This window comes from Dunckerocampus dactyliophorus, chromosome 8, assembly GCF_027744805.1.
Source record: "Dunckerocampus dactyliophorus isolate RoL2022-P2 chromosome 8, RoL_Ddac_1.1, whole genome shotgun sequence".
NCBI lineage: Eukaryota > Metazoa > Chordata > Actinopteri > Syngnathiformes > Syngnathidae > Dunckerocampus > Dunckerocampus dactyliophorus.
The window spans coordinates 31871786-32015964 of record NC_072826.1 but is presented as its reverse complement, the minus strand read 5'-3'; the positions used below and the strand labels follow the sequence as shown (position 1 = coordinate 32015964).

Sequence of the window (144179 nt, the reverse complement as noted above, 5' to 3'; positions counted from 1 at the left end):
CCCTGGACAAAGTCTCCTTATGTCCCTGGACAAAGTCATCTTATGTCCCTGGACAAAGACTCCCTATGTCCCTGGACAAAGTCATCTTATGTCCCTGGCCAAAGTCTCCTTATGTCCCTGGACAAAGTCTCCTTATGTCCCTGGACAAAGTCATCTTATGTCCCTGGACAAAGACTCCTTATGTCCCTGGACAAAGTCTCCTTATGTCCCTGGACAAAGTCGCAAGTGAATTTGCAGGCAATGGTTACTTTCCACTTGGTCGACAACCGCTTATGTTGACGTCAGTCAGCCGGTCTGAGGGGCGCCAAGATCAGCAGGTTCCACTGCAGCGCTCAAACAAGTTGTGTTAAACATTTCCAATGTTGTTTGAACTTGCTGGCCACTGTTTGGTAAAGTGTGTGCAGGCGGGGGCGTGCACCCACGTGTACCCGCGTGTACCCACGTCTCCACGCAACAGAAATAGAAATGGATGGAACTCGTCTTCAGTAAGGAAGGCTAAGCTCTAGTCACCATTTGCTGTCTGTTTTTGCATCCTTCCAGGTGTTTGCTCAGCCGTCTAATGTGGCGATAACCAAGATGGATGTCAACAACCTGGCCATGGTGATGGCCCCCAACTGCCTCCGGTGCCAATCGGACGACCCGCGCATTATCTTTGAGAACACACGCAAAGAGATGTCCTTCCTGAGAATGCTTATAGTTCACCTGGACACCAGTTTCATTGAAGGGGTGGTGTAGACTCACAACACCCCCCCGCCCCCCGGCGTAGTCATGCAGACAACACTGGAAAGTCTTGACATATGACACTTTTTAAAAGCATCAGCGGAGGGTTGATTTTGTCAAATGATACTAAAACGGAGTTACTCAGTGTTCCCGCCAAGGAAATCTTATTCACAAACGCATGCGATGACAAATGGACCGTTTCCTACCGAAAGTGGGCAACTAGTACTACGGCTGTGCCATAAAGTCCGGCTATTTACAAGCATTAAGCCAGGGGTGTCCAGAGTGCGGCCCGCATCTCAGCCTAAAAATGCAATTTAACACTAAGAAAAAAACAACAGCAGCAAAAATGGGAAAATTAATCAAAAGTCAAAATATGAAGAGAAGAGTTGTAATCTAGCAAGGAAAAAAGCCATAGTTTCACAAGAATAAAGTCATAGGAGGAGGAAAAATGTCATTTTAGGAGCATGACGTTGAAATATTCAACAAAAAAAAAAAATTGTTTTTTTTTAAAGACAAAAACAATAAAGTTGTAATTTTTGGAAACTTAGGTTGGGGGAAAATGTATAACATCGGAATAAAGTCCAAATATCCAGAGTAAAGTCAAAATATTAAGAGAAAAAAAAAAGTTTTCTAATGAGAAAGAAGGTGCAATTTTATGAGAATAAACTTGTAAAATGAGGAAAATGATCATTTCAGTAACAATGTGGAAATAAAGAAAAACACATTATTGTTTTAAAAGATAAAAGTTGTAATTACGAGAAGAACATTTACAAGAGGAAGCTGAAATGGAAAATTCAGCTGTCATTTTACGGGAATGAAGTGAAAATATGAAGAAAAAAAGTCCTAATCGAATGAAGAACAAGGGTCACAATTTTACAAGAATAAACTGGTATGATAAAGGAAGAAACCTCATTTTGAGTAGCATTTCACCTCCGTTCCAAAGGTGAACTGCAGCTGTTTGCTGAGCTGGTGTCGGCCTGCTGGAGCTTCCTAGCATGTCTACATGTGTTGTTTACTGAACATCAAAGCGGCACACTTGCATCCTTTCATTTTTCACCATGTGGGCCTCGCTGGAAAAAGTTAGGACACCCCTGCATTAAGCTGATGCTAAGTTGTCTGGTATCAATCAAGTGTGCTTGGGCATGCGGGAACAACATCTTCTTGATAATACTGTGTGTGTTTGTCGCCATTCGTGTGATGGCTGGTCTTGTACTGATGCAAAGAACGTTTCAGAGCACAAACTGGGGAAATACAAAGGAAGCTATTTTTTTTTTGGATCTGAAAACAAATTTGGAAGAGCTTTGATTTTCTGTCCGTGAATACTCAAGTGAAGGTGAACAGACTTGTGTATCTGCGTCTTCATGAGTCAATCATGATGACGATACTGTGGAAGAAGTCTTCCACTTGCATTTGTGTTCTGTATTCTTTGTGGTCTGTGTGTGTTGTGGCTCAGGTCTTCTGATTAAAAAATCAACATGTCCGCACCCTGAGAAGGGGGTCAAGCACTATGACAATGTAGATGAAGCTTCGTCTGATGGTTCCATTGTACAGTACATAGAGAGTGTAAATAGTATTAACACTACTACAAACGTATGCAAATGAAGGCTGAGTGGCTGGAAAGAGCAAAGAAAAAGTTTGTGATTTGTTTTTTGTAACCGCCTGCCTTTTGAACATAGGACTGACTCAAACCACTCGACGTGCGTGTATACGGTGTACCTGCTATGAATACGGAACAACTGTTGGGAAATAAAGCTTTGTTCAATTCTACATTTTCTTTTTGGAATTGTGATGGTTGTTGGTTCTATCCTCCACCCACCTTGGCCCCAGTGCTGCCCACACTGGTGTATGAATGAATGAATGCTTGCTCAGACTACCCCATGGCAGCTGAGCTACAGATGTACCTTACCACCACCAGTGTGTGACTGAGGAGTGAATGAGCGATGGCTTCGCTTCATTCTAGAAGCGCTTTGGGTGCCTTGAAAAGCAATGATCATGATTTACTTGAAACAACACAAAATAATCAACTGGAGAAAGTGATGTAGATATGGTACAATACTGTATACAGTATATATAGAGTATATAAAACCATATACTAAGCTTTAAATCTGGGGAGTTTGTGAACATTTGGCTTTAACCATGGGGAATTACCAACATGTTGTACATACATGGCTCTTTCAAGTCCACATGGCATCTTACCATCATCTTAAATGTATTCTAAATACAAAGGTTTCATTGGGGTGGCCAAGGCAAGACCATCACTCACATAGGGGTGGCAATAAGTTGATACCTGAATTGTCTAGATGGCCGGTGGGGTGGTCAGAGTTACCGGGGTGGCCACCCCATCGCTCCGCCACTGCTTCTAAATCCCAGTTTGTATTTATTTGAAATGATTGTGTTATATATTTCATACAAGATTAGCTTGGTGTTTCAATGACGGCTGCTAATTGTGATAAAGAACATGTCATTTGCTATCGATAACATTCTAAAATGCATAACTATTGAAATCAGGAAAGAGAAAAGTAAAAATGTACTAATAAGTTGTACAAATAGAACACCTAAGTCTAGCATTGAAGTATTTGAGGATTGGATCAAAGCAACATTCACAGACATTAGCCAAAAAATAATCTTTGTATGTGGAGATTTCAATATTCAAATAAGCAAAACAGAATAACTTTATAGATACAATGAACAGTTTAAGTCTTTATCCTAAAATCACCAGGCCAAGTAGGATTACAGATCATTGCGCAACATGAATTGATAACATATTTACCAATGGTTTCCATAACAACACGAGTGGACTGTTAATGATATTACTGACCATCTTCCGGTGTTTACGATTTACAATGAAAACTATAAAAAGAGAAAGAAGGACGATATCAGGACATTCAGGAGATCACATCCAGAGGAAAGTATTAGCTCCTTTAGGAAAGATTTGGAAAAACCAAGATGGGAGTGTGTATATAGTGAGAATGATGTGAACGAGGCGTATAAAAACTTTCTTAATGTTTATATGAAGTGCTATAGCAGACATTGTCCACTGAGAGAAGCATCGAGTCAGCAAAGGAAGAGAAATCAGCCATGGATGACCAAGGGACTACTAAACGCCTGGAAGGAGAAAAATACACGATATAGGAGATTTATCATGGAAAACACTAAAGAAGCAGGAAACATATATAAAACATAGAAAAATACACGATATAGGAGATTTATCATTGAAAACACGAAAGAAGCAGGAAAAATAAGTGAATGAAAGAAAGAATGAAGAAAGAAAGAATATTCTAGTCAATTATTAAAGAAGACCAACATGAGCAACCAGAGCAACGTGGGGCATTTAAACAGTATTATACGGAACGGTGCTAAGGAAGCAGACTACCCTCACTATTTCATAGACGGACATGATAAATATGACAACATGAATGAGGTAGTTGAAAAGTTCAACAACTACTTTGTTAATATTGGAGCGGAACTGGAAACAAAGATCCCAAATGACCCCCAGTAGAGGAAAGGAATGCCAACTCCATGTTCCTCACTAACGTTACACAAAAGGACATCATTGATGTTGTTCATAAATTCAAAGCCAAAACATCAACAATTGCAACGGAATAGAAATGGAAAGGATAAAAAGGGTTATAAATGCGATTGCACAACCGCTAACGTACCTTAGCAACCTATCATTCCAGACAGGTCAATTCCCAAACAAAATGAAAAGAGCTAAAGTAGTTCCAATTATTACAAATGGGAACAAACATCAATTCATAAACTACCGACCAGTGTCCTTATTGCCACAACTTTCCAAAATCATTGAAAAACTACTTCATAACAGGTTGGACAATTTAATCAATAAAAATGAGTTACTAGCAGACAGCCAATACGGATACAGAACTAACATGCAAAATTGTGAATTGTACTATGTGATGTGCTACTGTTTGATTCATATGCATGTTCAGGATGAATTAAACCATGAAACCATAATACAGGCATGGAAAAATGATCCTTGTTTCTTCAGTTTCTTGTTCATTTGAATACCTGATACAACTAAAGGTACCTTTATTTGGACAAATATAACAATGACAACAAAAATATCTCATAAGAGTAATTATAATGCATTAAAAAGGGAAAGAAAAATGTTCATTGTATCATGACAAAACATACTTGGCAGCATAGACATAGACGCCGCATCGAGCGCTGAGCCGTATAGCAACATCGCCGCCATATTGGATGTGTCAAGGCTGCGCTGTAAATGAATACAAGTCAATGTACTCGCTTTCAAAAGCGCCTTTCTACAAATAAATTTAAGTTGACGCCTTTCGTTTGTACATTCAGCGCACGCACTAATACACTTGGGAAACAGTTATGGACCAAAAACAATGTATTCGATCTACTCTTTTTTTGGTGCCTAACTGTTACCCACGTATATTAGTGCGTGTGTGAATGTATAAACGAGAGGCATTCACTTAAATTCTTTGTCGAAAGGCGCTCTGACAGTAAGTACATTAACTTTTAGTCAGTTACAGCACAGCCTTGACACATCCAATATGGCGGCGATTTTGACGTGTCGCAGCAGTGGACAAACCCACTCGAGGAGGCGTCTATCTATGCCTATGCTTGGGAGGATGACGCTAGGGACCGTTGCATGCGCATGCGCATTTGAGAGCCAGGCAGCCCGCGCCGGTGGTGAATGCAACCGAGAGAAATTCAACTGCGTGATCTGTGAAGCAGGCAGGCGGAGGTACCTGTTCTCGGAACGATTACGCCTCTTATTCTATACCCAACCAGACACAACGTGATTGGGGAACAGGTAAGAAGGCCGGATTGTATTCTTGACATCATAATTGGCAAAACAGACCCTTTTGTTGGAAGCAGCAACACCGTAGTTGGCTTGATGCCGCATGTCGGCATTTTGAGTTCAAAACAAATGCGACAAAGTCGGTAAGACCATGTTGTTCCGGGTAATACGCGGTATATTTGATGTGCTTGCTGGTATGTGTTCTTGCCTGGCTCCCATGTTGGTGCCTTTTGGGCGGTTGTGCGCTTTTATACTTGAGGAAGTTAAAGGCTTTGTGTTCGCACGCCGCGCGCTCCTAGCAAGAAAAGTACTGAGAAGTAAAGGCCTAGCGTGAGGCCCAGCGCGTTTATTGAGTGACAGCTGCGTGGCCAATCAGACAACTCACACGAGATTCAATCCACCAATCCTATTAGCGTTGACGCTTTACGTACGCCAACGTTTCATCGGCGTTACGCCCACTGGTTATAAAACCGCACAATCAAGTGTGACGTCCTGGCTAAGATGTCCATAAACAACATAGCAGACAAGTGTATGGGCGACAACATTTAAATGTGTCCTATTGCGCCCTTATGCCGAGTGTTTATAAAACGTATATGCACGTTTTGTATCCATTTTATACAATGACCTAGCATATACAATTAAGTGGAATTTTAAAGTGCATTGTCCTTGCAGTTACCTCGTTTTTAAGCCCGTTATCACGTGTCTTGGTCTTGGTAATGGTCGTGGCATCCTTACGTGTCGCTGCTTTCTGTGTGGATGGGGTTCTGTCTGGCTGGCACACTCGCGTCCTTGATCCGACCACAAAACAAATCCTGTTTCATTAGCATTTGTGGATTTCCCGCTTTTCAGCCTTTCTGGTTTTGTCATAATGTCAGTCGGCGACAGACACCCCAGTGATGTGCCTGTTGGCATCGCCTTCCATTGTGTCTGAACGTGAGATCGGTTGACTAGTAAACACGTGGGCCGAGGAGCGTGTGGAGATATCCGGTTTGTAGGTTAGGCTGAAAGACACTTCCTCTGTCTGCAGTGTCCCTTGCAAGGCAAGCCCTTCTGAGGCCCCAAGTAAGATATTACCGTTTTTATTGCATACACAGATGGATTTGATGGCTCAACCCGTCCCCTGAAATTCACCTGCTATGGGCAGGCTTGGATATTCTCTATGACTGACAAAAGACTATCCTCATCATACCCCTTTATTAAGGCAGGACGTTACCAGTGGAGAGAGGGCTTTGTTGAGACTACATGATTCTGTTAGATTGTGGCACATAGTTGTATAATGGGCTGTGTGCTGCAATGATGTTGCTTAATGGACCATCTATCATTGGACATGCTTGATTTAGTATGCTGAATTTTACTTTTGTTTTGTTTTTTTTAAGTTGAGGGGAACGCTGATCCTGAACCTTAACAATAATTTGTAATTCATCTCATTATCATTAAGGGGCCTGGCTCACCTTAGCGTCTTAGTTTCCCCTTGCTGTGTTGCATCAACAATAAAACCTTGTGTACTTACTACTCTCATCATTTCCCACATTCAGCTCACAAGCTGTTCAATGGGGATACAGCGGTAGTGATTTAATAGGAAATAAAGTGTCAGTGGAGTCATCGTTTATCAGTAGCATAACAGAAGTCATTGTAGTTCTTAATGGAGCGTTCATTGGTTGATGTGTGTGTTTGTATGTGTGTACAGGAAGAGAGCCTTGATGTGTGCAGTATGAGTAAGACGCCCCCTAACAGAAGAGGGATAACATTTGAGGTGGGAGCTCAGCTTGAGGCCAGAGATAGCCTCAAACACTGGTGAGTCATGGCCTCGTTCATTCCTCTCCATCCTTGAAACTCTTCACCACTTTCACTCTTGCTTTATGTTCCTTTTGGGACTGTATCTGGTTGTGTATGCTGTGTCTGGTGTCGCTAGCAGTATGTTTCATTATGTCACTGCTCTTCTGTAATGAGCAGTGTCATATCTCAAGTTGACATCAAAGCGTTGTGTCTGCCACTAGGAAGCCCAAATGTAATCTAATAGTTTCCACTGGAATAGCAACCACAAGAACAACATGCAAGCATTTCTTTAAAAGTAGAGTTGTACTAGTTAGAATTAGAATTGTCCTTGTATTTTCATACCAATGAGCACGACTGGGGTCTAGGCCTGTCACGTAACACATTTTGCTGGTCGATAATCGCCAATAATCGATATTGTAGTTCTTGGCTTTCTAACACACTTACACTCAAAGTCTCTGCTTTTATTGATCACTGCTGCAGAATAAGCAAACAAAGCTTCAAGTATAACTCAAACGCAGTAAAAGTATGAAGGTGTCATCCGTGTTGATACAGTATCGCTTGTCCTCATCCCTCGCTGCTCATCACTGATGCTGTTGTCAACAAAGGTGTTCAACGACGCTTAAAGTGACGTTACATGTTCACTTACGGCTTTCATTCGTCATTCATATGCATTCCAAATTGTTTTCTGCATGTAAAACTAATAAAGTGTTAACATTTTGGGTGTCTGCAACAGATGAATTGGATTTGCGTTATTTCTTATGGGAAATGGTTCAGTGAGAGTACATTTTGGTTTGAGTCCGAGCGTCTGGTCCACAGGTTCCACCGTATTAACTCAATGTATTATTTGTCATACCATCCCTATTAACAAACAACTTGTCAATAAATGTGCTAGTTGTTGACCATATACAACATGACCTGTCTGAGGTTCTGAACCAACACCACCACTGTGAAATCCTCTAACGCTCCAAGAGCCATATCATACCTTTTGTAACTCAATGCATGCCAGCATAAGAATGTATTTTTTCATAACATTGTTGTGCTGAATCTAACCAATAATAAATCAAATATTTCTTAGCATTAATGTGACATCTGGTGCTGCTTGGTTCTGCATGGTACTCCTCATCTTTCTTTCTTTCGCCGTCTTCTTCGTCAAAATTAGCTAGTTGACTATTTGATTCGAGGAGGGAGGTTTACTTCTTGACATCTCTATGGCCCACATAGGCTACCGCATGAATCAATGATAATCGAGTATTGGTGTCTAACCCGTAAAAAATGGGAAGGACAGCTGGCATGAGTTCTGGCATTGCAGCAGAAAATGGATGGAAGGACTAAAATGCATGAGAATGTTTTATATTCTGAATGTTATTTTGAACACTGATTTCTGTAATGTTTTGCTGAAAAGTTCAAATGAAATTGATGGTGTTAGCAAATGTCTGAGAGGCAGATGCATACATCTGGCTCACGAGCCATACAGGCAAGCATCATGGGAACTGTGGTTCTTTTAGCGTAACCTAAAGCTAATCTACTGCAATCTATCTAATTGTATTTATGTGTCTTTACATAACTACACTTCAACTACAACAGCCGTCATGATTCTAACTATTTTGAAAGAAGTCCAACAGTTAAAAGCCTCATGCTTAGGTCATGTATGTAGTTATATAACATTTCAAAATGTGACGCAAATTGTGGCTTAAATAAAAAAGGTCTACATTTTCTCATTGTAGTTTTCTTAAAGGTAATGTTAAAATATTGTCTCGTCTCGTTCTAGTGAACCCAGTATCGTGTATCGAGGTGTGTCGTGACACCGCTAGTAGCTAACAGCGCCTCACGGTATGCTGTTTTCCTGTTTGAATTTCTTCTGCAGGCTGTTTAGACTGCATATTAGTTGAGCCGGAATAAATGGTGCCCTCCAGTGATGGAAATTATTAAAATGGGACCATTCTTCAAGCATGTTATTGGTGAAGGGAATCGCTGGTTGTTTTTGCAGTTTGTCATTGAAACAGTCTGTACTTAATCTGTCTTGCTAGTTATTGTTTGTTCTGCATTGCAACCTAATGGTGCTAAATGGAATTTTGTAGGACGATATCATTATCTCCAATGATACCGCCCTATTTGATGAGGTTATACAGTCGTCCCTCGCAATATCGCGGTTCGATTATCGTTCCCTCACTATATCACAGATTTTTAGAAATGAATAAGTGATCTCTGTTTCGTGGTAGACTATGACCTATTATTAGTCAAAACATTGAAAATAGTGCGTTAACAGCGGTAAATAATTTATTTTATTAATTAGGTTAATTTTTTTATGGGAACGCACACGCGTTAACAGAGGCCATGCCTCTGTTATGACGACAGACGACGGCACAGTGTCGTTCCCCACAGAGTCTGCCGCTGTTTTCTAACTTCATTCTGACGTGAGTGCAATTCCAACACCACATACTGTATGTATCTCCATCTCAAACGCGTCTCTAGTCCACAACGACACTTCCTCATTGTCACTCGGCTACTGCCAGATGCATTCACGGACACTCCGAACATCACAACATCTTTATTATGCATATACAGTATGTGTTGTTTAAAGAAGCAGAAAGACAAAGGAAAACAATACTGTAAGTGGATATTCTTATCACTCTCTTTGCAGCTCTTAATGTGGAAGTACAATTTGCTGCATTTAAGTATGCTTGGAAATCCCAGAAAATGCACTCAAAATATGTGAATTCAACTTAAATGACGTGGTGTCTTTGAATGCAACCCCTCGTTGTTCTCTTTCTATCCTGTGTGGAAGTGGAAGATTTTGGCTTAAGTTTAGAAGAAATCAATTCGAGGCAAACTGGTTAGCTCGCTAGCTAGCGGCCATCTGGAGTCCCTGCAGCGTAAGAGTTGCAGCGTGTTGTAAACGATGAATAATCAGAGTGTAAAGGTGACCGTAGGGGTGTTATTTCATGTCTACAGGGCCCTAATAATGTTAAAAACCCCGTTTGGAAAGTCATAAACAGGTTTTCCATGCTCTAACTATGAAAGTATTTCATTTATTAACATTGAATCCCATATTGCAGAAATTCATTCAATATGTCGGGTCTGCAACCAGTTAACCGCTATAAACAAGGGACGACTGTTTTGTGATTTTTAGCATATCACCACCCTCATATTTTATCCAGTAACCTAGAAAAGCTGCGGAATGTACACATATTTGTATTGGGCCATGAAGGATTCATTATTTTGCTACTTTTGCTTCATAGGTATGCTGCCAACATTGAAAAGATTGATTACGACAATGAGAAAGTACTAATTCATTACCGTCAGTGGAGCCACCGTTACGACGAGTGGTTTGACTGGACAAGTCCTTACTTGAGACCCGTGGAGAGGGTCCAGCTGAGGCGTCAAGGCCTGCAGGACGACGCTCCTGTGCCCGTAAGTCAGGAAGGCTGCTTGCTTCCGTTTCTGTTTGGGAATTGTTGTCTATTGCATTGCACTCTCATGCTATGATGGCAATGCAGATATTCTGTTTTTATTCAGTTAAGCTATTTTGCTGTACAGTGTATTCCAGTCTGCCAAGCGATTCAGTTGGCAAATATGATTACCAATCACAATACGCAGATTTCAATATGTAACAGTTCATGAAACATGTTTTTTTGTCCCTCAAAACTGTCTGAAAAGCTTAGATGTGGTCAAATCCTACCCCATTTCCTTTATTTTAATGCGCCAAGCAGTAAACAATCCTGTGCCAACTAGGACTGAAAGGTTTGTTTTTCTTTTTCAGGGTTTTCAAGTGAATGATAAGGTCCTGGCAAGCTGGTCTGACTGCCGTTTCTATCCTGCTAAAGTCATCTCAGTCAATAAAGATGGTGGGTGAATTCAGAATGAGTTAAAACAGGTTTTTGTGGAATAAATAGAAGATTTAGAATAGATGCACAGTTTTATTTTCTTACTTTTTCTTTCATTACCCTTCAAACCATTTCATACCAAAGACGTACAGTCAAACCTGTCTTAGCGGCCACCTTTATAGAACAGCCACCTGCCTATAGCAGCCACTGAAAAATCCCCCGTAGCAAATTTACATGTTATAGACCCTGTGTATAGCAGTCACCTGTCCAACTCGGCCAGTGGCCACCCATTTTGTCTCCCTTGGTCAATATCTGACCGCATATAGCGGCCAAATTACCGACTCAAGTAGAAGCTTCATGCGCGAAAAAGTTTGGTTTTTCAATCAATGAAGCCGTCGTGTGTAGACTTTAATTACTGAGTCCTAGCTCAGTCACAATCATTCACAAGATCCACACAAACTGTCAGTTGTTCCACATTAAAAAGGCGTCTTCTTTTGAGCTTGCTATTTCCTGGTCAAACATGGAACTTTAGAGCATTTGCACCAAAACATTACCGCAAAGTAGGCTGGGAACAGGACGTGCTCCCAGCGACGCTACAAAAAAAAAAAAACATACAGTACGCTAGCATGCATGCGGCAGCGGGAGCAAAACTGAGTTGGGTTGTACTTAATTGAAGTATTTTAGAATGTACTCACGTTATTTTTCATCAATCCTCATCCACAAATCCATCAAAGTCCTCATCTTCTGTATTCGACACAAACAAAGCCGTCTTCTTTTCCGTTCGCTACTAGTCTGTTAACTTGTCAGTGTTATTCAGCTCCGAAGCAAAGAAGGAAACTTCTCCTGTTGCTTCTGCCAACTTTATTTATTGAACGCGGCCACCAGACAGCAGCTCAGAACACACACACATCTCTCAGCATCGTCTCTCCTTCCTGCTTGCCCACAAGGCAAAGGTTAAACAAGCCCCACTACATAGCTGTCCAGCCAATGCCTGTAACAAGTGACACCGTTTATTTCCTGGTGTGAGACAATGTGCACAATGTGTGTCAATACTGTAATGCCGCTTGTTGTGGGGAAGGAGAGACTCACGTCGCCGATGCACTTTAATGGCTTTATTAACAGCGGAGAACACTGCAGGACTTTACATCCACGCCAACATAAACACACTTCCCAACTCTCTCCAAACTCACAGCTAGCACTGAGCCTAGCTCTCCTGCTCGGGACGCCCACCGTCACTTCCAGATGAACTAAAGCTGTAATGACATTTTGCCGTATAAAAAGTAAAATATTAAAAACAAGCATAGCAAAATACAATACTAGCACAGCTTGGTTCTGTGGGTTGTGGATAATAACAAGCCTAGTAGTGCTGTACAACTTTTATCCGCAGTCCCACAGTGCCCTCTACTGGTCAACATTAATTTTTTTTCTCCCTTTTTTTTCTTTTTTTCCTCTACTGGTCAACATTCAAACTGGATGCCAACCTGTCTATAGAGGCCACCTGTCTATAGCGGCCACTTTTGCAGTCTCCCTCTAGTGGTCGCTATAGACAAGTTTGACTGTATTTATAAGTTTTTATAATCCCAAACGCCCGATTCCAGCAATGTATTTTATGTTTTTTTTGGCGCGAGAGGCAAAAAGAGATGATGCAACTCTCCACGAATGCATTTCACTTTAGAGCACTTTTAAGACACAAAAACTGCTACAAGGCGGCAAAGTGCGTTTGACGAAAGCTCAGCAGGGATCATGTTAACAAAATCACACAAGACAGGAAGGAAGAAGTGCGAGAGCGTGGAGGAGTGTAGCATGCAAACGGTTACACATTGTCGGGAAATATTAAAGCATGCATGCGTGCACGCGTGCACACACATGCACACACACAGTTCAGTTCCAAATGTGAAAATTGTAAATAGTTGATGGTGTAAATACATTTTTTTTTGATGTAAAACAACCCCTTTAGTGTTGTTTATGTTGGCGTAGTTGTTTAGATATGTGTCAGAGTGAAAGCTAAGCCTTTTCACAAAAATAACTGATATTTCCCTGAAACGTACCTACAGTATGTTCTACTGCTGATTTACTAAAGAAGGCAAAAAGGTAGAGACTAACACTTGTCTTCAGATGTCCAATGTTTCCTTTGGTAGGTTCCATGTTTATACAACCATAGAACACAATATTCTGCGTGCCTTGAAAGATGAGTCAAAACGGATGCTACTGAAGGGGTTGTTTTTGGGAAAGCGGCCGGGATTGAATGAGTTAAGATTAAAAGAGCTGTTGTACAAACAAAGGCTGTATTTGGTTTTATTGTCCATTTGTCTTTTGTCCTCAGCATCGTACACGGTGAGGTTCTTTGATGGCGTCATCCAGACAGTGAAGGGAATACACGTGAAACCTTTTATTAAAGAGGTACTGAAGATACAGTAAATATCCTCAGTACTTGTCCCTTGCTACTCAGCTACTTCATTTCTTAACTAGTGTCTTTGCTCGAAAACAGAGAGGTGCAGGGAAACCTCGGAGTTTGGAAAGAAATATGGTTAGGAGAGTGGCGAACCGCAGGAGGCCCCAGGTGAACGGCGATCCCAGGACCAAGCGGGCCCGACGCAGCACCTCAGACCAGGAGGATGAGAGTAACAGTGAAGACGACGAGCACGAAGCGAGAATGGTGAACAGGAAAAACAAGAGAGCAAACGGTAAAATGGAGCCCTCGCCTGCTCTGAAACAGGCAGAGGAAAAAATAGTGCAGGCGGACCAGAAGAAGCCCAGTGATGCTGAAGCAGGCAGTCGACTTCCAAATGGAGCCAATGACTGTCATACGCAAAATGATGAACAACTACATGTGAATGGAGAAGTGGAAAAGGAGGAAGTGGGAAGTGAAGCAGGTGCAACACAGCCATATCCTGACTCAGACAAGCCATACACAGAGGTGCCCGAACATGTAGAGCAAACGCCCACAGAAGCCGATGGCGACGTGGAGCAGAAACCAAACATCCAGCCGGAGAGCTCGCAGCCTGCAGTAGAAGTGGTGCTGCCTCCTCCTCAGCCTGTGAAGCGTAAGTCTTTTTACAGTAAACAGAAGAAAGCAGAAAGAGTGCAATAAAAAGTCATGGTTCATCGTGGATATTAAGGTGGGGGCTAAGGAAAGATGGTGACTATTATTTATTTGATGTTTTATTTATTGATGACAGCGGTGAGGAAGCAGGGTTTCCACAATCCAAACAGATTCAGCAGAGAACCACGTAAGTACATCCTGCAATTTGTGCTTTTGATAGAAAGAAAAGTTACTTTGCCTCCTGACCCATACGTGACTCGTCCTGTGGCACGTTGCAGTGTACCGCGTGATCAAAAACCAACCTCCTCCTGTACTCTCCATCAACCTCGACCATAACCCCTTCAAGTGTAGCGCCCCTGGCTGCATAAAGTCCTTCCGTAAAGCTAAGCTGTTGCATTACCATATGAAATATTACCATGGCGAGGAGCAGCCTCTGGAGGCCGAGTGCAGCCCCACCAGGAGCATCCAGACCAGGGCATCGGAGAAACAGGCCACCGGCTCCAGTTTGGACGGCCCAAAGAGAAGGCGAACCATTTCTGCTTCCATGCGTGAGTTCTGCTCGAGTTTCTTTTTTTCTAACCGGAGAAGTAGCAGAATTCAGCACACATGTGCTAACCAAGCAGATGAAACTAGTGCTAAAACAGGCTGTATTCCTCTAAAAACAGACATGTTCTCCAGTCAGCAACATTATTGGTAATTACTTTGTAGTCCTGCATGTAACTATGCATCAGCATTATGGAGTAGCAGCCATCTAAAACTTCCACAGACACTGTAGTTGCTGCAGCAGCTACTCGAGGGGAGGTGAAGGCTGCAGGCAGACGCACATCCGCTCCCTCTGCAATCAGCACACACGGCCATCAGCAGAGGGTGCTACTGAGGGAGAAAAGCAAGGAGAACCAGCTTGACCGAAATGGATGCCAGCAGGATAAATTGTCAGACAAGTGTGGCTTCGACATCGGTTGGTAATATTTCTCCTGTCAGAAATGAGCACGCTGGGATGGAATTAACAAGTTAAGCCGCATTGGGTTCTTTTCTAGGTCCCGTCAAAGAGAGGCCAAAAGAAAAACCCAAACAGAAGGACTTCCTTCGCATTAAGCTAAAGAAGAGAAAGAAAAAGAAGAAAGTCCAGTCTGGTAAGCAGGGATTTTGTGCATCAAGCCGCACTGCATATATGTGCTGCGCTGCATGTGCACTCCTACTTTGTGGAAGTGGCTTGGCTGCACAGTCCTCTTGGTGTGGTGGCGGAACCTTTTGTGTGTGGGAGAAGCGTTACATCTGCTGCTGAACCTTCACTGCATGAAGCCAACCCAACAATGTTCCCTCACACCTCGAAGCGCCATCCCTGCTTCACTAGATGGCAACGGTGAAAAGGCAGATTGTACTGTGGAGTTGATCACTAACCCAAACACATTCAATCATTACTCTCTGTTTTGCATGTACTTAAATGTACACGTGGCGCACGGTGGCCTAGTGGTTGGCATGTTGGCCACACAGTCAGATCAGAAAGTTCTAGGTTGGAATCTCCGTCTGGGCATCTCTGTGTGGCGTTTGCATGTTCTCCCCGTACGCCGGGGTACTCCGGTTTCCTCCCACATTCCAAAAACATGCATGTTAGCTTCATTGGCAACTCTAAATTGTCCATAGGTATGAATGTGAGTGTGAATGGTTGTTCGTGTATATGTGCCCTGCCATTGGCTGGCCACCAGGCCAGGGTGTACCCCGCCTCTCGCCCCAAGTCAGCTGAGATAGGCTCCAGCATACCCGCGGCATAGAAAATGGATGGATGGATAAATATATATGTAGGCTGCCCATGTCGCATGATAAAATTACAAAAATGTGGTACATCACATCTAAATTTGGATAACATCCCTGAGTGTCTTCCATAATGCTTGTCTCCCCCCAAAGGGCATATGTCAAATGAAATCTATTTTGAAACTTGTTCTACATCTGCTTCCTCCTTTCCCTGTATGAACAGACTGCACAGGTAGTGAGGAGAATATTGACATCTCAGTATTGTGCCCTCCACCCAAATTGAAAATGCCACTCAAACATCCCCCCTCACACAATCACAAGGCTGAGGCCTACCGCAGCAGGCCTGGATACAGCGACTCAATGCAGATAAATGTGGATGGTGGGTATCTCTGACTGTGTGTACCCTGTATGCGTGTGACTGTCCATGTTGTCCATTTTTACATTCTTCTACTTCCATCCTTGTCTGTGAGCTGCAGCACACCTGCTTTCCGTGTCCAAATGCTCGTGTCACGCACAACAAACCCGGTGTTGTCATTTAAGCATGTATCCCACAAATACTTACTGCTGGGTTGCACGTGACGATCTAGTCGACACCGGCTTAAGCGGATGGGGGTCCAACAAGCCTATTCATAGCTAGATGTCAAGTGAAGTCAAATTACAAAGACAGTCCATCATAAATGGAAAAAACCCCAACCAAAAAACAAAGAGAAAGGTGGCTGCTGAACATGTCTCTCTCATCGAGTGCTTCCGAGTCTAAACACGCTACAACAACAACAAACACATTCATACTAAGACCAAAGTTCAAATGTTGTTGAATCTCAAAAATGGGGAATGCCAAAAGAAATGCCTCATGAAAGAAAAGGATAGATTGGTCTTCCCCTCATACTGCTTCTTCTAAATGCTCCAACTGTACACGTGGTCAATTATTCAATACGGCCAAGATTACAAACCTGCTCTGTTGAAATAAAATAAGCTGAAAAAATCAGGAGTTCCATCCTCAATGGTCGGGTCAACACTAGACTACAAGAACTCACACCTTAACTGCTTTATTGAAAAAAATATTACTGCCTCCTCAAAAACAATCAGACCTCACAAATTGCCCAGCATTATATTTGTCAGGGTGCCGTGGCCATCTGGTTTACATGTGTGTTCCACAACGGAAGAAGATGCCAGCGTCTTCATCGCACACACAAGAATGTACAGGCGACACAAATACAATGCCCATCCCTTTGTGAGTCATTTTCGGGATGCAAATGAACACATATTGTTTTGAGAAGCCAAACTCTTGACTTAAATGACCCAACTCAGCGGAGGTGGAGGGCGGGTTAAGTCACTGCTGATGTACTACACTGCTGATGGGGACATCATATAACTTCATGTCAGACAATCCCAACAAAAACCTGTTTGCAAACATCACACCAGAAGTGATGAGGACTCCCTCAAGGTCATGTGGTTGCAACCTAGCATTCAAAGTCAATAAGTTCAAACATTTGTAGGATTATATCATCTAAACAGAGTCTTTCAGGTTGAAATGGGTCATTTTCATTGCCATTCTTCGTTGTTATTCCTCTAGATGAAGATAGCTTAAGTGACTGGTCCACTGACAGCTGTGGGTGGAGCGATGAGGACTATGGGGTGGATGTGACAACCCCACCCCATAGCCTGGACTCTGGTGCTGTGAGCAACGACCAAGAGATAGTACGATGCATCTGTGAGGTGGAAGAAGAGAATGATTTCATGATCCAGGTGTGGTAATTTAGATTTGTACATGGTTTGATTTCCCCTCTTCCGTATCAAATCTATTCTGTTTATGAGTGTTTGATTGTCATCTTCAGTGTGAAGAATGTTTGTGCTGGCAGCATGGCGCCTGCATGGGCTTGCTGGAAGACAATGTTCCAGATAGATACGCTTGTTATATTTGCAGAGACCCCCCAGGTGAGGACGTTTTATCAAGTTGCTTAGACACAAACTTTTGAAATCAATGTGTCTCCTAGGTTTACAGCTTTTGGGGGTAAGGGGGTGTAGTTTTGACAGTCAACACAGAAGCAGTACAAACATGCAGCGTGGCTGAGTCTTAGTATGTCATGTGATTGCTCTTCACCACTTACCCCCGCACCCACTAAATTTCGAGGAAAAACTGATTTGTACATATATAAGCCGCACGTGTCCACGTCATAAAATGGCATATTGTGGCACGCACGAACGAGTCCGTGAGGTGCAGGCAGCTCTTTATTTGATAGGAACCAATCATGAGCTATGAAAAAAAACTCAAGAAGAGCTTGTCAACCCATTGGAAGTGGCAGGAGGTCATTACTCAATATAACAGTCTGACTCACTGTGTCCTCTTACAAACATTCAACTCAACACACAGCAACTTAACCTCAGAAATATACAAACATGTACTAATACAATAAAATGAATTTTAAAAAAAAAGTTTTCTGATAATGCAATTTGAGCAAAACATTTCATTGGAGGACAAGCAGCATAGAAAATGGTGAAAGGCGCAATGCTGCCTATGTGCACCAGAAGAACCCGGAGCCCAGAGGGAGGTTGACATCATAGCAGTGCCCCAGTGAAAGTGTTGCTCAGACGCAATGCATTATGTTAAACTTTAAAAGACTTGCCCCCCCCCCATTTAAAACTCGTATTGGTACCTGTTTGTATATTTGTCAGGCATTCCCTCTGAGTGTTAAGTTTCTGTGTGATGAGTTTACTGTTCTTCATCATGAGTAAGTTATGTTATTATACTCTTAAGTATATAATGATAACATAATATAATTTCCAGCAGGTGGACAAGCTGGTTGTGAGTGCACTGATAGCTCGTGATTGGCTGCTGCCAAAGAAAGGACTGCCTTTTCCTCACTGTCTTGCTATCAGCACAGTATTGAAACAATTAGTAGTACTGAAGTATGTAGTTTGTTGATTAAAGGAACAAGGTATACCCCTGTTCCATAGGAAAGGTACCTTTTTAAATAAAATGAATATGCTCATCTAGCAGTGTGGGGGTTTCCATTGTGGGGCGGGGGCCGTCACTCTAATGTAATGGTAGGAGAAAGACTGGAAACACACACTGATTAACATGAGTTGCGGTTTTAGTAAAATAATAATAATGGTGATGAAATAATCAAATAATTTGCAGGCCAGAGGCAGAGTCTGCGCTACTGGTATGACCGTGAGTGGTTGAGCAGGGGCCACATGTACGGCCTGTCCTTCTTGGAGGAAAACTACTCTCACCAGAACTCCAAGAAGATCACTGCCACACACCAACTGCTGGGAGATGTGCATCATGTGGTGGAGATCCTCAATGGACTGCATCTGAAGATGAACATTTTACAGTGAGTCCAGGGGCACTGTATGAGGCTGCTGTGTTTGTTCACAGCTAAAATGTTCTTGCCCGTCTCTAACTTACACCCCCCCCCCCCAGGAACAACACGCATCCTGACCTGAAGCTGTGGCGCCAACCCTGGAAGCGCATTGCGAGGCCACCAGCTAACTCTGACTCTTTCCGCGGCAGCAACACAGCTCCTTCTCCCGTGACTCCTGATGAGGACATGAGTCGTGGCGAGATTTTAATGTCCAATGCCCTGGAGAAGCTGAGCCGGGCTGCGGCCGCTGCCACCTCATCTTCGTCGTCTTCATCCTCCTCGTCCCCGTTCCCATCATTCCAGGACTCCTACATCACCAGCGAGCACTGCTACCAAAAACCGTGGGCGTACTACCCGGCGGTGGAGCAGCGACTGGTTGTGGAGACCCGACAGGGCTCAGAGCTGGAGGACAGCATGAGAAGCACCGAGGAGCTCCTGGAGCGAGAGCAGCGCTTTGGCAGCCTGCTGGACACGGACAAACCCAAATCGGTCACAGTGAAAAACAAGGTTGGTTCTTTGCCGTGACCAAGGTAACAGCCGTGTAGTTTTAGTCGCTGTGCTCCCTCATGCGTTTATTGTCAGGTCAGCATTTATTTGGAACGTGGATTTGGGATTGCAGCTTCGGCTAAAATATGGTCCCCCTCTAATTGTCATCACTTTCTGATGTACGGGTACATCTCTAATTAGAATACGGTGCAAAAGTTATTTGATCTCAGGAGTTGAATTAGCCAAGATAATTCAAGTGTTAGCAGTTTACAACGTGACACCTCCTCCAAGCCTGCACACATCTTTGCAAGGATCTGCTATTGATGCAGATGTTGACATTCTTAGTTGCAGGTGAAATGGACATTCCATGGTTGTAATAGTGCCGGGGGGGGGGAGAGGCCAGGACACAAGATGTTGACAGGAATATTATGGTTTTATGGAGTGACTCTGATGTCAAGTGTAAGTACATCCTGTAAAGTGATTTGCAGTGGGAGCAGGGTTTCCCCTAGGATCGTTTTGAAGCTGTGGTGGTGGGCTGCGTGGGAGGCGCACTGTCGTGCCGCAGTGGCAGCGATTATTAAAATTTACCGTCAGTGCTAATGTCAACATTAGTCATTTTCACAGGCTTGAACAAAAAATGCATTAAGTGGAAAAACCTTTCTCTCTGCCTTTTCTTCCTCTCCTTACGTGTCAAGTGCCAACATGCCAGACAGGCGATTCCGGTGCACGTTTTTGTAAGTATATAATTTAATAGCAGGGTATCACCTAGGATTTTTTGAAGCTGTAGCGGTGGGCTGCATGCCGCTGCTGCAGCTACAATTTTTTTTGAAAAATGACAAATAATGGTAAATGGTCTTTGACTTGTATAGCGCGTTTCCACCTCCAAGGCACCCACTGTTAGCGCATTTGCTTCCTGATGACGCAGCATCAGGAGCAACTGGGCTTTTCTCTCTTGTTTAAACACTAAAGTTCAGACCTACGAGGTTGGACACATGAGAAATGATTAATAGTGACTCATGCATATTTCACTCCTCCAGCATTAAGCGTCTGCTGATACAGGCCTGATATACGATATTAATATTGGATTGGGACACCCCTAGTGGGAATCGCCTTAAGCACCTTCTATTTTGCTGTTAACAAATCAGCTGCAAGGCCATGCATGGGCCATACATAGTCCGTATACAGTCCATACATAGGCCGTACGTAGTCCGTACACAGGCCGTGCTTAGTCCCGTACATAGTCCCATACATAGTCCGTACATAGTCTGTACATGAGTCCGTACATAGTCCGTACATGGTCCCATACATAGTCCGTACATGGTCCCATACATAGTCCCATACATAGTCCGTACATGAGCCCGTACATAGTCCCATACATGAGTCTGTACATGGTCCCATACATACTCCGTACATAGTCCGTACATGGTCCCATACATGAGTCCGTACATAGTCCCATACATGAGTTCGTACATGGTCCCATACATGAGTCCGTACATGGTCCCATACATAGTCCGTACATGGTCCCGTACATAGTCTGTACATGGTCCCGTACATAGTCCCATACATGAGTCTGTACATGGTCCCATACATAGTCCGTACATGGTCCCGTACATGAGTCCGTACATAGTCCCACACATAGTCTGTACGTGAGTCCGTAAATGGTCCCATACATAGTCCCATACATACTCCGTACATAGTCCACTCCGTACATAGTCCGTACATGAGTCCGTACATGGTCCTGTACATGGTCCCGTACATAGTCCAACACATAGCCCCACACATGTCCCACACATCGTCCCATACATCGTCCCACACATGGTCCTGTACATGGTCCCGTACATAGTCCAACACATAGCCCCCCACATCGTCCCATACATCGTCCCATACATCGTCCCATACATCGTCCAGCACATAGTCCCACACATGGTCCTGTACATGGTCCATAGCCCCCCACATCGTCCCATACATCGTCCCATACATCGTCCAGCACATAGCCCCACACATGGTCCCGTACATAGTCCATAGGTATGAGGCCAAATTACTCCATGAAGAAACGTTAAGTTCATTAAGTATTTATAGGTAAAAATCATGTGGTGTGAAGGTGATTGAATGTTGCAAAAAAAAGTTTGAAGCGCACCTCACCTTGAGATGTTAACACCCTTAGCAGGTTTATTGTCAGCAGTTTGGGAGAATGTGTTGCAAAATGTGAACATTTGATGAGATGCTGTATTTTTTTCTTTGGATTAGATGTAAGCTATAATCATCCAAATGTTAAAGTGTGGAGTGAATCTATAGAACAATAAGAGTTTCCGTCCATCCATCTTCTATGCCGCTTATCCTCACTAGGGTCACGGGTATGCTGGGCCTACAATAGCTCACACCCTGGCCAATGGCAGGGCACATGTAGACACAATTTATAGTCTCCAGTGAACCTACAGTAAGAGTTGAACAACTGACATAAATGTTTACTTTTCAAGTAAAGATATTCCAATGGACTGAGATGCGCTTGTATTTGGTGGGGGCTATATGAGTGTCTACATCCATTATTTCTACATAATTCACGTTCCGTAATCCTATCTGTGTCGCAGGCGTGCATTGGTCGGTGCGGCATAATGACAAATGTGTGTAATTGGTCTTTTTCAACACCAACATCTCCAGGCTGTGACAGGGAGCTCTTGGTCTGAGGTGGAGCTGAAGAGGGAGGCTTGGCATCACCCCGAGGAGACTGCGGGCAACAACAGACCACAGCAGCAGTGGCAGGTCAACTTGCTGGATAACATAGATGCCGTTCAAGACGAGGTCTCGCACAGGATGGACTTCATCGAGCGCGAGTTGGACGGTAAGCCTCGGCTTCACGTAGAAGTATCAACGCAGCGCAGCTGCAGCATGTCTGGAATGTGATCTCTTTGGAGTACTTGAACGCGTGACTGCTCAGGCTGGACCATACGGACCAACAGTCATATCCTGGTGATATTTGCAGCATATACCGTATACACCGCCTTATTGTTTCCACTAAGTGACTTGAGACAAAGTCAGTGAAGAAGTTTCATTAAAAGTCAAAAAATAGTATAGAAAAATAGTCCATTCTCTTTTTGAAATATAGAAAATCAGTCTTCTTCCTAACAAACTTTCAGCGATGCTCCAATCCTCAACCAATACCAAATGAACCACACATTAAATAAAGTAACCCGTTTAAGAGGACATTTCTACTCAAAAGTACTTTACTTTGAACAGTATTTTTAAATTTTTTGTAGAAAGCAGAAAAAACAACTTCATTACATTCAGAAGTACAAATAAACTTTGCTGTTTTAAAATGGGCCATCCCTTCATCAAAATAAAAGAATGAAAATATTTGATGTTGGCTAGCGCCTGTCAGGAGTGTAGACAGCGTAATATTTGTATTTGTATTTGTACTTTATTTATCCCACAGCGGGGAAATTCACTTGTTACAGCAGCAAGCAAGATACGCAAGTAAAGAATACAATAATGCCATCTTGTAGCTAGGACGACTTATTTATTCATCACACGTCCTCCTTCCATCACCCGTTCTGACACACTGACAGGTAAGTGAGGCTTGAGTGTAACGAGGAGTCATTTCATGAAGATGAACAAACAGAACCGGACGAAATCCACCCCGGTGGCATCGCGCCGCAAGGATGCGTGGATCTCCACTATGCAGCGTGCAGCGGGGGCTCTACTTTCACTTTTATGTTCCCGAATAGCAGTAAACCCTCCAACGACACCAGAAAAAGTAGCTAGATTTGTCGCTAGTCGCTTTTGAGGGTTTGGAATGTGGCCAGATCTAGCACGGAGGGGGGCGGGGCAGCAGCCCGGCTAAGGAGCTCTGACACGCACCGCAGTGACGAGTGAAACGGACCTCCATGTCAAGATACAAGAGAACAGTGCCAATCCAGTCTATATCCACATCAAGCACGTTTGCTTTTCAAAGAAAGGATCATATCCATATATGGGCGTGCTACGCTATATCTGAAGACAAATGACATCATTTACGAAATATAGTTCCAAAACAATTATGTCTTTACGTGTCTCATTTGCTGAGAGTGATGTTTCTCCTAGAAGAGGTTAATTATAGCAGCGGGAAGCGGGGGCAGGCGAGGTCATCACTGGCATGTACGTTTGATCTTTCTCCTCAGTGCTGGAAAGCTGGTTGGACTACACCGGGGAGCTGGAGCCGCCCGAGCCGCTGGCCCGTCTGCCTCAGCTCAAACACCGCATGAAACGGCTGATGTCACAACTGGGAAAGGTGCAGCAGATCGCCGTGTTTAGCTCCACATGAGGGCGCCAGAGAACATGCACGCGCAGGATGGACTTTCACTAAATTGTCAAGTGCAGGACTGGTTGTCCAGTAGTTGTCTCTGACCAGAGGTTTGCAGCCATGTCTCCTGCTTTTAGGGCTCCTACGTGGTGAATGGGAGACGGCGTAACACTGACACGCTTTCACAAACGAGTAAGGGAAAGTCAGCATTAGAAATCAGGATTAAACACAATGAGCAGCCTCGTCAGGTCCTTCGGTTCCCATGCAGCCTGATGAAAAGCCTTTGGTCTTGCATTCAGCTAAAGGTTGGTCTGTACTTACAGACAAGCAGTTAAGTTCCACAATGAATATGAAAATGTTTTGAACAAGTGTCTACAATGTGTTAGTTTCCCTTATTGTATCTTCAAAACCAGGCCTGATGACACCTGATATGTAACGGCACTTTACAGTCTTGACAAACTCTTCCATCTGTTTTCCACTTCCTGGATTGTTTTGGTTTTCGTCTGCACTGTGAAGTTATTTTTGTATCTTTTTGAAATGGTGACAAGCGTGTGTTCTGTTTCTGTCTTAACTGTAGCGTCCCTGCAGTTTCGTCATGTCTGTCTTCTGCCTTTCAATTCCAGTATTCCTTCATACGATTGTTTGGTTACAATTGCTGCTGTAGCACTTAATTCCTCACCCAAAACTGTCTCCCTCCTTCAGTTGCATCGTGTGCTTTTGCTGTTTGACAACCTGAAAATGTCTTGTTCTTCTTTTCTTGAATTTAGTTTCACCCGTTAATTGACAATACGCTGGTTGGTTGTAAATATGTTGATTGAAATATGCCCTTTCCTGAAAACCTTGTCCAAATCCAGATGTGGTATGCTACTGTGCTATCTGACGTAGAGCAGGGACAATGTCAACACTTTGGCTGGTACACAAATAAACTATCATCATTCATCATAATGTGAAGTCTCCGCTTTAGCATTCTGGGGGTTTAAAGGAAAGTGTTTTTGTTGTTGTTCTGTTATTTTAACACCCCCATCCTTGTCTTCAGGCTACTGTCACAAATTGGAAGTTGCATCATTTGCAATTTGATGTAACGTGTTTTCTCAGCCGATTTGGGCTCTTACACAATCGGATCAAAATGGGGGCCAGCGGTCTGTGACTAAATGTTTCCTGAGCTGGAGAATAAACAACAGGGCTGATTCCCTTTCCTGATGGCGTGCCGCTGAGCATGGCATTCATTCTACCAACAGCACCGTGCTTTGATGTGGGGCGGGGGGGACAGACACACCCAAACAGATTTGCGTGCATACTTGTTATCATTTCATAGCCGATTTGTACCTTTACGTAATCAGATTGAAAATTTGATGGCAGTTTTAAGTCAGTTAATCCCTCAATATTTTAACGACGGCGACTGGCGTGATGGTGATGGAGCAACACAAATTGTGCTAACATACGACACAATGCAAAGCTGGTCTATATTAAAAATTGACATGTATTTGCCTAAACGTGTACACGGTACTTGGAAAAACCTGGTCCCCCTTGCTGATGTTAGTGACACCTCGGGCTTCATACGCCCCGGTTTTTGGTGAAGTGTTGCCAAAATGAGTTTAAGAGGCTAAATATCTGCTTAATGGAGCCGTTACTGTCATGCTAATCTTAACCTTGAACAGAGTTAAAGTTCTCACACACCAGTGGTGTCCAAAGCACAGGCCCTCGGCGTACTGTAAAAATAAAATGAATTCATTGATAGATATTACACAAGCCAAGATGTTGATATTTTATTTAGCTTTTAAAAGGTTAGCATATATTGACCGATGTACAAAATGTATCAAAGGGCCCCAGCATCCTTAACATTTTCTGTGTGTGGCTCTCGCTGGGAGAAGTGATACACTTCATGTGTTTTACAATACCCAGTGGGGGAGCCACGGCCACCCCCACGGCTAGGGGACAATTTTGACAAAACGTGGCTCTGCAGTGCAGAACTTTAGTTCAGCCTAACTGCTGTTTCCGCTTGGACGCATTTTACTGCAGCACACAACTTATGTGGAGGAGCTGTCAATAAAAGCACTTGCTTGAACTGCAAGCGAGAGGTAAGTTTTCCATGATGACTTTGGTCGGTTCGGTCACATTTTCTCACTACGTTGACTGACTTCAATTTGGAAGCGTGATTCAGCACATACAGACCTGATCCAAATCCTAAGACCAGTTGAAAAATTGCTAGAATTAGCATGTTGCACATTTGGATCTTAATGAGGTTTTAAGTAGAGCTACAATATGCAAAAACAAGAAGGAGGGGGGGGCAAAAAATGTTGATGTAGTGTCATCATTCCCACTGTCATGCCCTCCTGATGCTAAAGCTAAGAAGCTTTCTCTTTTTAAACGTGGTGGGATTGTGGAGCTGCATAAGCAAGGCCTCTCACAGCGTGCCATGGCTGCTGAGGTTGGGAGTAGGAAATCAGTCATTCTAAGTTTTGGAAAGATCCTGAGCCCTATGGAACAAAAAAGTCAAGTGGTAGACCCAAAAACATCACACCTGCGCTGAGCCGGAGGATCCCATTGGCTGTCATCAAGACACAGGGCGGTCTTCCACCCACATGAAGGTCCTTACTGGTGCCGACTGCAGCGCAATAACCATCAGACGCCATCTGCGGGAAAAGGCTTTTAAAGGGAGCATCAAAGCATGGGACAAGTTTTATTCTCTGATGAGAAAAAAATATAACCTTGGTGGTCCAGATGGCTTCCAACGTTACCTGAGATGTTTTCTACCCGGCACAGTGGAGGGGGGTCCATCATGCTTTTTCATTCTGTGGAACACCGGAGCTTCAGGTGGTGGGGGGGTCATCAAACGGATGCAGATGTCACGGCGGGCGTCCCTCATGACCGAGGGCCCTCATCTGTGTGGTACCAGCTGGGTTCTTCAACAGGATAACGCTGCAGTTCACAATGCTGGCTTGACCAAGGACTTCTTCAGGGAGAATAACATCACTCTTTTGGTCCATCCTGCATGTTAAATCCCATGGAGAACATTTGGGGATGGATGGCAAGGGAAGCTTTTAAAAATGGCCATCAGTTCCAGACAGTTGATGCCCTTGGAGCAATGTTCCCACAAGCCTCCTGGAAACACTGGCATCAAGCATGCCCAAAGCCATTTTGGAAGTGAACAAGAACGGTGGAGCTCCTCATTACTGAGTCCTACTGAGAACATTTGTTGTTCTGCTTTGGAGACTTTTTGCTTCTTTTTTGAGCGGTGGTCTGAAACCTTTGATCAGCTGATAAACAGCCTACTCCAGTTGAATTGTTGTTTTCAATCAATGACTTTTTCAAAGTGCTTTTTGTCTCTCCCCCCCCTTCTTGTTTTTGCATATTGTAGCTCTACTTAAAACCTCACTGACAATAGCCCTCAGCAAATGTAGGCTATAGATATTGGAAACTACAATGAAAGCGCATTACTTGTTAAGCAATACGTAGTTTCTATGTTGCTCTTAGTACCCAGAAGAGTCTTTTGTCTTGTCTCTAGTCGCATTTTACGTGGTCTTCAATATTCAGTGCAGAGTATGACGTCTATCTCTTCTTCCTGTCTCTGCCGCGTAGCGCCTCCTCCGATTGGTTGCCTGGTGTCTCCAACGCAGCGTGTAGCTCCGCCCACAATCACGTCGAAATACTAGTAAGAGCAGAGGAAGCAGCAGCCGAGCGCGGCGTATTTTTACATTTGACGTTATAATCCTACATCGGCAAAACCCGCAGTGGATTTGAGTGAAACTCGCCGGAGAATTATTGTTCCGCCCAGGTAAGCCCACCCATGTTGTAGTTACACATGAGCGCGGACAGATGAGAGATTTTCCAACCTGTTCGTGTTGCTGTCATGGAGTCGTTTGTTGGAGTCGTCGTGACCGCCGTCCGTACAGCATGAATGCGTTAATTCGAACATGCCGGATGGGTTAAAGAGTCAGTGAAATGAGTTGACTGTTCGTCACAGCAGCGCTGCCATGGAGCTCTCTCCCTTTCACACTCGTCTCGTCACTTTTGCATTCGTACTTTATCTTCTGTTATCTTGCATGTGACATAATTTCATGTTCGTATTAGAACGAGGCATCCTAAGTGTGCGCTGCAGCTAGAAACAGTAGCATTTTGCCGACGAGCTTTAGCTTGCTACTGTACTTACAATACAGTACATACAATACATTCACTTCAACATGTGCACTAGTCTACGTTGTTATTTCGTGATTATGCGTAAGATGCATTTGTATTGAAATCATGTTTGCTAATCACACATCCCATGTGTCATTCAGCTTGAGCTGAGCTAAACCGGCTTTTTCAAGACTTTACGGTAGATAGACCGTATTGTACGTCTTTCACGGTGGCCCTCTAGTTCCTGCTCTTTCGCTGGCCACGGTAACCCCACCCCCCAAACAGTGTCTGTGACATTTGAATGTGTCAAATCCATCATTTGCAGTGCCATCAATTCAAATGGTAGAAGTGCAGTCAGCATTTGATGGTGGACAATGTCACCGGTGGCCCCGCGAAGGTCACACAGGTAGGAAGTAATGTGACGTAGGCAGCAGGTGTTTGCCCATGTTGAGATAGCCCTGTTAGCACTGTCGTACATTCCAAAAGGGCATTTGAAAATGCGCTTTGATAAGTTGTCTTCATTGTACAAATTTAATCCTGATGTTGAATTGGGGGGGGTTCATCTCCCACACTTGCCTGAGCAGTGTCATGTGACCAGGACGTCTTGAATGCAGTTTATGCAATAAACAACCAGCAGTCACGGTTGTTTCCAGTCACAACACCGTCGTTGTTGGCACAGGTAGCGTATATAGCTAGCTAGCTAGCGACGGACAGCCCTCGCCTTTTGTTGACTTAACACAAAGTGTCCTTGGGGGCGTGCTTCACCTGGTAGATGATTGAAGGAAATGTGCTGCCTGCCTAACGGTGCTGTATCACGAGTTGTTCATGAAGCCGTACGTCGCAGTTGGGATGGTTGAGATAAGACGGTTCAGTCGTGTGTTGTCGGCTCTGGCTTGGTTTAAATGAGATTGCAGTTAAAACACACTTTGGGTGCTGGAATTGGCAAATTTTACAAAGCTGCTGATTTGTGACCCTAGCCACTTAAAGTTAACAAAATACAGCGAAACCTCTAAAGTCAAACACAATCTATGCTGTGAGGCACGTTTTCTAATAGCAACCAACGTACACTCAGTGAACGATACGAGCATAGCGGCTTCACAAGCCCAGATGATATTTTAACATGACTTTTAAGAAAACTACAATGACTGGACAAACAGTTTTTTTTTGTTAAACTGAGTCACAAAACAATGCAGCACACAACTTTGCATCCATGACCTTTGAACAGTTGAGCTTCTTTCCAAAAACTGAAACAAAAACAAAAAATTCTGAAAGTCAAAATAACAACGGCAGTTGTAGCTGCTACCACTTATCCTTGATGTTGATATTGTGTTAGCTATCTAAAGACTAGGTTCAAATATTTCATCACGATTCATCGCATTTTGTCCATAGTTAACTCGTAACTAATCGCAATTAGTCCTAAATAGACGTTTTTCTCTATAATAAGTAGAGCTCTGAAAGACCATTTCAAAGTTTGTAATACTTCTACCGACATGAGACTGGATAATATATTTGCTTTATGCACCTTTTTCTTTATTAAACAATCAGCTCAACCCAAAATGGAGCTCAATGTATACAAAACAAACACAATGTACAGCAAGTAGATCATTCTCATCAAGTGCTCAAGAACAGCCAGTAGTTTACAGAACTAGGACTGCGCCCGTACATACTGCAGTATGTACAGTATGTATGTACTGCAGTATGTATGTATGTACGTACGCTCACGGGTGGGCAAACTACGGCCCGGGGGCCACATCCGGCCCACAAGGTTGTTTCCAAAGTATTTCAGTGAAACTTTTAACTTGCAAGCCGGCACCATGACCTGCAAGTAGTCAGAGTCAATCTGAGACAACCTTTGGAGGGTTTCAGTAGATGTTTGGTTGTTCGTGGTTCATAGTGTGTATCACACATCCTTCATTCATGTACTTTCCGGAAAAAAAAACAGTAAAATTGTATATGTTATTTGATGTGGTCTGATGTTTAAAGTGCCTGAAAAAAGGGATGCAAGCACATGAAGCTGATTGTATGACACGTTTACAGATGAAATAAGACCAATCATTCCAGGTGGAGTGGCCACGTAGAATAGTGTGCATGTGTCAAACATATAAATAGTAAGAATATTTTGTTATCTCAATGCGTTTGCCCACCCCTGCTAAGCTAATACTTCACTTCCAAACACTCTTACACACAAACACTCTTTGACACACACTTTGTCACACTTTCCTTGATCTGGCGAATTCAGTAGCGTGGAAGTATGACACCACGGGGTTTTCAAAATACAAGTTTTATACTGTCCTGTTTGACAAACAAAGCAGTTCAAGCGCAAACGCTAATAAATAATAATAATAATAACGCTAATACATTCCCTCGTGAGCCTTTACTGCCATCTCACTTGCGTCTTTGTGACAAAAGCCCCCCATATAGCTGTCTTTGGCCATGCCTGCTGGTAGCCAGCAGTTCGTGACCCAAATGTTAGCACGCAGCCGAGAGACGGCTCATAAATAAAAACACTCGTTAGTTGGGACACTCGTGTGCCAAGGTACCGCTGTATACATGACAAAAATACCTGAAGTGCTCCAGCAGTTTTTCCAGCTGAGTCCAGCAAGTGGCATTTGAGAGTGGACGTACTCCACTGCAGCAGATAAAAATAACTTCGGTCTTGTCGAGAGAGCCGTCTGCCACAGCTTTGAAGCTAAATTTAGCATTCAAAATACCCTTTTATTTATTTATTATCATGTATTTGTTCCTGCTTGTGGCTCCATATGAACTGCAACACCGCTGCGTTTTCTCAAACTACGATGTGCGGGGTCAAACAGGACTTGAGCACATTAATTGTATGTAAAAAAACAAACTAGTGGCGTTAAAGGGAATTACCATGAAGTTGTTATTACTGGTGAACTTTGACACCCCTACTAAAGACACGTAAAATAGATTGCATCAGATTGGTTTTAAGTTTACGCTAAACTACAGTCCTCATGGTGCCTTACCAGGAAGTAGGTCCGAATTAGACTCGACTCACAAGTCACATGCAGAGATCGTGTTTTGATCCGAGTCATCCTAAGTAACTTTGAATTACCACAGCTTCTGCTTGGATATTAACATGCTGCAGTAGTATGAGCCACAGGTGACCGGCTTTTGTCATCAGCGCTGAAAGACATTTATGGTCATATGCCGACAATCGGCCGATAGTGATCGGTGGCCAATCGATCAGAGCATCCCTAAAAAGAAAAGTCTATCCAAGCATTCTCTACCATCTTCTGTGGTTGTGCAGTCTTAGACCACCAGCGAACAAAAGGAAACTATCAACACCTGATGACAATGGAACCTTTTTACAAATACATTCCACTCGATGTTGTCCGTCCTGACCTTCCTCACTTTTCATGGAAATTGATGAAATGTCATCTCTCTTATGAGAATGGAGAATAAGGCGCCTCACTTTGTTCTACAATGATTCTTTTGCTAAACGTTGCAAAGGTATCATGTAAACGATACTTGTATCTTTGCAGACATTACAAATAGTAGGTAATGGATTACAGGGATTAGAGTATTGTAAAGCAGGAAGAGCTTTCTGGGCGGGGATGAGTGTCAGGGAGACGTGAGGACAGTAAGTAATCCACTACGCTGGCAGCCGGTCTTCCTTGTTCCGCACAACAACGCTCTTTGTGTCTGACCAACTTGTGACATTTCCACTTGCTTTGACATACGAAAGCTCATTCGCTGGAGACTGTGGATCCTTTTTGGTGTTTGTCCGTGTCTTGCTCTGACAGCTGGAGCATACCCTTTTTCAGCCGCTGTCAGTCAGACCTGTTCTTCTGCAGATGCGCCGTTTCTTTGGGGGCAGGGGTGGTTGTAACTGAGCTGCATCTATCATTGACGCTGCAGCAGGTGTACAATTACACACCCGCTTCAAAACAGCTGAGACTAACACAACCGTACGCTGCGTTCATCCCTGCTGGGATCAATTCTAAAACAATAGCAGTCCTGCAGGCCCGTGCAAGGATGCTAACACGTTGAAGACGCTTGTCTGTCTTTCGGTTCTATATTTGCACGGGCCAGAAGATGCACCTTTAGGGCTGCTGCTCTTTTTGGAAAATACACTCACATCACTTGATTTCAGCCTGCCTTTATTAACAATAATAATAATAATAACAACAGCAACAATAATAATAACAACAATAATAATAATGCTCAGTTTTAGTTGCAGGACTCTGCAAAAACTGTGAATTGTGATTTTCTGGCGTAGAATTGTGATCGTGTTTCACACACGTGCACACCCCCCATGTTCAGGGCCACGTGCGCACGTTTGAAAGAAATCACACTTTTTTCAAATGATGATCATAATTATTATTATTATTATTATTATTATTATTAGAATCCCTCCATTGTTTTCCTGGTCTAAAGAAACTTGCATTGGTATTAGTCCAGCTGTTCACGGGCGGTTCTAGAACAGGGGTGTCCAAACTACGGCCCGCAGCTCGTTTTTTTTATTGTCCCGTGATGCACTCTAGAAATTAAATTAAGTAAAAGAAACCCAGTCACATTAGGGAAAAAGAGCAAAAATGTGTAATAATATGCAAATAGGTGGCTTTTTACAACATAAAAACGATCAAAACGGCCTCCGCACTTTCTGACTTTTCCATATGCGGCCCTTGGTGGAAAAAGTTGGGACATCCCTGTCCTAAAGTACAGTTAAAGGGAGCCTTTTTCATAGAAAACTGAAAATAATCCAAGTAAAAACACAGCATGCTCGCTCACTCGCCAGGACATTCTGGCACTTCCAAAGACAAGTCAAAAGGGAAAAAGTCTCCGTGCTACGAAATGAGAGAAAGGGAGATCCAGCGCGGCCACTTTGTGGAAATACTTTGCCACATCCTCTGTTAGTCCTTGTAGTCGCATCTGGTCCTTGCTGTGTTGAAACCAGTGTTGTGCATAGACAGCGCTGGCGTCAGCTGCCTCTTCAGCACCGAGCGGCACCGGTACGGCCACACCGTTGTCCGTGGATGTATTACTCACGCAGAGGGTCACCAAATGTGGAGATGTGACTCAGAACGAGACGGGAGTGGAGGAGAAGTGGCATGTCCACCGAACAACAAGCAACAACGTCTCAGTTGCTAACAGCAATCACATCATCCAGAAACACAAGCGTCACATTTTTACCATTTTTGCTGTTTGTTTTGTTTCTGCAGTGATGCAGTGCCAAATGAGCCACGGTCCGCAGGTGGGCCCCGAGCCGCACTTTGGCCACCCCTGCTTTTGTGGATCTTGGTTGGGGTCGGGCTACTGGTGTGGGCTCTGTCAGCCAACTACAAATCTATTTGGCTTGTTGGCTCAGTGTCGTGGGCGAGCGATGGTGAGGAGAGAGAGACTGGTCCACCAGCCCTAACGAGCCGCAGCTCCAAGGTGTTTTTGGAGGTGCACGTCTAAGGCGTACGTGTGCCGATACGTTCGGTCGGGTGCTGGGGGCCGAGCTCCTGGGTGGCGCTTGCGGGTTGCGTGCCTGGAGGGTGGCGAGGTGTACGGGCATGTTCAGTGGTGAAAATGTGTGCCTGTCGGTCACTCTCCCAGAGGGGCGGGCACTGTTGTGATAATACTTTTTTTTTTCTAATATTCTCGCGATTGACCGGCAAAGTCCCAAAGATGGACGGGGTGGTGACCCCTGTCCAAAGTGTTGGTTACAGTAGCACACAACGAAAGGAGGATGTACAAATGGCAGTTGTATTGCTTAGTACTTTTAGACAAACATCAAGTAGAGGACTAGTTACTAGTAGAGGACCAGTTACTCAGCTTTGTTTAATTCATGGTTTCTGCCATGAAAGTAGGTGGTCCAGTGGTGTGTTGCTGAAATGAGTAGAATGATTTGATGTAAATGATGGTGAAAAAGGTCATTCCATCTCAGCAGCACCACCAGCTGAGGGGAGGATAAGGAGGGGTGTCGCCAAGGACACCGCCTATTTGGGAGGATCCCCCCCGTGTTTCTCAGGGAGACTGAGTTGTCGGTGTGGAGTCATTATGACAGGCTGAGGTCGTGTTCCGATGAGGAAGCACGTTTCCTAGCGGCGGTTCCGACTTCGACTCACGCCGAGACGTGCTGGGCATTCACAGCCGGAGGTCCGTCAATCCCCTCGGCGCACGACCTGTCCCGCCTCTGTACTGTGCTCATGTTTGATGAATACGCTGTCTTGGGTTTCCATCCTGAAGAGTGTGAGGTTGTGGTCCCAGCTGCCTCCACACCTGCCCTTTGACCTCTCCCACTGAAGTACAAACCTTGCAGAGCTTTCGTAAGCCCGCTGCTGTGCTGAAAGGCTGTCATTCCCTACTCCATCCCTTCCAAGCGTGCTGTGTAATACCGCGCAGCTTGCCATGGTGTCTCTTAGAATAATACATCTTGGTGGAGGTGGTTGCATCAGCTGACCTCATACCAGCATGAACCCACTCATCAATTCACCGCAACCAAGCACGAATGGAGGACATCCCGTTTGTTGCAATAGTTTTTGGATCTTCACATTCCATTTCCTTTGTCATGCAGATGTCTAGCTAAGCACCACCCTTGCCGCTCTTTCGGTACGCTACTGCTGAAATATCAGTCTGGCAATGATCAGCGACAGTGGAACCTCCTGAGCTTGAATGCGATGATCAACCTCTGAGTTGTTTGTATTTGAAAGCCATTTTCCCACAGAAAATAGATAGCTAGATACTTTCTTCTGCTCTATCCAAAGCAAACCACTTCCAGGTTACGTTTAGCAACAGTTTCAATTGCTTCTCCGCCGCCTTCGGCCATGCTCCTTTTCTCTCTTTTGTTGCCTCTGCTCTGCCTTTCTCCGCCACTGCTGGACCATGCGTATGTAACGGATGCCAGCCTGTGAGGCTGTGCGAGTGTACGTTGGTAAACCTCACTCCCTCTGCCTCAAGAGCTGCGCTGAACACGCGGCCAACAGCCCGGGCTTTTAGTCACGTGGTCAGCGCCCTCGCCTCCCATTAGGAAGGTCCTGTGTTCGATCCCCGATGCGGGCAGGTGCAAAACAGGGTGGGTTACACGTAGGTCCCTTTGAAGTCCCTTTTATTTTTTACCAAGTTCCCCTTTATTTTTTTTTCCAAACTCCATTTTTTCTGTTTTAAATTTTTTAGAATGCATTTTATTACATTTTACACTTCCTTTTTACCAGCAAAGCATGTGCACTTTATGGGTTCGTGAATAAAATATCCGCTAATGAAATACAAAAATCCCATCAATGGACAATAAAAGGCCAGTAACTGAGAAATGGAAGTAGCCTGGCTAACTTCTCTAAATGGATGTCAGCCCCTCCACACATTGCTAGGAAATGTTCAACAAGCTGTAACGCGCTGCTGGTCATGAAGGAAGATGTAGTCACACATGCAATTCCAACTGCATATGTAAGATAGTTTTATGACACTCTTATTTTGTTTACACAGTTAGACAACATGGGGAAAATGGCGCTCTTATTTTGAAGGCCGGAAGTGTGTTGTGTGTGTGTTGAGAATGTCTGCAAGACGAACTGGGGGCACATCGTCATCGGGCATTGTCAAACGCTCCTTACAGTGAAGCAGTAAAACACAAGGCGGTGAAAATATACTCATCCACCACACACACACAACCACACTAGCATGCTAAAGTAAGCTAACCTTGCTAGCTTCCATTCGCTCTCCGTAAGAGGAGGTTCCGCCAATTTTCGCCGGTGTCGCAGGAAAGACACGCCACCAACTCTGCTTTTTTCAGTTTAAAATGATCGTTTATGCCGGTATAAGTCATCTTCTTACCATTGGAAGAGTTGATATTAAAAAATGATCTTATGAAAATAATCATCCAACACTAGCTTTTAAATACATTGTTCCAAAATCAAACATCCATTAGAAAATTGAGGAAAAGGCTTCTTGAGACGTCATCTGTACTTCTGTGAAGAAGGTGTCGGACGTTTCGCTCCTCATCCGAAGAGCTTCGTCAGCGAACTAATAAGTGCTGGTAGCTTGTTGTCAAACAACAGAACCCATCATTGAATCGGAATGGTGGTTTGGGTTTAATTTGGACCCTGTGTTCAGCAGGTTACTGAGACCCAAACCCACAGCTCTTAGTCTTGCAAATGAGGTGAAGCCAGGGCCGAGCCAGAACAATAGATGCTAACGAGCCAGTATCAGAGTCGTTCATACCCAATTCAGGGAGCGACACTTCCCTTTTATTGGAGGTGCTAATGGCAGGAGAGGGTTAGACCACAACTCCGCCCAGGCTTAGTGTAAGGAACCAATAGGAGGAGGGTGTTGGCACAACAATTCCGCCCACTCTTACTGTATTTAAGGCCTAGGCTACCAGCACTTATTAGTTCGCTGACGAAGCTCTTCGGATGAGGAGCGAAACGTCCGACACCTTCTTCACAGAAGTACAGATGACGTCTCAAGAAGCCTTTTCCTCGATGGACAACTCCTGTACGACTGAGAGCCTACACAGATCCATTAGAAAAATGACCTTTTTAGAAGTGTCATCATTGACCCTTACGCAAGTGTAAAAAGAAGTTAGCTGCTGTCTGTTAAAACAACAAAAAAGTTTCAAGTACATTCCAGCCACAGCATAGACTCGTGGTGTTTAGGAAACTCTTTCAATGCTCTGAAGAATTTACTTTTGTGTGTCTACAATGGTTGTGTAATCATCACATTGACCTTAGACTGGAGACAGAGTGGGCTAGGGGTGGGGGAAATGACCCATTCTTAGATGCATCACGATGCAAACATTGACGATTGGATGCTGACAGAACAAAAACGGGACAAAAAGACGGAAAGCGGAAGTGGCGCCCGGACAGTTTATGGTGGTGCAGCTCAGTGTAAGGCTGATAATGAAATGAAAATATGAGGTCATTGTTTAGGTGGGAGGGATCTAAAACAGGCCGGTACTAAAATACAGTCAAACTTGTCTTAGCGGCCACCTTTATAGAACGGCCACCTGCCTATAGCAGCCACTGAAAAATCCCCCGCAGCAAATGTACATGTTATAGACCCTGTGTATAGCAGTCACCTGTCCAACGCGGCCAGCGGCCACCCATTTTGTCTCCCTTGGTCAATATCTGACTGCATATAGCGGCCAAATTACCAACTCAAGTAGAAGCTTCATGCACGAAAAAGTTTGGTTTTTCAATCAATGAAGCCGTCGTGTGTAGACTTTAATTACTGAGTCCTAGCTCAGTCACAATCATTCACAAGATCCACACAAACTGTCAGTTGTTCCACATAAAAAAGCCGTCTTCTTTTGAGCTTGCTATTTCCTGGTCAAACATGGAACTTTAAGAGCATTTGCACCAAAACATTACCGCAAAGTAGGCTAGGAACAGGACGTGCTCCCAGCCACGCTACAATACAATACAATACAATACAATACTGCCTGCACACTAAAACACTTTTTAAAACGCTTTTTAAAAAGCAGCGGGAGCAAAACTGAGTTGGGTTGTACTTAATTGAAGTATTTTAGAATGTACTCACGTTATTTTTCATCAATCCTCATCCACAAATCCATCAAAGTCCTCATCTTCTGTATTCGACACAAAAAAAAGCCGTCTTCTTTTCCGTTCGCTACTACAGTGGAATTTTCAGCTCCGAACCGTAGTAAGGGCGACCTGACTCCAGCAAAGAAGGAAACTTCTCCTGTTGCTTCTGCCAACTTTATTTCTTGAACGCGGCCACCAGACAGCAGCTCAGAACACACACACATCTCTCAGCATCGTCTCTCCTTCCTGCTTGCCCACAAGGCAAAGGTTAAACAAGCCCCACTACATAGCTGTCCAGCCAATGCCTGTAAGAAATGACACCGTTTATTTCCTGGTGTGCACTGGTCAATACTGTAATGCCGCTTGTTGTGGGGAAGGAGAGACTCACGTCGCCGATGCACTTTAATGGCTTTATTAACAGCGGAGAACACTGCAGGACTTTACATCCACGCCAACATAAACACACTTCCCAACTCTCTCCAAACTCACAGCTAGCACTGAGCCTAGCTCTCCTGCTCGGGACGCCCACCGTCACTTCCCGTCACTTCCTGATCAACTAAAGCTGTAATGACACTCTGCCGTGTAAAAAGGAAAATATTAAAAACAAGCGTAAGACATTACTAGCACAGCTTTGTTCTGTGGGTCGTGGATAATAACAAGCCTAGTAGTGCTGTACAACTTTTATCCACAGTCCCGCAGTGCCCTCTACTGGTCAACATTCAAAGTGAACGCCAACCTGTCTATAGAGGCCACTTGTCTATAGCGGCCACTTTTGCAGACTCCCTCTAGTGGCCGCTATAGACAAGTTTGACTGTACATGGTTATGGTTGGGCATCATGTTAGGATGGCCCCTATAGAAACCCAACTGTCCCTGTTCAAGAGATGTGCATCAATCCCCCCCACACATGCTGTGTGTACAGCAGGTGTAATGTGTCTAATATAAGTAGTAATACACTGTGGGGGGGGGGGGGGGGGGGGCACAAGATTAGGTGGATGAGATGACAGTTTAATATTACTAAAAAAAAATCTATGGCAATGTTAGTTTAATTTCTACTATGTTACACTCTTCTGCACTCTGTGTGTATGCTAGCCGCCCTGCCTCCACCAATGAGACAAAGAGACTATGACTGACAGAAGGGCTCACTCGGGATGGAACAAACCTGGATGCCATGGATAAATTGACATGTGTGTTTCATCTGCTCGTCTTTCTGTGCCACCCAGGCTGGATGACAAGAGGGTTCACTCTGCACGTATCTGTGCGCATTGCTTCTATAGTGGAATGAACAGAGAGCGTGGGCCCTCCTCTCATTCAGCATCTTTGTGGAGGTGGGGCTACTAGCTACTAGCCTAGCAGCAATTAGCTTCATGAGCCAGCATACGCTAACATGAAGAGTCGTAGTTTTTAAGGTGAATGCCACAGCTCCAGACTGGGAACATTTTGGTTTTAAACAGAATGAAGACGGTGAGCGTATGAACACCGACGACCGACACCAACAGTTTTCTCAACTGGGAAAAAAATTTAAAATACCAACGAAGGTGCTCGGGCGGCGGAGCCTTCATCCCGACAGCCGACCGACCCTTACTGAGGCGAAACAAAACAGTGCATACGGCATCGCTAGCTACATACTGGCAACTTCTGTGTCAAGCTCACTGTAAATATGCACTGGCCTGTTTTCAGTTTCAAAGACTATCCAGTTAAGAATAGAGCGTCATGAGCGTAGAAGTGGAAGAAGACATCAGTCAGATGTTTCATCCTTGTTTTTGCAACGCTGTCAGAAGAAGAAAAAGGCATCTGTCAGCTTGTTGCCAAGCCTACAAATTTCAAGTATATCAATGGAGTCTGAGGAGAACAGCCATAATTAAGCACGGGGTGCACGCACACACGTGTTAGGGCTGTACAATTCTGCCAAAAATGTGAATCTTACATTTTCTGTCTTAGAATTGAGACAAGGATGATTTATTTCCCCCACATGTTCTTCACAGGGGAGATATTGATAGAAAAGAATAGAGAGACTGAAAATAATCCACTCAGTCACCAGTACACTGAGGCACATAAAAAACACAAATCAAAAGAAAAATCAATTAATTTATATGATCGCTCCCCCTGTGAGCTTCTGATTTTACACGGCAGTTTGGTAAGTTGTTTTTTTTTTCTTGGCGTAGGTTTGAGCAATGCTCTATCTAGCACTGAACCTCGTCATAGTCGGGTATACCTCTTCCAGAACTGCTTCTACCTCCTCAGACAGAACCTTTTGTTACTTGATCAGCCGTGGTTGCAAACGTACCATAGGGGTGAATGTTCTAGCATTTGATGATGATGTGTGTACAGCTGGAATTGACAAAATAAGCACACAGGCTAAGGTTAGCTTGACCTGTTGTTTCTTCTGGATGCTGCAGTATTTGCCTTTACAGTCTCCACTTGGATGTTGTGTTCTTTTTGAAGGAAAAGTGCACTTTTTTGGAATGTTGCCCATCATCCACAATCCTTGTGAGACATGAACACACGTCTTTCTCTTTTCTGTGGGTTCTAAAGATATAAAAACAGATAAAAAGAGGCAGCTAAGAATGCACGTAATGGGACACACCTATTCTGCCTATGAAAACACCTCCAACAAGGTTTAGTGGTTTTCTATCCATGCTGTGAGCGTGTAGTAACCGGTACATTCATGATTAGATGTCATATGTACAGTATTTTGCATATTTTGGCCATGTTTAAGCATTACTGGAACTTCTTCCCGGGCGTGTTGATTTCACATACTGTAGCAATGTAGGAAGGAGCGCCCACACCTAACGTTAACTTTTCCTAACTCAGAAATGAAAACACAGCAGCAGTGGTGTGGGTTGAAATACAGTATGTACCTTACCTTGTTGTAGTGGTCTTTGGTGAAGCTGGTCGCTAGCCATGTAGCAGCTAGCCAATGTGTCAGTGCGTCAGTAACAGAGTTCCATGGGCTCAGAATGTTAATAATAGTAATAACAATGTCGCTGTAGCTTTGTTAATATGCACTTCACATTATATGGAAATGAAGCCTGCTTGGAGCTTTTTGGAGGCTTTTTCAGAAGGCTTAATAGGTGGAATAAGTGTTTCCCATACGTGCAGTAACAAGCTGTCTCTTTTTATCTCTTTTTCTATCTTTAGAAGGCACAGAAAAGAGAAAGACGTGTGTTCATGTCTCACATAAGTATTGCAGGAAAAAGAAGTCTCCTGAGGTAAAAGGTGTCTCCTTACCACATTCCAAGAAGCAAATAGAGAAGATCCTGGTTCAGGTGACCCTAGGCTTGCTCAGACTGATGCATTCAATGCGGAGTCCTTTTCCCCTCATACTGTTTTGAAGTGAAATAACAACCACCCAAAGCAGAGGTAAAGCAAGACAACGCTGAAGTTTAAGAAAGGCATACCATATCTTATCTTCCTCTGCAGTGGAAAAGTGGCGTTTGTTAGTAAGTTGGCGGGCAGTGTAAGAGTTAGGTGCCACCTAAGCAGTGCACACATGGTTTGTGCCAGCATAGCACAAAGAAAAAGGAGCATACCTGTTAGGCTTTATTGTTTGCTTGGTGGCATCAGCATCTCTGGAATTTGTTCTGGTCCAGTTTCTGTCACGGTGTGACGCCTGCTCGCTCCTCGTTAACACCGAGGCTCCGGTGGAGCACATACATGCTGGTGTTTTATTTTGGGGTTTTTTTTTTGACAGGATTTGTTGTACAAGAATTCAGGCAATGACAAATGTAGGCAGACAGATGACACAAACTCCTTGCTTGCTGGATGTGAATCATTCTCTGGCACTGTTGCAGTTCAGGAAGTACGAATACGCTGACCGAAGAGATGTCCCATTATGGGTGGTCCTCGTTGTACAACGTTCCACGCTACCATGTGTTGTGGTTACCAACACACTCCCATAAGTGATTCATTATTCATACTGTACCGAGACAAAGAGTTCTGTGCATGTGGCTGAAGAAGACGTAGGCCAGGAAGAGTAATATGTGCTTGTGCTCGCTAAACTGATCACTTTGGGTCTTCACTTCACTCTTCACTTTAACCAGCATTATGTCCCCCGAGCATGAGTTAGACAGTGAAAAATGAAGTCAAATTAGGCATTTGTAAAAAATAAAAACAAAACTGACCAGCCGGGTACATAAATTGTCATTCCATGAAACATTAAATAAACAGAAAAACTCATTAAGTTTCAAGCCGACATGACCCACCACCAATGTTCCCTCTAAGCAACAAATCCATGCAGCGCACCAAATGCAATCCAACCATCACTGACATACACACATCATTTATCGTGTAGCATTTTGCAATGCTAAAATTGTGGACTAACTGTGGTGGAAGTGTGCATGTTTTACTGCCGTGCTTTTATTTTGATGGATGCATGGATGGACGGACCTGATACAAGAATTGTTACGCCGTGTTTGTGTTGCAGGAGGGACGATTGAGAGTTAATTTGCAATTTTTTTTTTTTGATTTTGAACAAAAGTAAACCCATCCAATAAATACGGCATCAATTACAAGTACATTTCCAGGATGAAATAGCACCACAACAGCCTGCTTGAAAACAGGAAACGAAAGTATACCTAATGAACAATAGAAATGAAATGATAAAGTGAGATGGGGATGGGTAATTGTACGAGAGCATGGCTTGTTTTGTCTGAGGTTGAGAAGAAGGAAAGCTACATTGTGGAATCCTCCTTGCCGCCTGTTTGAAACCACTCGAAGACCAAATAGGACACAATGGAAGTTGTCAGGTGAGATACTACAGCGTGCACGTCTGAGAGGTCCATGGAATGCGCAGGTCGTTTTGCGTACGCATTATTAGATACGTTGGGAACATTGCTCACCACCAACAGGGGCTGGTCCTCGTTGCTACTTTGTTAGCACGTTACCTGACGCTGTTGTTGCGATCACGTGGGCTCTGCATGCTGGATCCGGGCGCTGCTGGGGCAGAGTCTGGAAGGGACTGCGTGTATTGTCGTGCTCATATGGCAGATTTTAGATGTAGGTCGATATCATCTCATACTCGTTTTTTGCTATTTCTGATCGGGACACCCCTAAATTTATGTATAAGTTCCAACTTGGGGCCGCACGGTGTCTAGTGGTTAGCATGTTGGCCACACAGTCAGGAGATGGGAAGATCTGGGTTGAAATCTCTGTTGGGCATTTCTGTGTGGAGTTTGCATGTTCTCCCCGTGTGTGGGGGGGTTTTCTGGGTACTCCGGTTTCCTCCCACATTCCAAAAACATGCATGTTAGCTTCATTGGAGACTCTAAATTGTCCAAACGTATGAATGTGAGTGTTTGTCTATATGTGCCCTGCCATTGGCTGGACACCAGTCCAGGGTGTACCCCACCTGTCGCCCAAAGTCAGCTGGGATAGGCTCCAGCATGCCCCCACGACCCTAACCTCTGTGAGTCAGCTCCCTAATCCAAAAAAAGTCCATCTAATAAAAGATAAAATTGTAAAAAATGGGCGCGCAAAATACTTGTAGGGTAGGACTAACCATTTGGCATGCTTATACGTCAATTAAGCGGCATAGAAAATGGATGGATGGAAGTTCCGGCTAGCACTACAACACAACGCACATCACAGTTTTAGGACTAGAAGTCATTCGTAACCCGAGGACCAGCTGTGTAGTTTTTGAAGAGTAGCTTCCCTACAGTGCACTAAGACATTTGTAAATATAGGTCACTTCATTTTCTGTGTGATTCAAACCAATCTAGGTTACCAGTGAATACAACTGTGGAGTTGGTGCATGGTCTGGGTTTTTTCTATCATGCCGGATTAGGGGATTACTTCATCACTACACAGCCCTCCACCGCAAGCCACATTTGCTAGAAACATACGTCATCTGTCAATGCTGACGTCAAAGGGACGGTTATGGATTTCTCCCTTGCATTACCATGGCAACATGCCCAATGGATTTACTCCAGGGAGAATCTCCAGAAGCCCAGAAGTAGGTTAATACCAGGTCACCACATTGACATCAACCTGCGGGCAAAGATGTCAGCTTAAAGCACAGTCATGACGTAAAAGAGGTTGATGACATTGAATGTGGCACGAAACAGCGTAAGGCCTTAAGGGTCGTTCACCACACTAACATGGATGGACTGTGCTCATTGATCACTCAACAAGGTCTGCTCAAGTGGCAGCTTTTGGGCTCCTTGCTCCAAGCTCTAGAGATCCACAGTAGGCCTTTTGACCTGTGCGTCTCTGTCCACATGTAGGTTTGTTCACACAGCAGCTTGGCTCTCGAAACGCTCCAAGGTTATCCGAGTGGAGGATAGGGATGTCCCGATCCCATCTTCAGGATCGGGATCGGCTGCTGTTCGAATAATATCGGCTTTCGCCACGAGATCGGGTCATTCCGGTTGCCATATTACGTTCGTAACTGTGGGCCACACTATAACATGGGAGGGACGGTAATGCGCCTCAAAGCCGGTTGCCACTCGACTCCCACCACCCGCAAGAAGAAGAAAAGGCAACACCACCATGCAGACACGTCTGCTGTGTACCGTGGTGAACTTACTGTCATGTTGGATGTTGGGCCCCGTAGCTACAGCGCTAGTTCCCCGTCACTGTCCCCGGACTGCTGTGTCATGGTGCGGGGAGCTCACACGCAGTGGCGCAGCTACCTATTGCTACTTATTTGACTCACAGAGGTTTGTTCCAAAAGCCAAACAATATTGTTGCTCATGCTGTGGAATAAAAAAGTACATTCAGTAAAACTTGTTATTTATGCTTTGAAGAGCTCTTTTCATACAATTCCACAAATGCATGTTTGAAACAAAAGCTTATTACTTAAAACATTTTTAAACAGGATCAGGATTGGATCGGAACAGAACGGAAGCCAACTGTGGATGGGGACATCCCTAGTATAGGACTTTTGAGAGCCGACCATAGACTCCGAGAAACAAAGTTGTTCTTTTCTCCTGCTGGGCTTCATGTCATCAAGTGCAAGATCTGTTTCAAGTGAATACTGGCATCCCAGAAAGTGTTTATGAGAGCAGTTTGCCTCTCCAGTTAGTCGTACAGTGAAGGCCACAGAGACCTGTTGTGCATCATTGGCTCTATCACGCCTCTGGCGTCCACACCAGCACTAATGGGACAAGGATGAGGCAAGCTGTGTAAATTGCTAAAGGGATTTAACAATATTACACTGAGCTTGGCTGTTTGTATGTAGTGTTCATCACTCTGTGACGGTTGACTTTCACCATAGATGTATGTTTTGAGCTGCACTGTATTCATCCTTGGTTCGTACCACAATCCACTCCCCTCCTTTCCTCGCCTCAAGTCTTTCCTTTGGGAATATCCCATTTTAGAATTAAGCATCAGCAACAAGCTTGGTCTCCATGACAACGATTGCATATGCTGAAGAGTACGTGGGCATCAACCCTCTGTCATGATTTGATGTAGGTTTAGGGGGGGTGCTTGATTGCCCGGGAGGAATGTGCTTTCAAAAGGAAACTAAAAGCAGAACACACAACATAAAATTTGGTGACTAGTTGAGGTTTAATGGTACTATTCCGTTCATTTTTAGTACAGTCGGGAAACAAAATGCAAAGCATCAAACTACTTAACTTTTGTGTAAACAGCTCGAATGATTTTTAAAATGAAACATACAAAACTGCAAGTGCAACAGTAACAGTTTGAAGAGTGTGAATCATTTTATGTTTAGGAAATAAGGGTGCAGCATTGATAGTTCCTGATCTTTATGCCAGAAGAGAGAAGCCGTAGCATTATTTGCCTCTCATTGGGTCCGACGAAGCAACTGATGACGCAGCAACTGCGGCTTCAGTGTCTTGCCCAAGGATACTTGGGCATGATCGAGGGAGGATTGAACCTGCAACCTTCAGGTTGGGAGACAACAACTCTACCAGCTGAGCTATGCCGTCCCAATAACTACTTCTAGAACCTAGAAGATATCTGTGTTGACGACGTAAAGCGAGTGGGGCCGTGCATTAAAAGTAAAAGTCAAGAAGTGTTTCTCGCTTGAAGTATCGCTGTCCACTGTTGGTCTGATGCCGGTCTGAAAGCTGCATAAACCTCCCCAAAATGCAACGACGGACCCAAGAAGGCAACAGCTTGCTGTCCTGGCGAAACCAAGACAGTCTGGCTTGCCAAACACTAATGGGTGTACAAAGTGTGGCACTGGGGCCACTCTGGAAAGTGGCTCATTGCAGAAATAAAATAACAAAACCCAGCAAAAGTGGAAAAATAATGTAATGTAACTAGAAAAAGCTTGTAATAATGTAACTAGAAAAGCTCTGCGTCTGAGCAAAGCATTTCATTGGAGGACAAGCAACATAGAAAATGAATGTATGAATGGTGCTGCAATGCTCCCCCTGTTCACCAGAGTAACCCAGAGGGAGGCTGACATCATTGCAGCTCCCTAGCAGGCACCAATGAGTGCTTTGCTCAGAGAAAATACCTTATGGGAAAACTTTAAAGTTTATGTTTTATATATATTTTATATTATATCGTATTGGTACTTGTTTGTATAGTTCTTAGGTATACCTTTTGAGTTTTAAGTTGCTGTGCGATGAGTTTAGCGTTATTAAGATGACACCGTGAGTAAAACTGTTCCATTGAGAAATGACCTCCTGCAATTTCCAGTGGGTTGGCAAGCTCGTGGTGAGTTTTTTTTTTTTTTCATTTTGTTGTCTCTTATCAAATAAAGAGCTGCCTGGTGCCACCATATACCATTTCATGATGTAGACATGTGCGGCTTATATATGTACAATTGAGTTTTTTTCCCCTAAATTTAGTTGGTGCGGCTTATACACCGGAATTTACGGTTGATATTTTTGGGACAATTTGTTCTCCAAAACCACAGGTTGGTAACAAATGCTAGCCGGTCGTGGTGGTGGTCTTATATTTTTTTGGGTGAAAAAATTGTAACTTGGAGCCAAGGAATGATAACGCCTTTGATGTGTACCGTGGGAACTCGTGGGTACTGAATGTTCTGGGCCGAAACATCAGATTACAAATAGATGTACTGTACGGTTACACCCTAGAGTAGAGAATAGTGATGGTTAGCTAACTTAATTTAAAGGGTCAGTGGGGTTGGGCTCGTCTTTGGTCATGCACACCAAGATTACCCGACTGACCGGCGACAATTAAATCATTCTGTGCACTTTCACTAGCAGCCCAGGGAAGTGTTGGATTGGTCTGTCCAATCCGCTCAAGCATGCAGAGTATTTGTTGTCCTTTATTCCTTGTTGGGTTGTCTAAATATTATTTAGTCCACGCTTGAGCCGGATTTGTCAGCAGGGATTTTGCTGGGCTTGTTTTCCCTCTCAGTCATGCAGATTGTTGAGAGGTTTTTTTCCTAGGTTGTTTTATGTAATTATAGGATGCATCCAGCTGCTTTCCTAGTGTTCCCAAGCAAATGACGTGATCTCCTGACCCCTGACCAGATACATGCATCAGCCTGTTCAGGCAGCGGGAGGATGTAACAGACACTCACCGATGGCGTCATTGCTGCTACCCCACACGCTTTTTGGCTGCTCTTCCCCATCAGTCTTCAAGGTCGGCTCATAACAGCAGCCCAAGGTCATTGCAAAGGTTGGCGTGATGCATCAGGCTGTGCTGTGGCTGCCCTTCCGGTTCCGGTGTAAACTGGTGTGGTCTTAGCCTCAGGAAACATTTGAGTGGCTGCTCAGGCAGATTCCACCTGCTGTTTCGTGCAAGATGAGCCACTCTCCGTGGTCCTGCCAGGTAACTGGAGAGCACTTCCTGCCATCACCTGAGAGCCACAGAGGCAAATCCTAATCTCATGGAGGGTGGGAGTGGTTGTTGAATGTGTGTAAACATACAGTAGGGCTGGGCAGGATGGACCGACACTCGCACCCTGATATCCGTATTTATGTTGCATATCTGTGGACCAGACAGTATTTATCCCCAGATTTTTTCCACAAAGTGAGTTTAGACAAAGTCAAATATGTGTGCAAAGTTGTTTCATTAAAATTTTTAAAAATGGTATAGAAAAATAGTCCATTCTCTTTTCAAAATCAAAATAAATATAAATATAGTCTTTTTTTCTTGGTTTAATGCCTGATTAGTCATGTCTTTGACAGCACTAAGTGTACAATTAGCTCACTGTCTCCATTTTCCACAGGAAACGACGACACACCAGCATTTACATGAACTTTTCTTAGGTTTACCGTTCCGTGACATCTCAGTCAATATTTGGTTTAAGGTCAGTATTCCAGTTTCTGAAACATTCGCAATAACCCGTTTACATGCGTGACGTGAAAAAAAAAAACAAACCCGCACGGACAACATCATGACACATATCCATGCTACATCAGCACAGGCCCCCCCGGACACATGAAGCTGCGTTGGTACAAACCCTGCCTGGCGTAACTTGTCGCTCACCTTCTGATAGATTTGGCTAAGACGGTACCTTCTAATGGTCCTGTCTTTCACCACACTAAGGTGGCTTGTTTCCTCCTCCTCCAGAAGTGGGCCAAGTTTACGAGTAGTTCCTTTCCAATAGAACACATACACATGACCCAACATTGGGGTTAGAAAAGGAGTAAGCCGGGGGTAATATTTGGCTTTTTATATTCCAGTCTTCCCAAAGGGTTATTGGTGTTTGCATGGCTGTGCGCAACCGGGTTATTGCTAATATTGTGGCAATGATGGGGTTATTTGACTGCATGGAAACAAACTGAATGTTAAATGTAGCCACTCCTCTGCCGGTGTTTGCCAGAGCTGGTGCTTGCTGAGAGGTGGAGCTTCTCCAGGGCACAGTGTTAGCCGCTGCTTCCAAAGGCCGGCGCTAGCGGGAGATGACGCCTGTGGCGAGGTGTAGCTTTTCCGGAGTTACAGCGCAAATCCGGTCTATGTCGATACGAACGACATGTTTGTTTTTGAAAAAAGTATCAATATAACTCCCAGCCCAATCTGAACACCACCCGTGCCGACCGCATGTTTGACCTTTCTTAGAGAACCGATATCAAAATGCCCTCTATTTCCAGTGTAGCTAACAACAAACATTGCATGGCAGCATTATGGGAAGATGGAGATGAAAAATGCTCACTGAAATTAACTTCTTTTCCTGTTCTTTTCCAGGCAAATTTTGTAAGCATCGTATTCCAATCCACACAATCTATGTACTGTATTTGCAAATGAGCTGACGTCTGTATTGGCACACAATCTATGTAATTTCAGAGTATTTCTCTGGTTTTTTTTTCAATATTCAGACAATAACAAAAGTGACACTGAATCAAAAAGGATATTTAGTGCAATTTTCCCTAAAAGAGTCTTATTTTCAGTGGGGTGTTTTTGTCTTTGTTTATTTTATTATTTGGATTGTGTTAAATAAATGTATTTAAGAGCTCTTGACATTCCAATTACAATGTTCAATACTCTTGAGAAATGAAAGTGTACTCGCACTATTACACCATATATTATCATTACATTCATGAAAAAATGGTCTCAAAATAATGTTAACAATAATATCAACAATTTGTAGGACAATTATCGTCCAGCAAAATGTGTTACCATGACAGGCCTCGCCCCATGGCAGGTTATTTAGCAGTCACGCTCAGTAGAAAATGCACGGACAGTGAGGCGACAACGTGTAGGGCGCTTTGTTTGGGCACTTGATTTTGCTGAACAATACGGTACACGACAAGCAGACTAGTGTAGAGACGGTGTGCAAAAACTGAATCATACGTACTATTATATTTCCATAATAACATCATTATTGACTTTATTTTGTGGTTTCATTTTTATTGTCAACTAAACCCTAAATTGATATCATTTGGAAATGCATGTCATGGTATCGTGGTGATGATATGATGACATGAAAGAGCACTTTCTCACCAACCTGGAAGTGCGTATGGAAAGAAAATGGGGCGATACAAGGATTTACATCACTTGAAATCATTCTTGATATTTTTCTTCTTGTCTGAAGCAATTCACAGGGACCAACCAAGATCATGGATGAGCTCCAGGACGTACAGCTGACTGAGATCAAGCCCCTCCTCACCAATAAGGTGCGTCGCTTGATAAGATACGCTTGTGGTCCTCACCACAGCGTGTACACAAACACTAAGTAAACGGGCATGGGCGACTCCCTCCCTCCATCCATCCATCCATCCATGCATCTTCTATGCTGCTTATCCTGCAGGGCACATATAGCCAAACAAGCATTCATGCTCGCATTCCTACCTATGGACAATTTAGACTCCCCAATGAACCTAACCTGCATGTTTTTGGAATGCGGGAGGAAACGGGAGTACCTGGAGAAAAAACACGTGCATGCACGGGGTCAACATGCAAAACCCACACAGAGATGCCCAACGGAGATTCCAAGCCAGAGGCAGGGGCTGCTACTCCATGTCTTAAAACCACAAACAGCACTCAGTCAAATGCATACGCTAATACTGCAGCAATGCATACTCTGCAGTACTGTTCATCAAAGTCAATTATTCATACTGTATGTACTCAACTGAGAGGTAGAAAAAAGGGACAGGGATAGAAAAATAGAAAACAGGCAGTAGTAAGTTTATTTATTTATTTTTTTTCATATGCGTGCAGGAAAGTAACGAAAAAACGTCGTTGCTCTTGTCAGCCTCTGACATGCTGTCAAAAAGAGAGAGTATGTCTTGGGAGCCATTACAGTGTTTTGTTGTGCACCACGCAGGTGATTTTCACAATGAAGTCAATGCCTGAGAGCACGAGCCTCTGACGTATCAGATGTTACCACATTGGTGATGCCAAGCTTCAGTGATGAGAGACAGGCTGGGGGAATAAGGAGACTGGCACTGAGCTGACTGACTCGCACCACCTAGTGGTTACCTCTTTTAGGACAAAAACAAAAAAAGGAGGCAATGAACATACAAGGGACTGCAATAAGTCCTGCAAAAGAAAAGTAGAACACAGCGATGCCGCTGCAGCACAGTTAATGAAGAACACGGAGCAACGGCAGAGCTGTCTACGCCTCACTTCTTTGATGCTTGCTGCTACAAGATACAGGGATGGATAGAATTTCTATCTGATGTGCAATGATGATGACCTACTGCATGGCTGGAGAAATGAATAGAAATACATGCTACAGATACAAGTTTAGCAAGATAAGCACATCATTGACAAGTGGCTTGTAGGTTAGGTGAACATTTCGAACAAAAAATACTTGATTTATTTCTGTTAATATTTAGTTGTGTTGAACTGTTTGTTTGTTTGTTTTGCTGATTTACTGCAACATTACACACCTTCAAAATACATTTGCTTTGCAAGGGAGGTTGAATCATTTGGAGTGCAATTGTAGATGATTTGGGTTCATTTATTGTTCTTAAATGTATTCTTTCCTTTTCGCAGAATGCACGCAACTTTCAGGATTTTGACTGTCAGGTGAGTATTGTCCTTTTTTTTTTTTTATTCTTGCCTCGCAATTAGACAGCTGAAGCTAAAGATGCTTATTTACTGTAGCTGTTAATAGTTCATATACCGTATTAGTGTTGATCTCAGTTATCTGTTGCCTTACACATTACTATTTGCAACCCTCCACCTACGTACTGTAGATAGACACCAGTGGTGTGCAGTCTAACCATTACCACAAGCACTAGCCTACATTTCAAACTTACTGTAAATAGTAATATGTGTTTCATGAAGTAATACAAATTTATTAACAGTCTATGATCTTCATTTGGTAGCGTGTCAATTGGCTGCAGTGCTTCTACAAGTAGTAGCGTATGTGTATGTTCAGCTTCTATGCGTTGCCATATCATGTAATCTGCACAGGGCCTTCAGAATGAAGAGTGGCCCATGTCACATACCCACTACAGTGTTTCCTTGTCTATCGTGGGAGATAGGTTCCCAAAATAGCCCGCAATAAGTAGCCAAATATATTTGTTTCCAATGATTCTGTATGTTTTCAGGCTGTAAAAGCCCCCACCATACACTTGATACACTTTTCTCAGACAGCCATGAACATTTTCTCACATTTCTCTCTTGTTTAAACACTCAAAGTTCACATTTCCTTTGACTTTTAATGATCAACCTACTAGGTTGGACACCAGAAATGATTAAGTGACTCACACGTATTTCGCTCCACTGACCGTGCCTCTTCATCCCGGCACCGTTCGGTTGTAGAGGTTTTGTATCCTTGTTAAAACATATTGCTCCTGTAGTAGCTCCTGTTGTAGTATTTTGCTCCTCCTCGTCCTACTCCTTGACCCGAAGATTCATTTAACCATCAGCTTCTTCTTCTTCTATTGTTTATTGGCAGTTAGCAAATGGCTCGCACAGTCAGCTAGTTTGACAATGGTCTACAGCCAATCAGGACACAGAACACAATGGGCAGGTTCTCCCTTAGCCAATCAAGACTGTTGTGGCTCTATATTTAGCGGGTTCCTAATATGCTGGCACAGACACTTCAACACCTACTGAGACCAGGTGGCTCTCCCACATGAGTATACAGCACCCTCTACTGGTAGTAGTGGTAAATACAATAACACACACATGCAACAGATATCACTCTAATAATGCACGTTCACGCACTGTTAAAAAATACACTGCTCAAAAAAACAGTTGGAAAACACATCAGATCTAAACTGGGGGAAAAATGATGTTGAATATGTTTCCTGATAATAAGTGGGTGATGTATTAGTAACAAAATGATGCCACATCATTTGATAGAAATGAAAATGATCACCCTATAGAGGGGGGAAATCAAAGACACCCCAAAAATGAAAGTGAAAAAATGATGCAGCACACTGGTCCATTTAGCTAAAATGTCATTGTAGCAACTCAAAATGATTCTCAGTAGTTTGTGTGGCCCCCACGTGCTTGTACGCATGCCTGACAACGTGGGGGCATGCTCCTAATGAGACTACGGATGGTGTCCTGGGGGATCTCCTCCCAGGTCTGGACCATCTGGAGCAGGTTTATGCAAAATTGCACTTAAAAAATCCACAAAAGGTGAACTGCAATTTAGCGAGGGAACACTTTATTGGCACTGGGGCTGTTTTGTTTTTGTTTTTTGTTAGCCAATCAGACTTCAGATTCTGATCAACCAATCAGAGAACAGAAAAGTGCTGATGTCACTGGCACCAAAATGCACTGCCCGCCACCGGTAGATGCTAGTATAGTCAGATATCAACTGCTCAAAAAACTCAAAGAAACAGTTGAACAGCACCTCCCAGGTACTGACGGCAGTAGCAGGTGAAGTTGGTTGATAGTCAGCGCTGCTTCCAAAGTGGACAGGTTCTCTCCCTGAACTGCAGGAGGATTGGCTTGGAGTTCCATTACCATGATCGTGTTTTGGCACTTCTGATATGACTTCCAGCCCAAAGCACTACTGTCAGCCTCTGCCAAATGAAACTAGAGCTGCAACAATAATTCGATGAACCAATGATTCATCAATTGCCCAATTCATCGACAGCTGTTTTGGTATTTGATGAATTGTTTTTGGTTGAAGAACGTGAATGTCCTCTGATGTCACCCTCTCAAATGTGAATATTTTTCGTCTATTTCTTTAGTCATCCATGAAAGCAGACCTATTATGTTTGTGTTTTAGGCCAAACAAGACATTCACACACTTCAGTTTGACTTTGGAAAACACTGATGGGCTTTGTTGTTGTGGACCAAAGCACCAACTGTTTGTCTTCATTTGCTATGGCACTTTTTTCAGCAGCCCAAGTCAGAAAGCTTGTTGACGTAGTTTGTAGAGGTGTGTACTCGAGACACGCGACTCGAACTTGAGTCACGCGACTCAAGTCACAATTTTGATGATTGGAACTGACGGCATCATCAAAGACTTGCAACTCGACTCGGACGTTGACATCAATGACGAGGGTGTGGCTTACATTTCTGCGAGCGGCAGTGATCAACACCTGGATGTGTCAACACGCTACCTAAGAGAATTTCAGTTGCATTTGCAAATGATGACGTTATGATACGTTATTTAGCCAGGACTCCAATTTCTAGCTTATGGCTTCAGACTTGACTGGACCTGTCTGGCTTGGACTTGTACATCTTTACTTGAGACTTGGCCTGAGACTTGCCTCACACGAACTTTCTGCCACCTGTGGTAGATTGTGTCTTCATGTTTGCATTGGCCAACTTTAAGGTGACTGATTATCACAGTAAAAGAAATGGCTGCTATATTGTTAATAGAGCTGCCAAAGTTAAGACGTTTTCTTTAACATCACTATTTTTTTTGTACATGCAATTAACGTGAGCACGTCCTCTTTGACCTTCGGCCCACGCCATAGTTTGAGGAAGTAGCGGTGACTGTGGAGCCACAAGCGGGAACAAACATTGATGCGAAATGGAGAAAGAAAAGAGTATTTTGATTGGTAGATTTAGCTTCAAAGCCGTGGCAGTTGGCTCTCCAGCAAGACCAAAGTATCTACCAAAGTATCTACTGTCGCTGTGATTGGAATTGTCATTGCAATCGCTTGCTCGAACTGTCAGCTAAAATTTGGGTAGGAGCTGCTAATTAACGGCAGGTATAGCTGTGGACAGCTATGTGGGGGCTTCTGTTGATGTGACCGTGGCTGAAGAGCTAGTAGCGCTAGCATTAGCAGCACACTAGCTAGTCATCAACACATCAGTAAAACAGTCGTACACTATAGCAATCTAATTTATTATGTGTTATAAAACTATGACAGGAACAACATCAAATTTAAAGCACAAAGTGAATACAGAGCCACCATACACCAGTACAAGCCTGGACTTGTTTTCCAGAGAGGTTGTGTACCGAACAAATATGCACATTAGCACTCAATAAGGTCATCAAGTCTTACCTTTATGCATTCCCACATAGCATCAGCAAATATGAGGTGAAAGTAAAAGGGTACAAGTACAGTACAGTAGTAGTCTATCTGTACAGCGTGGGACAAAGTTTGAAGGTGCCTTCAAAACGCTGCTTGCATTAAAAATGCAAAAACTGGGGGATTTATTTTTTGACCAAAATAATGGCCCATATTTCCAAAATTGATATCCCTTTACATAAAATTTGATGTAGTTATTGTGTCAAATCAAGAGATTCACATCATACATAATTATGGCCAAAGTGTGATTAATCATGATGAAATATTTTAATTGATTGACAACTCTAATGATAAAATCTGCATTATTTCTGAAATTGATTTCATTTGACATTGTTATTTAGTTAAATACATTTTTAAAAGTTTAGATTTTCATCATTTTTCATATCTTCCTATTCAAATCTGATGTTTTGATGTCAACGTTAGACATACTGTATGCTGAAGGTGTCCAAGTAGGATTGTTTGCCCTGTCAGAAGGGTGGTGTGATGTACGAGGGGCACATCATGTGTCAAACTCGTACGCCTCCGCTTGCTTTGTTGTTTTCATGACCTTTTCACAGCAGACATGTTGATAAAGTAAAACAGTAAACAGAAGGACAGTGTCCTGCATGAACCAGGAGGTGTTCCTAATGAATGGGCTGTGTAGTGTGTTGCTTGTGATGAGCCCACTTGCAGTACAAGACAATTGCTCGAGGCTTGCAGGGGAGAGGAGGGGTCATCACCACTGACCGCACCATCAGTGTGATATTCAAGCAGCCAGCTTCTCCTAACTGTTGTGGCACTAAAGGTCCACTGGCATCACAGTAGCCGTGCTGGAACCCGCATGGCTGCGTGGAGAGCAAGGTAACACGACGACAGCGAGTCAGAGAGGACAACCTCTGTACTGGGCGTGGTCCTGCTGCAGTCTTGTGCTATTTGTGACGTTCCCGCTGTACGGGGGTGGGGTGACTCAGCCTCCTCCACCCATGGGAACTGCTGGGCTTTAAGCACATTTAGGAACATGGAGCCATTTTATCCAGATGAAAATGTTGTACAATTTTAACAGCAGTTGATGCTCTTCAATTGGAATTTCCCATGTTTTGTTTTGCTGTTCTTCAACATGTAATTGCATTTTTAGTCATATTAGTCTTCATTTGTGGAACTGTTGTGCTTGTAATGACAAAATATATCACTGATAGTTTCCTGTTGTGCCCAGCAGAGGGCACCGGTAACCCGTTTATGGGGCTGTAAAGCAGGGGTGCTGCTAGCTGCTTTAAATATGACCAAGTCCCAAAGATCTACCTCCTTCTATAAATATAGACAATATATATTCACTGTCGGTATAAATATGAGTATCTATGTACATAGTACATGTATATCAGGGTGCTCGCACTTTTTCAGCATGCAAGTTATAAGTGGGCACTTACCATAAAACATATAACATTTATATCAAATCTAACTGGTAGAGTTTGAAACTACTGTACTAAATACTAATGCTTAGTATTTCACTTTCACAGTTTCAAAGTTTACAGGTCATCCAAGTAGTTGATATCAGGAGTTCATGACGCCAAGCAAAGCCATCAAACAATACACTTGTTTTCCTACATAACTAGCTGCTACAAATGGATAACTTTTGTTATAAATACGAGCCTCCTACCGGTCGTATGTGCCCGGAACACCTCTCAGGGAGGCATCTGGGGGGCACATCCTGACCAGAAAGCCCAAGCCACCTCATCTGGCTCCTCTCAGTGTGGCAGAGCAGCAGTTGTACTCTGAGTTTGTCCCAGATGACAGTGCTTCTCACCCCAGGCACCCTACAGAGAAAACTCCTCTTGTACCCGCCATCTTGTCCTTTGGCTCACTACCCGAAGCTCATGACCATAGGTGAGGGTAGGAATGAGGGTCGACAGGTAAGCTGAGAGCTTTGCCTTTCAGCTCCCTCTTCACCACAACGGACCCATGCAGAGTCCACATCACTGCAGACACCGCACCGATCCACCTGTCCATCTCGCTTTCCATCCTTCCCTCACTCGTGAACAAGACCACAAGGTTCTTAAACTCCACTCGAAAACTGAAATCACACTTTAGTCCATAATGTTTTTCTTTGCGCCGGCGGCGCCCCCTGCGGGGCAGTTTTATAAATGCAATTAGTCTCCAACCACGATGTTGTTGCATCATCTGACCAATGACAGGACGTCCTCCACAACTACACAGAGGACAAAGGAGAGGTTGGAAATGAATCCCCTCTGTGGATCACATGACTCTTGTCATGTGGTGTTGCTGTCAGTTTTCTTGAAGCAAGGCATGCATAGAGAAGATGCTTCAACTGTGATGATGGTGAAGTGATGCAGTCAGTGCAGGGGGGAGTGGTCAAAGTCACTCTCTCCATCTACTCCATTTTGGTTTTATCAGCGTCACTGCATGATGTCAGCAGCCTTCCTGTTTTCCTGGACGGCCTCTGCATCCTTTGCACCCCCATCAACCTCTCTCTCTCTCTCTCCTCGCTTCTGTTTTTCTCCCCGAAAGCTCCACCCTCTACCCACCTGACCCTCTGCAATCCAATTAGATGCACTGGTAGCTGAATGTGCGGACGCCCTGTGACTGCTAAGCACAGTCTGCGTTCTCCCACTCCTCCCACTGCCTTTCCCTCGTCTCGTCTCCCTCTCTGTGGATCTGCATCCTCGCTACCCCTCATCCTCTGCTTTTATTCAGATTATTCACCCATCCGTCCTTCCCCCCCTTTGTTGTCTCTCTGCCTTGTTGCTGCTGCTCTAGCCGCCCAAGCCTCCATCCCGTCTTTCCTTCCAGTATTCCCTCCCCTCTTCCTCCTCCTTCTGGAGCTCTTGGTAGCTGCCTAGCACGCACTCGTGCACAGCATAACAGCCCTCTCCGGTGTGGGGAACAATGTCAGCTATTCTGGATCTGGACCAGATTGCATGCTCTGGCAGTGGAGTGGTGAGTGACAACTGCATCTTGCTACACCTGACTGGGGGCTTGCAGCTAAGGGATTTGCTTCAGATGGGGGGTAGGTTCATGTGTGATTTCCCCATAGACTCAGTAAAAGCAGATGAGAGGGACAAAGCTGCTGGTGGTCCTGTAGGCTCCTTGTCACCACCTTTGGGGGAACAGGAACTTTAAAAAAAAAAAAACAGGCAGCTGCTATCATTACGTGACCATTTGGCGTGTGTGTGTGGTGTGTGCGTGTGTGTGTGTGTGTGTGTGTGTGCGCATGCATGCCCATGTCTATACGTGGAGTCAGCTGCTATCATGGCGTGACCATTTGGCGTGCGTGCGTGCGTGCGTGCGTGCGTGCGTGCCCATGTCTATACGTGGAGTCGGCTCAGCCTGTAAAAATGGTCAGGGTGAGGTGCTGTGACTGCTCACTGTTTGCTGTGGAGGTGCTGCGCCTGCTAGTGGGTGTCCATGAAGCAGGGTCATGTATGTTTGGGTCTGTGTCCGGGGGTGCATGCTTGTGTCAATCCCACGTGTTTGTGATCACTCTTTGTGAAAGGTTCAAGTTGGTTCATGCTCTTTTGAAGAGGTCACGCTGTAGCTCCTTCCCTCCCCTGCAGAGACCTTGAATGTCAGGTTTCAAGCTGGGATGGCACACCAACATGAACAGATTTGGGAGGGTTTTGTCACATGCGAACATAGAAACGGAGATGATTCCTGCAGAGCATGCACAGGTTTAGCATACAGTATGTGCGTGTGTAGCATGTGTACACTGACTGCTCAGCGTTTCTGCTCTGTAATGCTGCACTTGGGTGATTGATAGCATTCCAGGCAGGGCGGGGTGAACATGGCGGGGAAGGGGGGGATTGATAAGACATTGCGGGAAGAAGGAGTGCATGACATACTGCTCTCCTTTTTTCCTTATTCCATTCTCTGACCTTCCAGTTGCCTTGAGCAGCCTTCTGAATACCAAACCTCAGCAATCAAAGTAGCCACGCTAACAAAAAGCCACCGTGATTGCAACGTGCCGCCATTGCCGTGTTCAAATTGTTTTTCTGTCTTAAGCTGCAGCCCCGCCTGTCATGTTTGTGTGTTAGACAGGAAATTGGAGAAGCATCTCCAATCCAGATCAATACAGCTTCTAAAGCTTGTCAATGACTAAATGCACACAAGGTACTCTTACCCTCTTGCTTCCACCATCACATTTCTGGGAAGGCATGATGTATGAAAGTGATGTCTCCTTCCTGTAGTCAGTCACCCCACACCTCTTTTTCCTCCTGCATCTGTCAGTCACGCTCTACTTGCTCCCATCCATTTATCAACTCCCTAGATCTTTTTATTCTCTTCTTTGTGCCTAATCAACTTGTTCTCATTACCGTTTTTGTCCCATTCCGCTGGTGGGACGTACTTACTGGCCCATATAAAGTGTGCAACACACCTCTTTTTAACCACAATTCCTCAACAACACAAGTACTTAAGTCTCCATGGTGCATAACACCAAAGTCATTTTATGAGAGAAGGACCTCGGCTCCATGACAACAGGAGAATGTCTTCATGCATTAAGCCATCTCTGAAGGAGATGTTACATTTAGTAGCTGTAGATTATCACTTCCAGCTGCTGGCATGGATGCACGGATGCTCAATCCGTTTTGTTTTGTTGTGCACCACTTTGCGAGCCAGACCACTAGTCGACACCCACGCAAAAGCAGGATATCTCGTTTAGTCGGTGTCCGTGGCGCCATGCTGTGGTCACCGCTGATTGCTCGTTGAAACGACTGCAGCCTTGTCCTTGACACCTTGGGGAGACTGAGGTTAGGGGTTGGGACTCATGTCCATCAAATGAATGATCTAGATGAAAAAATGGGACAGTGTGCCCGTCAGTGCCTCATCTAACGACCACCAAGCCTGCTTGTCATCGCTGACATCCAGTAGGCCTTGAGACCAGGCAAGCACGAAGCTCCGCCCACTGTCAGGCTGGCCATGCAAGTGTTTGTGTACGGTCTTGTAAAGTGAAGCTGTTACTGCTTTGAATCGTCATCCGTGCATGTCGTATCACCTCCCATATCGTGTTTTCAACAGATTGCCAACTTCCTCCAGTCAAAGGAGGCAGATGCAGATATCACCACCATGGACTCTGGCATCCCACTCTATGGCACAAACAACAGCGCACACGCCATCGTTACGCTCACCAACAGGGAATTCAGAAGTGCACTGCTGACAGGGAAAGAAGCTGCGAGGCACAAACATTTGTATGAACGAGCATCTGACAAAACGCAATGCCGACATCGCCAAGAAAGCACGAGACTTGAGGAAGCAGGGTTACTATTCGGGCAACGCGTCATCCGTAGGGTAAAACTAACCTGTCTCACGATGGTCTAAACCCAGTCCACGTTCCCTATTAGCAGGCAAAGCACTTGGAACACCAACGGTAAAACCTCCATCAAGCTAAATGGAGGTCCAGGAGACGCAAGAGTGCTTGTTGTCAAAGACATCAACCATCTGAAAGATCATATCACCATGACAACAGGGACCAGCCCACAAGAAAGAACCATGCAGCTGGAAGGATTGACCTTGATGTCATGGTTGCAAAGGGCCTGCTCAACAAAGTACTAAAATGAGGACCTCCTGTATCTGCAGCGCATTCATATATATATAGATATATATATATATATATATATATATATATATATATATATATATATATATATATCTCAGTGTGTGTATATATATCAGTATATACCTGTGTGTGTGTGTATACATTAGCAATTAGTGTGCCATTCAGTGTAAGCTGTCTGCATGTTGGCAGTAAGTTCAGCCATATCCATAGTTTACCATTCACATTCCTTCTCCAATGGAAAAAAACTGCTTACAATTGAGTGTGTTGTTGTTGTTTGACCAAAGCGGGTCGTCCTTGTGCTGGATGCAAAAGAAGGACATGAATAGATTGATGAGGCTGCTGTGAGTGCTCTGAATTTTAATGCGGCCCTCTGCAGAGATACTCTGCAGAGCATTTTTTATTTCTTGCAGAGTCATGCTCGTGACAAGGCTGTGAGTTCTCAACCCTCATGTTTAAGATGTTTTCATGTTGAAAAATCCTTCTCAAACACCCCTTTTAGTGTTTTGTTTTTCCGAGGGCACATGGGGGAAGGTTGCTGGACGTGCTTTGCATCCTTAAACAGAGACTATTAAAAGATGCAAATGCATGAGTTTTCATCAAATGGGACATGCCAGTTATTTATTCTGCTTAGAGAATGTAATCATCCTGCAGTCTTAAAGATGTATTTGAGCTTAAGGTGGAATGTCACTCTGCCTTATGAATCAGCAAATCAGAAGCCCATGAGTTCCCTATTTTCCATGGTTTGGCTGGCCCTGTGACTTGTACTCCAGAGCGACTTATGTTTATTTCCCCACACTGACAGCCACGAGAGGGCGCTCTAGGCTTGTGTGCCTCCTGTACCACTGAAAATGCACAACGCAAACATCATCTTATAAAGACAACTGAGAAAGACGCAGCACAAATGCCCCCAGAAAGAAAAGAATATTCTGCAGATTACAAGCTGCACGTTATGTGGTTTAGGCTATATAGTAATCTGAATAACTTCACATGTTAGGTGAGCATGTCATCTATTTTAGACATTTTATTCTTATTACTGTAACTTGCCTTTCAACATGAAATGTGTGATTAGATCAAATAAATGCCCCCCCAAAAATGCAACTTAGTCCAGTGTGTCTTTATATATGCTTTTTTTTCTTCTTCCTTGTGCATTTTTCCTGGTGCAACTTATACTCCGGAGCGATTTATAGTCCGTCAAATATGGTAGTCAAGCACTGTGTTCTTCTTTTTTTTTTTTTTTTTTGTATCGGTGTTCTGAATGAAACACACACGTTTATTACCTCCAGTATTCATTAGAATAACAGTCATGTTTTCTTTTAACTCCCCACTCATTCACTCTTCTTAGCTGTGGCTACAAGATGCTGGGAGTGTCATGCCACGTGCCACAACAATGTGTCTTCATGACTTAACGCATGTGCTTAGGAACGCTACAGTATTCGTATTAGGCTAAAACCAAAAGTTAGTGCTGTTTCACAGAATCTAGTCAGGAGAGGTGCAGCTGTTCTCTTTAAATTTGTGCTCGTCTTTACTGTCCCCCTCTCTCCTCTCTGTGGCTGCAGGAGCACGACATTGAGACTCCTCATGGCGTTCTCCATGTGACGATGAGAGGCGTTCCCAAGGGCAACAGACCCATCATCCTCACCTATCACGACATCGGTCTCAATCGTGAGTCGGCCAACAACTAGTTAGTTTGAACCTTTGAAGCCATGCAAGTCATGTTTCCCCTCCACCTGCGCCTTTCCAGACAAGTCATGCTTCAACACCCTGTTTAATTATGAGGACATGCAGGAGATCACGCAGCACTTTGCGGTGGTCCACGTTGACGCACCCGGCCAGCAGGAGGCTGCACCCCCCTTCCCCAGCGGGTGCGTGCCAAAATTAAGCTCACACGTATGTCATTGCTGGTCAAGGAGCTGCACCACATCCATTTATTTCCACTCTTAAGTGAGCTGGCAGCTCATTTGCTTGGAAGTGCATGCTATCACTCACCAAACTCTGTATACAGTGTATATATATATATATTCGTTTACACATAAAGAACCAATCCAAGCACGGTCACACCGCAATCACGTGTCATTCGTCCACAGCTATCGCTATCCTACCATGGATGAGTTGGCCGAAATGCTGCCGTCTGTGATGACTCAGCTCAAGTGAGTGTCCCTCCTGTCGATAGCTGATCAATAATTGTGTGCCATCATTGAGTAACAGTCTCCAGTCTTACTCTAACCGTCGGTTTCCCCGCAGGGTCAACAGCGTCATCGGCATCGGCGTGGGAGCGGGCGCATACGTCCTCACCCGTTTTGCTGTGAGTCCTTATCTGCACCATGGCTCTTTTTTCCTTATTTAGCCACCTTTTGCGTCGCCCTGTAATCAATAACGCTTCTCCAGGCCTCACATCTAGTTACGCCGGATACCAACCCTCTCATTATTCCTCTGAGCCAGCCCACACGGGGCGGCAATATGTCTCGCTGATGAATCACCTTGTTGTTGCTTTCCTGCTCCCTTTCCACACTCCACGCATTAGCCCTAAAATGAGTGTCATCTGTGTTCATAACAGCCGACAGCAGCGTCACACTGAGGGAGGGACGGAGGAAGGGGATGGCGGTCCGGGTTACAAATGACGGGTGTGAGGGAATGCAGCTGCTCGTCTTGTGAAGAATTAATGAGGGAAAATTGGTTCTGCTGTAACTGACTTGGAACAAAGAGTTGTCATTGCAGCGGTGGCAGCACCAGCACCAGCACTGCCTTTTATGCAGCATTTCAGATGGATGAGTCTTACTGACTCAAGGCTAGACTGCTTTGGGCTGCTTAGAGTTGCCTTTGGCAACGCACACGCTACACACCCTCTTCAGCCTTTACACCCGCTTTACTTCAAAATACAACCCTACTCATTAGCTGGTGGAATTCTGGGAATGTAAAACTGGAAACTTTCATGGTAATTAACAGGAACATTTTTTCAAAAGTACTACCGTCATTTGAGCCCTGTGGCTTGGAGTTGATTGTCAGCACTCCCCATTACCCAACTATGTTGTATTATGCCTATTTTATACTTATTATTTAATATGATTGTCATATGAAGAACTTAGACTACTACATTGTTACATTACCTTACCATTTTCCCAAGTATTTTAAAGCCGCAAGAGTGCATTGGGAATACAGGAAGTGAAGGAATGTATTGCCATTGATGTAAAACGGATGGGGGATTGGATTAAATAAGCGTTGCTTCTTCCTACTCCTTTTGGACGTGTGGAACTGTGAATTGTATTGTATTCCAGTGTAACTTGTATGCATGTTCAAACAAATTAAACCATAAGCATGCACAGCGGCGCAGCTGATTTATGGCTAAGTTGTAATCACATGACTCCTGTAGCTATATTTCACAACTACTACTAAACCTTTAAATACTGCGCCACTCAATCTGACTCACGGTGTCATCGTACAAAGAACACCAAACTCATCACACAGCAACTTAACACTCAAAACGTGTACCTAAACAAACAAAACTAAAGTTTTCCCATAATGCATTGCGTCTGCGCAAAGCACTCACTGGTGCCTGCCAGGGCGCTGCATTGATGTTAGCCTCTGGTGGACAGAGGCAGCATTGCAGCACCATCCATCCATCCATCCAATTTCCATGAAATGCTTTGCTCAGACACAATGCATTATGGGAAAACTTTAACCTCGTATTGGTACTTGTTTGTATATTTGTTACGTGCACCTTTTAAGTGTTAAGTTGCTGTGTAATGATTTTATTGTTCTTTGTAAGATGACACGGAGAGTGAGACTGTCATATTGAGTAATGACCTCCTGCAATTGGTTGACGAGCTTGTTGTGAGTTTTTTCACAGCTGATGATTGGCTCCTGTCTAAAGAGCTGCCTAGTCCGCACGGACTCGTGTGCGGCTTGTAGTCCGGTGCGTCTTCTATATGTATCTGTTTGTCTTTCTAAATGTAGTGAGTGCAGCTTAAACACTGGAATTCATGGTACTTCTTAAAAAATTTCTGTATTTAAGTGTTCAGTCTGGCATCTGAATCCTGGTTAAAACTGCCAGATTTTCTGTAAATTCAGTGGAATTTCTACCCTGCAGTGTGTATCCCTCGGTGCCGTGCACATGGCACACTACTTACTGCATTATGCCATGACTAAGGCCGCACCACCGTGTACGCGCTCTGCACATGCTTTGTGTTACGGCGGTCCCAGGTGCAGCTCCAAGCATTCTCCACCACTGCAATAGTAAACATACTATTCAATGAATACAGTGTCAATACAAGTAAAGAATGAATTGGAGCGACGGAAGCCACTATGAATACGTTGTGAATGCACCGCACCTGCACTTTTACATAAAAGCCTTGCATCATCCTAACCATTGTCATCGATGTGCTGCTTGAGAAGCCAGAACTTCACTGAGCTGACTTGATGGATTCATGCTCAGACTCAACTGCACTCGCCATGACGCTAGTTTCAACGCCATCCTTGTTTGTGCGAGTGAAGCCCCTCTCTTGCCCTCAACTCTAATAGGTGGTCTCTTTACAGCTGAACAATCCCACGCTGGTGGAGGGGCTGGTGCTCATCAATGTCGACCCATGTGCTGAAGGCTGGATCGACTGGGCGGCTTCTAAAGTCAGTACGAGTGTGGTACCCTTTGCAGCATCGCCGTCCTGTGTGCCCACCATTCTACTGCTACTTGCTGTTCATAAGCTATAAAGCTCAATGGTTCTGTCCTCCCAAAGCATAATTATGGATACTTCCACCTGTCACTTGACAATGGGACAAGCGGAGGGTTTGTTTTCTTGCTTTGTTTTTCCATTCGAAGCTTGACCGAATGTTCTCGTCCACAGCTGTCCGGATGGACCAGCAACCTGGTTGATATCGTCATGGCTCATCATTTTAGCACTGTGAGTTCAGGCTGCTTTATTCATGACTACAGCTTCGTAAGTGGTGGTTTGTTTATGCTCACGAGTGCGCTTGAAACTACACACGTTGAAACTAGGGCTGTCAGAAATAAAGCGGAACTCATTTATTTAGTTAATAAGCTTACATTTTAGGATCGGGAAGATCTCGGTTGGAATCTCCGTCGGGCATCTGTGTGGAGTTTGCATGTTCTAGGTTTTCTCCAAATACTCCGGTTTCCTTGGTTTGCATGTTAGCTTCCTCGGCGACTCAAGGTATTCAACAAGGTATGAATGCTTGTTCGTCAATATGTGTCCTGCCATTGGCCTCTCGCCTGCAGTCAGCTGGGATAGGCTGCAGCATACTTGCGACCCTAGTGAGGATGAGCGGCATGGAAGATAGATGGATGTTACATTTTTTTGCGTAATCTACGCATGCGCACCAGAGTGAGCACGCCTCTGTCATGACGTCAGACGGAAGCGCAGTGGAGCGTCCCCACGCCGACACAGTCTTTTCTAATGTGACCTGAACAGCAGTGCAGTTCCAACACCATCGTGTATACTGTATGTGTCATGGCTCTAGTGCCTTCATCCTGGGAACCACGCTTCCTCTTTCTCATGGCAGGAACGCCAGATGCATTCAGGGACACTTGGAACATCACAGCACGGCTTTAGAATCTGACCTACATACTTAGCGGCTTGTTCCTGGCCAGCTACCAACTAATGATTGTCTTTTTATGCTATCCTATCCTTTAGTACTGGAAAGTGAGCTTGATGGTAAGTGTGCTGCAGCCGTCACGTATGCTAATCAGTGGTTTCTGTCCACAGGATGAGCTCACCGAAAACCAGGAGCTGATCCAGACTTACCGTTTGCATATCGCCCAAGACATCAACCAGGACAACTTGGCCCTCTTCTGTGGCTCCTACCAATAGTACGATACATACTACGCCTCATGTTGTTTTTTGTCTCATTCATGTCCTTGTTCCTCAACAGCCGTCAAGACCTGGACATTGAGCGGCCGGTGGTCGGTTTGAACGAACACACTGTCAAAACGCTCACGTACGCATGCACGGCGGCTAGTGTTGCAAATATTTAACCATTTCGTCATGTGGTTATCGCTCGCTAACATGGCACCTTGTGTCCCGTCCAGGTGCCCTGCCTTGCTTGTAGTTGGAGATACATCACCTGCTGTGGACGCCGTGGTAAAGTCACACACCCGTCGTAGTTACCTGACATGCTTTTAGAAGGACAAACAAAAGCTAGTAGCTCTTTATGAAACGTGTTCTTTGGAGCTGAAGAAGGTGTAATTGCTGTTTTAGGTGGAGTGCAATTCCAGGTTAAATCCAACAAAGACCACCCTGCTAAAGGTGAATGCTTCTTATGAATGAATGTCTGTTTTGTTTTTATTTCTATGGTAATAAAATGCTTTGTCTTTGGCAATACAGTGCAGCCTTTGAAGCTTAAAAGAATTTCACTATACAGGCAGTGTTTTAAGTCACATTCTTTACTGTAAATCATTAAAAGAATAGCGAAGTTAAGCACTGTTTATATTTACGCAAACACTAAGGGTGTCCCGATCCAGCCTTCAGGATCGGCTGGTCGGGGTAGGGTTAGCAGTTAGGGTTAAAAAAGTCGATATTATCAATTATTGACGATAATTTATAGCACAATTATGTGTTATCGAGACAGGACTACATGCAATTTCAACAGAATTGAAATACACTCGGCCCCCAACTTACGAACATCCGACATGCAAACTTTCGGAGATACGAACACAAGCTGACTGGTCTAGTTTTTCATGTATTTTTCCTTTTAGTACTGTAACTCCATTATTTATACTGCTACATGCTTGACCAGTAGAGGGCACTGTGACACTGCTAATGGGACCAACAGGTACAGGAAGCTGCTGGGGAGAGAAAGCTAAATGGAAAGCTACATTGTAGCTGTATGATACAACCCGGACAGAGCGTGTGATTAAAGTTGATGAAGAGTTAATAGGCCTGCTTAATTCTACACCACCCACAGAACACTACCTCTTTTAGAAGAGTCTAACCACCACCACCATTTGTCCTTTTTTTCAATAACTCCTCCTCCTCCTCCACAACGACGTATGCTCGACCACTCCTCTTCAAAGATAAATAACATTTATCATTACGTATTATTATATCACTTTTATTATTGTTTTTTTCATTAATTATCCTGGTTTAATATTACTACTGCATCCAAACTCATATTTACATACATACACATATACTGTATATGTATACACGTACATGTAGTACCTATATCATTGCTAATATTACCTTTTCCCCGACTTAAGAACGATTTGACTTAAGAACGGTCGTCTGGAACCAATTGTGTTCGTTGGTTGGGGACTTAGTGTACTTCAATAATACCAATAAAACGATCATTATTACAGCAGAACCAGCAGCAATATAGAAACTAACAAAAAACCCACCCTGCCTGTGTTGCAGCGTTGACGTTCAGAACTCTGCTGCCGATGACGCTCAGGTCGCCAATAAAGTTTAAAAAGCACTTGAGATGTGCGTGCGGCTGTCAGGACGCTACTTTACTTATCTTCGGGTTGCCACCGTACACGTTGGCACGGGTGCCATTGAGTTTTAATACGCATCCCTAATTTTGTGTGACCTCAGGCATTTTGGGAGCTTTGACAGGTTTGACAGGACAATGGTCGTAGCAGAGCCAAACGCATCAAAACGGATGAGTTGATTCATTCCTTGCCGCCAATCCGACTGTTGTGTAGAATTGACTGCTGCCTTCCACCGTAGAGACTGAACTGAACATTTCAACTCATGTTGCTCCTTTCCTCCATACTCTGCTCTTAGATGGCTGACTGTGGGGGCTTACCCCAAGTTGTGCAGGTGGGTATTTTGAGACATACAGTACTCATCCATCTCATTTGCTGACGTTGAGTTTACAAGCTGTCTGACTTTGTCTCCTGACAGCCAGGGAAACTTGCTGAGGCCTTCAAGTACTTCGTCCAGGGCATGGGCTACAGTAAGTCATCGGGTCTTGTACTCACAAGCACATGATAAAATGTAAAAATGAGGTGTCTTTGTGGTGATGATGTACGTGTGCCACAGTGTGTGACGGGGGTGTCCTGTAAACAAGCTCATGTGGTTTCATGTGGTGTCTGCTCTCTGCAGGGTTTGGTAGCACAGGTCACGGTAGGTGAGGTGTGGCTCAACTGCTGTGTCTCTGTCTCTTAGTGTTAAACAGGCCTCCGTGTGTCCATGCACTTCTTCTATGGAATGATGCCTTCTCAATAATCCTCTGGTCACTCTCAATCTTGGGTGCTACTTGCTCGTCTTCTGTCAGCTGAGTGGTGTGCAAGTGCACCAGATGTTGTTGAGAGTACGTCATTAAATGGCATGTGAGGAGGCTTAGCTTCACAGCTCCCTGTGATACATTCTCTTCACTCTCAGGGGCTGTCCACACACAAACCCTTCCAGTATGTTATGGTTTCAGATGGGGATGTACCCATCCCATCTTCAGGATCGGGATCGCCTGCCGATCCGCTGTATTTTAAAGATCGGATAATATCGGCTTCCGGCACGAGATCGGGCCGATCCGGTTGTCGTATCACGTTGGTAACTGTGGGCCACACTCCAACACGGTAGGTGAGGTAATGCACCTCAATGCCACTCGACCCCCGCTACATGTAAGAAGAAGAAAAGGCAACACCGCCATGCAGACACGTCCGCCGTGTACCGTGGTGAACTTACTGTCACGTTGGATGGTGGATATTGGGCTCCGTAGCTACAGCGCTAGTTCGATGACCCACCGCTGCCTCGTGGCCGTCACGGATGTGAGCTGTGGACATCCTTCTCATGTTATCCTCCATCATGACTCGCTGAAGTCATTCCACTTCTTGTAAATCTTAAAGCTGAAGACCACGGACGTCCTTTCTTCTTCTATGGTCTTGTGTTTTTAATGACTGTACGTTTCTCTGGAAAATACCATGTGATCACATGATGTCACTGCCAACACTTAGAGGCGTGTTCAAATCAGGTGTGAGCTTGTGACACCCTCCCACCCTCCCAAGAGGCCCCCTTTGGCGCTTTACTTTAAAGGCCGTGGAGTCCTCCTGCTGAGTAAATGCCACTGAAGGATTAGCCCGGATTAAAAAGAGCGTTTCCATGCGGAGAGAAGGAAAATGGAAAATGAGTGTCAACACACGTCAGCATGCTTCTTTCACCGCGTGAACGCAAGACAGAAGCAGCAGTTTTTGTCAGATACGTCCAATACTTTCAGTCAGGAATACAGAAGCACTTGGTCACGTCCTGTGTTTGTACTCGCAGTGGGAACTGGCCTTTGTATGTCAACCCACGGGCGTGGGTGTGCCGGAGACGGCACCGACGTCAGCCAACTCATTAGCTCCTAGCGGCGCCGCCACAGTCTCGTTGTCTCCGTTGTCGTCGGCACCGATCAATTTACCCTCCCCTGAACTCAACAACTTGTTAGCAACCACTAGGTGGCCTAAACAACCTCATGATCCAAAAACACAAGTACACTTGGTAGGTAGGTAGGTACATAGATAGGAAGGCATGTAGGAAGGTAGGTACGTAGGTCGGTAGGAAGGTAGGAACGTAGCTAGGGATGTAGGTAGGGATGTAAGTAGAGAGGTTGGTAGGTAGGTACATAGGTCGGTAGGTACGTAGGTGGGGATGTAAGTAGAGATGTAGGTACGTAGGTCGGTAGGTACGTAGGTAGGGATGTAGGTACGTAGGTCGGTAGGGATGTAGGTAGGTACGTAGGTACATAGGTAGGGATGTAGGTAGGTCGGTAGGTACGTAGGTACATAGGTAGGGATGTAGGTAGGTAGGTAGGTACGTAGGGATGTTGGTAGGTACGTAGGTTGGTAGGTAGGTAGGGATGTAGGTCAGTAGGGATGTTGGTAGGGATGTAGGTAGGTATGTAGGTACGTACGTAGGTAGGTAGGTAGGTAGGTACGTAGGTAGGGATGTAGGTAGGTCGGTAGGGATGTTGGTAGGCACGTAGGTCGGTAGGTACGTAGGTAGGGATGTAGGTAGGTACGTAGGTACATAGGTAGGTATGTAGGTACGTAGGTCGGTAGGTGGGTAGGTACGTAGGGAGGAGGTAGGTAGGTACGTAGGTAGGGATGTAGGGAGGTAGGTAGGGATGTTGGTAGGTAGGGATGTAGGGAGGTAGGTAGGGATGTAGGGATGTTGGTAGGTACATAGGTAGGTATGTAGGGAGGTAGGTATGTAGGGAGGTTGGTACGTAGGTAGGGATGTAGGGAGGTAGGTAGATAGGTAGGGATGTGGGTAGGGAGGTATGTACGTAGGTTGGTAGGGAGGGTAGGTACGTAGGTTGGTATGTAGGTCGGTAGGTACGTAGGTAGGGATGTAGGGAGGTAGGTAGGGATATAGGGAGGTAGGTAGGGATGTTGGTAGGTACGTAGGTAGGTAGGTAGGTAGGTAGGTACATAGGTAGGAATGTAGGTACGTAGGTAGGGAGGTAGGTATGTAGGGAGGTAGGGATGTAGGTAGGTATGTAGGTACGTAGGTAGGGATGTAGGGAGGTAGGTAGATAGGTAGGTATGTAGGGAGGTAGGTACGTAGGTAGGGATGTAGGGAGGTAGGTAGGTATGTACGTAGGTTGGTATGTAGGTCGGTAGGTAGGGATGTAGGTCGGTAGGTACGTAGGTAGGGATGTAGGTAGGTCGGTAGGAATGTAAGTACCTACCTACCTACATAGGTTGGTAGCTAGGTAGGTACTTTATTCATGTCTAAAGCAATATGTGTTCATTCGATGACATGATACCGATATGTCTAACATGTATGTGTATTAGCTGATATCGGTTATCGGCACAAAAACCAATATTGGACATCCATGTCATTTATCTTTCTGCCAATCCCCCCTCAGGCTTGAACCCCACCCTCCCTCTGTAACTGGGTGTTTAACTTTCTAACAGGCAGGCCCCAGTCAGTCAGAGTCCACAATCGCACATCCAGCTCAAGAATTGTGAGCACTGGGACCCCACAGGGGTGTGTGCTGAGTCCGCTCCTCTACACGCTCTTCACCTACGATTGCGTGGCCTCCCAGAACAACACCAGCATCATTAAATTTGCGGATGACACTACAGTCATCGGACTGATCACTGGTGGTGTTGAAACATCATACAGAAGAGAGGTGGCGGACCTCATAGCTTGGTGTCGTGATAACAATCTCCTTCTCAATACAGATAAGACTAAAGAGATGATCATCGACCCAAGAACAAGGGAAAAGGAGCCGCATAGACCCCTGTTTATTGATGAGACTGAGGTGGAGAGGGTGAAAACCTTCAAGTTCCTTGGCACACACATCAGCGAGGACCTCACCTGGTCTCACAACACCCAACAAATTATGAAGACGTCCCAAAGGAGACTGTACTTCCTGAGAAGACTGAGGAAATTTGGCATGTCCACCACAATCCTGAGTTGCTTCTACAGATGCACTATGGAAAGTGTCCTTACCGCCTCCATCACTGTTTGGTACGGTAACTGTACAACACGTGATAGGAAGGCACTCCAGCGGGTGATCAAGACCTCACAGAACATTGTTGGGGCAGCCCTCCCCCCACTGCAAGACATTTATACATATAGAGTCCTACGAAGAACACACAACCTCATCAAGGACAGCACACATCCACAACACTCATTATTCACACTCCTACCGTCAGGCAGACGCTACAGGAGTTTGAAGTCCAGGACCACAAGGCTGGCAAACAGCTTTTACCCACAGGCCATCAGGCTTCTCAACGAAGCACTCACACACTCCGCACGCAACACACACTCATAGCACTTTATTTATTTATTTATTTGTATATTTATTTGTATTAATGTCTCTTCTGTTGTTGTTGCTTCATTTATTGGTATTTATGTTTCTTATGTTCTTATTCTTTTTCTTGTGTTTTCTTTCTTTTCTTGGGAGAATGAACAGAATAAGATTTCATTGCATAGTAGAACTGCTGTTTTACTATGCATATGACAATAAAAATTGTCTTATTTCACACATGGTTGCAAATGGTGATTAATTCTGATTAAAAATGTGAGTCATCTCACAGCCCTACTAATAGTACATAATGACACGGGTCAACTGTACCACATGTCTCCACGCTTCACTGATGATGTTTTCTCGTCAAGCTTTGAAATTTCACACTTTCCTTGGCGTACCTTGAATGCACCGGAGCTCCACTGTGGCGACATGTTGGGCTGCCATTGGTTAGTGGGGAGTACTGTCAAATGTGTTTCATAAATGTGTAGGGATTTGTGAACAACGGCAATTGAAGAGAGAAGGGGAGAGTTCTGGAGCTGAATGTAATCCTTTTATTGCAAATGTTGGTCCAAAATTGAAGGAGGGCGCGAACGGCATGTCAAAAATAGATGTTTTTATAGGTGTGTGAATTAGTTGCGTTCTTTTTTTTTTTTTTTTGCGGTCCCTTGACACACCCCCCCCCCCCCCCCCGCCCCCCCCCCCCCCCCCCCCGCCCCCGGAAAAACCAGGGATCTACTGTATGCTGAGTTGGACGGAAACAAGGGAAGCTTTGTTCAACCTTTTTTCCTCTTTCTTTCCCTCTTGAACGATTGCCTCCAGTCCCGTATGTTCTCCTCAGCCATCTGAGCAACGAATCAGGTACCCGGGTCTTAAGAAGCTTTGAAGCCATATGGCCTCAGAACCCCCCCACGGTGGATGAATGTCATGCAGAAATGGCGTATGGGCCCCCGTGTTTGTTTGCACATGATGATTTCTGCCGCATTCATCCGACTGCAGGAGACCTGCTCAGCTTCCTTAGCATGTTTGTTTGTTTTGTTGCATGAACGGATGCTGTTGGCTTCATTTCCTTCCTGTGGTCGCTGGACACGTGCTTCCTGTCTGTTACACCTCACTTCTCCATAGTGGAGAATTTCGTGCATGCTTAGCACAGCACATCGTTAGTGCTTTTGCATCAGACAATGCAAACGCTCCCATGGGAGACTTTTCATACGCGTTTTGTCGTTTCTTTCCCTTTCCCGCCCCCAGTGCCATCTGCAGGGATGACCCGCCTGGCGCGCTCCCGCACCACCTCCTCCTCAAGCATCACCTCCATGGAAAGCAGTCGCAGCCGCCAGAACCTGAACAGCCTGCTGGAGAACAACGCCCGCCAGGCCGGACCCCAGACCATGGAGGTGTCCTGCTGAGGCCCCCGTATGCGCACGCTCCCTTTGTAACTCACGTACCCTCGCTCACCCGCTTTCTCTCTCAATCCGATGCCCGCAGGTTCTGTAATGAACTACGAGACTAGAAGACAAGAGGATGTAATCGTATTAACAGCATATTGTTCAACACTATCACATGTCATCGTGTATTTATATTCTTCCCAAGTACAACCCCCCCTTGATGTTGGCCACATAGGGTACAACACTCACTGCTTTAATGTCTTTGTTTGAAGTCTAATCATACTGCCTACATGGATTAAGAGTCACTGTGTTGCGTTTGTGTGTTTTGTAAAGCGGAAACGGGACTGCGATTTGATGCAGGGAGCTACCGTATAAAAACGTAGCTGCGCGAGGAAGATGATGCCAGCTTGGAGTAACGTCAAGTGTTAGTAAATGTCTTTTAACCTTGTTTACACTGCCTTTGTTTTCACTCTTTTTCTCTTATTTTGTGTTGAATTGAATGAATCATGCAGTCATTAAACTGCCTGGGACGTGCGGTCCAGGGGTTCCATTCACTCGTCTTCCGATTCATCTCCTTTATATTACCACTTGCTACTGAATAAAGAGCTAGAATGTGTTTTCATGTGTTTGTCTCTGATAAATGGATGTGCGCAAAGCAACAAATGTTTAAGAGGAACAAAAAGAGACACCAGAAGTGCTTCTGCTTCACCTCCTGTCAGTGGAAAAGTGAGGTGATTGTGGTGAGTTGTTCTTCTTTCCGCAGCACGTTCACCTCTTTTGTCACAGACTAGGTCGTCTATATTTAGTGCACATAAAAAGAACAGCAGCTTTTCTGTGGAAGACGCAGAATTCAAGAGTAGCAGGAAATAAATGACTATACCGGCTACCAACTTTTTTTAAATGCGTCTGCATTTTGAAATCATATCTTACGCATCTTATCTTTTTATATACTGCAAACAATAAGAAGCAATTTCTAAAAGTCCACATTATATTACTATGCTACAAACATGATTTATATTCACCTCTTACTGATTTGTGTACAGTGTTTCTAAACACAGATCATCAAACAAATGTAAATATTAGTCATTGACAACACAACTCAACACATGATGCACTTTTTCAATGAAATTTTATGATTAAATCAAAGCTGCATGTCCCTGTGTGAAAAGGTGATGTCCCCCTAAAGCTAATAAGTGGTTGGCCCCCCTTAGCAGCAACAACTGCAATCAAGCGTTTGTGATAACTTGCAATGAGTCTCTTACAGCGCTGGGGAGGAATTTAGCACAATTGTTGTCATTCAGCCACATTGGAGGCTTTTCCTTGTTAAGGTCATGCCACAGCATCTCAACAGGATTCAGGTCAGGACTTGGACTAGACCACTCCAAAGTCTTCATCCATTCAGAGGTGGTCACCAACATTCTCCTTCAGCACAATTCATGCTTCCATTGATCACAGCAAGTCTTCCAGGTCCTGAAGACCATCACACTACCACCACCATGTTTTACTGTGGCTATGATGTTCTTTTTATGAAATGCCAGATGTAATGGGACACACACCTTCCAGAAAGTTCCACTTTTGAGTATTCTCCCAAAGGTCTTGGGGATCATCAAGATGTTTTCTGGCAAAATTGAGACGAGCCTTAATGCTGTTTTTATGCGCTCTTGGGGTCATTTTGGTTGGCCGCCCACTCCTGGGAAGGTTCACCACTGTTCCATGTTTTGGCCATTTATGGATAATGGCTCTCACTGTGGTTGGCTGGAGTCCCAAAGCTTTAGAAATGACTTTATAACCTTTTCCACATTGATAGATCTCAATTCATCTCAGTTACATTATGTTTTAACGGGGGGGGAAATCACTGTTTCACACAGGGACATGTAGCTTAAAAAGTTTCATTTAAAAAAGTGCATTTTGTGTTGAGTTGTGTTGTCATTGACTAATATTTACTTTTGTTTGATGATCGGAAACATTTAAGTGTGACAATGGAAAAAAATAAGAAATCAGGAAGGGGGCAAACATGTTTTCACACCACTGAATATTCTAAACCTCCATTTTGCATCACATTTAATGGAGTTCATTCATTAATCATATTTAGAAGAAATGTTTTGAATTAGGTGAGTGAACGCAGCTGAGGTCTTAAAAGTATGTAACAATCGGTGCTATGTAGAATGTTACCTTTTCAACTTAGCCATTTCTTATTTCCTGTTTGTCCATCCATCCATCTTCTACCGCTTATCCGAGATCGGGTCACGGGGGCAACAGCCTAAGCAGGGCGGCCCAGATTTTCCTCTCCCAGGCCACTTCGTCCAGCTCCTCCCGGCGGATCCCGAGGCGTTCCCAGGCCAGTTGGGAAACATAGTCTCTCCAACGTGTCCTGGGTCTTCCCCGAGGCCTTCTACCAGTCGGACTTGCCCTGAACACCCCCAAGGGAGGCATCCGGGGGGCATCCTGACCAGATGCCCAAGCCACCTCATCTGGCTCCTCTCAATGCGGAGGAGCAGCGGTTCTACTCCGAGTCTCTCCCGGATGACAGTGCTTGTCACCTTATCTCTAAGTGAGAGCCCAGCCACCCTACGGAGAAAACTCATTTCGGCCGCTTCTACCTGCGACCTTGTCCTTTCGGTCATTACCCAAAGCTCATGACCATAGGTGAGGGTAGGAACGTAGATCGACCAGTAAATTGAGAGCTTCGCCTTTTGGCTTAGCTCTCTCTTCACCACAACAGACCGATGTAGAGTCTGCATCACTGCAGACGCCGCACCAATTCGCTTATCGATCTCGCGTTCCATCCTTCCCTCACTCATGAATAAGACCCCAAGGTACCTAAACTCCTCCACTTGGGGCAGGATCTCATCCCCGACCTGGAGATGGCATTCCACCCTTTTCCAGGCGAGAACCATGGACTCGGACTTGGAGGTGCTGATTCTCATCCCGGCCGCTTCGCACTCGGCTGGAGTCTGAGTCCATGGTTCTCACCCAGAAAAGGGTGGAATGCCATCTCTGGGTCGGGGATAAGATCCTGCCCCAAGTGGAGGAGTTTAGGTACCTTGGGGTCTTATTCATGAGTGAGGGAAGGATGGAACGCGAGATCGACAAGCGAATTGGTGCGGCGTCTGCAGTGATGCGGACTCTACATCGTTGTGGTGAAGAGAGAGCTAAGCCAAAAGGCAAAGCTCTCAATTTACCGGTGGATCTACGTTCCTACCCTCACCTAATGTTTGTTTGGGTAATGACCGAAAGGACAAGATCGCAGGTAGAAGCGGCCAAAATGAGTTTTCGCGGGAGGGTGGCTGGGCTCTCCCTTAGAGATAAGGTGAGAAGCACTGTCATCCGGGAGAGACTCGGAGTAGAACCGCTACTCCTCCGCATTGAGAGGAGCCAGATGAGGTGGCTTGGTAATTTGGGCAGGATGCCTCCCGGACGCTTCCCTGGGGGGCTGTTCAGGGCAAGTTCAACTGGTAGAAGGCCTCGGGGAAGACCCAGGACACGTTGGAGAGACTATGTTTCCCAACTGGCCTGGGAACACCTCGGGAACCGCCGGGAGGAGCTGGACGAAGTGGCCGGGGAGAGGAAAATCTGGGCCTCCCTGCTTAGGCTGTTGCCCCCGCGACCCGATCTCGGATAAGCGGTAGAAGATGGATGGATGGATGGTGTATTTACATACGTAGGTCGCGTATAATGTATTTAGAGGTGACACGTAGGTCGCGTATGACGTATGCAGTGCTTCAATGCTTGTGTGTGTAGAATACACTGTGTCGCTTACGTGCTGCAGTCGTAGTCCAAAATGCATTCAATTCATTTATCTCCTCAAAACATCCCATAATGACGACATGAAAGAGTTTGTTTTTTTTTCCAAATAAAGTACAGTGGTCTAATCGCAGGGATAGGTTCCCAAAATAGCCCGCAATAAGTGAAATCTGCAAAGACATGAGAGAAAAGAATAAGAATAAATAAATATGGAACAGATGACATCAAATTTGTAGTGCAATAATATAAAATAAATAATACCTAATGTTATTGGTATTGGCTCCCCCTCAGTTGTGTTGAAAAGCCGCATGGCGTGGGGGAGCAATGATGTGCTCAGTCTTTGGGTGGAGCAGGGCAGTGATAGTAATCTGCCACTGAAACTGCTCTTCTGCGGGGAGATGATGCTGCTTGTCCATGATGGAAAGGAAAGGAGCCTCCTCGGTGTCCTTGAGTCCATAAATGAGCCAACTTTCAGGTATTTTAATGTGGTACGCTAAACCAACATCTGCATACCAGTGAGTTGCACTGCTGCTGTCTCCTCATCCGTGCACATGCAGGTGGATGTTCACAGGCAACTGCGGGTACGAAGCGGAGGAGCTTCTCATGCAGCCACAAAATCAGAGCGGAAGCTTCTTGATACGGGAATTGGAGACACAAACAGGTGAGGGCGCCGTCTCCATCTCTCAGCTTTCGTTTATGAGGATTCACTCAAATCTGGCATTTAAATGCCAAATGAAGAACGTGTCCATTTCTTCATGAAACGGGGCTCAAAAGTCACTGGACGATTGACACGCTGAGCCAAATCCTGGGTTTCCTCGCTGGTGGCGTTTCGCAAAGCCTTCCCACTTGGATGAGTTGGAGCCAGGGCCAAGCCAGAACAATAGATGCTAACGAGCCAGTATCAGAGTCGTTCATACCCAACTACAGGGAGCTACACTTCCCTTTGATCGGAGGTGCGAATGGCAGGAGAGGATTAGACCACAACTCCTCCCAGGCTTAGTGTAAGGAACCAATAGGAGGAGGGTGTTGGCACACCAATTCCGCCCACTCTTACTGTATTTAAGGCCTAGGCTACCAGCACTTATTAGTTCGCTGACGAAGCTCTTCGGATGAGGAGCGAAACGTCCGACACTTTCTTCACAGAAGTACAGATGACGTCTCAAGAAGCCTTTTCCTCGTTGAGTGAGAAGGTGTCATCGAGGAAGATTCCAACTGTTTTGCAGATCCATGATGATGAAGGGGACGAGAACACGGTTAGACACGTCGCTGAGGGACACCATCAGCTCCTACCTTCAAATGACAGACTGCAACAATCATGGCTGGGACACTTGAGAACGTAGTAGAACGTCTACCACGCTGTTTATTGGATTGTTCTTCATGTATTAGTCCCTGCTTTGGGAATGTAACATCGCCAGTGCTATCAATATAATCCAATAAAACAGAAACATTGAAGCCACTGGGTTGCTGGTATATAAAAGTTCTACATTCATGCAAAGGATTGTTTCAGAATATGCAAGTAAAGATGTGACAAATACTAAAATTTTGAGCCAGACATGTTTCATTGGGGTGGCCAATGAGGCCATTACTCACAAAGGGGTGGCTCAAGTTGATACCTGAATTGTTTCGATGGCCGGTGGGTGGCCGGAGAGGCCACAGCTGGCCACCCCGTAGCTCGGCCACTGCCTTTGGAGCGTCTATTAGAGCAATTAATAGCTGGACATGTTTTCACTGCATAGGTCTGCTCACCAACATGGCGGCCAAACCCGCGATGGGCATACTGCGGAAGTGGATGCCGATCGGCACTCCGGTTTTGGTTTGCATGCCCACTCCAGGCCCGTAACCAGATATTTTTCTGGGGGGTTCAAAAATCTGAGTGAACAGACCTTTTGCGAGGGAGCGAAGCGACCAAGCGGGGTGAGGGCATGGGGAAAAATTTTGCATTTGGAGCCCAAAAAACATTTTTCTGATGCATATTTTGGACAGGGGCTGCACGGTGGTCTAGTGGTTAACACGTTGGCCAATACAGGAACAGCCTGGAGATCGGGAAGACCTGGGTTCGATTCTCCCTTGGGCATTTCTGTGTGGAGTTTGCATGTTCTCCCCGTGTGCGCGTGGGTCATCTCCGGGTACTCCGGCTTCCTCCCACATTCCCAAAAACATGCAAGGTTAATTGGCGACTCTAAATTGCCCATAGGTATGAATGTGAGTGTGAATGGTTGTTTGTCTATATGTGCCCTGCCATTGGCTGGCGACCAGTCCAGGGTGTACCCCGCCTGTCGCCCAAAGTCAGCTGGGATAGGCTCCAGCATGCCCCCGCGACCCTAATGAGGATGAAGCGGTATAGAAGATGGATGGATGGATATTTTGGACAGACATAACAACAATGTTACTTCCTCCAAATGACAAGCTTAAGGGCAAAATGCCAATCAGGCTTGCCCTATTTAGGTAAGTTCATCAGTTTACTGGGCGCCCGAGCATGCCATGGCTTCAGTGGTGGATGCTATTTCCACAGGCCTACACTATATGAATCACTACAATGTGTTTCAGCCTTACCTATCGCTCATTCAGCATCATCTTTCTTGGAAAATATGTCCACCACTTCCTCCAGGTTGATAACCTTTTTGTAGTGAATGTGGAGAAGTGCCAGCGATGTTACTGGGATGGTACAGGCCAACTGAAGTGAACGGGATTGTGTGACGGTCAACAACTTGATGTGGGGGAATGCAGCTCCACAATGCTGTGGCTTGAATGCATCACATCCAGTCAGGTGGATTATGGACTTCTTTTAACGGCAGTGTGTCCTGTAACAACACTTTTACAGAGGAAGGACAGGTGAGCGTCCACTTTGGTCACGGGATAATCACGTCTCATTCCTAACAGTTCTCAGCACTTTCTACAGCAATTTGGATTCCATTTTACAAAACAAAAAGTGTTCCAATTGGTTGTGATGGTATCGTATATTGGTTGGCTAACCCTTTCTAATTCCCCTTCACATTATTATCTTCACATTTTATCATTTGTCTCACACGTGTGCTGCTATTCATACAAAGAAATATTTAGTAATCCAATTTACAATACAGGACAAGTTAACACATTCAAACTTCTTTTGCATGATGTCCCTGAACACATCTCACGTGGCCAACATGGCTGCTGCTGCACAGCATGCAATCCTAAATGAGGCCCAGCAATTAGCATTAGCAAAGTAGCAACAAGTAGAAACAGCATATTGAAGACAACATAGTCACAATGACATAGAATATTACCTGAAACAACAGTTTTACAGAGGAATGACAGGTGATCATCTACATTGCACATTAATGATTCCAAGTTAGTTCAACAAAGAAACTGCATTAAAGTCTATAAAACTTCACTCAAAAGTGCAGACTGGCTCTTTCCAATGAGTGAACACTATCAAATGCACATGACATTGTATATGACAAAATATAAACACACAGTAAACATTAAATCACCAAATATCCCGGACAGTGCAAAAACGTGACTCAGCATCGTTCCTAACAGTTCTGCGCACTTCCTGCAGCAATGTGCACATGCCACTATTCACCAGCAACAGGCGCTGTTGCAACACTTCTGCCATCATTTATCACAGCACATCTACACTCCGTTACAATTGCACACATTGATAGCAGCTTTTTTTTTTTTTTTAATCAAGCGGACCTTTGGTCGCGGGCCTGCACTCATGCTGCTACAGAGAGCTTCCATTATTAACACATTTATGTGCTGAATCACGCTTCAGAGTTCAAGTCAGATTAGTCAACATAGTGAGAAAACCTGACCGGAACCGACCAAAGTCATCATGGAAAAACTTACCTACCGCTTGTAGTTCATGCAAGACTGGCTTTTACTGACAGCTCCTCAACAAAATAGGCAGCTGTCTTCTATTGTGTGCTGCAGTGAAATGCATCCAAGCGGAAACGACGGTTAGGCTGAACAAACGTTTTGCACCACAGAGTCGCGTTTGTCCACTGGCGACCAGGCTAGAGTGTACCCCACCTCTCGCTCAAAGTCAGATGGGATAGACTCCAGCATACCCCCGCGACCCTAGTGAGGATGAGTGGCAAAATGAATAAATGAATGAATAATTAGGCGCTAGCAAATACATCACGGCATATCATAACATTCTTTGGATACTATGTAAGTGTACCCCGATAGATACATTTCACTGATCTGTATTATATATCTGGATAGCTCATTGGCGATGACTTGTGAAGCCACGCGGCCGCCACATTGCTACTCTCAAGAAACACTTCTCGTGGTGAACTTCTTTTATTAATTCGGATTGGACACAAATTTTGCCTTAAGATGCCTGCATGTGCAGCTATTAACTGCACAAATCGCCAGTTCAAAGGCTGTGGACGAACATTTCACCTGTAAGTATGATTGAAATGTAGATTTATGATTGATCATTTAAGGGTTTTGCACTGTCCATCTCTCAGATATTTTCGATCGTGTAAAATTCCTCTGATTAAATGTATGTCCAGAATTGATATGTTTATATAGCTCTATAATAGCTAAGAGGAAATGTACGTACTTTTTTGTTCTATCATGATATATGTATTTCTTTAAGGGAGGAAGGTTGCGTTACTTGAAGGAATGAGAATCTCAGTGCTTCCATGATGCTTACCAGGCATTGTATACAGTGCAGTTAGCAATGATATGATATGTTCTGGAAAATAATATTACTGAACATGCATACCGGTATGTTTGAGATTGCAAACAACGTATTGTTTTACCCAAAGCATATGGTTTTGTTTCAGTGTTGTTGTTTTTTCTGTGTGTGTTTATGGTTATTACACATTATGGTTATCACATATTATTCCTGTGGTTTTTGTTCAAATATATTTCTATATCAGAAAAGAGCTTATTTCTATTTCATAACACAAACAAAGATTTTAAAACTTGTCTCTTTTATGATTCATATTTTGTACAGACGAGAGCATAGTGAATTGTATGAAAGTAAGAATAAAAAGTAAAGGATCATGACCATGGATTTTAGTGGAAAAAGGGATGGGATATGCAGTTCAAATGAAAATCTCTTTCTAGAGGAGTAAAACTATCATTGCTATAGGGGAGTGCTGAGCCAGGGTTCACAGTAGAATTTTGTCCCAAAGGCAATGAGAATTGGAAGGGGAAAAAGTACATTTAATATAGCCAAAAGATAGAGAATAACGTATCAAATGGTTTTTAAGGGACGAAGGTTGCGTTACTTGAAGGAATGGGAGAATCTCCCCGCTTTTTAATGTCAAATATAGATGTTGTGTTAGCCTCTTCATCTGCTTTGTACACTATGTACGCTGTGCCAATGTAGTCGCGATGTGAGTAGTAAGATGGCGTCTCTTTGGCTTCAGCGGCTTGCACGGGCGGGCGCGACGTATGAGCTATCCAGATATATTATACAGATCAGTGATAAATTGTATATCAACGACAGCAGATGGCTGCAGTGTGCGCTTCTCTACCAGCAGATGGCGCCAAATTACCCTGAATGGCCGTTCAGAGCATTTACTTCCTGCCCGAGCAGCTCACTTCAGGAAGAAGAAATAATGGCGACGCTTAAGGGGTCCGAGACCCTCTGTACAAGAGCAAAACAAAGAAATTGCAAAAGTAACATCGTGTTCAAATTGACGGATAGTAAAATTACAGGCCAGACGTTCAGTCGTGGGACACAGGTAAGAGTTATATATTCGTCAGTAAAGCCATCGGAAAGTCGGTCGCCTCAGACCAGGGACTTGCGTTCCGCAGTGCTGCCTGAACCCAAGACGCTATTGGGCAGACGTGATTGACTATGCAGTATGCAATTTGACTTAGCATTATGAAGCCAGCGGTGACATTTGGAGCATTTATCAAACAATACGAACGAGACAAGTAGCTCTCCTTAGCACTGTCTTCTTGCTGATAAGGCAAAAATGTTAGCAACACTGGAAGCATCATCTTTTGTTGTTAGCCCCACGTTAGCTTATAGCAAAGGGAATGAGGAGACGAGTCGAGTACGGAGGGTGACAGACCGTTTAGTTTGCGTCTCGTTGTTAATTTTCTTGACCGAATCTTGATTTGGATCATGAACGCGCAAACAAAATCTTTGGAGGTTTTGTTTTGACACTGTCGGTAGACTAACATGATTGGCAAGCTAACTAGCTTAGCCAGTTGAACGACTCGGAGATTACGTAACGCCCAGCAAGCACAACAAGAATGGCTTCCATAAAAGGACGCCGGCAGCTGTATTGATCAATGAACCTTGTCAAGGTGTGCAGTCCTGCACCTCGACAAAACATTCAGGATTGTATTTCCAAATGTGTTTTGCTGCTAAGGCAACCATTTGCTCAGGCCCACCTGTCATGACATTTAAACACATGTCACGGACACTTCATTAGGTACGCTTGCACACGATAAAAACATCGGAAATCATATTTATGTCTGTGCAGTTTGGGTAGGCCCAATGTGTGAGCCATTCATTTAACAATACGTATTATAATACTTTGATTCAATTGGGATGTTAGGTAGTTAGCATTTGCTATCAAACATTAGCCATACACAAGAATGGAAAATGATGATGCAAAACACCATGCAGCCCAAGTCAAGGCAACGTATTCAAAAGGTTTCAGCAACGGGCACATTTTCCATTTCATCCTGAAATAATAGTTTAAGATCCAGACGTGTAGAAAACACTGTTTTTTGTAGTGGACTTCATGACACCGAGCAAAGCCAGTAAACAATACACTTTTCTTTCTCCGTAACTAGACAACTACAAGTCAACATATAACATTTGTTATAGCTATAAACATCTTACTGCTGAGGTAGTTCATCCCTAATCAGAGTAATAAAGATGAAAGTTGCGTCTCCTTATGTTTGGAGCTTGAAACACCGCAGGGGAGCAAGAGAGAATCTGGAGGGGAGCTGAATGTCAGCTGACTGATGTCATGAGACATCGACAAAGTCACTTTTACGCCATTGACTCAAACTACCTTGGTGATCTATCTGTACCTCACGATCAATGTAATGGGCACCCCCGTATTAGGAGCTATCCACACGGAAACGTTTTCAGTTCAAGTAATTCAGCCTTTCATCCACACGGAAACGGCATTCTGGGTGGCCTAAAATGGTATTTTTTGAGTGGGAAAATCTGAAAACGCTGACCGATGGCTTGTCGTTTTGATGATCTCGCCACCCCTTTGCCGTCACGTGACCAGAAGTGAGCTTTGACGACAAGCCAACATGATATCAGAATATTTCCACTCACCCCAGTTGACATTCTCCTGATATTTTGCTGTCTTGTTTGCTGTCAAAATGACTCACGGAGGTCGTAAGTCTAGATGAGCCTTGGAAAGCGGAAGACGACGGACTTATGCACATGCGTTTTTCTTCTTCTATGGTTTGTGTCACGTGGTTCCGTCTGTGTGTCTTTTTACATTAGTTGTCCCTTGTGTGTTACATTGTTTTCACCCAGTGAGGCATTCCTGTCTGGATGCTAATATTTACTAATCCGGCACTGGGTGGACGCCAATTTTTTTCAACCCGCCAAAAAAAACCCAGGAAGGTTTCCATGTGGACATGACCTTATTATACAGGAGCTCCTCTGTTGTGACACGTTGTCAAGTTTTGGTATAAGTGGGAACTTGTAACTAAGTTAATACTGAAGTCACTGTGCACAGAACACACCAACTACAGTAATCAAAAGATCAAATACAAAATGAACTGAAGCCAAATAAAAAAAAAAAAAGGTGCAAGTTATTGTTGTTGATTCCGTTGGAACCGGCTGCGTCAGTCAAGCGGTTTGGAGCCAGTGGTGATCGGCCTTTCTCCCCTTTCTGAGTATTTTAAGGTTTCACTTCCATGGAGGTGGCTTTCGTTTTCTTTGTCGCACTGCGCTTAGGAGACACGATGAAGACACGAAGTAGCAATATATATCGGGTTACGAGTTTTGGTCCACATCTAATTGGTCTTTCATTTTCCACCCCAGCATTATTATGAACACTTCCAGCACGTGTTTTAGACCACATGGCTGCAACTCCGTCAGGGCATTGTGTCTAACCATGAACAAGACTGGTGATATTGCATGCTTTTTGTTTCCTAACTGTGTATTGTAGCTCCCAGGAAGCCTCCTTCAAGAGAGAGACACACGGGCCAAGTGGCAAGGCATCCCTACTCTGCTGCAGAAGCTCTACGAGAGCAGTCACCCCAACAGTGACCTCTCTCACGCCCACGGCCTACTTAAGGTAACGGGGTGTTGCATTTTTGTCTTTGTCTTGAAACATTACACGCTGGTTGCTTTCTTAGCTTCTTTCTGACGTGTTTGTGGAGGACTGCGAGGGTCTCGATGAGGTCATATTTAAAACATGCTGTGGACCTGAAAATGATTCAAATGTGCCGACGTTTTGTTGATTGGCCGCATTAAGAGTTTGACACGCTGCTGTCATTCAGGCGTAAAATGACAAGATCATACTGTACTTACATTTATGAATGGAATGTTAGAAAAAGCTTCATCAAGTGATATTACTCAAACGCAGAACAATAATCAGCAGTAGGTATGAGGAAAAATGACCCTTTTACTTCTTTAAGCATCTGGGGTATCATTTTATCCACAATGTAGTGAGTGAGAGAGAGAATGCCCTTTGCTTGTCACTTATGCTAGGTATCTGTACATATACAACATAGTGTTCCCTCGTTTATCACGGGGTATTGGTTCCCAAAATAGCCCGCAAAAAGTGAAATCCGCCAACTTGATTTGTTTACAGTGATTATGTTTTGTTTTAAGGCTGTAAAAGCACTCACATTACACTTGATACACTTTTCCCAGACAGACAGAACATTTTCTCACATTTCTCTTTTGTTTTAAACACTCTCAAAGTTCAGATTTAGTTTGAGTTTTAATGATCAACCTACTAGGTTGGACACAAGAAATTAAGTGACTCACACGTATTTCACTCCTCTAACTTGGTGCCGTTCGGCTGTAGCGTTTTTGCATCCTTGTTAAAACATGTTGCTCCTGTTGTGGTACTTTCCTCACACGGTTAGCTTCTTCTCTTTCTATTGTTTACAGTATTGGCGGTTAGCAAGCAGCTCACACGGTTAGCTAGTTTGCCAGCCATGACACAACAGGAGACTGCATGGAGGAGATGGTTAGGTTAGGCTTATAGGGTTAGCCAGTCAGGATGCAGAAGACAATTGGCTGTGCAGACAGAAGAGAGAGAGTCTGCAAAAGGTGAACCGCAAGGGAGCACTGTACTACACAATATGATGGAGGGGGGTAGACAGGTTAGGATGACTGGCCAATGAAAAGTGCAGATGAAGTAGATTGTTTGGGTTTTGTGCAAGTAGCCACATTCCAGTAGCTTACTCTGTCGGGCCATTCTGGTCTCTCAATCGATCCATCTGCCTTTGTAAAACTGAAAGCTTCTCCAAGATGTTTTCCGTGTTGTGATCACAGTCAAGCGTGCTAACGGCTTTAGCCACCATATCAATCATGACAGGCAGCTATGGGCCACTTTGAACTGCTGCTGCTGCCTTCCGAATTCTGCAATACGCCATGGCAGTGCCTAAGCCAATCAGCAACAGACCTGTTATCATGGTTCCGACTAGGTAGACGTCTTTCATGGTCTCCACGGAAAGAGTGGAGGCTAAGCATAATATAGAAAGGTTAGGGGTGCTGAATTAAGAGTTTAAAACCGAATTCACTCACCACCGACAGGGGCTGGTCGTCTTTTCTGTTCTAGCAAATGACTTCTTGTCATTTGTCTGAGTTTCCCGTGCAGCGTTGCTTTAAATGCGCGACGAGGTCGCATTAAACTTCCCCGGTTCTGTGCCACCATAGGAAGCTTGTGCATGACAGGTGTTGCTCTCAGCTGCAACGTACAAAAATACACACGACCGACATCACTCCTCCTCCATGACTAACACATTAGCACATGCTGTTGCTGTGGTCACGTGACCACTGCTGGATAGACGTGCTGGGGTGGAGTCTGGAATCCACTGCCTATATGGGAGTGCCAATATAGGATCTGCCCAATATCCAATATTAATATCTGCTGGCATTACATTATATATAGTCATCCCTGGTTTATCGCGGTTCTTTGGTTTCAGACCCGGGCACGATAAGTGAATTTCTGCAAAGTAGGATTCAATATTAATAAATGAAATATTTTTGGAGATACAGCTTAGACAACCTATTTCTGAAATCCGATTTTTTTTTGCCATTATTTGAGCCCTGTAGACATGAAATATGAAATATCAGCCCTATCTTCACCTTTACACTCCTGTTATTCTTTGTTTAAAACACATAGCTGAACTGTAATGTGCAGGCTCGGGATCACTGCAGGTGTGCTACCAAGGTAACTAGTTAGCCTTAAATGTATGCATTCTAAACTTAAGAATGGGTTTCAATTGGAGCCTGGAAGAAGGACAAAATAAGATGCCAGAAAGTTACCACTTCGCCACGGAATGGGAGGAGAATATCTGTTCACTATGTCATGTGCTGACTCCATGCAGTGCAAATGTAATCTAATCTAATGTCATGTCCCATTACTGACACCCAGTGGCCAGAATAATACACATAACTTGTCTTTCACTATTTTTGGATTAATATAGTCAATCGTGAAGCGGCGATCATTTACTCACTAATTTTCAAAAAGCCGTGCTCGAATGAGGGAGCGATGTGGTGCTCTATTATCCACGTGCAGGATAAAGGTGCAACGCTTGTTTACTGTCCTGCTGATGTTGCACATGCAGTATCTGTTTAACAATGCAAAGCTTTTATTGTCTTTCACTATTTCACAGTTGATCACTGGAAATCATTGGACCATTCATTACTCATTGCAATTTTTAGGATCACAAAATAAAGATTTCCTTTTTATTTTTAGGACTGTGTTCCAACGGTGAGTCGAAAAGCATGTCTACTGGGACACATTGATCAGTCCAGAAGAGTTTTCAGCCCAAAGATAAATTTATTTCAGTTAATAGATTGGCTGTAGATCAGGAAATAAGTCAATTAAGACAAAGTTGTTGTAGTTGTTTGGGGTTTAAAAGCTGCTAGTATTGTCTTATGTTATAGTATATGTAAAGCATGTTGAGTAAGCTTCCCATCATCCATCATTTAAGTACTATCTTGCTGTCAAGGACATGTGGCTTTGTTTTTGTCTAGGTGGTACTGTCCCAGCTCTCCATGGAGGCCATGTCTTTTGTCACCGAGGACAGAAAGACTATTCAGGAAACCACCTTCCCCAACACACACACCTTTGACCTCTTTGGCGGAGTCGATGTAAGTTTCTTCTTGCTTTGCTTTGCAGTACAACTCCTATGTGGTAGACGTAGTAACAGTATTGGTATTTCTTGTCTTTCTAGCTGCTTGTTGAGCTCTTGATGAGACCCACACTAACTATGCAGAAGAAAAAGGCCAAAAGTAAGAATGAATTCAGTGGGGATGTTGATCACAGTGACCTGATTTACACTCATTTTCATGCTTGTGTTGTAATAGTGAATGATGATTTGGTCAAGGACTGCCTTAGTGTTCTCTACAATTGTTGTATCTGTGTAAGTATACCAATTTGCTTATTTACATGACATACCTATTTAATATCAACCTGTTTGGTTCATCACGTTTCAGTAATCACTTACAAATAGTAATCTGTTGATTCACAGGCAGATGGGGTGACCAAAAGCTTGGCGGCTCGGGATGACTTTGTGCTCTTCCTTTTCACCTTGATGACAAACAAGGAGACCTTCTTACAGACTGCAACGCTAATGGAAGACATCCTTGGAGTTAAAAAGGTATTTCCATTGACTCTATGTACTACGGTGGTAGCTCAGTTGACAGCGGCCGTAAATACAAATAATGTTCATCTCGTCATTAGAACCATCTGGCAGGACCTTTTATCAAGATAAACCTTTCATTGAAATTCCATTTTCTATATATTTCCTACTGAGGGGGTGTGTTTCAACATCTCACACATTCCCGCTCCTTTATCTCCAAACTTCACGATAAGGAAGCCTTAATCTTGTGTTAAAATAGTCTTGAACTTTGATAGCCCTATTTTTTTTTTATGTTGGTTGCAAGCTTGGGAGATCATGCTTGCATTACTGGGACACTGCCAGCCAAAGGTTTGAGAACTCTCCAATTTCTCTGGAGGAAAAAGCTCCATTTTGAAGTGTTAAGATGGTCTGTCTCTCTTTCAGTGTTTTTCTTGCCATTTTTGTAGCAACAAATGACTTTCTCCAGTACAATGCTATTCAACTGATGCTCACGAGGGTATAGTACCCCCATGTGTTCCCAACACTATTTTTATGCAGACAGAGGAGGTAGTAAGTGCTCCAGAGCTTGGGACACCTGTAGGAATGAGTTGCACCAACTGCCAAGGCTTGATCAACCTCCATTTCTGCTTTAAATTGCTGACCCATTTTGTGGTCCCTCTGTGTCCATTTTCTTCCGCTTATCTGGGTCTCTTACAGTTCCACTGGGAGGACACCAGTGTGTACTAGGTCTGCCCTTGGCCTTCTCCCTGCCGGGCATGCCCGGAAAGTGACCATAGGTGAGGGTGGGAACATAGATGGGGGTGGGGTAAACTGAGAGCTTTGCCTTGCGGCTCAGCTCTCTTCACCACGACGGTCCGGTACAGCGACCACATTACTGCAGACGCTGCGCTGACCCGCCTGTTGAGCTCACGCTCCAACCTTCCCTCGCTGGTGAACAAAACCCCAAGATACTTGAACCCCCCCACCTGGGACAGGACCTCATTCCCAACCCGGAGGGACCAATCCACCCTTTTCCCACTGAGAACCATAACAGTCTTCGGCAGCCAAATCTGGTCAGGCCTGTTTGTGTCATTCTGAAATACACATTTTTATTATTTTTCAGGTTAGGCTAAGCTTACCTTTTTTTTTTAACCTCTGCCACTTCTCAACTTACCTTTTATAACGTTTCAAGCTGTTCATTGGACTTGAACCACTTGAATTTCAATCAGTAACTGTAACAAATGGGCCTGTTCTAAAACGTTTGACTGGTAGTGTGTATTGGACCCACGGGCACCAACTTTGTTCTTGTTTTAGGAGATGATCCATTTAGAGAGCATCCCCAACCTGTCAGGCCTGGTTCAGAGCTTCGACCAGCAACAGCTGGCCAACTTCTGCCGCATCCTGTCTGTCACCATCTCAGAACCCGATTTGGGAAATGACGACAAGCACACCCTGTTGGCCAAAAATGCCCAGCAAAAACGCCATTCAAGCCCCTCCCGTGCAGAGGTCAACCAGGGTAAGCTGTTGTCAGAGTGCACATTTGTAAAGGCATTGCAGGACAGAATAATAAAGAATCACCTGTATCAACAGTCACCTTGCTGAACATTCCCGAATTTATTGAGCGCCTGTGTAAGCTAGCGACAAGGAAGGTGTCAGAGGCCACAGGAGCCAACTTTCTGCAGGAGCTGGAGGAGTGGTACACGTGGCTTGACAACGCTCTGGTGCTAGACTCCCTCATGCAGATGGCGACAGAGGAGGCGGAACAAAGCAGCACAGGCAAGACAACTCTCATTATGATCATCGCAGTGATGTTTGAACAGTGCGGGTGTCACGAGACGAGACGATACACCAGATCGGGCGTACAAGAACAAGATGAGATTTGAACATTACTTTTATGAAACGTACAATGAAAAAAAAAAAAGACATTGAAATCTGCTCAGTTACCTCCACCCACCAAGACAGAGAGACTGTATGACTGACTAAAGGGCTGACTCCGTTCATGTCGTTGTTCTGTGGAATAAATGAGCCGAGGTGCTGAAACCACTGCACAGAGTGAACTCTCATCATGCTTGTTTGGAGGCAAGAGATGAGAAAAACAGACGTGCATGCACTTGGCAATATGTAGAATGCAGTTCATTTTTATTTATGTGATTGATTTATCATCACAGGCCCCGAGTCATTTTTTTTAACCTGAAATCTTATAAGATGTTATTCTCATGAACAGCCACGAAACATTAGTCTTTTCTTGTCTTCAGAGTCTTCCGATGAAAGCTCCCTGGCCACCAGCCCGCTGAGGCATCGGCTACCCCCATCTATGAAGATTGTCCATGAGATCATGTACAAAGTGGAGGTGCTCTACGTGCTCTGTGTGCTTCTCATGGGCAGACAGAGGAACCAGGTAGTGTCTTCATGCTGAAGTGCACAATCCTGCCGAGGCATGAGTGTTCTCCTAACCTTCTAGTTTGTGTCTCTACAGGTGCATAAGATGCTGGCTGAGTTCCGTCTCATACCAGGCCTCAACAACCTGTTTGACAAGCTCATCTGGAGGAAATACACCGTCACCAACCATGTTGTACATGGCCAGAACGAGAACTGCGACTGCAGCCCTGTATGTACTTTATTTATTTATATATTTGCACATCATAAACAGCAGGAAAAAAGAGGAAACAACGCAATTTCTAAACAGTTAACATCCTTGTGCAAAGAGGATGGAAGCCAAAAGAGGCTTCTGTGAATACTTGACTTGAAGCCATGCACCCCCTCCTGCTGCACACTTAAAACACATGAACCATTTGTACATTTCATTACATTGAAATATTAAAGATGATGAATTTGATCGTAAGTCATTGTGGTTGAATAATGCGTATCGTTCATGGTCAGATGTTGATCAAAGGTTTCAAATGAGCACTGATCAATAGATAAGATGTGCATTTCTCTTGTAGATAAATAAAGTACCATAAAGCGCACCGTATTAAAAGGCGCAGTCTCAGCTACAGGTGCTATTTTTGTATTTAACACATACACAAGGCGCACCGTGCTATTGGGCGCAGGTATGCACGGTAACACATACCGACTTAACAAGCCCACTTGAAATCAGGATGGTCATCACTCACACAACAGTCTCAGTCATGGTGCACAACTAAAAACATCACACAGCAACGCAAACACAGACAAGACATTACCTCTATTTGTGCAGAACAATAACTAACAACTATGTAGTTCAGACATTTAAATTTAAGAGCATTTGCACCGAAACACTACCGCAAAGCATGCTGGGGAACAGGAAGTGCTCCCCAGCGACGCTACAATACACTAGCATGCTTGCTATTGTATGTTTTTAAAAAGACAGCGAGAGCAAAACTGAGTTGGGTTGTACTTTATTAAGTATTTAACAATGTACTCACGTTATTTTTGGTCATTCTCATCCACACATCCATCAAAGTCCTCATCTTCTGTATGCCAAATGAACAGCGGGGCAAGTTCTCCATGAAACACGCCAGGTTCCCTGTCGTCATTGTCAGTCAGTCTCGTTGCCGTGCGGCGCCTCAGAAATGATGCTGGCTTTTGTGAAAGCTCCAACAACAGTGCATCAGACACGTTAGCCCAAGCATCCACAATCCATTAGTGAAGCTGTGTTCGCTAGCTGTCATCCATCTCTCCCACGCCGCTCGCAACTTCACTTTAAACGCCGTGTTTACACCGATGTCCTGCGATTGGAGTTCCTTCGTCAAGCCTCCAGGAATGATGTTAAGCTCCAAGTTCATTTGCTTCATTGGTGGTGATGCGTGTGAAAAAAAATCTGGTCTCTTTCCGTACACGTCACTCAGTCATTTTGCGATCGTCCTTCCAGCCCCTTTGGTCCGGCTGGAAACTTTTCTTTTGGGCAGCGTCAGTGTCTACCGCAGGTAGCGCTTTCTGTCCATTACCATGGCAACCAAGCACAACAGTAAAAGCCGACTTCTCGTGTCCCGTTGTGTGTATCGCTACCGTGCTGGTCTTCTCTACAGTGTGCTTCACCAGGATGTGGAAAGTGAGCGGCACGTCGTCCATGTTGGTGATGTAGTTGGATGGATAGATGGCGCCATTTCATAAAATATACTTATATAACTACTGGGGCGTGCCTTTAGCGTCCTCAGTCACGTCCACCTTTCCTTTCCTCTTTACAAGCAGCGTGTCGGCAGGCTCCCAGTCAGTCGAGCGGAGCGCTCATAGAAGTCACGCAGCAACACTTACACATTTTGGAACTCGTTACACACATACGGCGCTCCGCATTATAAGGCGCCCCGCCCATTTTGGACAAAATTTAAGACTTTTAAGTGCGCCTTATGGTCGTGAAAATACGGTATCTAAGTATTGCTCCTACGTATCTTTTATTTCAGCCAGATGTTGGGATCCTTCCCTTTGAACGGGTTCAACTTGAGCTTCACTTTTGTCCACTTGCAATCGCTATGTTGAAATCTGCATGTTACGTTTATAGCAAATTGAAAGGGAAAGTTGAACAAATGTGATAAAGCAGCATCCAAAGTACAAAAACACATACAAACTTTTCTATAGCGGCCACTAGAGTGAGACAGCAAAAGTGGCCGCTCTAGACAGGTGGCCTCTATAGACAGCTTGGCGTCCAGTTTGAATGTTGACCAGTAGAGGGGGAAAAAAGGGGGGGGGGGAATAATAATAATGTTGACCAGTAGAGGGCACTGTGTGACTGCGTATAAAAGTTGTACAGCACTACTAGGCTTGTTATTATCCACAACCCACAGAACCAAGCTGTGCTAGTATTGTATTTTGCTATGCTTGTTTTTAATATTTTACTTTTTATACGGCAAAATGTCATTACAGCTTTAGTTCATCTGGAAGTGACGGTGGGCGTCCCGAGCAGGAGAGCTAGGCTCAGTGCTAGCTGTGAGTTTGGAGAGAGTTGGGAAGTGTGTTTATGTTGGCGTGGATGTAAAGTCCTGCAGTGTTCTCCGCTGTTAATAAAGCCATTAAAGTGCATCGGCGACGTGAGTCTCTCCTTCCCCACAACAAGCGGCATTACAGTATTGACACACATTGTGCACATTGTCTCACACCAGGAAATAAACGGTGTCACTTGTTACAGGCATTGGCTGGACAGCTATGTAGTGGGGCTTGTTTAACCTTTGCCTTGTGGGCAAGCAGGAAGGAGAGACGATGCTGAGAGATGTGTGTGTGTTCTGAGCTGCTGTCTGGTGGCCGCGTTCAATAAATAAAGTTGGCAGAAGCAACAGGAGAAGTTTCCTTCTTTGCTTCGGAGCTGAATAACACTGACAAGTTAACAGACTAGTAGCGAACGGAAAAGAAGACGGCTTTGTTTGTGTCGAATACAGAAGATGAGGACTTTGATGGATTTGTGGATGAGGATTGATGAAAAATAACGTGAGTACATTCTAAAATACTTCAATTAAGTACAACCCAACTCAGTTTTGCTCCCGCTGCCGCATGCATGCTAGCGTTTTTTTTATTGTAGCGTCGCTGGGAGCACGTCCTGTTCCCAGCCTACTTTGCGGTAATGTTTTGGTGCAAATGCTCTTAAAGTTACATGTTTGACCAGGAAGCAAGCTCAAAAGAAGACGGCTTTTTTATGTGGAACAACTGACAGTTTGTGTGGATCTTGTGAATGATTGTGACTGAGCTAGGACTCAGTAATTAAAGTCTACACACGACGGCTTCATTGATTGAAAAACCAAACTTTTTCGTGCATGAAGCTTTTACTTGAGTTGGTAATTTGGCCGCTATATGCGGTCAGATATTGACCAAGGGAGACAAAATGGGTGGCCGCTGGCCGTGTTGGAAAGGTGACTGCTATACACAGGGTCTATAACATGTAAATTTGCTGCGGGGGGGATTTTTCAGTGGCCGCTATAGGCAGGTGGCCGTTCTATAAAGGTGGGCGCTAAGACAGGTTTGACTGTACAAGCAGCAATAAAGCCTCATTATCAGGGGAATCTCCGCGGTCCTCCTGACAGGCACATACCATACATTGACAGGTTTTCACTAGGGGTGTACCGGTACACAAAAATGTCATCTCGGTTCGGTTAATTTTTGGTACAGAAAAGGAAGGAAAAAATGACTTAAAAAGTGCAAACTTTTTTAGAACAAATAAAAGCGACCCATTTGAGTTATATTTCCTATCTGATAGAAAAATAATAATAAAATAAAGTTGTATTTAAACAACCGTTTAAACATTGTGGCGAACTGTAATGGACACCCATCCATCCATTTTCTATACTGCTTCTCCTCATTAGGGTCGCGGGGGGTATGCTGGAGCCTATACCAGCTGACTTCGGGCAACAGGCGGGGTACACCCCGGACTGGTGGCCAGCCAATCGCAGAATGTAATGGACAGTTACAGATAAATAGCTTCCTGTTGCACGTGAAGTTAGCTTTTTCATAAAGTGCTGGTATAACTTTCTGACTAAAGTGAGGACGTGATGGTATTTCGTAGCGAGGTTCAAGAACTTTAATCATATACACTCTTGGAAAATTACACTCATGATGTAGAGCTCCCTTATTTTTTCAGTTTATTGATCCATTTGAATGGCTGGTACAACTAACGGTACATTTGCTTTTACAAATAGAATGATAACAAATATAGCTCATAAGAGTTTAATTTAAGAGCTGATGTCTAGCAACTTTCATGGTTTTCTTGATAATAACCCAAATCACTTAAGTTGTTATGTGAATAGCTATAGCATTGTACTGCCCAAAAATGTAACTCTTTAGTGCTATTTTTGTTGTCATTGTTATATTTGTCCACACAAATGTACCTTTAGTTGTATCAGGCATTAAAATGAACAAGAAACTGAAGAAACAAGGGTGCTCTCATCATGTTTTCCATGACTGTACTTAAAGCCAGCGCTCTCAACAACTGAATATGGTCGTAATCTGGTGGCTATAAAAAGTCCAATACCGTGTGTTACTGCTTTGGCCCGGTCAGAGTTGCTTGCTAGAGGTTGTTTATATGCTGCCATTATCGGTGTTTGCACTGAGCTGCTTTTCTTTCTTGTAGATGTAACATTGACTGCCGCATGATGCCGCTTTAAGTTCGCTAACATGTTAGACGTGTTTCACGCAGCATACCCGATATCTGTGGAACAATGTCGACACACAAGTGTGGATTTATCCACTTGCCTTTGTCCATCCGTACGTCTACCAGGGAAGCCAAAGTGTTCTCAAACTGGAGACCGTAGTGACATGGGAGGGGCTTCCAGCTAAGGCTTCTCGCTTGCATTGGCCATGATGCCATTTGTCACGCCTGTGCGCTATAAGCGTTCCTCCCCCTCAGTCAGCAGTGTCCGACACTCAGAAGCGTCCGTGCAGGAACTCGCCCAGGACTTCAGTTCCGTATGAAGCGCTTAGATAACTCCAGTCTTGAATCAAATGAGAAAAATAGCATAAAATACAACCGAAACGGTACGTGAGGGGACCGAACTGAACATGCATAACCGAAATGGTTCAATACATGCATGTGAAGCGTTACACCCCTAGTTTTCACAGTGCGGGGATTGGAACACCAATATAAGTGAAACCTTCACCACTCATACACAACATGATCATCAAACTTACTTATTCATATAACTCACACAGGGCAATGAACAACTCTTTCCTTATTTCTGCTCTGACGGCGCACGCCGTGCTATGAGGCCTTCAGGTGCACTCGAGGGTTAGGCACAAATTGTTTTTCATTTCACGTACCCCCAATGACAATTGGCGTACACCACTTTGGGAAGCTAGGGTGTAGGATAATTGTGAACAACATAAGACAACATAAAAAAACTTTGGGAAGGACATGAATCAAGTGCACATATTTCGTACATGATGACAGGTCTGGTAAATAGTCACAGCAAAAACTGAGAGAAGTCTGAACTTTTTGAAAAGCGGAGCAGATGAGTCCAGTCTCTTAGAAGAACTAATCACTCTTAAAAATGTCTTTTGAATGAGAAACTTCTTGTTGTGGTAAGTGGGACTGGTTGCTGCCCACAGTGGCGGTTCTAGCTATGGGCCACATGGGCAGTTGCCAGGGCGGCATTTTCCAGGCGGCGCCGTGGGGGTGGAAAGAAAGAAAAAAAATCCTATTTACTAATGCTCAGAGCTCATCATATCCTCATCAAGTCTGCACATATGTGTGGCAGATGGGCGCCCTCTACAGGCGTAATACTCACGCCACCCCCCCCCCCAAACGTGATCAAACGTCCACCACGTGATGTGGATCTAACCAAAGAAGAAGTGAAGGGGTGTGTGCCTCTGGGCCTCAGCCTCAGGTTAATTACTTGGTAAAAAATGTCAATTACAACAGTAATTGCTCAAAAATGAAACATTTAATTGTCAGTATTATATTATATGAATTATATCACAGACCAAGAGTCTTCATGACAAAAATGTGAATCGATATGAGTTGGCTTAGCCTTGACTGCACAGCTTCAGTCGGCCCACCCAGGGCGTCATTCAAGCCAGAACCGCCACTGGCTGCCCAAACAGTATTGCAGTAAGTAATGTAGGGATGAGTGAAGCAGTCGTAAAACATCACAACAGGAATGATTCATCGATGAACGAACTCTAGATTCATGTGGAATATCAAACTCTATTGACACCTAGGAGTTAAATATGAGAAACATGACTTATTTCAAAGTTATCTATATACAGTCATGGAAAACATGATTAGAGAAGCCTTGTTTCTTTAGTTTCTTGTTCATTTTAAGGCCTGATACGATTAAAGGTACATTTGTGTGGACAAATATAACAATGACAACAAAAATAGCTCATAAGAGTTACATTTTTTTGGCAGTACAATGCTATAGCTATGATTTTGGTTATCAAGAAAAGCATGAAACATGTCAGCCCTTAAATTAAACTCTTATGAGCTATATTTGTTATCGTTGTATTTGTCCAAACAAATGTACCTTTAGTTGTAGCAGCCATTCAAATGGATCAATAAACTGAAGCAACAAGGGTGCACTAATCATTTTTCTATTCATTATCCTACATATTTTTGTTACAAAATGAAGTAAAATTAGATTTTGGGTTATTGAGAGTTTATTGATGTGAAACCATCGAGAAACAGACGGTAGTTCTTCATTTGTTTCTCTAATCAGTATATTGAAATCTTCATGTGATATAACCAAACATGTCATCAGCAGATCAGAGAGGCAGTATGTTTTTCAGACCACAGGAACATCATTCATGTCAATGAAATAAAGGAGGGGCCCAAGACAACACTTACACTTGGACACTGTGACAACACACACGTATTCTGACCATATCTTTGTTGTTTTTTTTTTCCTCTCGTGGTTTAGGAAATCTCTTTCAAAATCCAGTTTTTGCGTCTTCTCCAAAGTTTCAGTGATCATCACGAGTAAGCGACCCTTCAGTCAACTTTGGTTTGACAGTAAAAAAAAAGTCTGCCTTTCAAAGCAAAATGGTTTTGTTTCAGGAACAAGTACCTTCTGTTGAACAGTCAAGAGCTGAATGAACTGAGTGCCATATCCATGAAGGCTAATATTCCTGAGGTGGAGGCTCTGGTCAACACAGATAGAAGTCTTGTGTGTGACGGTAAGAAGGGCCTCCTCACGCGCCTCCTCACTGTTATGAAGAGGGAGCCTCCAGACTCATCCTTCAGGTCAGACATGAGGAGGAAATGTTTTCCACTGAGCATGTATTATTTGAAAGACAAAGGTTTGTTTCATATACATCTATTTGTGCTAACTCTTCTGGTGGTGTAGGTTCTGGCAGGCAAGGGCAGTGGAAAGTTTTCTGAGAGGAGCCACTTCCTATGCTGACCAAATGTTCCTCCTGAAGAGAGGGCTACTGGAGGTACGAGTCTACCAACGGCTAGCAAATATGTTCAACTTGTTAAGATGGCAAGAGTGATTGAGTTCTGGTTGAAGTGGAGGTCACATTTTTATTGAAGATCCTTAGATTGAAAATGACATCTGGACCCACGGTAAGAAGCTGTTTGAACATGGGCAGGGAACCTGGGGCTCGGGTACATCTGGTTCTCAGACATTTAACATGAACAAATTTTCACTTTCATTTTGGGGTTTTTTGGTTGACATTTTAAAGAAAAACATTGCAGAAATCACAGTAGTGAAAATTCCGTTCAAAATATAAAACTTTCTTGTGCATTTAGCCCATCCATCCATTTTCTAGCGCAGTGCGGTTGGCCGCAGCCAATGACTGTTTACATGCAGTCAGTATTTGGGTTGAGGTCAATATTCCGGTTTCTGAAACATTCTGAATAACCCGTTTACAGGCATGAAGTGTGGGGGGGGGAGAAGCCCACACGGACAATGTTTTGACGCACGGTAAACGTCATGACACAATGCACGTCATTTCCGCTTCTTCTTCCTGTTTCCAAAAACAACAACGCCATCACAGTGGCTAATGTACGCCTTTCTTTGTGCTTTGGTGCTGACACTGACCCACCACCAGGACTTGCCACTAGTCTGTCTCACTTTCTTCATTCATGGAAGGTGAGAACGTGAAGAAATAGGACATGGAGGCAGAGCTGTGCCACCCACATCCATGCTACATCACCAGAGCCCCCCAGGCACTTTTGAAGATGCGTTGGTACAAACCCTGCCTGGCGTAACTGCTTGCTCACCTTCTGATAGATTTGGCTGTTGCGCTACTTTCTAATGTTCCTGTCTTTCACCACACTAACCAGGTGACTTGTTTCCTCCTCCTCCAGAAGTGGGGGGTTTGCATGCCGTCATGTTTACAAGTAGCAGTAGTTGCTGCCAAAGACACAAGATTCCTTTCCAATAGAACATGGGCACAACACAAACACAAATGAATGTTCCTTTTGATCGGGATGTCCCGATAGGCGTATACATGACCCCATTTTCAGGTTAGAAAAGGAGTAACCCAGGGGTAATATTTTGGTTTTTCAAAAGGGTTATTGGTGTTTACATGGCCGCGCACAGCCGGGGTGTTGCCAATATTCCGGTTCTTGACTGTAATTTGACTGCATGGAAACTTCATCTATACCATATTTTCCAGGTCAAACTTGATCATTACTAATTAATAGCCTACACGGGTCACTGAGATTTCAACAAGTAAACTTTTAGTCGTCCCTCGCAACATCGTGGTTCACCTTTGGCGGCCTCACTGTTTCGTCGATTTTGTTTAGTTCAATTTAGCATGCTTTCTTTTTTCTTTTTTTCTTTTCCAGCATATGAACGCGCATTGTGTTCTGCTTTTGTAGACCATTGTCAGTCAAACTCCTCCGTGCCGTGTCTCCTGTTGTGTTTGCTCGCTAGCAGTGTGGCTCTGAAGTGCTGTATCTTTGCCAGTTTTCTCCCCCACAAAACCCACAATGTCGATGAAACGTGGTGCATCTGACAGGCAGAGGAAAATGCTAACCATCGCACAAAAACTTGGACTTGTGGACATGCTGAAGGAAGGCAAACGATACGCGACTGTAGGGTGCCATTACGGAAATGAGGCTTCGGTTTGTTACATAAAGGAGGAGAAAAATAGCATCAGGATGACAGCAGCAATAAGTTTGAACAAGGATCCAAAAACACTTCAATGGAGCAAAGAGGCACGGTCAGAGGAACTGTGAAATACGTGAGTCACTGTTAATCATTTCTCATGTGTCCAAACTCGTAGGTTGATCATTACAATCCAAACCAAGGTTTGAACTTAGAAACAAGAGAGAAATGTGAGAAAATGTTCATGCCTGTCTGAGAGAAGTGTGTCAAGTGTATGGTGAGGGCTTTTACAGCCTGAAAACATATACAATCATTGGAAACCAACAGAGCTACTTCGTGGATTTTGCCTGTTGTGCGTTATTTTTACAACCTAGCCCCTGTGATAAACAAGCAAACACTGTAGTCGGCTAGCTTAGCTAATTCTGCAGAGTAGAAGCCTTTTGATGACGAAAAGAAAGAAAGAAAGAGACGGAGTGCGGTGCAGAAGGCACATTAAAGGTAGGAAGTATTTGATTTATTATTGGTTGGCTTCAGGTTAACAGTGGTATTAAAAACAATCAGTTCAGAGACTTATTATATTACAAAATGGTTGGTCTTGCTTAAAAATGCACGCTTTTAGTTGTAGTCGATGTTAAAAAATGGAAATACATTTTTTAAATACTTGGCTATCATGACCGGAGGGCAAAGCTCTCAATTTACGACGGAAGTTTAACAGCCGCTTTGTTTGTTAGACCATCTTGTTTCAGTAATATGTACTACAATGTAAGATATAGTGTACATGCTGTGGGCGAGCATTCGATCCCTTTACAAAGACTTGAACAGTCCAGGGTTGTGATGGCAGGTACAGCATATTGGAGCAAAGAGAGATCAAATACAAATGAAATTAGAACCTTTATTTCATGTTATATTGTCTGGATTAAAAGAAAACACATTATGTCTCTCTGTTCCAATAAAGATGGTTCATTTCTCTATATGGGGGGAACTTACACAACCTACGCAGTGGATCAAATACTTGTTTCCCCCCCTCCGTGTCTACTATGATTTTATGACACCTGTGTTTTGTCCCTGACAGTTTTGTTAGTTTATTAAAACAAATGTTGAACCACAGATAGAAGTGACTGATTTGAATGAAGTAGTTTGTGTTTATTATTACTGTGGTCCGTTTCAGTGACCATTGTGTGTTTTTCTTAACCAAAGGTTTTCCTGTGTCTGTCTGTCTGTCTGTCTGTCTGTCTGTCTGTGTGTGTATTTAGTCAAATAAACATAAGAATCGGCTAATGTCATTTTACTTTACGTTTTCTTGTTCAGCTGGCACATTTTGCTTATTTTAAGTCATCTATAACTCAGATTTTAGTACATAGACAGAAAAATATCAAAATATAAAAAAGTCTGGTCAAAAATGGGATCTTGATATTCAATCTGGTTTAGATATCAGTTTTTGCAGTGTGAACATGGGGAATGCGATTTTTCATTGTTAAATTTAACTTTGCAGCAAAAGGCCTGTATTTATTTTTGGTAAATGTTAACGATGCCACAGACCCGATGTAATGGCAACATCCTGGTAAGATCCAATCATAGCATACCAGACAGGAGGTTGCACACAAGCCAACAAAACAGCGTATTCTTGCAGAGTCTTGGACTTGGTCGCATGTGAACGGATGACTCCTACCTAAGTCTTCTCCCTTTCCCGTGACAGCACATCCTGTTCTGCATCATAGACAGTGGCTGCACATCCAGAGACGTCTTACAGAGCTACTTTGATCTGCTCGGAGAGCTCATGAAGTTCAACATCGATGCCTTCAAAAGGTTCAACAAATATGTCAACACACCTGAGAAGGTACCTTAGGAGGACTTATATGCCACTTAATGCCACCAAACTATATTTGTAAATTGCATTAAAGGGATAGGTGGGATTTTTTTGACATCTCCATCAGCAGTGTATTACATCAACAGCGACTTACCCCCACGTGGTCTCCTAAGTCCAGTTCTGGTTGGATTTGGTGATGAATGTAGTTCGGCTTAGATGCTGGGTCATTTAAGTGAAGAGTTGTCTTCTCCAAACAATATGCGTTGAAAAGACTAATACATTTGCGTCACAAAAATACCTCCTCCAAAGAATCAGACCCCACAAATGGCTGGATGTTATAATTATCCCCCTGTGCACTGTCTCCTCTGCATTCTTGTGTATGCGATGAAGACACTCGCATCTTCTTCCGCTGTGGAACACTCATGTAAACAAGATGGCCGTGGCACTCCGTCGTGGAAGAAGAGTGGCTTTACCGCGAGCGTCTTCATCACAGACACAAGAATTGAGGGGCGACAGTGCGCAGGGAAACAAATAACAAATATAACACGCAGCCATTTGTGAGGTCTGATTTTTTTTTCTTTTCAAGGAGACATTTTTGTGGTGCAAATGTATGTCTTTTCAACGCATATTGTTTGGAGAAGCCAAACTCTTCACTTAAATGACCCACCAACTAAGCAGAACTACGTTCCTTGTCACAGAAATCCCACCAGAACTGGACTTAGGGGACCAAGTGGGGGGGTGGTAAGTCGCTGTTGGTGATGAGGGTGTCATACAACTTCATGTCAAAAAAGTCCTACCTATCCCTTTAACAAAATGAATGTGACAGTCTCACGTGGGGTATTTGTGCTTTGCAGTTCCAGACGTTTTTGACCCAGATCAACAGTTCTTTGGTGGACTCCAACATGTTGGTGCGCTGCATCGTGCTGTCCTTGGACCGATTTCAGAGCCAGACGGAAGATGTTAAAGGTAAAGGATGCCTTATGTCACATTCATCTTAAGATCTAAGAGTTGACGACACAAGCAAAGCTGCACAATGTAGCTGCATCATGAAAACATGACACAAACTATAGCGCGACATGACAAGACATTTCCTCTCTCTGGTGGGCCAGGGACATGAATAAACTAGAGAAGCACTCAGACCTCCGGCATGCGTCGTAGTTCCCCTCCCACCATATCGTGATTCACACCAAAATAAGCATCCTAGATTTTTTGGATCAGTCTTTGATATTTTGGAGAACCTGTTGGAAACTTGAGCATTTTTTGTGGAGTTATACGCACAAATGACGCAAATGGTCGCGTTTTGCAATGGTAAAGAATCCTTTAAAAAAATCCTGGATCCATACAGTGATGCGGATCGCCCCCAAAATGTAATCACTTCTTCCGTACCCCATTTCTGACAATTTCCAAAAATGTCATCCGAATCCATTTGGAACTTTTGAAGTTATTTTGAACACAAAGACAAACAGACAACACCGGCAAAAGGGGATTCACTCTGTGCATTGTTTCAGCACCTTAGTGCAATTGTTCCATCGAACAATGGCATGAATGGAGTGAGCCCTTTGTCATACAGCCTCTTTGTTTCGATGGGTGGAGGCGGGGCAGGTCGCATACACACAGGGTGCAGAAGAGTGTAATGCAAGGTATAATAGTAGAAATTATTCTTTTTTCATGGTACTATTTTAAATAAATAAAATAAAATTTAAAAAAGTAATGTTAAAACCACAATGGTCTCGTCAGACCCAGTCTCAAATATTGTCTGGTCTCCATTCATTAGAACACACCTGCTCTGCCAGAGAAGCAGGAGGGACAGCGCATAATTGGACCCCTCTAGTTGCTCTTTTGGGGAGGTGCGAGAGTCTTTTGCCAACTGTTACCGTAACAGCACGTCTTGCTCTTCCATCAACGAGCAGCAAGTCCTCCCCCGTCTAAACGCACCCACAGGAGAGCATGGCTCATCTTGATTGGGACAGAAAAAACCCAAAGGAGAACGTTCATTTGTCGTTTATTTCCTTTTCATGTTGTTTTGCTAATGACTCATGGCCAGCTGTGCATTGTCATGGTAGTACCACTGTGGCAGTACCACTTTGGTAGTACCACTGTGGCAGTACTACTATGGCAGTACCAGTGTGGTAATACCACTATGGCAGTACCACTGTGGTAATACCAGTGTGGCAATACCACTATGGCAGTACCACTGTGGTAATACCAGTGTGGCAATACCACTATGGCAGTACCACTGTGGTAGTACCACTATGGCAGTACCAGTGTGGCAATACCACTATGGCAGTACCAGTGTGGCAGTACCAGTGTGGTAGTACCACTGTGGCAGTACCAGTGTGGTAGTACCAGTGTAGTTCTTCATGGGCAGGGCTGAGGGCTTTCATTTCAACATTGGCACAGTAGCGGTGTTGTAATACCATTTCAAACTTTTAAAAATGAATTCATTATTTTAACTCATTTAATACCAAAGACATGATTATGTTTTAGGAACTTGAACGCCCCATCCCAACAAGGTATTCATACGTTTTTTACCTTTTTTGTGCAAGAGGCAAAAAGACTGTCAGAGCAGTTTTAAGCCATAAAAACGGCCACAGGGTGGCGAAGTTCACTTGATAAGAGCTTGGCAGAGACCAGTGTTGCCAGCTTGGAGATTTTGTGGCAGATCTGGGCACATTCCAACCCCCCTTGACGACATATTTTCTCAAAAGCGACGAGCGACTTTTTCTGTCGTCGCTGGGGAGTTTTCTAGTATAGTTTGTGTTCTCACTGAGCAGCGGCGGGTGCTGTTGAAGGGTCCGCCCTGTCCAAAGGCAGTCACAAGCGTACGTGACTATACAGCATGTGGAGCTGCAGTCATGTTCATGTGAGCCGTAGAATAAACACAGCATCATCTCTTCCTCGCTCTTCAATGGTGCTCTTTCTCAAAAGTTATCAATTGCAAACATGTTATGGCAGAACTTGATAAAGTATTAGTTATTTTATTTTGATGAAATGATGGCCAATTTTAAATGAACATACCAAGAGTCATGTTTACTGTATCTGTACTCTTAAACGTAATGAAGGTGTTTTTACTCACTTATTTTGTCTCTGCTACAAGACTGCTTTTTTCCTACAGCATTTTACATCATATGCAAATTAGATGACGACATCATCGAGTGACTTGTAGGACAGCCAATAGCTACTTTTCTTACTGAAAAGTTGGCAACAGTGTCAGCGATCATGTGAGCAGGAAAATCACACACGACAGCAAGGAGGAAGTGGAGGAGCGTAGCGTGCTGAAGGTCATACGTTGTAGGGACAAACACATGCACCCACACACACACACACTTGAGTTCCAGATGTGAAAAGTGTAAATAGTTCACAGTGTTATATTTGCAAATAAATGGTTATTTTGCTGTTTTTTGTGGTTATTTTGCTGTTTTTTGTGTTTATGTTGGTATAGTTGTTTAGATATTTGAGCTGCCACAAAAGCAACAAATACACTGCTCAAAAAAATGAGAGGAACACTTGGAAAACACATCAGATCTAAACTGGGGGAAAAATGGTGTTGAATATGTTTCCTGATAATAAGTGGGTGATGTATTAGTAACAAAATGATGCCACATCATTTGATAGAAATGAAAATGATCACCCTATAGAGGGGGGAAATCAAAGACACCCCAAAAATTAAGGTGAAAAAATGATGCAGCACACTGGTCCATTTGGCTAAAATGTCATTGTAGCAACTCAAAATGATTCTCAGAAGTTTGTGTGGCCCCCACATGCTTGTACGCATGCCTGACAACGTGGGGGCATGCTCCTAATGAGACTATGGATGGTGTCCTGGGGGATGGTGTCCTGGGATGGATCCTGGGAGTTTTAGTTGGGAACTGATATTTGCCTGATACGCACCTCCAGTATGTTCTACTGCTGATGACTAAAGAACACAAAAGTGTAGAAACTAACTTTCTTTTCAGATGAAAGAGGGGAGTGTAATGTTTGTTTTGGTAGGGTCCATGGTAATGTAGCCATACAACACAATGCTCTGGGGCCTTGGAAGATGAGTGAAAGGGGGGGTGGTGTTGAAAAACATCTTGGATTGAAAGAGTTAACAAACAGTGCAGGTTTTATTGTGTGGACTGTGGTCCCAATGAACTGTTTTGCCTTTGTGTGTTCCCCCACAGTGGTGGAGGTCCTGTCCGAGTGCCGTCTGCTGTCCTACATGGCCCGAGTGGAGAACAGACTCTCTTTCCTGTTCCGACTGGTCAACATCATCAACGTGCAGACGCTCACGCAGGTCTGATGTGCAGCCCAGGCTGATTTGGATGCGCTTTCTCTTTTCCTCACTTGTGTTCCTTCCTCAGGAGAACGTCAGCTGCTTGAACACCAGTTTGGTCATCCTGATGTTGGCCCGCAGAAAGGCTAAGCTGCCCTTCTACCTGAACGCCTTGCGTGAGAAGGAGCACGCTGAGAAGTACCCCGGCTGCCTGCTCAACAACTTCCGCAACCTCCTGCGCTTCTGGCAGTGTCACTACCTCAACAAGGACAAAGACAGCACCTGTCTGGAGAACGTGAGTAGCTGCGGTGCTCCACACACGCCCCCAAGCAAACCTTTCACAGCTTTTCAGGATGATTTAGCATATTGAGCATGTCTTTACGAAGCGGAGAGTGAAAGTGGAATGTAACACCCACCTGTTCACATGAACGTTGACATTCATGGGAACTGTTTGCTTACACCGTCAAGCCACGCTTGGGGGGTTTTATTTTATTTTATTTTTAAATTTTTATTTATTTTATTTTTTTTACCTCTGTCCTGTCCAGCCTTTAAAGCAGATAGAATTATTGATGTAAATGTCGTCAAGTGCTCAACAGATTTACTCTGCCAGGGAGAAGACAAAAAAAAAAGAGACAAGAGGACAATAAAAGGGAAAAAAAGGACAACAGCAGCAACAACAATTGTGACAACAAGAACAGAACAACAGAAACATACAGAACGACATCAGCAAATAAATGTCTGTGACAACTATAAAGACGAACAAGGACATAAGGACAGAGGACAAAATAATAACAACCACAATGACAACGCTGTCAATGACAATCACACATAATAGTAGTAATGAAATGATGAACTATGATAGTGATCACAATGATAATACTGCATTGAAACAGTCACACATAATAGTAGTAATGAAATGATGAACTATGATAGTGATCACAATGATAATACTGCATTGAAACAGTCACACATAATAGTAGTCATGAAATGATGAACTATGATAGTGAACAGAATGACAATAACTGTAATGCATTCATTGTAATCATTGTAAAAAAAAAAAAACTATAATCATACTGCTGATATCACCGTCGCTGTAATAAAACCAACAACATAATAACACCCTGGTTAACTCAGTGAGTAATGTGGGGAAGTACGTATGTACTGTGAGTGTGCATATGTACAGGTATCTCTGTATGTGGGGAAGACTTCATATATATAAAGGTGCAAGAATGTGTGGGCGTGTAATTGTCACTGAGAATGCATGAAAGGAAAGGGGCCGCCTTCCACCTCCCAGAGAGCCACGCCCCAAATAGCCAGGCCGAGCCCCCGCTGCCGGAAGGCCACCAGGCCCACAGGGGCAGGCAGCACAAAAATCAGCGCCCCAAGTGCCAGCCCAGAGAACCCTCCCCCCCGAGAAGACCAGCAAGGGGCCGCAGAGAGGTAATCCCGACCAAAGACAGGGCGCTGGCGGGCCGGTGGACAGCCAACCCACAAAGGCAGACGAGTACTGGGGGCCACAAACCGGCAGGCCCAGAGACGCCCCCACAACTGGAAAAAGCACCCCCAGGGAGCGGAGCCCGGCCCGCCCCGGGCCAACCCCCGCCCGACCACCGACACAGGGCCGCCCCGCCCAGGGATGCAGCGGAGGCACGGGTGGCAGATATGTATCAGCAAGCCGCCCCCCCGGCGCAAGCCCCCGGCATCAACAGGCCCCAGAGGGCCACCCCAGGGAAAGGCAGGCGAACCAGACAAAGGCATCCCACAAGCCAGGCCACCGCAATGGCCAGGTCCCCGGCCATACCCTGACCCTGGTGGGCAGGCGCCGCGGAACAGGCACGAGGCACCCCAATCCAGCCTGCCTCACCCGTGTATGTGATAAGGTGTGATTGTGTCTATTATGCAATTAAAAAACAATAAATAAATCAAATAAAATAAAAGAGGACAGCTATGAAGAGCTGGTCTCCCTGAGGGGTGTATCTGTGAGCATGTATATGATAGGGGTGTATGTGGATGATAGGTAATGATGCAATTCAAATCGACGAACAGCTGCCGCTCGGAGGGCCCCTCACCTGACCGGGCCCCTCACCTGACCAGCCCCCCCAAACCCTAAGTGTCTACTGTGCGATTAAAATTGGGGGGGCAACAGGTCAGTGGCAAAGGAGCCGCGCAAGGCAGCTCCCCTCCCCAACCCGACCGTAGGCCACCCCCCAAATTCCTATATGTATGTGAGGTGGTGCAGTGGAACAGGAAGGACGGGGGCCCCCATACCCCAACGCCACCCAAACCGAGCAGGGGGGGGACCAAGGACACATGACCGACCGGCCACCTACCACAGCCCAGGCTCGGGCAAGCCACAGGCCGCAGGACACACCACAGGCCCTACCCGGCCCGCCAGGATGCCCAGTCTGGCCCACCCACCCCCCCAGAGGCGATACCCCCAGTGCCCCCCAACACCGGAGCCCCACTGGAGGTAGCGTCCACAGCGCCACCACCAAACACCACAGACCAGCCACATGCCCCAAGGCAGATCCGACCGCCACCAGGACAGCGGGAACCGCGCCCCCCGCATACCACCACGGCAAGGGAGCAACACTACGGCGACCACAAGAGCACCAGACCCTACATAGAGCGGAGCACGGCCACACCCACGAAGCACGCAAGCCAGAGGTGCCAGGGAGGGACAGAGAAGCAAGCACCGCACGAGAGGAGCGACCCGGTGCCCAAGCAGATGCCTCCGCCACGCCTCAGACCGGCCACCACTCCACCCCCCGCCCATCCACCAACACGCCAAGGGAGAAACCCCGGAGGGAGGGAGACAACCGCCAGCCAGGAAGCAGAGACCAGCCAGACACCAGCAGGTAGCAGGGACTGCCCGCCAGCCTCTCATCAAATGCACTTCTGCCACCTTGTGGCTGTTTTTATGGCTTAAAACAGCTCAAAAAATGAACATCCATTAGTGTGCAGTGGTGCCTCTTTTTGTCTCTGGCTCAAAAAAGGGTAAAAGAGGTAGAAGTATGTGTTTGGTGTTGAACTGAAAGAGTAAAGTACATCTAAGGAATAAACTGGCCAGCGTTGTTGTGGTTTATGTTGTTGTGAGAAAGAGAAAGTGAAACTGGATTGCGTTTTGTCTCCTCAGAGCTCCTGTATTCCCTTCAGCTACTGGAAGGAGACGGTGTCGGTGCTGCTTGGCTCAGACAGGACTTCTCTGTGTGCGATAGCCAGCTACATCGATGAGCCTTTTATGGATCTGGACAGAGACCTGCTGGAAGATTGACCGTCGGCGTGTAGATGGCGTGCGTCGGGGAGGGGTCACGGCGAGCGAGGACGCCCGGTGCCCGTCCGGACTCCGCTGAGCTGAGTCATTTGGGCACCCGGTGGCTCACCTGTCTGCCGGACGTTCCTTCACACGGAGTCCTCTACAAAGGAAGCACACCCCACTAGAATGACAGTGGACCTTTCCGGAATGACACCTGCATTGGTTGTTGGCTCAAAACAGAGCTTTTTATATTCACCTTGACAAACATTTTATGAAAAACACTTCCCTTCAGCAAACTCTGATCGCAATCACCGGACTTTGGACACGGCCACAGATGGACCCGGTGTGCGTCGCCCGGCTGCGCCGGATGTCCCGCCACGTCTCTGTTCTCTCAGCACACCCCCACGGCCTCAGAAAGGAAACGGGGACTCCTCAGCGGTCTTCATTTCCCGTTTCTCCTTCTCGTCGGTGCTCTCTGGCTCGGATCAATGAGTTTGGTCGCTTGATGCGTGAACGCGTTCACACCTCACCTGACCTCCGTTCTGGGACGTTTTTGATTTGTGTTTGTGGAAGACAATGGCTTTTAGCTGTAGAAGAAAACATTGCACACATCCATTTGTTTTTATTCTAATACGTTTTTGTTGATGAAATCAATATTCATTTTGTAACACCATTTGTATCCTTGTGACAAACGCTTTCGGATGAGAATAAACTATGCAGGCAGTAGAGTTTGGACGTTAGCCATTTGATTTGGTGTTCCTGTGTTCTCTGCTGGCTTTCTGGGCCACCTAAACTCCAATGACAATCTGTCAGTGTGATGATGCCGCCGCTTGGAAGGTGCCGAAATGGTGTCTGCAGCCTGAATGTGCAGTCATCCGCGCTGAATGGAAGATGCTGACTGGTCCACGTTTGGTGTGATGAGATGAAACGGCCCACAAATGAGCTACCTCGTTGCATCGTTTAGGAAAGACCTTTGCATCCCAGCATGTCATGAGTCCTAACACTTATTGATGTGAATGTATAACGGCATTCTTACAGTTGTCTCCTGCTGCCTTGGGACGCAAACACACGCTCACACCTTTTCTTTGCATCTTCAGCCACTCAGCATGTCTTCAATTCAAATGCGATGCTTGTGCCAGTTTGAAAAAGTTCATGTGTGCTTTTAGTGAGCTTCACTAAACGTCTTCTCTTCCTGTTGGTGGAGATTGCGGGGGGGAGGGCAATGTGTCCCTCAGTACTGTAAACCCTAAACGACGTACTGCTTAGATGATCTTATTGGTTGCCATGCTGCTTTGCTTTGAAGGGCAGTCGAGCTGCTTTAATAACGTGAATGTTGTGGTTCGAGTTGTGTGTAAAATCAACACCACTGCTCTTGGACGATGGTTGGATGTCCAATAAGCCTTAGATTGAATAACTGATATGGGGGTGCGGCTCAAAAGCTTGCTCATGCATCGTGTGAATGTTATACACCCTGCTGTGTTCTCCACTATTTGATGTCAAATTCAGCACAATGAGGACACAAACACATACGTGTATGTGTGTGTGTATGTATGTATATATTTATATACATATATCATCCTACTCACATGCAGGGACACATTTTCTCATTGCAAAAACAAAGAAAACACTCACGGGGTGTTGATTCAAACACTTTTGGTCGTACAATTTGTGCTTAAAAATAGCAAAGCCTGTTAGAAGAACCGCAAACATCTGTTTGACTTCTGTAACCGACCTCCTATCACCAATGTTGAGCTTCATTTTCTTTATTTAACAACTGTTTGTCCAATAAAGTCAATTGTTTAGACAGTTATTGTGGGGTGCTACTATCGGACATTCACACAAAAAGCTGTTGCACACTGTTGAATCCAGCTGTTTGCAGCTGTCCATGGGATTTCTGCACGCGGCCTCGCCGTCACTCAGCAAGCTGGAAGACAAAAGTAGAGTTTTGCTACCAGCCTTGATTTGATGTGATGACGAAGTAAAGGTCACCCACCTTGCCCCCCTGGTCTCGTGTGCGGACGCGGAGCTTGTTGACTTGGGTTTCGGCCATGTCAGCTCTCTCTTCTGCATCGTCCAACTCATGCTGGAGCTTCCGGTACTTGGCCAAGTTGGTGTTGGCCTGCTCCTCCTTCACGCGGGAACAAACACGGTCGTAAATTTATGGCTTTATTCTCCAAATCTCAGATTTTTTTTCAACGTGGCCCTGATACTAGTCCCCCTTTTCATTGCCTTGCAATGTGAAGTTAGGACTTTTTTCTTACTTTATTCTTGTGATGTTACGAGTTTTTTCTCGTAAATGTACGATTCTCAAAATCTCTGATTATTTTAATATTCTGCCGTGACGGGCACCACGACACCTAATATTACCACTTTATTCTCGTAAATTGATGACTTCATTCTTGTAATACTGTATTACCACTTTTTTTCTCATAAATTTATGACTTTGTTCTTCTAATATTACAAGTTTTTTCTTGTCAACTTGCGACTTTGTTCTTGTAAATGTATGGCTTTATTCCTGTAACATTACAACATTTTTTTTCCAACGTTTGTTTCTATTCTTTAAAAAAAGACCCACCGCTTCCTCAGCCTGTCTTTTGTAGCTCTTCACTTTGGCCTGCAGCTTGTCAATGAGGTCCTGCAGGCGGACGAGACTCTTCTTGTCTTCCTCTGCCTTCACAATAAAACAAGAGCGACACCTTGAAAGAAAATGCACCTCCCGATGGCGTATCGTACACACCGACAACACGCACCTGATAGGACAGCTCTTTGACTCTCCTCTCATACTTGCGCACCGTCTTCTGTTGCTCTTGGTTCCTCTTCTGCTCCGACTCCAGTTCGCTCTCCAGTTCCTTCACCTGAGGAGCACATGATGAGTCGGCTCATGGTACAAGTGCCGACTAGCCAGACGGGCATAGTAAGACAAAAAGACGAGCTCTCACCCTGGCTTCCAGCTTCTGGACCTGCTTTTTGCCGCCCTTGAGGGCGATCTGCTCGGCCTCGTCTAGGCGCATCTGCAGGTCTTTGATGGTCTGCTCCATGTTCTTCTTCATCCTCTCCAGATGGGCACTGGTGTCTTGCTCTTTCTTTAGCTCTTCCGCCATCATGGCCGCCTGCAGAGACACGCTGTGGCTGTTAAAGGAGCGTCATGCATCAGTGGAACGGGAGCACAGCAGTGCGCCTCACGTCAGTGATGGCTTTCTTGGCCTTCTCCTCTGCATTGCGGCACTCCTGCACCGCATCGTCCACCTCACTTGACAGCATGGAAAGGTCGCTCTCCAGCTTCTTCTTCTGGTTGATCAGCCCAGTGTTCTGCAGCACAAAAGTCAAGTAAGGAATCAGCACAAATCAGCACGTTCATGCAAATGAGGCTTTCTCGTCACCTGCGAGTGCAGCAGGTTGACCCTCTCGGTGGCTTCCAGCAGCTCGTGTTCGGCCAGCTTGCGAGCGCGGTCGTTCTGCTCCTGCAGGACTCTGAGCTCCTCCACCTCAGCGGCCAGCAGGTTGTTGCGGCGCTCGGTCACGGCCACCTGCTCCTTCAGTTCCTCGTTCTTGTGAATGGTGTCGTCCAGCTCCAGCTGAGTGTCCTGCAGGTCACCATCAAGACATTCCATTCCATCTTGGGGCGTGAGTACGCGAGTGAGGACAAACGCGTCCGTCGGTCAATTACCTTGAGCTGAACCTGCAGGTTCCTCAAGAGTTTCTGGGACTCTGAGGCCTGCCTGTTGGCGTGGTTGAGCTGCACCTCCATCTCATTCAAGTCTCCCTCCATCTTCTTCCTCAGGCGCACCGCCTCGTTGCGAGACTTGGCCTCAGCATCCAAGGTGGCCTGCATGGAGTCCAGCGCTCTCTGATGGTTACGGCTAAGGATAGAAGGCAAGGTAGACGGCTTCAGTGACGGGTTGATGATGTTGGAGTTCAACTCACCGAAGGTTGTCGATTTCTTCGTCCTTCTCTGCCAACTTCCTGTCAACGTCAGCCTTGATCTGGTTCAGCTCCAACTGGATGCGCAGAGTTTTGCTTTCTTCATGCTCCAGCGTGCCCTGAGACACAAACAACAGAATCATCCATCTATCCAGTTTCTCAGCAGGGAAGCCCAGACCTTCCGGCCCCCGGCCACCTCCTCCAGCTCCACCGGGAGGACCCCGAGGCGTTCCCAGGCCGGCTGTGAGACATGATCCCTCCAGCGTGTCCTAGGTCTGCCCCGGGACCTTCTCCCGGCCGGGAGACCCTGAGATACTTAAACCCCCCACCTGGGGTGGGACCTCATTCCCTACCCACCCTTTTCCCACAGAGAACCACGGCCTGGGATTGGGAGGTGCTGATACAATACAATAATCAATAGTCATCCATCAATGCTGGGTTTCTCTATTGACGATGCTGCCTTCAGGGCTGCTGGGAAATTTCCCGCCCGCACCTCACGAGGTCTATTCTCTCAGCGTTTCAGTGGAAAGTAAACAATAAAGCTTGCTGGACAGGTGCTTCCCATACATTCGTTTAAAGTTCCTCCCACATGAACACATTATAATGGGACTGCTTCTCAGCACAGCTCATATGCACCAGGTCTTCCACAAAATAAGAACATGTGGTACGAAGGATCAGTGTTGCCAACTTAGCGACTCTGTTGCTATATTTACAGTACACTTGCAACAAATGTAGTGACTTTTTTTGGTCTTCCTGGACACTTTTGGATCCTCTAACATGAAGGCTCATATCGCTCTTCTCAACAAGCAGCGGGTGCCGCTGTGGGGCCGCCTGGATACACGTTAATGATTGTAACTGAGGCTGGCAAAGCGAACGCATTAATAACGACTTAACGGGAATTCCCTTTAACACCCCTATTTTTTTTTTTACATGTTTGACCCCCGGCCCACACCGTAGTTTGAGAAAACGCAGCGGATGCGGAGCCACAAGCAGGAACAAATAACAACAGATTCGGATAGATTGGTGAGTTTAGCTGGCATTTATTTGCATCAAATGCCATTTGCTGGACCCAGATGGGGAAATTGCTGGAGCACTGCATGTATTTTTATTGTCATTTATACACTAGTACCTTGGCATACCAGTGTCCCTGCTGACAAGTGTTTGTTCTTAGGGGCCCCCTCTCAGCTGCAAGCTAAAATTAGGGTTACCTGCAGGCACCGCCAAAGACAGCTACTCTGAGGGCTTGGTCACTTTAGTAAGTGGCGTTATTATTATTATTTCTATTATTTGTTATTACTTCTTTGTGCTTGAACTGCCGTGTTTGTCAAAGAGAGAATAACACTTGCATGGTGCCACTCATCTCTGTAGCTGTACGTACAGTACTGTACGTTGGAAGACAGTTTACCTTACCAGCGTCTACTTTGTGTTGGTTTTTTACACACTGAGCTCCGTTTTGTGTTGAGCTGTTTTTAATGAACAACAATCTGCATGAAGCAAGCATCCATTCTCATGTTGATAGGCGGATTCAAAACATGAAAAGATCCTTTTTCAAAAGGCACACGTATTACAGATAGAAACAATTAACTGCTGGTTAACTATGCGATTAATCACAATTCCATTTTGTCATCGATTGACAGCCCTAATTTTAACTTTGTATGATTAACTGAGAAAATAATAACACCAACAAAGTAAGACAAAGGGTTTTTCTTCTCCCAGAATGATTTATTTCTACGTGACTTTAATGAAGGCCATCACACCACAAGAACACAGCAAAGACTTACTTCAGCTTCCTCCAGCGCGGCTTGGATCTCACTTTTCTCCAGGTCCAGACCCTTCTTCAGCTTCTCCAGCTCTTGGATGGTCTTGGCTCCCTGGCTGATTTGGTCAGACAGGTCGGCAATCTCCTCTAATGGAGAGGTCATACAGGTCGGGCGTGATGTCCGAATAGCTTGAGAGTTCCAATGAGTTGGGTTCTAAGGACGCATGCAGCAATACCTTGCAGGTTCTTGTTCTCCCGCTTAATGGTCTCAAGATGATCCAGTGTCTCCTCATAGGAGTTCTTCAGTTTGAAGAGCTCCGTGCTCAGGCCACGAGACTCTTTCTGAGAACTTTCCAGCTCTGCCTGACACTCCTCGTACTTCTGCTTCCACTCAGCCAGCACCTGTTGGACCAAGAAGGGAATATTTTAGCTCCTGAAAATGTCAACCACAAAGCAGATCCGTTTGTTTTCTTGATCGGGACCTTGTCAAAATTCCGTTGTTTCTTGTCCAGGGCAGCAGCTGCGGCGTTGGCCCGCTCCAAATCGATGATCAGGTCTTCGATCTCCGTCTGGAGTCTGTGCTTGGTCTTCTCCAGAGAGGAGCACTTGGCATTGGAGGCCTCCATTGTCTCCTCAGCCTCCTGCAGACGCGTCACCAGCTTCTTCCTGAGAGTTCCAGCACGTATGAATGCTCAGTGCCAGCATACATCTTTGTGCATCATTGACATGAAGACTTGTTTTATATTTAATACAGAACAGTGATTCCATATCATTCTTGGTTATTTTTGGAGTCATTACCAAAACCTGTCGCTATTTTTCTATTGGTCTATGTCAGGGGTCACCGACGTGTCGATGGCGAGCTACTAGTCCAACTTTGGGACTTTGGATCGTGAGAGTGTCACCAAATAAATGTCTTATTACATCAGTGCCCCCCCCTCCCGGAGGCTTACCAACAGGCGCGCATTTTCACCACTGAGCCAACGAGACAAATAGATTTGCAGTTTGCTCACGGTGCCCACGCCACAAGGCAAAGACCCACAAAAGTAGGGGTGCCCAAAGCGCGGCCCGGGGGCCATCTGTGGACTGTGGCTAATTTGTCATTGCATCACTTCGGAAACAAAATAACACTTAAAAAACAGCAAAAATGGCAAAGGTAGAGCAAAAGGCACAATGAGAAAAAGCTGAAAAGTTGATAACACAAAGCTTTGTCTTTAAAGATCTGTCATTTTTTCCCTTTACTTTAAAAAGTTTTCTACAAAACAAATCAATATGTACGATTGAAAGTTAGGACAATTCCAAGGGCCCCTGACTGACCCGTTGATGCTATAGTGACCCAAACGGTGAATCGGTTTTGCGTCTGTTGGAGTTCATGCTTTCCGATGTCTAATATGAGAAACGTCATCAAAGCTGGCGGTGGTGCAAGACTGTTGCAGCATACGGTGCGTTGCTAAACGTGCTAGATAATAAACAGTAGATGAAATATTCTACACTTCCCATATGAGGGCCTGACTACCACCACAGTGAATTTGTGTAGCCTCCACACGTGGTTGGTGGCAGTGTTGACTCACTTGGCTTCCTCCAGCTCTTCAGTCCTCTGGATGGCGTCTGTTTCATATTTGGTCCTCCACTGTGCCACCTCAGCATTGGCCTTGGACAGAGCTCTCTGCAGCTCCGCCTTGGCCTCCTGCTCCTCGTCGTACTGCTCTCTGAGGAGATCGCAGTCGTGGCGAGAAGACTGAAGGGCGTGCGCCAGGGCGTTCTTAGCCTGGAGATGCAAGCCATCACATGTGAGAGGAGTTACGGTGGGGTTATGAAGCTTTACACAGGAAGTCCTGACGGTCAAGAACCGACCTTCGTCTCCTCTTCCAGCTGCTTCTTGAGCTCCTCAACATTTTGGCCGAAGGAGGTCTTGGCACGCTGCAGCTGGGAGACTGTGGATTCGCGCTCTTCCAGCTTCCTGCCCAGCTCGGCTGTGTGGGGTCGGGTAAATGTGTTACAAACACGTGCTTGGAATATCGGCGTGTTCTTCAGAAAATCTACTAGTTCTCATCAGTAGTAAAAGATTCTGCTTTGCTGCAGATCTGCATGAACACATTCGATGCCAAAGACGTTTTTATACGTTTTCATCATCCCGAACGCCCGATCCCAACAAAGTATTGATACAACTTTTATGTTTTTTTGCACCAGGGGCAAAAAGAGGTGATGATGCAACTCTCCACTAATGCATTTCACTTCAGAACAATTTGAAGCCATAAAAAGGGCCACAAGGTGGCAGAAGTGCATCTCAGCAGGGATCACGTGATGGAAACATCACACACGACAGGGAGGAGGAAGTGAGATGGGGAGGTCACGCACTGTGGGGACATTTTAACCGACGCACACGCATGCGCACACGTACACGCGTGCACACACATGCACACAGAGTTCAGTTCCACGTTTGAACAATGTAAATAGTTCACCGTGTTATATTTGTACTATAAAGAGTTATTTTGTTGCTTCTTGTGTCGTTTATGTTGGTATAGTTGTTTAGATATTTGAGCTGTCACAAAAGCGAGTGAAAGTTATGTTTGAAATGTATCTTTTCACTAAAAGCTGCTTTTCTCCCTTTTTTAGTTGGGAACTGATATTTTGCTGAAACTTACCTATGTTCTACTGCTGATTACTAAAGAATGCAAAAAGGTAGAAACTCACTTTCTTTTTCTGATGAAAGACAAGAGTCTGATGTTTCTTTCGGTAGGTTCCATGTTTCTATACAGTAAACATGGAACACAGTATTCTGTGTGCTTTGAAAGATTGGTCCAAATGGTGTAAAATTGCCAGTAGTGCAGTTGAGGTCTTTTGTAAAAAGTCTGGGATTGAATGAGTTAAGGTGCTGATTCAGGAGCTTTTATATCTTTGGTACTTAAATAAAACTGAGTTGAAGAATGGAGCACAGGCCAAATTACAGTGGAAGCCATTCAACTTTGGTGTGGACCGCAGTGCGGCGGGCGGTACCTGTGAAGGCATGCACGCTCTTTGGCCTCGGGTGTCTCCGAGTGCGTTCTATTTGATGGGGGCTTTGGTCATGAATGATAACTGTATATTGCATATGTACCCTAACCTTCACGTGTGCCGAGCATGAACATGTGGCAACGCCAGTCCAGCCTCGGTGGAGGTGTGGCCAGTGTAGTTTGTATGTCAGGTTCCTCACCGCTCTCAGCCTGAGCACGGGCCTTGTGGGTGCTGCTTTCATTGAGCTGCCTCTGCAGCTCCTCCACTTTGGCTTTGGCCTCGTTCATTTGATCTTCATACAGACGACACGTCTTCTCCGTATTAGCCTGCGAGCCAAAGAAGATAATTCTTTTTGTCCGTTCGACACAATGCGTCCTCCTCATACCTACCTTGCCCTTGGAGAGTTGTTCCACAGTGGAGGCCAGGTCATCCGCCTCCATCTTGGCTTCGCTCCTCTCTTTCTCCAGCTTCTGCTTGACTCGTTGCAGGCTGTCGATCTGCTCGCTGAGCTCAGCCACGCTGTCGGCGTGCTTCTTCCTCAGGGCGGCTGTGGTGGCCTCGTGGTGCAGCATGGCTTCTTCCAGGTCCCGCCGCAGCTTCAGGAAATCTGCCTCTCTCTTCTTGTTGATTTCAATCTGGACCGACGTCGCCCCGCCCGCCTCCTCCAGGCGCTCGCTCAGGTCCTCCAGCTCTCTGGCCACATCACCACGCTGCTTCTCCACTTTGGCCCTACAAGCCCTGTCGGCTTCCAGCTCCTCCTCCAGCTCCTCTGTGCGAGCCTGGACAAAATAATGTTTTAATGTTTTCATTCATGTTGTTTCTGCTGATGTGAGGACGACGCCCACCAGTAACTCCTTGATCTTCTTCTGGAGCTGGTTGACCAACGCCTGCTCATCTTCTATTTTGGAGCTCATCTCGTTCATTTCGAAGTCTTTTCTGGTAGACACACGCATGATTTTAGTAACACGTGGCATCTCGGACGCTTCACAGGCAACAAAGGAGTCAGTCGTACTTTTTGAGCCGCTCTTCGGTCTGCTGTTTGTCGTTCTCCAGATCCATGACAGATTCCAGAGAGAGTTTTAGATCTCCCTCCAGCTTCCGTTTGGCTCGTTCCAAGTCCATACGCAGCTTCTTCTCTTGTTCCAGGGAGCCCTCCAGCTGCATGACACAAACATTGCTAACATGAACACGTACGCAGGATGGAGATGACGCTCGTTTCTCATTAGCGGGTGAGGTGAAAAAGTCATTGAATATTTTACAAAAATTTCCCATTTTTGCTCTCTCTTTTTTTTTTATCCAAATACTTCAACTTTCTTCTTCAATAATCTTCAGATATTTTCTTTTCACAATATCATGACTTTATTGATACCCATACGGTTTTGCCACTATTCCCACATTATGATGACTTTTTCACCAAGCTCTTTTTCCAAAAGTGACAACTTGATTTTGTTTTCTCATCATAATGCAACTTTAAAAAGAATGTATTTTTACAGCGCTGTATGCTACTAAAATGACATTATTTCCCCTCATAATGTTACACCTTTATGCTCATAAAAATTGCAACTTTTTTTCCCTTTCTTGTAAATGTTCATCTTGTAATTATGACTTTATTCCCATAATATTTACAATTTATTCTCCTAACTTTTTCGCCAACCTCACTTTCAAAAAAATACAACTTTGTTTGTTGTTTCGTTTGCTTTGCTTAATGCTACGATTTTTAAACATTAAGGTCATTTTTCAACTTTATGCTTCTAAAATGATGTCATTTTTCCTCATAATATTACATTATTCTCATAAAATTATGACTTTTTCTTGTTAAATTACAACTTTTTTCTCTTAATATTTTGCCTTATTTTTGTAAAGTGACTGCTGATTTTGCCATTTTTGCTGTTGTTTTTTCAGTTTTCTTGTCAAATGATATTTTGAGTGTGCCACAGGCCAATAAAAAAAACAGGCACGGACCACTAACTAAAACTAATTCGCACGACTGTCGATTGTGTGGCTAGTTTATTACCACGGTTTGCCTTTAAGGTGAACATGACTTCATCCATTTCACCTGCAAAAAGATAACACTGCAACATTTGAAGGCACATCGGTAGCTGGTCCTTCTAGCAGACTCTTGCAATGCAAAAACCACATTACAAAAAAGTCAACAGCTTCGAATTTTGTTCCTAAAAATGTCTTTTCCAGCAATTTGCACCTGAGAAAAACAATCTTAAGAAAGTATAATTAGGTTAATAGTCCATCGGTCTGAATGGTTTGTCTATACAGTACGTGCCCTGCCATTGGCTGGCCACCAGGCCAGGGTGTACCCCACCCGTCGCCCAAAGTCAGCTGGGATAGGCTCCAGCATACCCCCGTGAATATCTAAACAATCCTTGTGAAGTTATTGGTTATTTTTAGCACACGTTTGGCTGGTAAACTTACATCATCTACTTGCTGCTCCAGCTTGGCCTTGGCTTTGGTCAGAGTGTTGACTTTGTCTTCCTCTGCCTGAAGGTCATCAAGAGTCTGCTGGTGGGCCTCTTGGAGGGCCTTCTTCTCCTTGGTCAGCTTCATGATGTTTTCATCCAGAGCGGCCATTTCCTCAATCAGGTTCTTCACCTGCGAGAGAAGCAGTGTGGTACCAAACCGTCAGTACAAGTAGAAACACAAATGATCCTTTGTTGTTCATTCAATTCATTTCAGTGCCTGTGCCATTACAGTATTTTAGTCAGGCACTTTTGTGGACAGCCACGGTTCCCAGTGGAGTCCTTTGACCCCCACATCAACACTTGGTAGAAAATGTGTTTGTAAAAATAGGAAATGACGTCAGTGAAGTCACCATTTTCAGACACTGAGGTTGTATTGAGGTCTCTGTTATGTTGTGGCAACTTTACCAGTGTTTTGTGGCGCCGTGCTACAATGCTAATTATGCTAATGCTGGGTGCTAAGGTGGGCGGATCCATCCAAATATTGACAGCAGCGATACGGAGGGTAATATCAGTATCAGGTCGATGAGAATGATATCGTCAATGATATTTCCAGTTCTCTTCTTGTTCATCCTTATTTGTTTTCACAAATATCTGTGTGTTTGTTGTGTTAATATATTGTGTATATTTATATCTATACTATATATACTGTATGTTTTTTACAAACTCAGGAATTCAGTTCTTGGACACACGTGGACTTTGGGGGCAAAAAAAACAACAAGAAAGGATTTGAATGAGAGCCAATCGTAGGTTTTGCATTTGCACTATTGACTTTATTTTGCTCAAACAACAAAAGGGAATAATTGTATTATTTTGTTGATATTGTTACACAAGGAATGATTAAGTGACTCACGCGTATTTCACTCCTCTGACGTGCGCCATCACGGCGCCGTTCGGCTGTAGTGTTTTTGTATGCTTGTTAAAACCCGTTGCTCCTGTTGTAGCATGTTACTCCTCCTCATATGCCTCGGAAGATTCACTTACAGCATTCCATAACAGCGCTCTAGCCATCCTACCACTATGATCGCTAGCAAACAGGAAACAGAGGAGTGGTGCACGACAGATTGATTGACAGCGGTCAGAATGCAGTCAGAATGCAGAACACGACGGGCGGGTTCTCTCTTGGCCAATCAGGACTGCTGTGGCTCGATATTTAGCCGGCTGACGAGGTGGAGGGGAGACATCGTTACACCAGCGGCGCACGTCTTCAACTCTCACATGAGAATACAACACCCTCTAGTGGTGGCAGTAGCAAACACATTAACACGCATGCAACAGATGGCGCTGGGACACCACAAGGACGCACAACACATGCTGTTCAAAGAAAAGCACTTTACCAGGGAATCTGCAGATGGTGACCCGCGATGTAGCGAGGGAACGCTGTATTGTAATCGCAAACAAATAAAGTTGGCGACGTGCAGGTTTCACTTATTGCGGGCTATTTTGGGAACCTGTCCCCCCCAATAAAGGAGGGAAACTGTATAGTGCGAAGTGAGTTTAGTGGCTTAGCGAGGGGTGTTGAGTGCAATGCCAGCTTGCCTGTTCTCTTTTAAAGCGACTGTATCGCCGTGGCAACAGGCAAAACTTAGAACCTGGTCGAACCAGCTGGAGGAGAAGTAAGCTGGTCGGGACCAGCTGGAGGAGAAACCAGGTTATGTCCAGACTTTCAGCTGAAAATGGGCTATGAAAGCGCCGGAATTCAGGTTTTGTTGAGCCACACTTCATCATCTTCCACTGTCCAACTGTTTACAAATAAGTTCACTCTGATTATGATGACGGTCAACAAAAGGCTAAATCGTTCAAGGATCTTCAAAAAAATCAAGTAAGAAAAGCGTCCCTGTGTTGATTTGACATCTGCAGCATGGCCGCCTGCACGGGACGTTATTGTGAGGACTTTCACCTTATTCTCAGTGGCGTGTTTCTCCTTCTCAACTTTAGCCAAGGTAATCTCCAGGTCGTCAATGTCCTTCTTCAACTCAGCGCACTCGTCCTCCAGCTTGCGCTTCTTGGCCAACACGTTAGCGCTCATCTCCTCCTCATCCTCCAGCCTCTCCAGGAGCTCTTTCACTTTGGCCTCCAGCTGGATCTTGGTTTTGATGAGCAGGTCACAGCGGTCTTCAGCGTCCGCAAGATTATCTTGCTCCTTTGAGAAGAGAAAAAGCAGACTATTGTCCCGCAGCGCTCATTCTAAACGCGGATGCCTTGGGAATAAACGCTTACCGCCTGCAGCTGGAGAGAGAGGTCGTTCTTCTCTTGGATTAGGCTGACCTGCCGCTCCTCCAGCTCCTTACGCTTGACCTCGGATTTCTCCAAGGCCTCCTTCAGCTGAGCCATCTCCTCCTTCAGAGCGGCCAGCTCCTTCTCTGTGGCCGCACTTCTCAGAAGGGGCTTGATCTTGAAGAAGAGCTTCATCCAAGGCCAGTGCTTGACTGTGTTAAAGGCCCGAATGTTCCACTGGATAATCATCAAAGCCTCCCTACAATCAATCCCAACATGATGGAGTGTCAGTATTAGGGGTGCAGTGTCAGCCTGGAGCAAACACTGAATGCTACATCCATATTTCATTTTTCTGTTTGCTGGACAATTCATTATGTGCCCGTTTTAAATATCAGTAAAGGTGCTTTCACAAAGGCTCAGCAGTTTTGCATGTTGTTCCCTTTCTAGAGCGAAAATGAAGCCAACCGTGACCTTAAAGCCAACCTTTCATTCAAACTGATACAATCAAAGTTCAACTCCTCTATAGATAAATAATACAGGCTTGACATATGCAACAACACATCTTATGATTTACTGTTCAAAAATATGTATTTATTTTCACTCGTCTATTTTATTCATTAAAAACTCAACTTTTCAATCAGCTTATCAATGTAATATTACTCTTTATGTTTTCTTAAACACAAACATTTGGTAATGAGTTGGGGCGCGCCGATCCATCGGCCACCGATCAGTATCGGCCGATTTCCGTGAAAAAGCACGCCGATCCGCTTGGCCCCCATTGCGGCATTCCAGCCTATAGCGACCGTCTCCCGCCCACTTTGCCTTCACAAAGCCTAAACAAGCATGTCTGCCGTGTGGGAATTCCTGTCATTGTGAGAGTCATATCTAACTTCTCTAAAACGCTGAAAGGGGGGCGGGCACTTGGCAGGGTGTGGTGAGTTTTCCACGGCTCGCGATGTGATCATCTGTCGGGTGGCAGTGACAGTCTCAGGTCTAAGGCGGGTTCATTAAACATTTACACTTAAAGGGATAGTTGGGAGTTTTGGACATGAGCTTGTATGACATCCCCAGCAGCAGTGTAGTACATCAACAGAGACTTACCCCCCCACTTGGTCCCGTATGTCCAGTTCTTGTCGGACTTTGGTGATGAAGAACGTAAATCCAGGTGGTTGCTGGGTCATTTGAGTAAGTCGCTGTTGATGTACTACACTGCTAATGGGGGTGTCATACAACTTCATGTCCAAAAATCCCAACTATCCCTTCAATCTATGTGATTGGTATCGGTATTGGCCGATTTCACTCATGTCTGATCGGTGTCGGCAGCATAAAACCCTGATCGGAGCATATTTCTTCCTTCCTTCAGCAGCAGACTGTTACACCCACGGTGTAAGAAGGAGAGGTTCCGCAGGTCCTTCATACCGACCGCTGTCAGGCTCTACAACACCTGCACCACCTGAACCATGTTGTAGTCACTATGTATTCTTTACTTGCGTATCTTGCTTGCTGCTGTAACAAGTGAATTTCCCCGCTGTGGGATAAATAAAGTACATACAATACAATTTATTTATATTTGAAATAACGTGACGCACGTGGCCTCCACAGACATGGCATCTAGACAAGCTCATGAAGCTCAAGTGTAATTGTAGAGTTGTGTATTCTTTATTTAGTGACTTGCCCTTGATGCTGAGTAGCTGTAATCATACGTGGAAGGATGAGATGGTGCGAAACGATACACCCGACGCCGCTTTTGATGTTTCAGCACGGACCCCGCTGGGTTTAGTCTGGGTAGGATGGCTTCTCACAGCCCAAAATATGGAGCCACAACCCAATGCTCAAGGACTTCCCGTCAGTGTTTAGAGGGTGAATTTTAGTGGGTGCGCACACGACCCGGGTGACCGCAGGAGGCGGAGCGGCCTGATTTCATTCCACACCGGGTGCCCCTCAAAGGTGAGCGTCTGTGTTTTTATAGCAACCCAAACCTTCTGTCCGACGGCAGGCTTTAATCCTCCGTCACCCACCACACATCCCATCCACGCACTCGCTTAGAAGCACAGGCGCCGCGGACAAAAGGGGCCAGAGGCCATCGGGCATCCAAGAAGGGGGTTGTATTTTTAGGGAGGCCCTGGGCAGCTGCCGCCTGACACATGTCGCCATGTGGCGACGAGGACAGCGTCGGCATTGTTTGCTTGACTGGGAGGATGGAGTACGAGAGCGTGTACGTGTGCGGCGGTCACAGGACGTGCCTGGCAGCCATATAAGGGCGAGCACACGCCTCACGCACGCCGACAACACCGGCCTCGCATGCCACACGTGAAACAGCACTGAGGTGTAACGTATCACAAGATGATCCGGTTGCTATTGAGCCTGTTTGCTGAAGCAGCTGGTGGCTTTTTTCCTCTCTCTCATCTTCTTACCTCCTTTCCGTCATCTTCTTCAGCTCCATCCTCATGATTTTGCCTCGAGCGACGGCCTGCAGCAGCGTCAAAACTTTGGCCAGACGTTCGTCCCTCATTTCCTCCAGGTGACCCAGCAAGCCTGCCTTGAAGAACACCTATAGTGCAGGAAATAATAACAATACTGTTTATACATTATTCTTCATTCGTACTCAAAGTAACAGCTTCTTAGACGTTGTGCCTTCTACCTTTGTGTGTCCAAATCTATACTGGTTATGGTCGATATCCAAGGAGGCCAGCAGCTTCTCTGCTCCTTTCCTGCTGTCCACAAACTTATCATCTGGGATGGCTTGTGGGTTCAGGATACGGTAGCTGAATGAATTTAACAGCATTTGATTGAGAATGATGTCTAGAAGCCACCATAAAGCCACACGCAATTCATAGGTTCTTGAAAGAAATGCACATTCTTTTCATTTGATTACAACTCAGTAGCTTACAACGACTTCACTTGTTCACCGTACGCCTTTTGACCCTTAAAGTCACCATGCACAAGTCCACCTGATAGCGCCAGCGCACTAGCCGACATTGTGGACATGCCAGGATTCAAGCGTGGACGGGGGAGTATTCGCCGCCTTCGGCACATTCTAAAAATACAATTACTGCAAACAAGTAGGCTAAAAACAACAGCAAAATAAAAAAACAAAACAATAATTTTACCAAAATAAAGTCAAAATATCAGATGAATGATGCCAGAATATTCATAATATTAGGAGAGAAAGTTCTTACAAAAATAAGTTGTATTGTAATTATACAAGAAGAGAGGAGAAGAGAAGAAAAAAAAAGAGAATAAGTTTTCGTTGTCAGACATTGTTGGCAGACATAATTGAAATGATGCAAATTAAATAAAAGGAAACATAATTAATGTTCATAATTACATAATTAAAGGGCTTCTAAAATACTTAGAATATTAAAGAAAAAAGTTTTTTGAAGTCATGATACTATGACGAACAAACAAAACTAAGTAGAAACGAGGAAAACTCAAAATGAATCAAATGAAACATATTATGGAAATAAAGTCATAGTACTGTGAGGGACAAAAAACAATATTGCATTTTAGTATTTGTCATTGTAAAAATTGACAGCAAAATGAATAAATGAGGAATAAAGTGTAATAAAAAGTACAGAGACAGTAATTCATAGTAATTACTATTGAAATACAATCTAAGCATACCTACATAGATTGGTTTACAAAATGTAAAATACCAAAGTGGCCCACGTATCCTTTGATTTTTCAGTATGCAGCCCTTGTGAAAACAGCGGGAAAAAACAGTGTGAACTATCATTGCAACTGTGGTGCAAGTCTGCTCCAAGAGAAAGAAATGACAAGCGTGTCAAATATAGTCCCAAGCTTCTTGTGACATCTCACACATGCACTCGGTGTCGCTATTTGAATGAAAAATGGGATGCAATGAAAGGGTGTGGACACGCCCCTCAGTGTGTCTTCCTTACCGTTGCTTAAACTCAGCGTAGAGGATGCGGTTGGGAAAGCCCTTCCTGCAGATCCTGATGCCCTCCAACACCCCGTTGCAGCGGAGCTGGTGCAGCACCAGAAAGGCGTCCATGATCCCTGCACAGTTTAAAGAGTTTGAATGAGTCCAGCTCGCACGCTGCACTTGAAGCAACCGTTTCTCACCTTTTTCCTAAAAAAGAAACTAGAATATCTTGTCTAGCAATAGTAAAGCTGGCCAAATCTTATGAAGATATTTTTGCCAAAAATTCTTGGAAATGGATTCTTCTTCAACAACAGATGAATTTATATTTATGTTCAATTAAGAATAAAACCAGTTTCTAAACTTTCTACATTTCACACAGGAAATATACAGCAGTGAAAGATTTGCTGATTTGGGTCCAATGTGGAGGCTGCACAGCATATTTCAAAGAGCGTACCGAGATTTATTATATTAAATCCAATATGACTCTCTTTAAAAAGAAAAGTTCCATAAATGTAATTTGCCTCATGCTTGGTGAAAAGCTCAGACCTCTGAAGAAGTAACCAACATAACTAACATGAAGAAGTAACCAACATAACCAACATAACTAACATGAAGAAGTAACCAACATAACTAACATGAAGAAGTAACCAACATAACCAACATAACTAACATGAAGAAGTAACTAACATAACTAACATGAAGAAGTAACCAACATAACCAACATAACTAACATGAAGAAGTAACTAACATAACTAACATGAAGAAGTAACCAACATAACCAACATAACTAACATGAAGAAGTAACTAACATAACTAACATGAAGAAGTAACCAACATAACCAACATAACTAACATGAAGAAGTAACCAACATAACTAACATGAAGTAACTAACATAACTAACATGAAGAAGTAACCAACATAACTAACACGAAGTAACTAACATAACTAACATGAAGAAGTAACCAACATAACTAACATGAAGTAACCAACATAACTAACATGAAGAAGTAACCAACATAACTAACATAACTAACATGAAGAAGTAACCAACTTAACTAACATGAAGAAATAACCAACTTAACTAACATGAAGTAACCAACATAACTAACATGAAGAAGTAACCAACATAACTAAAATAACTAACATGAAGAAGTAACTAACATAATTAATATGAAGAAGTAACCAACATAACTAACATAACTAACATGAAGAAGTAACTAATATAACCAACATAACTAACATGAAGAAGTAACCAACTTAACTAACATGAAGTAACCAACATAACTAACATGAAGAAGTAACCAACATAACTAACATAACTAACATGAAGAAGTAACCAACATAACTAACATGAAGTAACCAACATAACTAACATGAAGAAGTAACCAACTTAACTAACATGAAGTAACCAACATAACTAACATAACTAACATGAAGAAGTAACCAACATAACTAACATGAAGTAACTAACATAACTAACATGAAGAAGTAACCAACATAACTAACACGAAGTAACTAACATAACTAACATGAAGAAGTAACAGACATAACTAACATGAAGAAGTAACCAACATAACTAACATGAAGTAACCAACATAACTAACATGAAGAAGTAACCAACTTAACTAACATGAAGTAACCAACTTAACTAACATGAAGTAACCAACATAACTAACATAACTAACATGAAGAAGTAACCAACTTAACTAACATGAAGTAACTAACTTAACTAACATGAAGAAGTAACCAACTTAACTAACATGAAGTAACTAACTTAACTAACATGAAGAAGTAACCAACATAACTAACATGAAGTAACCAACTTAACTAACATGAAGAAGTAACCAACATAACTAACATAAAGTAACTAACTTAACTAACATGAAGAAGTAACCAACATAACTAACATAAAGTAACTAACTTAACTAACATGAAGAAGTAACCAACATAACTAACATAAAGTAACTAACTTAACTAACATGAAGAAGTAACCAACATAACTAACATAAAGTAACTAACTTAACTAACATGAAGAAGTAACCAACATAACTAACATGAAGTAACTAACTTAACTAACATGAAGAAGTAACCAACATAACTAACATGAAGAAGTAACTAACATAACCAACATAACTAACATGAAGAAGTAACCAACATAACTAACATGAAGTAACCAACTTAACTAACATGAATAAGTAACCAACATAACTAACATGAAGAAGTAACCAACTTAACTAACATGAAGTAACCAACATAACTAACATGAAGAAGTAACCAACATAACTAACATGAAGTAACCAACATAACTAACATGAAGAAGTAACCAACTTAACTAACATGAAGAAGTAACCAACATAACTAACATGAAGTGACTAACTTAACTAACATGAAGAAGTAACCAACATAACTAACATGAAGAAGTAACTAACTTAACTAACATGAAGTAACCAACATAACTAACATGAAGTAACCAACTTAACTAACATGAAGAAGTAACCAACATAACTAACATGAAGTAACCAACTTAACTAACATGAAGAAGTAACCAACATAACTAACATAAAGTAACTAACTTAACTAACATGAAGAAGTAACCAACATAACTAACATAAAGTAACTAACTTAACTAACATGAAGAAGTAACCAACATAACTAACATGAAGTAACTAACTTAACTAACATGAAGAAGTAACCAACATAACTAACATGAAGAAGTAACTAACATAACCAACATAACTAACATGAAGAAGTAACCAACATAACTAACATGAAGTAACCAACTTAACTAACATGAATAAGTAACCAACATAACTAACATGAAGAAGTAACCAACTTAACTAACATGAAGTAACCAACATAACTAACATGAAGAAGTAACCAACATAACTAACATGAAGTAACCAACATAACTAACATGAAGAAGTAACCAACTTAACTAACATGAAGAAGTAACCAACATAACTAACATGAAGTGACTAACTTAACTAACATGAAGAAGTAACCAACATAACTAACATGAAGAAGTAACTAACTTAACTAACATGAAGAAGTAACCAACATAACTAACATGAAGTAACCAACTTAACTAACATGAAGAAGTAACCAACATAACTAACATAAAGTAACCAACATAACTAACATGAAGAAGTAACCAACATAACTAACATGAAGTAACTAACTTAACTAACATGAAGAAGTAACCAACATAACTAACATAACTAACATGAAGAAGTAACCAACTTAACTAACATGAAGAAATAACCAACTTAACTAACATGAAGTAACCAACATAACTAACATGAAGAAGTAACCAACATAACTAAAATAACTAACATGAAGAAGTAACTAACATAATTAATATGAAGAAGTAACCAACATAACTAACATAACTAACATGAAGAAGTAACTAATATAACCAACATAACTAACATGAAGAAGTAACCAACTTAACTAACATGAAGTAACCAACATAACTAACATGAAGAAGTAACCAACATAACTAACATGAAGTAACCAACATAACTAACATGAAGAAGTAACCAACTTAACTAACATGAAGTAACCAACATAACTAACATAACTAACATGAAGAAGTAACCAACATAACTAACATGAAGTAACTAACTTAACTAACATGAAGAAGTAACCAACTTAACTAACATGAAGTAACTAACTTAACTAACATGAAGAAGTAACCAACATAACTAACATGAAGTAACCAACTTAACTAACATGAAGAAGTAACCAACATAACTAACATGAAGTAACTAACTTAACTAACATGAAGAAGTAACCAACATAACTAACATAAAGTAACTAACTTAACTAACATGAAGTAACCAACATAACTAACATGAAGTAACCAACTTAACTAACATGAAGAAGTAACCAACATAACTAACATGAAGAAGTAACTAACATAACCAACATAACTAACATGAAGAAGTAACCAACATAACTAACATGAAGTAACCAACTTAACTAACATGAAGAAGTAACCAACATAACTAACATGAAGAAGTAACCAACTTAACTAACATGAAGTAACCAACATAACTAACATGAAGTAACCAACATAACTAACATGAAGAAGTAACCAACTTAACTAACATGAAGAAGTAACCAACATAACTAACATGAAGTGACTAACTTAACTAACATGAAGAAGTAACCAACATAACTAACATGAAGAAGTAACTAACTTAACTAACATGAAGAAGTAACCAACATAACTAACATAAAGTAACTAACTTAACTAACATGAAGAAGTAACCAACATAACTAACATGAAGTAACCAACATAACTAACATGAAGAAGTAACTAACATAACAAACATGAAGAAGTAACTAACATAACCAACATAACTAACATGAAGAAGTAACTAATATAACCAACATAACTAACATGAAGAAGTAACCAACTTAACTAACATGAAGTAACCAACATAACTAACATGAAGAAGTAACCAACATAACTAACATGAAGTAACCAACATAACTAACATGAAGAAGTAACCAACTTAACTAACATGAAGTAACCAACATAACTAACATAACTAACATGAAGAAGTAACCAACATAACTAACATGAAGTAACTAACTTAACTAACATGAAGAAGTAACCAACTTAACTAACATGAAGTAACTAACTTAACTAACATGAAGAAGTAACCAACATAACTAACATGAAGTAACCAACTTAACTAACATGAAGAAGTAACCAACATAACTAACATGAAGTAACTAACTTAACTAACATGAAGAAGTAACCAACATAACTAACATAAAGTAACTAACTTAACTAACATGAAGTAACCAACATAACTAACATGAAGTAACCAACTTAACTAACATGAAGAAGTAACCAACATAACTAACATGAAGAAGTAACTAACATAACCAACATAACTAACATGAAGAAGTAACCAACATAACTAACATGAAGTAACCAACTTAACTAACATGAAGAAGTAACCAACATAACTAACATGAAGAAGTAACCAACTTAACTAACATGAAGTAACCAACATAACTAACATGAAGTAACCAACATAACTAACATGAAGAAGTAACCAACTTAACTAACATGAAGAAGTAACCAACATAACTAACATGAAGTGACTAACTTAACTAACATGAAGAAGTAACCAACATAACTAACATGAAGAAGTAACTAACTTAACTAACATGAAGAAGTAACCAACATAACTAACATAAAGTAACTAACTTAACTAACATGAAGAAGTAACCAACATAACTAACATGAAGTAACCAACATAACTAACATGAAGAAGTAACTAACATAACAAACATGAAGAAGTAACTAACATAACCAACATAACTAACATGAAGAAGTAACCAACATAACTAACATGAAGTAACCAACTTAACTAACATGAAGAAGTAACCAACATAACTAACATAAAGTAACTAACTTAACTAACATGAAGAAGTAACCAACATAACTAACATGAAGTAACCAACATAACTAACATGAAGAAGTAACTAACATAACAAACATGAAGAAGTAACTAACATAACCAACATAACTAACATGAAGAAGTAACCAACATAACTAACATGAAGTAACCAACATAACTAACATAAAGTAACCAACATAACTAACATGAAGAAGTAACCAACTTAACTAACATGAAGTAACTAACTTAACTAACATGAAGAAGTAACCAACATAACTAACATGCCCACATGAAGAGATGTTTGCTGCACGGCCTACAATGTTAGTTAGCATACACAATCGGGGGTTCAAACCTGCACACTCCCCCTGTGGGTGTTCTCTGTGTATGCTGGCTTCCTTCCACATTTCCACGATGTGTTTGATAGCTTAACAGGAGATGCTTCTCTGTAGGAAAATCTCTCTTCAAGAGTAATACTCCTGCATCTAGAATATGTCCGAACATTTAGCTTCAATGTAGCCTCACAAAAGCCACATTTATTTCAGTTTAGAGCATTTGGCTGACTTTAATCTAGCTATGTGATTAAGAACAACTTGCTTATTTTAGGACTCATTGTCTTCTTAAAAGTCACAAGATAAATATTCTAGATGTAAGAATTCTAGCCCCATTGGCAGAATTTTTATCTTGAAATAAGAAAAGTTGTCTCATTTTCATATCACTTGGGCTGTTTTTGCAGTGCGTGGTTTGCTTTGCTTATGTGGTCACCTGGCGTCTTGGTCTCGTTGGGGATGATGCAGCGCACAAAGTGGGGCTGAGTGCTGCGCAGGTTAGTCATCAGCTTGTTCAGATTTTCCTAAATGGAATAAGCAACATTGCAAATGAGGTCAAAAGGGTACACAAAAAAACCTTTCAACAATCCGTGCGAAAGTTGCGCGACCGATGCGATGCGAGAGGAGCCAGCACAGACTTAAAGTGATGTTCATGTGATCATTGCCCTAAACATCACTGCAAGTCTTAACTGCCTCCATCCCAGGGCTCCTCTGATGCAGCCTGTACGTGACATTTGGAGCTGTTCACAGCAGGAGCACACCTTGTGAAGCTGAGATACGGTCTGGAAGGAGGCAGCCTTCTTCCTCTTCTCCTTGCCTCCTGGCTTGGAATCAGCTGAGAAGCAAACGTTAGCACACGGATGACTTGGACCGCATCACAGGCACGCTCCTTTGTAGAAGTACAGTATATCACACCAAGTCTACCTGAATCTGAACCAATGTAATTCTCATAGAGAGATGCTAGCAGCTTGTTGGCTGACTTCTGGAAACACGCCACCACTGTCTCATTAAGTGGATCTTTGTTTTTGTCCAACCAGCCAATGATATTGTACGGCACCTGTCGAACAGATCAAATGTTAAACATACGAGTCAATCAGTCATGTAATAATACAGTAAAGGGGAAGACTCTCACCACTCCCGCGTAGTGCACCAGCTCAAAGTGAGTTTCGTACTTGCGCTTCTTGTCCGGTCGTGGCTTTTGGAAATTGGGAGACTTGCCGATGTGATTGTCGTACATCTTGGCTTTAAAGCTGCTGTCTGTGGCTTTTGGGAACATGCACTCCTCCTCAAGGATGGACATGATGCCAAGAGGCTGCAGGGACAACAACAGATTAGTTTGTTACTACAGCTGGTAAATCATTACACAGTTTTTCAATGACTTAATCCTGATTAATCACCATTAGAACTGCGTGTGAAATATGTTCATTGTTACCGAACCTCAGGAAGACAAAGATAAATGACACGACAGGATTCTATATAGAGTATCTGTGTTAATACTAATGGCTGCAGCAGTGGCACAACACTGGACCAGCTCTCCTACCGGTCTACAGTACATGTGCCTTGTGGACTTGGAAAAGGCATGGGACCGTGTCCCTCGCGGTGGCGACTTCGTGCCACTTGGTCCTTGTAGAACCGGAGCAGGAGCCTGGTTGGCATTGCCAGCAGTAAGTCCGGCCTGTTTCCGCTGAATGTTGGTCCCCGCCAAGGCTGCCCTTTGTCACCGGTTCTGTTCATCATTTTCATGGACAGAATTTCTAGGAGCAGCCAAGGCGTCGAGGGAGTCCAGTTCGGGGGTCTTACACTAGTCTCTTTAATAGAAGCAGCAATGAGGAGTTGCGTTCAAAGACATCACGTCATCGAAGGTAAATGTGTTTGTTTTAATATTTTCCGGCATACTTAAATGTAGCAAATCATACATCCCAATTAAGAATTACCCAGTGAGTGATAAGAATATCCACTTCATGTTCTTCTTTATCTTCCTGTTTATTTACACACACACACACACACACACATTGTAAGGCTGTTTTTGTGATGTTGGGAGTGTCCCTGAATGTATCTTACGTTCTTGCCGTGAGAAAGAGGAAGTGTGGTTGCCAGGATGAAGGGACTAGAGACGTGTGTGAGTTGGAGATACATTCAGTATATGCTGTTGGAACTCTACTGCTGTCGATGTGTTCGGGTCGCAATCAAGTCTGCCGTCGTAAGAGAGAGGCGTGCTCGCTCTGGTGCACATGCGTTGATGACACTACAAATGCAACCTCATGAATGAAATAAATGAGTTCCCGCCGTTAAGGCGTTATTTTTGACAGCCTTATTTGTTACAGTAAACAAAAGTTGCATCCTGATCATAAAAGGACTTGTCTACCTTCTCAATGAGATCAATACATGCTTGAAGGTCCAGGCCGAAGTCAATGAAGGTCCACTCGATGCCTTCCTTCTTGTACTCCTCCTGCTCCAGGATGAACATGTGATGATTGAAGAACTGTTGCAGTTTCTCATTGGTGAAGTTGATGCACAGCTGCTCGAAGCTGTTGAGCTGCAGTGAAGCATGAGAAGGAGGTTCACGCAAAGACCCTGACGAGTGTCAGTGTCCATACGGTGGAATGGCTCCCTGCGTACATCAACTTACGTCAAAGATCTCAAAACCAGCGATGTCCAGGACTCCTATGAAGAACTGGCGAGGCAGCGAGGTGTACAGGGTCCTGTTGATCCTTCCCACCAGCCATTTGAACATGCGGTCATATGTGGCTTTGGCCAGAGCGCCTACAGCATAGTTAACCTACAACACACACACACACACACACACACACACACATGTTCAGAGGGGTGCAGCTGTCTTTCACACTTATAGCATCAGTTGCTTGGAGACCAGCGAGTGTATTGATGGAGTGAGGATTATCATCCTTCTTGTGCACACTCATGCCCCACTGATGTGTGTGTGCGTGTGTGTGTCCTCACCTGTTCAACATTCTGCCCCTTCACCACGTACTCATTGCCCACCTTCACCCTCGGGTGTAGGAGGCCTTTGATGAGGTCGGCTGAACTGACCCCCATCAGGTACGAGGCCTTGTCCGCACCTGACAAAAACAGCAACAAATCACACAGACTTGTTCTGAACACTTTTTCTTCCATCGTTTTTGCCCACTGTGAGTTCTCACTTTCAGTGCCGTCGGCCTCCGCCTGCTCCTCGCGCTGCTTTTGCTTGAACTTCATGTTGCCGAAGTGCATTATGGCTCCGACTATTTTATAGCAGCCGTACTTCTCGTCAGGCAGGAAGCCCAGGATGTCCATGGCGTGCTGCGTAGAGGCACGGCGAGGTTCTTATCTAATGTAGGCCAACATAGAATATGGGAAGAGGTCATCTCCAGCTCTTACGTCAGTGGCCATCAGCTCCTGTCCATCATCCAGGTTCTCCACAGTGGTCACCCCCTGGGAGCAGAAGTGATAGTCGTACGGGTTGGAAGACACCAGCAGCATGTCTACAACAAAGAATGACATATGTCACATATCACGCACTCCATGAAGGTCAGCAACGAGGGACCCACCTAAAAGTTCTGGTTTCTTCTGAGACATGATCTGGTAGTAGATGTGGTAGCTCCTCTCACCCGGCTGCTGGAAAATAACTCTGGATTTTTCCAGAAGATCTGAGGAGCAGAGCGTAGCGCTATGAAAAATCCAAATGAAGCTTTTAAAAAATGTACGTTTGTAAGCACAAACCACCGTAAACCGAGGAGCACCTGTAGGATGAGGGCCAATGAAAAACAAGACAACGGCCCCGAGGCTGCACTTTGGATTCCCCCGCTCTGACCAAAGGACATTTGACTGGTAAAAAGCGGCCACCTTTCTACAACATCCCACTCCACCGGGTTCTGTTTACTAGTCCACTAAATGACAGAAATGTGAGAGAGACCTTCACTGGCCTGCTCGCCACCCCTCGTTTTAACATGACTACTTTGGGTGCTCAGGCTTTCGGCTGCTCAGCCCCCAGACTCTGGAAGGCTCTTCCGCTACACATCTGTCTACTGGACTCTGTCCATATTTTTAAATCACAACTCAACACCCACCTCTGCAAGACTGCTTACTCCTCGTGACCTTGGACTTTTAGTATCGAGTGTCTGGCTCTTCCTCCTTTGCTTTATTCGGATTTTTATTTCTATGTTTTATTGTGATTATTTTATTGCATCTAAGGGACATCTAACGGTGTTTTGAAAGGCGCCAACAAATAAAATGTATTATTTTTATTGTGATTAACCAAGAAAAGAGGGCTTATAATTTATCCACCTGTACTGTGGATATCCATCCATCCATCCATCCATCCATCCATCCATCCATCCACCCATCCATCCATCCACCCATCCATCCATCCATCCATCCATCCATCCACCCATCCATCCATCCACCCATCCATCCATCCACCCACCCATCCATCCATCCATCCATCCATCCATCCACCCATCCATCCATCCATCCATCCACCCATCCATCCATCCACCCATCCATCCATCCACCCATCCATCCATCCATCCATCCACCCACCCACCCATCCATCCATCCACCCACCCATCCATCCATCCATCCATCCATCCACCCATCCATCCATCCACCCATCCATCCATCCATCCATCCATCCATCCACCCATCCATCCATCCATCCATCCATCCATCCATCCACCCATCCATCCATCCACCCATCCATCCATCCATCCATCCATCCATCCATCCACCCACCCATCCATCCATCCATCCATCCACCCATCCATCCATCCATCCATCCACCCATCCATCCATCCACCCATCCATCAATCCCTCCACCCATCCATCCATCTTCTATGCCTCTTATTAGGGTCGCAGGCATGCTGGAGCCTATCCCAGCTGACTTTGGGCGCCAGGCGGGGTACACCCAGGACTGGTGTCCAGCCAATGGCAGGGCACATATAGACAAACACTCACATTCATACCTATGGACAATTTAGAGTCTCCAATGAAGCTAACATGCATGTTTTTGGAATGTGGGAGGAAACCGGAGTACCCAGAAAACCCCCCCACACATGGGGAGAACATGCAAACTCCACACAGAAATGCCCAACAGAGATTCCAAGCCAGAGCTTCCCATCTCCTGGCTATGTGGCCAACATGCTAACCACTAGACCACCGTGCGGCCCCACCGTGGATACGATATAAAAAAAAGATAGATTATGTTGTAATTTCTCAAATCTTAATAAAGCCTTTTGGGAGTGGGGGGGGTTTGTACATGTGTACTAGAAATCTTGGTGCCTGACGTTTATGCTCTGTAAGTGGCGTGAAAAAGACGGACGGATGACGTAGATGTCACGCTAGAAACTGGTGACCAGATGTAGACGCGTTCTGCACGTGCGTACAAGCGGTTGTGTTTCCGTTATGCTCCAAATGATACACAAATACTTTTAAAGACTTTAAAAAACAAAAAACATGCACATCATGACCAACTATGCAAAACAATTGACAAATAAAGAAGAAGAAAGTAAAAACTCTATAGGAAACCATGATTAGCTTGCTGTTTTTAAGGATGCCATGCTTTATTTGATGTCACTAATAGATGGTCACATGGCTACAAGAACATGTGAAATTCTCTTTTCATTGTGTAGATGATCATTTTGATGATGGTTATGTATCCCGTTTAGGCAAATAACATGACAATGCAATTGAATAGAATTGTTAGAAAAATGAGAAAGTCAGCATATTTATAAATGCTATCATTATTATTCTTATTGGAATATATGAGCTGGCATGGGTGTGGTAGGTGGTGATATCAAGGTGCTTGTTGGTGTGGCCATTAGTCATGTAACTAATTGAAACTAATGTGTGCCGATTGGGCAATAAATCAACGAAAAGCAGTTAAATTGCATTTTCTGCAATTATTTTCAGATGGCAAAGATATACACCGTATTTTCACGACCATAAGGCACACTTAAAAGTCTAAAACCGGATGTTTTTTTCACACGCGTCACCACCAATGAAGCAAATGAACTTGGAGCTTAACATCATTCCTGGAGGCTTGACGAAGGAACTCCAACCGCTGGACATCGGTGTAAACACGGCGTTTAAATTGAAGTTGCGAGCGGCGTGGGAGAGATGGATGACAGCTAGCGAACACAGCTTCACTAATGGATTGTGGATGCTTGGGCTAACGTGTCTGATGCACTGTTGTTGGAGCTTTCACAAAAGCCAGCATCATTTCTGAGGCGCCGCACGGCAACGAGACTGACTGACAATGACGACAGGGAACCTGGCGTGTTTCATGGAGAACTTGCCCCGCTGTTCATTTGGGATATAGGAGATGAGGACTTTGATGGATTTGTGAATGAGAATTGATCAAAAATAAAGTACATTGTTAAATACTTCAATAATGTGGCTTTGCTTGTTGCTCTGCTGCCGCCTGTCTGCCATTTGTCCGCAGTGCACCTCAGCTGGCTTGGGCGGAGACGCCGGAGCGCACCTGCGGGCAATCATCAATCTGGGGTTCCTCTTAAACAAGGCAGCAGCAGCTCACCTTTGCCAGATTGTACTCACCTGCTACCCTGTTACTTTCCCCTGCTTTCTGGCTCCTGTGTTTGCTTGCATTACCTTCTCTGTGTGTATCAGTATTCCTGTCTGGTTTGCCTGCAGTGATTTTTGTTTTACTTCTAGCCTTTTTTCCTGACAGCCTTAGGCTGTCAGTGTTTTTTGTTAGCATACCTTCTAGTGGATTTTCCTTTGTTTGTATTTTCACCTCGTGGACACCTTGTGTTATTAAATCGTTTTGCTTTCCAAGTTTTTGCTCATGTTTTGCATTGGGATCCTATTTTTCCTGCCGTGGCATCTGCCACTGTTGACAAAGTACAGCCCAACTCAGTTTTGCGCTCGCTGGCTTTTTAAAAACATACAATAGCATGCATGCTAGCATATTGTAGCATCGCTGGGAGCACTTCCTGTTCCCCAGCGTGCTTTGCGGTAGTAAAGTGGTGCACATGCTCTTAAAGTTACATGTTTGAGCTACATAGTTGTTACTTATTGTTCTGCAAAAGTAGCGGTAGTGTCTTGTCTGTTTTTGCGTTGCTGTGTGATGTTTTTAGTTGTGCACCATGACTGAGACTGTTGTGTTGAGTGATGACCATCCTGATTTCAAGTGGGTTTGATAAACTGCATGAGAGTTCTGCTCTTAATTTATCTGAAGAAATAAAGCATTGTCGCTTCCTCACTGACTTCTGAGCGACACTGTATGTGTTAGCGTGCATACATGCAGCTAATAGTACGGCCTTGTGTATGTGTTAAATACAGGAATAGCACCTGGAACTGAGGCTGCGCCTTTTAATACAGTGCGCTTTATGGTCGTGAAAATACGATAGTGGTCGGGGATTTATTGTGCATTTATCGTTATCGAGGTAAAACCACCCAGTTTATCGTGACATTGATTTGAGGTCATGTGGCCCAGCCCTAGTTGAAAGGTGGTTCTGAATTTGAAATCCCTGCTTTATACCTTCTGACCACGTTTACAAATACCGTGCACTTTCAGAGTTGTAAATGTTTGAGGCTCGTGTTGATTAAACAATGAGTACGCGTACACGTACACATACCAATCCTCACATGAATGATCCCCAATAAAATGAAAAATAAATGACAGTAACTTACATATGTCAATGTCAGCAGAAGCCAGTTTGCCCGTGGGACCAAAGTGGATCCTGATAAACTTTCCCTATAGAAAAAAGAGCAGATTTTAGTGCAAAGCAAAATAATGAAACAATATAAGTCATGATGAAGATAACAATAAAAACAACTCATTATAAAATCAATTCCCGAGAGAAAGGGTGTCCAAAGTGCGTCCGGAGGCCATTTGCGGCCCGCGGCTGTGATTTTATCAGCCCGCCGCACAGTCTAAAAATGTAATTTAACAAGGAAACTTAAAAGAAAAAAAAACAGCAGCAAAAATTGGATTTTGATTGATTGGGAAAACCAATCAAAAGTCAAAATATTAAGAAAATCTAGCAAGGAAAAAAAGCCAAAATCTCACAAGAATAAAGTCATAGTAGGAGGAAAAATGTCATTTTAGTAGCATGAAGTTGAAATATTCAAGAAAAAAGTTTTTTTGTTTTTTTTTTAAGTCAAAAGCAATGAATAAAGATACACATTTTGGAAACTTAGTTTGGGGGTAAATTTATAACATGGTGAGATAGGCTCCAGCATACCCCCCCGCGACCCTAAACAGGAGAAGCAATATTTGGAATATATATCAAATATTTGGAACATATTTGGAAAATTATACCAAAAAAAAAATCAACAGCGGAAATTTAAGTATAGTAAAGTAAAGTGAAAATGTTAAGAGCAAAAAATAGAATAAACCTGAGGAATGAGGAAAAGTATCATTTTAGTAACAATGTGGAAATGAAGAACAAATACATGATTGCTTTAAAAGACATCACGTTATCATCATGAGGAGGAAATTTACAGGAGGAAAGTTGAAATGAAATAGTTGGAAAAAAACCCAAAAAACAGCAGAAATGGAAAAAAAAGTCATAATCGAATGAAGAACAAAAGTTGCAATTTTTTTTTGAGTCGCATTTCACCTCCAGTATATCACAAAGCTGAAATGCACTTTTTTTCTTGAGCGACATACAACGTCTTAGCATATCTACATGTGTTGCTTTACTAAATGTCAAAGTTCTTTCATTTTTCAGTACGTGGCCCTCGCTGGAAAAAGTTTGGACACCCCTGCCCTAGAGGTGTTTTTCAAGTCCTCACAAAACGGGATGAGTTGTCATTCCTCAATGTTTTGGCATTCCCAAACGCCTCCATAGCAGGGTTGGCCTCAATGATTTGATCTTCCAAAGTCCCCTGAAAGACAGCAAAAATGTACGGACACCCTGATGCATCGCTGACTGTTTTAAAAAGACGGCGAGCGGATGTCACTCACCCCCGTCTTGGTGGCAGGACCCTGCTGCGAGGAGAGAAAGCAAAAAGTGTGTGAGAGCGACATCGTGTTCATGCCGCTTTCACCACAGGGGACCAGCCGAAACATTAGCAACTGGTGGTTAAAGCAATGGTATCCTTGTTTTACATGAGGAAGCGTGGGTGACGACAAAGAAAAATCCAAAATGGAAGAAAAACTTTAGAAAATATCTGCAGCAAAACAAAAATGAGGGGATAGAAAAATCATTGCGAATTCAACAAGACAGCATGTCAGCATGTCAAAGGGGCTGCACAGCACATGAGGGTGAACACATGAATGGAATCAGTTATGTATGGGAATACAATAAAGGATTCCTGGTGTGAAAAAAAAAAAGACAAAAACAAAAACAAAAAGGAAAATGAAAACAAAATGCAGCACAAAAAAAAGAATCCAAATAAAAAGGATTGGAAAAGGGAGGAGAAGAAGAAAAATATGTGTTGCCATGTTGGCCTTACTGCTTTCTTAGCAGATGCTTCCCCAAGAGCTGCCACAATGGCAAAATACTGAATGACACGTTTCGTGTTGACAGTTTTGCCAGCACCGGATTCTCCGCTAGGAGTGCGAAAAATGACAGGTGAAAGGAGGGCAGAGAACTAGCAAAAGAAAAGCAAAAAAAAGGTAAAAAAGGAAAAATACCTTTATGAATTGCCAGCTACTGTATGTGTCATTAAAGTCAACTGCTTTCTAGAAATGTTTGGAGGAAGCAGTGGATACATACGTGATGAGCATGGACTGGTTCTCCCGATCTGAAAAGGACACCGTTTGTCTTATTAATATGCATGCGCACGTTGTATGCTGTGTTCTGTGTGTGTGTGTGTGTGTGAGCACTCACTGCGCAGCATGTCGTTGTAGGCATTGTCTGCGATGGAGTAGATGTGTGGCGGCGCCTCAGAGCGGCGTTTGCCTTTGTAGACGGCAACCACAGGGGCCGTGTAGACCGGCAGCCATTTGTACGGGTTCACCGTAACACAGAAGAGGCCCGAGTATGTCTGAGGTGACGCCAGGGCACGCGATTCATCAACTTTCACCGAGTTCCAAAAGGTCAGTGAAAGCCACAAGGGCTGGGGGTGAGCGTATACTCACGTAGATCATCCAGGACGAGTAGCGTCTGCGCAGGTTGAAGAGGACAGAGGCCTCGTTGAGGTGTGTCAACATGGCCATGTCTTCTATCATGTCATACTTGGGGGGGTTCATCTGCTGGATGTCGCCATCCCTCACCGTGCGGGTCTGCGCAAACATGACAAGAATGAGGCTCCAGAAGAACAACGTGTGCAGTTCCTGTTCCGTGCGCTGTACCTTCCCATCTTTGGTCTGAACGATGACTTTGTCACCAGCGAGCTCCTTGATCTCAATTTCGATGTACGCCTCTTTCTCGTCAGGGATCCACGCTCGTTTCTTACCTACAAGACAGACGACACCCCAAATGATTTTGTTTAACGATGGGAGAAAAAGAGAAAATGATCCTAAAGAGAAAAACAACACATAGAAATAATGCGTTCATACACAGAGTCTCCGTGCACTCCCACCGCATGTTGGGTTGGTTGGACAGCCTAAATGAGTGCTTGTTTGTCTGTATGTGCTCTGTGATTGGCTGATGGTGACAACGGGCCAAGCTGTGACCCTAATAAGCAACTAATAACTAATAAGTGGTATAGAAAATGGATGCATACAAGTGCATAAAAAATATGACTCCGTTCATTTTTCCATGTAATATGCTGCATGTAAATGTATAATAGACATCGGCAATGGGATCCAATGACACAATCATACTAAGCCATGCTGTGATACTATTATTCAAATATTATGATACCTCATTTTACTACCCACCTGCAAATGCTCATCAACAACCCACATTTCATTCTATTTGTATTCATTTCTTGTGATGCTAATTTTTCCTTTAGAAAAAAAGACTTTTTGCACTTCCTCCTTTAGATTTGATTGAATTAGTTACATTTCTGCAACCTATAAAACAGCTAAAAGGGGATGTTTTCTTGCACATCATTTCACAAGTGCCACAACACACTCCTATGTGATACCGTGGAAAGAAGCCTACCGTCAAAAGCGACGGTCTGCAGCGCCAGTTGCTCCAACTCAGACTTGCGTAAAAACGGCGCCGCTTCACCGAACTCCTTTATGTCAAAATGAGACATGGCTCCGACTCCTCACCGGGCCCGGTCAGACAGACGGCTGGGGTTGCTTGGATGGAAATGCAATACTGTAAAGCACGTTAGGGTTTTATCTGTCTATTTTAGGCGCTTGAGGTGAAATGCAAAGGCGTCAAAGTAAAGCCAAACTATGAAAATACTCTCCAAACTGTGACACAACACCACCTCGGACGAAGAGAAACAGACAATCGCAATAGCAGAATGAAGAAAGATGAATAAAAGACGTCGGCACCGTGAATGACCGAGGACACGCGCCGTGCGTAAAAGTGGAACCTACCAAAAGAAATGCGCAAAGTTGCCCGCTGACGAGGAAATAACAGCAGGGCGAGAAGTGCCGTCCTTTATAGTGTGTGGTCAAGGTCACGGTCAGCGGACATTTGTCCCTCATTTGTTTATGCCACCTCCTTCGGCGCCCATTGGTGCGGAGAGCCCGTCTCAATTGACACAAAAGGAAAGCCACGTTTTTGTCATTGCCTGCTATTTTGGTAGCTCGCTTATTAGCACGCCGAGAGAGGACGTAGTTGCATCCCAACGTTTCAGGACGGTCCACTCCTGTCACCAAGTCAAATCACAGTGACGTCATTACCACGTGCAGGCATTGAAAATGCGGATGAAGCCATCCTTATGGTTGTAAGGTGGTCTCGTGTTGTGCTTGCTATTGTGCTGGCCTCTGTGAGGATGCAACCTTAGAGGAGATTATTTCAGGAGCTGTGGGGCATTAAACAAGCATCTATAAATACGCAAGCTTTTATTAATAGAGAGAAAGATGGTGTGGGCGGCACC

At 44.0% G+C, this 144179-nt stretch overlaps 5 protein-coding genes across 14 annotated transcripts in view; 4 read left to right on the top strand and 1 right to left on the bottom strand.

The window, feature by feature from the left end:
- arhgap46a (Rho GTPase activating protein 46a) overlaps nucleotides 1–1231 on the top strand; it is a 52059-nt gene extending 50828 nt beyond the window's left edge. For all 4 annotated transcript variants that reach the window (XM_054783686.1, XM_054783685.1, XM_054783688.1 and 1 more), the window contains one exon: nucleotides 541–1231. In XM_054783686.1, the coding sequence (XP_054639661.1) occupies nucleotides 541–735 (195 nt within the window). In that variant the 3' untranslated portion in view covers nucleotides 736–1231. The remainder of the gene's footprint in view (nucleotides 1–540) is intronic.
- A 4122-nt stretch (nucleotides 1232–5353) lies between these two features.
- phf20a (PHD finger protein 20, a) lies at nucleotides 5354–25236 on the top strand. Of its 3 annotated transcripts, none has more exons than XM_054785998.1 (17): nucleotides 5354–5518; nucleotides 7194–7300; nucleotides 10522–10693; nucleotides 11043–11127; nucleotides 13430–13506; nucleotides 13595–14150; nucleotides 14286–14336; nucleotides 14428–14697; nucleotides 14925–15107; nucleotides 15187–15282; nucleotides 16125–16280; nucleotides 17475–17647; nucleotides 17737–17836; nucleotides 19041–19236; nucleotides 19326–19773; nucleotides 22411–22591; nucleotides 23907–25236. In XM_054785998.1, the coding sequence occupies exons 2-17, from the start codon at nucleotides 7218–7220 to the stop codon at nucleotides 24047–24049; spliced, it is 2970 nt and encodes a 989-aa protein (XP_054641973.1). In that variant the 5' UTR covers nucleotides 5354–5518; nucleotides 7194–7217; the 3' UTR covers nucleotides 24050–25236. The 3 variants fall into 3 exon arrangements, with proteins under 3 accessions (XP_054641973.1, XP_054641974.1, XP_054641975.1); XM_054786000.1 differs by having other exon boundaries at nucleotides 5474–5518; nucleotides 14916–15107; nucleotides 23907–25235; XM_054785999.1 differs by lacking the exon at nucleotides 16125–16280 and having other exon boundaries at nucleotides 14916–15107; nucleotides 23907–25235.
- Nucleotides 25237–27639: 2403 nt separating this feature from the next.
- ndrg3a (ndrg family member 3a) lies at nucleotides 27640–73642 on the top strand. 3 transcript variants are annotated; one of them, XM_054786001.1, is made up of 17 exons: nucleotides 27640–27803; nucleotides 49548–49629; nucleotides 50954–50986; nucleotides 61513–61618; nucleotides 61698–61818; nucleotides 62041–62103; nucleotides 62198–62258; nucleotides 64487–64573; nucleotides 64792–64848; nucleotides 65671–65774; nucleotides 65837–65902; nucleotides 65994–66045; nucleotides 66163–66210; nucleotides 67690–67725; nucleotides 67810–67861; nucleotides 72464–72502; nucleotides 72890–73642. In XM_054786001.1, exons 2-17 carry the CDS (start codon nucleotides 49573–49575, stop codon nucleotides 73045–73047), a joined length of 1140 nt encoding a protein of 379 aa, XP_054641976.1. In that variant the 5' UTR covers nucleotides 27640–27803; nucleotides 49548–49572; the 3' UTR covers nucleotides 73048–73642. The 3 variants fall into 3 exon arrangements, with proteins under 3 accessions (XP_054641976.1, XP_054641977.1, XP_054641979.1); XM_054786002.1 differs by lacking the exon at nucleotides 72464–72502; XM_054786004.1 differs by lacking the exons at nucleotides 27640–27803; nucleotides 49548–49629; nucleotides 50954–50986 and adding an exon at nucleotides 56855–57342.
- An 8613-nt stretch (nucleotides 73643–82255) lies between these two features.
- Nucleotides 82256–111087, top strand: trpc4apa (transient receptor potential cation channel, subfamily C, member 4 associated protein a). The gene is made up of 18 exons (XM_054785638.1): nucleotides 82256–82454; nucleotides 84870–84998; nucleotides 87920–88036; nucleotides 88120–88177; nucleotides 88253–88308; nucleotides 88417–88545; nucleotides 89821–90022; nucleotides 90097–90282; nucleotides 90762–90904; nucleotides 90983–91114; nucleotides 97821–97879; nucleotides 97958–98143; nucleotides 98247–98337; nucleotides 101656–101796; nucleotides 102621–102732; nucleotides 105930–106042; nucleotides 106110–106316; nucleotides 109158–111087. The coding sequence occupies exons 1-18, from the start codon at nucleotides 82329–82331 to the stop codon at nucleotides 109293–109295; spliced, it is 2325 nt and encodes a 774-aa protein (XP_054641613.1). The 5' UTR covers nucleotides 82256–82328; the 3' UTR covers nucleotides 109296–111087.
- On the bottom strand, nucleotides 110821–143657 carry myh7ba (myosin, heavy chain 7B, cardiac muscle, beta a). 3 transcript variants are annotated; one of them, XM_054785635.1, is made up of 43 exons: nucleotides 143285–143657; nucleotides 142528–142631; nucleotides 142315–142458; nucleotides 142064–142220; nucleotides 141950–141977; nucleotides 141687–141783; nucleotides 141196–141219; nucleotides 141024–141116; nucleotides 139917–139980; nucleotides 135815–135913; nucleotides 135645–135748; nucleotides 135428–135566; nucleotides 135228–135346; nucleotides 134899–135048; nucleotides 134635–134805; nucleotides 133402–133581; nucleotides 133194–133326; nucleotides 133031–133104; nucleotides 132706–132793; nucleotides 126539–126656; nucleotides 125278–125401; nucleotides 125051–125187; nucleotides 122640–122895; nucleotides 122320–122562; nucleotides 120376–120552; nucleotides 118961–119106; nucleotides 118794–118884; nucleotides 118338–118727; nucleotides 118148–118274; nucleotides 116809–116927; nucleotides 116526–116722; nucleotides 115440–115623; nucleotides 115194–115359; nucleotides 114980–115104; nucleotides 113202–113317; nucleotides 112945–113137; nucleotides 112658–112861; nucleotides 112461–112586; nucleotides 112217–112387; nucleotides 112028–112132; nucleotides 111853–111948; nucleotides 111271–111405; nucleotides 110821–111201 (listed from the first exon to the last, which is right to left on the bottom strand). In XM_054785635.1, exons 1-43 carry the CDS (start codon nucleotides 143379–143381, stop codon nucleotides 111190–111192), a joined length of 5823 nt encoding a protein of 1940 aa, XP_054641610.1. In that variant the 5' UTR covers nucleotides 143382–143657; the 3' UTR covers nucleotides 110821–111189. The 3 variants fall into 3 exon arrangements, with proteins under 3 accessions (XP_054641610.1, XP_054641611.1, XP_054641612.1); XM_054785636.1 differs by lacking the exons at nucleotides 141687–141783; nucleotides 142315–142458; nucleotides 142528–142631; nucleotides 143285–143657 and having other exon boundaries at nucleotides 110823–111201; nucleotides 142064–142149; XM_054785637.1 differs by lacking the exons at nucleotides 139917–139980; nucleotides 141024–141116; nucleotides 141196–141219; ... (4 more) ...; nucleotides 142528–142631; nucleotides 143285–143657 and having other exon boundaries at nucleotides 110824–111201; nucleotides 135645–135698; nucleotides 135815–135864.
- Between the last annotated feature and the right edge of the window lie 522 nt (nucleotides 143658–144179).

Coding starts and splice junctions, on each gene's coding strand:
- phf20a (XM_054786000.1), top strand. CDS start 7,218: ATGAGTAAGACGCCCCCTAACAGAAGAGGGATAACATTTGAGGTGGGA. Junction 17,648..17,736: donor AGAATGATTTCATGATCCAG/GTGTGGTAATTT, acceptor TGTCATCTTCAG/TGTGAAGAATGTTTGTGCTG. Junction 19,237..19,325: donor CTGAAGATGAACATTTTACA/GTGAGTCCAGGG, acceptor CCCCCCCCCCAG/GAACAACACGCATCCTGACC.
- ndrg3a (XM_054786001.1), top strand. CDS start 49,573: ATGGATGAGCTCCAGGACGTACAGCTGACTGAGATCAAGCCCCTCCTC. Junction 61,819..62,040: donor GCACCCCCCTTCCCCAGCGG/GTGCGTGCCAAA, acceptor ATTCGTCCACAG/CTATCGCTATCCTACCATGG. Junction 67,726..67,809: donor GCTTACCCCAAGTTGTGCAG/GTGGGTATTTTG, acceptor GTCTCCTGACAG/CCAGGGAAACTTGCTGAGGC.
- trpc4apa (XM_054785638.1), top strand. CDS start 82,329: ATGGCGACGCTTAAGGGGTCCGAGACCCTCTGTACAAGAGCAAAACAA. Junction 88,037..88,119: donor ACCTCTTTGGCGGAGTCGAT/GTAAGTTTCTTC, acceptor TTGTCTTTCTAG/CTGCTTGTTGAGCTCTTGAT. Junction 106,043..106,109: donor ACGTGCAGACGCTCACGCAG/GTCTGATGTGCA, acceptor TTCCTTCCTCAG/GAGAACGTCAGCTGCTTGAA.
- myh7ba (XM_054785635.1), bottom strand. CDS start 143,381: ATGTCTCATTTTGACATAAAGGAGTTCGGTGAAGCGGCGCCGTTTTTA. Junction 141,784..141,949: donor AACCAGTCCATGCTCATCAC/GTATGTATCCAC, acceptor TCGCACTCCTAG/CGGAGAATCCGGTGCTGGCA. Junction 112,587..112,657: donor TCAACCTGCTGCACTCGCAG/GTGACGAGAAAG, acceptor TTTGTGCTGCAG/AACACTGGGCTGATCAACCA.